Source organism: Canis lupus, chromosome 12, assembly GCF_048164855.1.
Source record: "Canis lupus baileyi chromosome 12, mCanLup2.hap1, whole genome shotgun sequence".
Classification (NCBI taxonomy): Eukaryota; Metazoa; Chordata; class Mammalia; order Carnivora; family Canidae; genus Canis; species Canis lupus.
The window spans coordinates 33265934-33410112 of NC_132849.1; the positions used below are offsets into that span (position 1 = coordinate 33265934).

Here is a 144179-nt window from a genome sequence, read left to right on the forward strand (position 1 = left end):
GATCCCACCCTGAGTCAAAGGCAGACGCTCAACCACTGAGCCACCCAGGCATCCCAGTTTGCTCTTTTTATAAAGCATTAATAAATTATCACCTCTCTCTTATTTAAATTAAATGCATTCCTTGTGTTTACTACTGAGAAGAAAATAGGAAGTTGATGGAAATATGATTTTCATTTTTTCAATACTCTAAAGTAGTGACTTGGCTTCTTGGTTGTTTTAGTACTATTTGAACAATGTTTCCATGTTTGGGAAATTTCTCACCTTGTGAATCCCACCTCTCCAGAGTAGAAGCTGAAAACTTCTTTTCCAGCTAGGGCCTGGCATGTAACCTTGGCCCAGTATCAGGATCCACTAATCAGTGTGGGGCTAGTGGGGCACAGATGATAAGTGGGATTTTTATCTGAGACTACTTCACAGTAATCCCAGTGGGAACTGAGCTCGTCATGTATCCATACAACAAATATTTATTGCATACCTATTATCTGCCAAAGCATTGTCCTGGGTCCTTGGACCACATCAATGAACCAAAGATCCTTGCCCTCGTAGGACTTAAAACACTCTCATAGGAGAGACAGATAAGAAACAGGAGACAGGAGACATAAGAATAATTTATTTGACAGGTTAGAAGGTGGTAAGTGTGGAGTAGAGGGAAGGAAAGCAGAGTATAGTGATCAGGAAACACAGGAGGATGGGTATACTGTTTTGCATTTTTCAATTAGGTCAAGCCTCGTTAAGAATGTGAGATTAGAGCAAATATTTAAAGGACACAGAAGAGTGTATATGGAATATAGGCATATGGGAAAGCAGTTGCAAATGTCGTAAGGCAAGAGCATACCTTATGTATTTGAGGAAGAGCAGAAAGGAAATCTGGCTGGAACAGAGTGAGGGGGAGAAGGAGAGGTTGAAAAGGAAATGAGTGGCAGGTGGCAGTGGCAGGTTAGACCAAACAGGACCTTAAAGATCAGTAGAAGGACTGACTGACTTAAAACTACTATACATGTTTAAACAAGTAGAAATCCTTTTTTTAAAGATTTTATTTATTCATGAGAAACACAAAGAGAGAAGCAGAGACATAGGCAGAGGGAGAAGTGGGCTCCTTGTTGGGGAGCCCGATACAGGACTCGATCGCCGGACTCTAGGATCACGACCTGAGCCAAAATCAGACAATCACTGAGCTTCTCAGGTGCCTGAACAAGTAGAAATCTAACATACGTTTTATAGAGTCACTGTGACAACTATAGTTTGAGGAGGCAAAGGTAGAAATACCAGTTGGGAGTTTTTTGCAATAATCCAGGCAAGAGAAAATGGTAGCTTGCCCCCAGGGCAGTAGCAGTAGATGTAGTAAGAGGCAACTGGATTCTGAATATACTTCAGTTCTCAAATATAGCATCTGCAGATGTGTTTGATGCATGGTGTGATACATGGAGAGGAGGGAAGAGTGAGATACTTAGTCAAGCCCCCTGAACAGGGTGCTCCCATCAGCTGATGGGGGAAAGGCTTCGGAGGGGGCAGGTTGGGTGTGAGATGGCAAAAGCTCATTTTTAGACTTGCTGACTTTGAGATGTGCATTAAATGTTCCCTGTGGGGGAGTTGAGTAGGCAATTGAATACATGAGTCTGAAGTTTAAGACAAAGTTCTGCCCTGGAGATAAAGTTTGGGGATTTTCAGGATATTGATGCCATGAAACTGAATGGGATCTCCAAAGGACTAAATGGAGGAGGAAAAGGAAGAGGATACAGAGCTGAACCCCGGGTTCCTCCAACACTAAGAGGTCAGGAAAAGGGAAGGAACCTGCAAGGGAACAGGAGGAAAATGAGTGGTTGCCTGGAAGGCAAATGAGCAAAAGATATGGAGGAGGGAGTGATCTATTAAATGCTGCTAGATACAATAAAGACTAGAAATTAGGGGGATCCCTGGGTGGCTCAGGGGTTTAGTGCCTGCCTTTGGCCCAGGGCGCGATCCTGGAGACCCGGGATCGAGTCCCGCATTGGGCTCCCGGAATGGAGCCTGTTTCTCCGTCTGCCTGTGTCTCTGCCTCTCTCTCTCTCCCTCTATGTCTATCATGAATAAATAAAATCCTAAAAAAAAAAAAAAAAAAAAAAAAGACTAGAAATTGACCCTTGGAGGGGCACCTGGGTGTCTCAATGGTTGAGTGTCTGCCTTTGGCTCAGGGAGTGGTCCCTGAGTCCTCGAGTCTCGCTTCGGGCTTCCTGCAAGGAGCCTGTGTCTCCCTCTACCTATGTCTCTGCCTTTCTCTTTGTGTCTCTCATGAGTAAACAAATAAAATCTAAAAAAGAAAGAAAAGAAAAGAGAAAAGAAAAGAAAGAAAAAAAGAAAGGGAGGGAGGAAGGAAAGAAGGAAGGAAGGAAATTGACCCTTGGATTTAGCAATGAGGTCATTAATGACCTTGACCATCTGAATTTAGCTGGAGTGGGGAAGGAGCAAAAACCACACTGGATTGGAATTAAGAGAAAATAGGGGGAAGAGCTGGAGGTAATGAGAACAAAAAACTCTTGCAACTAGTTTTGCCAAAAAGGGAGCATAGACTGGAATTATCAGGTTGGTAAGGGATGTGGAATCAAGAGAATGACTTTTTTTTTTAAGATGGAAGAAGTAGCAGGATGTTTTTCATATTGAAGAGAATGTTCCAGGAAAGGCAAAAAACTCATGAAGTAGGAAAAGGATAAGTGCTGGAGCAGTGTCCTTGAAAAGGGGGTTGGAATACATTCCACACGTGGGGGAATTAGCAGTCGATAAGAGCGTGAATAATTTCTCCATGGTTATGAGTGGGAAGGTGGCAACAGGCATTTCTGCAATAACATGATAAATGTGCCCCTGAAAATTTTTCATTCTCAAATTCATGCACTAAAAATAACAGAATTTACGGAAGAAATACCAGACAGACCATTCCAAACCTATCCAACTTTGGAAATTGCATACTAACAAAAACACCAATTAACATAGTTTAAAAGAACATGCTAACATTCCTAATAAATAAATACAGTTGATCCTTGAACAACACGAGGGTTAAGGGGCCCTGACCCCCACACAGTCAAAAACCCACACATAATTTCTGAGTCCCCAGCAATTTAACTACTAACAGCCTATTGTTGACCAGAAGACCTACCAATAACATAGTCGATTAGCATATATTTTGTTATATGTATTATACTCTGAATTCTTACAATAAAGTAAGCTAGGGAGAAAAAATGTTACTCAGAAAATCACAAGGAAGAGAAAATACATTTGTTGCACCGTAGGTCTATCACTGAGAGGGCAGGGCAAGGGCAGCGGCAGCAGTGCCCCCCTGCACTGGGATGGCACAGTCGCAGAGCCTTGTGAGCAATGCATCAGCCTAGCACAGTACAGCTGCGTGTCTGCCTGAAGGTGCACCTCCAGCCCTTGGCCACAGGGAGGGGTCTGCGCCTGGCCTGGCTGAGGCTCAAGGCCCATGGCCACTCAGAGCACCAGGAGGACCGAGAGGTGGGGCGCTCAGAGCTACCTGGCTGCAGCACTGCCCCTGCGTTCTGGGCATGGTCCTTCAACTTGAGCCCAGCCTCCTGCCTGCCCACACAAGCTCTCCACCCAACCACCCTGTCAGCACACAGGTTGACCTGTGGCCTTGCCTGGTCCTGGGCCCCTGTGGTTTGCTCATGGCTCCGAATGGCCTCACCAGGTACTGAGAGGGCAGCAGACATGACCTCTGCACCCTTCACCCTTGATTTGGTCCTGTGGAGACTGAGGTAGGCAGCTATAAATAAATGCCTTGTGGCTTTTGTTGCCAACTGTTAAAGGGGCGGGGGGCGGGGGGGTTTGCGCAGGGCACCTGGGTGGCTCAGTCATTTAAGCATCTGACTCTTGATTCCTGCTCAGGTCATGATCTCAGGGTCATGGGATGGAGACCCACATTGGGCTCCACCCAAGTTTGGAGTCAGCTTGGGATTCTCTCTCTCTCCCTCTACCCCTGTCCCCTCCTCCCCACCCCCGTGTGCACAGTAAATAAATAAATCTTTTAAAAAAATGTGTAAAAGTGGACTTCCACAGCTCAGACCCGTGTTGTTCAAGGCTCCACTGTATTTCAGTAAATAAAGGATTTCACCTTTCGAAGAAAAGGGCAAAGGCAGCTTGATAGAATTTGGTAGAAGGAAGGGTAGAAGCTGCTACATACACACTAAACACTTCCAGGACATACCTGTGGCCCAATGGAATAGATAAGAAGATGCAGTGAAAAGGCATCATGCAAACTACCCTACTCTTCGCAGTCTGCTCATTCAGCTCATTCCATTAGTGTCTTCACATTCAGCTGCTCTTATCTCGTGGCACATAATATTAATGTGCTGGGGGGCGGAATTGTGAACCGACCCAATTTCCACCTTATAGTGACATCATCCCCCCCCCCCACCTAGCAATAATATTTGAGTTAATGCCTATTACAGAAACACGCATTGTAGAACAGACTGTAAGTGGGAGCAGATGCTGGAAGGTGGGCGGATGTGGTGGTGGTAGACTGTGCAAGTTCTCTTCTGACTGCTTCAGTGTTCTCAGTGAAAAATTATGTGGTAATTCCCCCCAGACTTTATGCCTGGAATGGTGCCCTCAGCAAACGCAGAATCCCCACAATGGCTTCTAAACCATGGAGTAAGGGTGTCTGTTAGAGGAGGACCAAGATCCCATCTTCCCCAGGCTCCCCCAATCCTACCAAAATAGCCAAACAAAACAATAATTCCTCTGTAGGAACTGCAACTATTAGTGCCATTAAGAAGAAAGAAGCACAGATGCTTGATGGAATTCCTTGGCATCAGAAAGCATCTATGTCACCTGTGGGTTTGTTGCTCTGACTCATTTACTTTTAATGGAGGCTTACGCAAGAGAGGATTCTCCAGCTGATCCAGGCCCACAGCAAGTCCTAATAGGGGAAGTATAGCTGTAAGCGCTTAGCTTTTGGAGCAAAGCCAAGCTCCCTTGTGCAAGTAATTATTCTCCTTTTAGAAAGAACTCTTGGCTGGCAAATGAAGGCTTGACCACAGGCTTGACTATGTAACCTAAACTGCCCATCTCGAACTGAGAGTGATTCGATCCACCAAGCCCAAGTACAGTGAGCCCAGCCCACCAGCACATTCTCATCAGGTGGACGCGGTTTTTATCAGCACAGAGCTCCATGGCTGGAGGTCCTTGTGAGCTACAGGAGCAGCCAGCACCTTATCCTGCAATGTGCCTGCTGCCTGCTGCGCTGCAACCCTCCCTCGTGACCATGGTCTACGTTGTACACTTTGCCTGGAAGGAGAGAGAGAGCCTGAGAGGTAGATTTTACCACGGCATGGCAGGGGCTACCAGTTTGAAAGGGCGGTCAATGACATGATATTTGTGTCCTACCGAAATGGTCAAGAGTTACCACCATGGGGGAGGTTCGAAGTACGCAGGTGGAAGAGTGTCTGCCCTGTGTCTTCCCTTGGCCCTAGCCACTCTTGCTCGATGGCCTCATGGACAAGGTGGCTGTGGTTTCAGGAATAGAGATAATGTACTGGGCCAATGAAGGACTTGTCACCAACTGCCTGCTGCCACTGCTGATTAACTTTCAGCAGCATGACCAACCCTGAGACCTATTATAATACCACATTCAGGAGGAAAATTACTTCCTTCCCTTCCCTTCCCTTGTGGAGAGGGCAATAATTTGTCCTCAGTGGAATAACCAGTCATTCTAGGTTTGGATTCTCCAGGCCAGGAGCACCTTTCATGGACTTACCAAACTACCTTACTTGTGGTCGTTTACTTCGTGCAACAATGCTCACCAGAGTTCAGTTACAGTGATAGAAGTGAGACCATAGGCCTACGCTCATAGGATTTCTTACCATGTACCCCATCACCTGAACAGAAGGCCTTGTGACATGAGTTATGGGGCCAGCAGAGAGAATTCCCTGAGAGGGTGAGATGCCTCCCTACAGGATGCTGTGTGTGCTATGATCCAGTGACCAATAGATGGTGCTCTTTCTCCCAAAATCAGAATAAAGAGACCAATGGGTGAAAGTGGGAGGGGTACTTATTACCCTACCACCTCTCATTAAGCAGGCACCAAAATGGAACCCACTTTCTGGAAGGGCAGCAGAATAAGCATCAGGGTCCAACGTCAATGGTGTAAGCTGCACTGTGGGTGTTCAGCAGAGGCTGCAATGGGTCATCGTGGCAACAATCCCATCATAGGGTTTGAATGGTGTTCCCAGCTTTATAGCCAACCAGACAAATTTTCTGGCCCTTTTGAGCACCTCAAAATATTTTAAAATAAACTCCCTTTCTTCTACACTACCTAAAGTGGACTATTGATCGCACCTGGGAACCCTGTCCCACATACCTAGGTTTCTAAGCACATTCCTGTGGTGCTTAGACACGGGCACTGCCTGTGTCAATGTCACTGGAATGTTTCCATATGGTTCGCATTTTCCCTTTTGCCATGTTTTCCAGGTCTCAATTTTCTATTTTTTGCTGCCCCTCCCCAAATTACTTTTAATGTTTTTGGCCTCAAAGATTTCGAACAATAAGGTCTTTTTTATTCTATGCTGAAGCCTTACTTTCATCTTTCGAAGAAAAAAATGCATGTGGGGGTGGACATCTTTGTGTGTGTAACCAAGATGCAGCAAATGACAGAGAGAAAAATGTGTTTCTTCATGGACTTGAATGACAGCGGTAGAGATCATAAGAGGCAGTGGTTCTAATTATCTTAGTGTATTTCACAGAATTAAATCAGGGTTTTGAGTTCTGCTAGAAACATCTTTAATATCAAATGCATAAGGCAATAAAGCTTTTTGAGGATTTTCTAAAATTTAAGGTTATATTCTACTTGGAGTATTTTATAGTATCTCCCTCCCTTTGGCACAGGGTGTGGCCCATAAGAACGATTAATATTTCTTGAGCTAAATTGCACTGGCTCCTGTTGGAGGGTGACAAATAAATGCCTGTGAAACTGAGGACAGTGAATCAAAGGGACACTCAGAAAACCATGCAAGAGACAGATAGCTGCCCAGGGACACCTACTTCCTCTATAACCTAGAAAGCTAAGTCTCATTGGGGATTCAAAATATATTAACTTTCAAGAGGACCACTCACTCGGAAATGAGGTAAATACAACTGTTCGTAGAGCTATGCAGGAAAGCCTTTGGGCTAAAGTTAGGTGAGATGCAAGGTCTTCACAGAGCAATCCTAGTGGTTGAGAAATCTCAAGCGAGTGTTTTTATGCCTGTTATACCAACACTATTTCCTATAGTGTATGTAGCTTTTTCTGTTTTCCTGTTCTTTCACTCATCTACTGAGCTATCAAGCATTTAGTGAATACCTGCTATGTGTCAGGCTCAGGGGATGCTCCTTGGTAGACTGGCCTTGCCTGAAAGGCAGGTGGGCACTGGGATAGGGGGTTTTGGCAGGGGTGAGGAGGGGGGTCACCACCCAGAAGTCTGAGTGTGGGAGAGAGGATTATCTCTGACCTCTGGAAATGGAGGGATGAAACCACTCTCTGAAAAAGCTTGACTGAGAGGGATGAAGGAAGTCCAGGAAAATGCTTGAGTGACAAGCAATGGATTTGTTAGGAGTTTAAAGAAGAGCTCAGTTTTCTTGGTCTTTCAGTTAAATTCCATGAATTTATTATGTTCAAGAGAATCAGATTTGAAGTATAATTTTGCCACCTGAATGCCATAATCATTTAATATTGTCAGTTTTCATCAAGTTCCTTCAGCAAGTAACTGCCTTCACAGGGGTGTAACAAAGGGGAGCGATTACTCCCAGCCCCCTCCCTGCCATCCCCCTCTCTCTTACTCATTATTTCTACGACTTCGTGGTCATGCTTCTGGCACCCTTTTGTGACTCTGCTCTAGAAACCTCCACACTATGAGATTGAGTTCACCTTATTAGAGTGGGTAGAGTAACCACGTGTTCTGCTGTGTGCCTCCAGTGCCCTGTACTGGCCTCTTGATATTGACGTGGAAACCAAGGAAAAATAATTCACTGAGTCAGAAGTTTTTTGTTTTTATTCTTGTGTAAATCAGTTTATACCACTCTCCTGCTCAAAACCCACCAATGAAGTTTCATTTTACTCCGTGTCCCGATCTGCCCTCCAACTTCATTCTCTCTTTCATTCTCCCCCCCTTTCTGACCCTGGAATATGCAAAGCTTCGTCCCATTTCAGGCCATTGCACTTCCTGGGACATTTCCTCCCACACCTGCCTCGCCCAGGCTCTCTGCTCAAATGTTCCCTTATCAGGGAGGTCATCCCTGGTCTCCCTATCTACATGAGCCACCACCTCATGCTTCACACTATTCTCCTCACCGACCCTATTCCTCTTCACAGCATCTACCTCCAGCATGAGTGCATGTTTGCTTATTGTCTATCTCTGCAGCTCCTGAGGGGAGTGGCTTTGTTGATTTGCTCACTGATGATCGCCTGCAACAAAGTTAGTCTCTGGCACATACTAGTCACTCAGTATAGATCTCATAAACAAATGACCACATGCAAGTTGCCTTTCATGGTCCTCTGCAAACCAAGTGGACAAAACCAGAAAGTTCCAGGAGGCTAGACTGAGTTCTCCTTTGCTTCAACCAAATCCATGCATTCCAATGTCACAAAGGGAAAAGAATTTTGACTGTTATTCCCTGAAGGAAGACTTTTTTTTTCTTTGTGTCACTGGGCTGTATGGAATCATGCAACACAAAACCAGCTGCTCAAACATTCCTAGGTAAAAGCCTGACATTTTCTGTGACACCCTTCTTGATTATGTAGGCGTATCACAAACCGGCAGGCTGATTGCTTTAAAAATAATGAAATTACACTAAATTCCATCTTAACCCATTGCATTCTTCACTCATCTGGCTCCCTGCAGCAACGGGTGTTTTGGACAAGGCTGAGAGAAGATGGTGTCCACCTGTGCTGCTTGGCTTGGCTCCATGTGTCTCTCTTGGCTCTGCCCTTCAACCCACCTCACTCCGCCTCCCACATTCTTCCCTCACTTCGCTCCAATTCTCTTGAAAACCATTCCCCACTCCTGTGAACACTCTTTAAACTGTTGCTTTATTTGGAAAACCCTTTGTTTAAGAACTGGCTCATCCTTTGAATCAATACTGCATTAATCACTCATGTTATCTCCCCCAGATTACCTTTCACAGTTGGTTTAGTTTCAATTCCCAGGTCCATTTTATTTGAGAAACATGTTGGCATGATAGCAATTTACTGTAGCCACCACAGAGGCATATAAAGCAGAGGCTAGGGCTTCATCAATGTGTTTGCAGGAATACAGATACTTAGATATGTGGACCTCAAAACCGAGGCAGCTCACTTGCTGGGAACTGAGACCCCTTGGAGAGACTGGCCAAGAGACTTTACGTTACTGCTCAGAGTCTGTTTCCTCCACTGTCAACAGGGATGACAGCCAGAGCCTCCACATATGTCCTAAGACTGTCTTGCCATTTTTTTTTTGAAGCCACTGCACAGGGACAAATCTCTCAACAAGAAACAGAAAATGAAGTACCCTCCTTGATGCGTAATGAGAAGCTTGGAAGATATCCTTGTATTGACTCAGCATCAGATAGCTTCGTGTCATTGTGTAATTTACACTCTATGTTTTTAAATTCAGTTCACATTACAAAAGATCAGTTCACATTCAACTTGGAATAGAATATACAAGTTTGTAGAGCTGTTCAAAGTATTTCTTGGGCTTGTTGGATGTGTCGTATGGCCCGTATCCCTGGAAAGCCCATCAGCTCCTGAATGTCTCCAGAGGTCCAGGAGAGATGATTGGCTTTCAGGAATGCACTTCTACATAGTCACAAAGACTGAAAGTCATGAGTCTCTGAGTTCCTAGCCTGTCTATAACCACAAGACTATATAGCCTTCTTTTTTGAGTAATTGCTTTCACTGAATAATTTTTAAAAAGCCACCAGGGATGCTTTCACAGGACAAAGTAAGGAGGATCTACCCACTTAAATATTAATCTTTGAGCAGCCCTGGTAACATGGGAATGTCTCAAAATGTTCTGTGGGGGCAGTGCCAAGAAGGTAATTAAAATTGCTGTCATACCTTTAGGCTACTGCAGAGGACAGGGCTCCTGGAGGTCAATCAGTAAGGAGAGGTTCTGTGCTTATAAAAATAGGCCTGGTATTCTTTACAGAATTACAAAGGGCACTATGTGCTCTGGTTTAGAAATGCAGCTGCTTGATTAAAAACTGCAGAGCAGGGGCGCCTGGCTGGCTCAGTCGGAAAAGCATGTGACTCTTGATCTCATGGTCGTGAGTTCAAGCCCCATGGTGGGTGTAGAGATTTCAAAAAAATAAATAAATAAACTTAAAAAACTGCAGAGCAGTAACTTCCAAGGGAAACCATGAAAAACAAGGGGAATGTTAATCTATCTAGATGGATGTCATCTGGGAAATAAGCTCAGATATGGTTAGAGAAGCATTATTGGTGTTTGTGCTGGGTCTCAGGTAGGATGTGGATGCTGTGTGGGGAAAGTGGAAAGAACATGACTTACTTTGGAGTGAGGAGGCCTGAATCCAAACCTTGGCTCTGCCACTTAGTATCTTAGGGAAGGTTATTTAACCTCTATGAGCCTTAGTTTCTCCGGCTCTAAAGTAGAGGCAATGACAACAAGATCAAGTTCGTAAAGAACATGGCTTGGCACTGAGGAAGTGCCGAGTCCGTCCCACATGTGGCATCTCATCATTGCCAAGAGACAGGAGAGAGGATTCTGGGAGTTGGAGCTTTCTTTTCCACTTCTTATTTATATCTAACATTTACAAGAATGTAGGAGACCTCCGAACCGACAGGAATGGGACTCCAGCACCATCCTCTTAGAATAAAGTGCTTCAAAGAGAGAGGTGGTTTTGTGAGCACCCACCCGCGTCCAGAGGTAATAAAAGGAAACTCAGAGCTTCAGGAGAAATGAGAAAACCTCCATGATCTCTAAGTTTTCTGGGTTCCTTTTGTGCTCTTATGCTTAACAGTGTCATCAAGTGTGATGAGGCAGAGTGTGTTTTATACGTGGGGAATGAGTTTGAAGCCCCCCGAAGCTACCACTGAGTGAAGTTCAGTGCAGGTGAGCTTCTAAAGCAAGGATTTATGTGCTCATCACAGTCAACTTGTCTGGCAGGCAAAGCCATGAGGACAAAAATAAAAAGGTGTTATTTGATTCAAGAACTAAACACCCTGATCTTGACATCTGGTGTGATTGTGAAGTGCCTGTTGTGTCCTGGGGAGGTAGTCAAAGGAGTCCCAGGCCCTTCTTGTCCAGATCTAGTGGATCCTCCATGAGCCTGTTCTAGTAAGCCTTCCATGTACTCTCCAGAATTCCCAGAGGGTATCACTCCACCTCTATGTAGATATTGGGGGAATTTACCTCTAGGATCCTGAGTAGATTAAAGACATTTCCTAAGAGGCTGAGGCTGCAGTTCATCCATCCTCACAACCCACACTGAAGGCAGTGGTGTCACCAAAGTCTTGGTCATCCAAAATGAGCAGATCATGGGGCAGTGGTCTGTGCATCTTATGAATGTTGGCAATGCCAGCTTTAAGACATGATAGGAACTTAGCAAAAGCAGGCCAATAGTCTATCAGGTATGACGTAAGCTGAGGAGGCCAGTGGGTGACATCTATCTTTTCCATTAACTCACAATCACGACATGCTTTCCTTTGGGGCTGGACTGAAATATTTGCAGTCCTCACTAATTGACAAATTCACACTCAAACTGAATAGTGCAGCTGGCATAGGCAGCTTCTGGAGAACAACTAGAAATAAAGAGGATGAAGCTGGCAGTTGGATCAGTTAGGGAGAAGGTGCACTGGGGTCATTGGATCATATTCTCACCCACAGTTTTTCAGCCCTGGGTTCTACTCAGTTAACGATTAAGGCCATCCTATATGACACAGGGCTTACCAAGACACTTAGTATCTTTCCCCTTTTGATACAAATCCTTATTCTCTGATAGAGAATCATAATTTCCTAAGTAAATAACCTAACTCTAAAAACTGCTTCAGTTGTCATCCTTGATAATGTCCCTTTATTCCTGTCTCCATCCACTGTACCAGCAAGTCTTGTCAGCTCCACCCTCCTTCTCCATCTTCACAGACACCTTCTTGGTCCAGGCCACATTTTGTCTCCTGGATTCCTGCAACACTCCACCTCCACTGGCTTCTTCCAATCCATCTTCCATCCAGCGGCAATACTGACATTTTAAAACTACAATCAGCTCACATCACTGTGTTTCCTTAAACACTCTCATTGCTTTCCATGGCCAGAGTAGAACCCAGCATCCTTAGGGTGGCCAACATAGCCCTGTCCTATCCCTACAATCTCATCGGCTCTACTACCCCCTTGTTCTCGCCTTTCCAGCCTCGTGGTCTTCTCTCACTTTCTGTCTGCAGAGAGGCCCAAGCACAGCCCGAGAAAGCAGAGAGCCGGCAGTATTTTACAGTACATGCTGATGAGAAGAAAAAAATAGAAAATAAGAACAGAAAAGTAGCTTATAGCCAACCAATTTCTTTTCCTTTTATGGAAGCTACAAGAAGACATATGCTAATAAGTTTTAGAATAAGTAGAAATCTTGCTTTGAAGGCTGGCAAAATATAGGTTGTATATGGGAGAGGGGGGATATTGATAGCTACGTTCCCAGTATGCAATGAATGGGGTGCCCTGAGCATCCTCAAGCATTTGTGGTTGTCCTGAAGCAAAGAGAACTTCCTCTCCTTCCAATCTAAGGACAAGGTCCTGGAGAAACTCAAATTATACAATTTAAAAAGGGCTCTCGGTCAGTATAGCTATTTGCATTCAAACGAAGTCATTTCTGAAGCATTCCTTTCAGAATTCCAATTAGAGATTTAAAACATACCCGCATATAAATGGGAAAGATTTAAATTGAGGTGTAGAACCATATTGAGGTTACTAACTTAATATTGTTTCAGCCATCAAATAAATGTTCCATAGTACTTAGTTCATAACACATTTCAAGTTATGTCTGGGCTGGCTTGGGTTAATAGTCCCTTTAATTATTCTAATGAGGCTTACTTGCTTGCCAAGCTATATTCTCATTCCATTTAGCCTATTATACTACCGTATATTTTTTGATGGGCTCCCTACAATTGGTGCTAAGGGAGTCACTTCTGTCCAGGGAAGATGAAAAGTTTATCTTTGTGAATTCTCATGCATTTATTCCGCAAAGATTTATGAGCACCTACTGTGTTCCTAGGCTGAGCACTGGAGACCAAATACAAGCAAGACACAGGTTTGTACCCAGTTAAGGGGTAAACAAATGATTAGCACGCAGAGTATAACTGGCAACAGGCAGGCTTCAGGAGCATTGTAATGAAGCCGAGGCACAAGGAAAAGTCAGCTTGCACCAGGCAGAGTGGGAGTCCCAGCAGGGAAAACAGCCTGAGCCAAGACTATTGGCCAGGTGGCATTAGCATTCCAGGTGCACGGGCCTTCATGGAGTAGTTCATTTTGACCTTGTGGCCTTCTGAGTCTTTAGGAGCCTAGATTCCTCTTCATCTTTAGCTCAGGTAACCCTAAAGGCCCTAGAACGTGGTTTCCTTAGCTCAGGTAATTGAGGTCTACCCGTGCAGTACACCTTCCTTGTTCTCAGGTTTCAATTTCAAATTGGAAATCTTTGAGAGGCCACGACACACCCCCCAAAGTTAATGGTGTACTTTTTATGTAACTGAAGATAGATTCAAATAAGAATGATATGAAGTGAAATGCACAGCCATTGAAAGTATAGTTTAAAAGAAACTTATTTTAATAACTGTATCTAATTACATAACCCTGGATTTATGAAATCATTTGGGGCTCGAAAGGGTGACTTTAATTTTTGCTTGTATTTTACTGCATTTTCCTTGAGTAAGGTTCACAAAGGCAAGAAGCTTTGCTCTCCTTCATTGATGTTTCCTAAGTATCTAAAATAGTGCTTAGCACCTAGTAGGCACTCAATAAATATTTGTTGAAAGATATAGTGGCTTTTAGTGGAGAAATTACATTCTGTGTAAGTTTCCTACATCTTGGAGTCTTGATTATCAAAAGTCTATAGTACTCTAATGATAGAGGATTTAGGGTTCCCTCAGAATGGGCTGCAATAGTTCTAATGTTGCAAATAAACTAAGGATGACACTGTTAAAAGGAAGGGCTTGAGGGACTTATAATCGTCTCCACAAGGTTTTGGATAAAGCTCGCTTTTTTAGTAGTTATATATATATGTATATATATAACATATATATGTGGTAAATAGACATGACGCAGTCTACAATCCCAAATTTTCTGTAAATCCACTTACTTCCTATTCAAAGCCCTATCTTGCAGGAATGGGTGGAAATTAGCCCTCATTCATTATTGGGGACATTCACACCCAGTTGTGCCAATATCCTTGGGGCTTCCCAGGGTCAGACTAGCTACCAGTGAGAAGCCCATGGTTCCAAGGGCCTCAGTTTCCCAGGATGCTGCACACAGCTGTCCTCTCTGGTGTCCTGATACCTGTAGGGAGTGTATGGCCCAGGTGATTGCCATCATTTTCTCCTTCAGTTTCTGGGATGCCCTGGAGCACTTTGAGCCCACAAAGTCAGTCCTCTAGCCTATCCTTCCTTCTGGATCCACTGCATTCCTCACTTCAATGAGCTCAAACACCTCTGCTTTCTGCCCTGAAGAAAAATCCCCAAGGCAAGGAAATAGAGTCTGGGTCTGGCATGCAGGTACAAGGTGGACAGAGAGAACATAGGAACAAACAGATTGTCTCAATCAGTTATTCTGTTCCAGGAAGTATTGAATGGCCATTTCAATCATCCTTCATTTATAAGCCAATTAAGAAAACAGCCCTCACAGAAGCCCAAGGACTACGGACCCAAAACTGGACTTTGGCTACATTTGCTCACACTTCCATAGCAGTAAATAAAAAGCAAGGAACGTTGGGCACATTGCTCCTTGCTCTGAGCTCGCTTTGGCTGGAAGGCAAGGAGGCTCTGTTTTTGCCAGCAAGTGTTTGAATGTAACTGAACTCCCCTGGCTTCCGGGCATCTTTCTGGTGTGTGAACTCTTCAACCTTCTGTCACTCCAACGCTTTCTTCCATTCTCACCTCAAATCCCTGGGAAGCTTCTCAGAAACTTCAAAAGTCACTCACTCAGACACTGCTTTGGTGGTTGGAATATAAATGTTGAAGAGTCTTGACATCTTCTATGGGGATCTTTAAAGAAGACTTCAAAGAAACAGCTCTCCTGCTTTGAGAATTTCCCACATAAGTAATAAATGAAAATAATTCCCCTTTCTGTATGTCTCTGATCTCATCCCGAGGAATGGGTTTATTAAACAGGCCTGAGAGATTGCTGGGGAATCTGTCCAGGGCTCTTAGGAGCTCATGTGGTCACCGGAGTCATTTAACCTCTTCCAAAAGCCTGTGATAATATGTGGACACTGTCGTTTGGAAGTCAGGCTTTATTTGTGGGGGAGGGGAGTAGATTATCATTATTATTATCCTTTCACAAGTACTAAATCATTTTTTATAATAAAAAATAAAAAGTCTATTTTTCATGAGATTAAAATCTGAAACAATGTCTTGCTTCTGAATGTGGCATCTTCCCTTATTTAACAGAGCATCTTTATCATACCGTGTGTGTAGGGAACAGGATAGTGTTGGAGTTAAAAGGAAAAGCTTCGAAGTTAGCTAGTGCCAACCCTTCTATTTAAAGATAAGGAAACATAATGGAAGGATTTTAACTTTTGTCCTATACCCTGAAATAGGAAAAGGATTGAGAAAAAAATGAAGAAAACATTCTGTAACTGATCCTTGGCTTCTGTATAAAAATGGAATCATTGTACCTGTCTCATAGAGCTTTTGAGAAGGTTAAATGAAATCATACCTGGAAAAAACATAGCCCAGTTACTGGCACACATTAAGTGCTAAGTAAATGTTAACTGCTAAGGAGATTACTGCAGCTCTGGCCCAGAACAGGGCTCTCAATCCCAGCTGCACATCAGAACTTTCTGAGATGTTGTCTCAAAAACGCTCAGGCCTGTGCCCAGCTGCAGATACTCTGATTCAGTTGGTCTCAGGAGGGGCCCTGTTTCGGGGTGGTTGAGGAATTCACTGGGTGATTCTCAATGTGCAGCCAAGGTTGAAACCCATTGGCCCAGGAGATCCAGGAACAAAAGACAGAACGTGTAGCCTTAGCACCAGGTAACTATACCAAGCAGATGGTAAAGGAAGAGAGAGAAGGAAACTTAAAATACTCCGGTAAGGTTTTCAAAGGCGTTTGAAAATGACATCTTTTGTCAACAGCAAGTTGATAACCAACCTAATTGAAATGAAACCATTAGTAAGGCTCAGCAAGAGTCTTACTAAAAAAAAAACCAATAGCTTTCCTCTGTCAATATGGCTAAGGAGACCACTCCTGGCCACCACTGAAAAAAAAAACCACAGCCAAATTAACAAGAGGGCAGTCATTTAATGCAGAAATCCAGTTAACATAAAGAGACAAAGGTTAAACAACAAGTAAGACATCAAACAATGCTGCATAGTGTCACTGATTAGCTCTTACACAGTTGGTCTGTTCTCCTTGGGATTTGGATTCCAGTACGAAGACAGAGAAGAGACGTCAATTAAAAATAAATAAATAAAATAAATAAATAAGGCAACAGAAGAGGAATCTTCCTGTGACAAGGAACATCCACAAAAAAAATGCACAAATATTTGGTGCCGACAACAACAAGACACCATTAGGACAAGTTCCGAAGATACTGCATTAAAATTTAACAAGCATGGTACAATGACAAGAAAATTATACTCGCTTTGTTATGAATCCTTTTGCAAATAGAAATGACTCTCAGGTAATTGTTATATACAAACTTTCTGAAATAAATGGCAATCATACAAATTTTCCCATTGCAATTTCCTCTTTTTCTAAACCTAGAAATGTCCCATGGCACTGCTCCCTATTTCTCACAGTCAAAGCATAAGTAGTCATTAAAGCACTTGAATCCACAGTAGTCTTGTCCGTAGAAAGGTATGGAGGTTTTGCATGATTTTCTATCAGTCGTCCAGAAAGGGCTGGCAGGCAACAGGTTGGAATGTAAAAGACCGTTTTGTGCTTGGGATCTCAACTCGAATTCCACTACGTTCCTCTCAGGAGCTGTCCACACTGTGGATGGGCCACCGAGTAGTGAACTTGAGCGTGGACAGTCATACCGTGGAGTCCCTGCCAGACTTTAGATGTGCAATCTTGGTCCGGCTAATAAACGGATAAGCGATGCAGAGACCTCCAGCTGCCACAATAAAGCCTAAACTGCACCAGGCGCAAAAGATAGACCAGCTGTAGCCATGTTCCACATCATCAGGCAGGCTATAAATTAGCTTCGGGAGCCGGTTCAAATCATAGGAGATGCTGGCAGCATACGTGCAGAGGGAAATGGTGCAAAATATCCCTAAAAATAATGCAAAGAGAAGAGAATGGCTGGTTACAGTGTTGCCTGCTACAAGGCAAATGCTGGACAGGCCTTTGTGAAAATCAGGTCACCTGATGAGGCGGTCACTCCCAAGTTAGTAAAGGATCTCTAATTCTTGCACTTTAACTTGAATGCATTCAACAAACATTGGCAAAACCCTTATGTGCCAGACTGTACACTACGTATTGAAGGTATAAGAGTAAAGAACACAGGAGAAAATTCTGATAACTTGAATTATTCAGGATTATCCTGCTGGAATGGTATGCATATTTGAATTTATTTTTGGTTTTTGTTCTTAAAACAATGAAATAAAAATTCTATTTTTAAGGAAAAGATCTTCTATAATCACTCAAGCCTAATATAAAACAGTCTTTGTGTTCCCTTATTCTATACCTGATTTGACACATTTTTATGTAGTTCCACATCATACAGAGCCTATTGTCCTTTTCAATTGCCGTCATCATTAGTATTTATCATGTTCCCTGTAAATATTTTAAATGAATTTTTCATGTGCTAAATTATGTTTTAAGGTACAAAGCGTGGCACATACTAGGGCCTCAACAAATCATTGTGGGTTTTTACAATGAATGAAAAAAAGCTTTTATTTTTTAAAAAAGATTTATTTATTTATTTGAGAGAGAGGAGGGGGAGGAGCAAAGGGAGAGAGAGAATCTCAAGCAGACTCCACGGTGAGCACAGACCCTGATGCAGGGCATGAAGCAGGGCTGGATCTCATGACCCTGAGATCATGACCTGAGCTGAAACTAAAAGTCAGTCAATTAACCAACTGAACCACCTAGGTGCCCCTAAATAAAAGCTTTTAAATGATACAAATTAAATCCAGGATGTTGGAATTGACTAAAGTAGCTAAGTAAGGAGATCATGTACTTCAACCATTCAGAATATAGGAGACAATCTGGGTGACATAAAACGGACAGATCAATTTTATTTTTTTGTACCAACACATGTATGTATAATTAATTAATTGTCCTTCCAGAACACGAAAATCAGAACTCTGATAAAAATTCCCCCCAAACAGTATTTTTAGTACTTAAGTGATGCTCCAAGGATATAGATGCTTCTTTTCCATCGCCATGGATAGGCAGGGATCAGAGTGAGGCAGTTGCAGGAGATGGGTAATAAAAACAGAAAGGCACACTCAGTGAAGTCTCAGAACGTCCAGTTTGTTCCAAGTCCTGTGGATCTCTTCTTCATACTTTGGTTTATCCCAGCATACAACGGAGGTCGCACCAGTTTGCTAGACTATTGCTTTGGGGATGCATTGAGCATCTCCATAGGTAAGAGGGACACAGATTTGGGGACTATCAGAAGTAACAGATTCCCCTTGATCCTTTTAATAGAGCTCTGGGGATCAGAAACACTAACAGAAAACCAAACTCCAAGCAGGCAGCAATTGGGAGGAAATAAAGATGACCTTCACGCCATTTTAAGTGCCAGAACTCGGCCTACACCCAAATGGCATCAGGGCACATTGCCTGAATCCCTTCCCAAATGTGCATTTAGAAAAAGAAATGTTTCCAATTAAAAGGACATTTGATCTGCGATAATTTGATATTTCCTTCTCTTGGTCTAATTCTGTTTTTAATATCCAAAGTAATTCTCTTTTTCCAAAAAGGATAAAATCTTATCTTCTGACTTCCTGCCCCAGATTATTACAGCAAACATATCACTTTGAGCTGTCCAAAGATCATGACAGAAATCATTCTTTTATAAAGGACCAGACTGTTCAAAAAAATAATACTCCTTTGCTTCTTTCAAAACTCATGGAGAGCGAATGTTCTTACATTTACATGGATGTTTTCACTGGCATCACAACAAAGACAAGTCCTTCTACGGAATGTTCATAAAAGAACAACAAGGCAGTTAGAAAAAATTGATCTCTGGAGTATCAACAGGTAAAATATAATAATAGAACAATGACCCGATCACAGGAAAAACAACCCTATTCTGCATTCCACGGTCTGCACAGAGCTGAAGGCCTAAAAGCAAGGCTCTTTACAAGTAATGTTGTTTTAATGACCTCTAAAAACTCGAGTTCAAACTAGGACTTTAATTATCCTTTGATGCCCAAATGCATTGGGCTGAGCTCCTGGTCCCCAGATCTACGAATCACTGTGCGACCTTGAAATTACCTAACCTCTCTGAGTCTTAGTTTCTTCATCTAAGGGGAGGGGGGGGGGGGAATGGGAGACTTGGTTACTGAAAACGCTGAAGGTGTCAAATTTCTGTGATTCTGTTATTCCAAAATGAGGCATGGAGCAAGAACATTCCCCCGCCCCCACCCCCCAAAAAGAAGAATAATGCCATGTATATACTATATCTGCTCCCTTTGATTTTATATATACTAAACGTTGATTTTATTAGCACCTCTCCCTTGCCAATTCCATAAAGTTGCTTTCAGTGAAATGAATTTGAGCATAACTCCACCAGTTCACACGGAATGGAAAAGGATTATAAGAAATAAGCTAACCTGAGGACTTAAACAGAGGATGATTTTCTCTGCTCTCAATGTCAGGAACGATTGCGCCTTCCATCTGTAGACCTCATGGACACCATGAATGATGTCACTGCTAGGAATTTCTGTCTCTTCCTGAGTTGCTGAAACTCCCTAAAGCTAATCAGTGGCTCACCATGAGCAAAAGTTGGGCACTTCATGTCGTGCTTTTGGCTCCTGACCTCACCCTTGGATCTAGCTTGCCTTGTAAACCTAATTGCTCCTTTGCTTCTCTGTATCGCTTATTCATATTTGTTTTATGGTGATAAATATGTATCTCTGTGCGGCTTAAGTTCTTTTTGGAAGAGAGCACTTGTCAAACTCTCATGAAAACCTTCTTTATTTTCTGCTGCCTTTACTCACTCTGCTTAGTTGGCAGGGAGGGTTATTAGGAGCCCACAAACATGCCCGCCCGTCTGCCCTTCCCCTTTCCCACAGATGCTCTCACAGGAATGCCCTTTCCGTGACATGTTTAATTCTTCCAAGATGCTTTTGCAGTTGCTCTCAGAAAGAAGAAAGCAAAGATTAACAAAAAAGCACATGCAAGACTTCCTCTTGTTAGATCCTCACATCTCTCAGAGTTTGCACACAGAGCTGCCACAGCTAGTATTGTGGGATGGATGGGCCTGTTTCTGATTATTACCAGGAGACATACTGAGGGGAGAGAAAGCATCCTTTCCAATGTGCCCAACAAGATTTTGTGAAAGAGGCCTACCCCACTCAAGATATTTTAAAAAGGAAAAAAAAATCCTCACTTCAAAGACACCAAGTATGGTTTAAATGAAGAAACCATCTTTGTTGTAGCTGGATAATTAGTCTTAGGTTGATACTGTGAAATTGTATTTTAGTTCCGTATGCACATATCACAGTACTCACGTGTTTTCTCGGGCTGCCATCTGAAAGTACCAGAACCTTGGGTTGCTGAAACAACAAAAATGTCCTCATGGTTCTGGAGGCTAGAAGCCTGAGATCAAGCTACTGGTAGGGCTGGTTTCTTCCAAGGCCTCTCTCCTTGGCTTGTAGATGTGGTGGAAATCTAGCACCACATTTTACTTGTATCTTCACAATATCTCCCCTCTGTAATTGTGTCCAAATGTTCTCTTCTTATAAGGACACCGGCCATATTATCAGATCAGGGCCCATCCTAATTGTAACTTAATCGCCCCTTTAAAGACCCTATCTCCAAATATAGTCACATTGTGAGTTGCTAGAGGTTAGAACTTCAAGCAGAGGAATTTTGGGAGGGATGCAACTCAGCCCAAAGCATCGTATGTGTGTGTAGTCAATGTATAAAGTATATTTCTATTTCTTTTATAGGTCTTAGCAAGGTTTTACTATTTTAAATGTTATTTAATCAGTTACTCGGCAATTAGTTATCAAGCATCTACTATGTCCCACCCCTGTTCTTGATCATCTTGGAGATGATTTCATGAGTCCTAGTTGGTCTGATATGGTTTGGTTGGTTGGTTTGATATCGCTGTGATCAGGAACCCCATGTGTGTCTTTCCATTCCACTTTCCAGCACACATCTCAGGGCAAGGTAGTAGACACCTCCTAGACTAAAGTTCCACCCAGAGCGTAATAGTGCTGAGCGCAAGGAGTCAACAAAACCTACCGAACAAAACTGAGTTCTACAACACATTGAGTTCTACCAACCTAAGGACCAGGTTATCCCAAGTTATGCCATGCAGAACTTACCCAGAGAACAAGTTCTTGCAGATCATGCTACACATTTGTCAGTAGCAATCTAGTTATTGCAAGGCATGGGGCAGGGGGTTGAAAAGATTAATAAGGTACCACACCTGCCCTCAAAAAGTTCCAAGTCTAGTGGTCCTTCCTGAAGATTCAGGAAAAGAGAAGTCACCTCTCCCTCATTCTTCTCCTAGGTTTTCCTTCCTTTCGGCTCACTCCCTGACTAGTCAGGAGTCCCCTGTGACTACCACTGATATTCGTCAGCCCAGCTTGGTGGTGCCTGGGGATAGAGGCTCTTGGGTCTCAGGCTAGGTCATGGTTATTGTTGGCAGCATCTTCAAAAGAGTGAAGAATTACTGGTTCTGAAAAGCCCTGTATGCAACTCCTTTTCTTATATTAAAAAGCTTTCGACCAATATTCTTAATTAGCAGATACAGGGATATTGCAGAATTATAGCGTTGGAAGGGATCTTTTTGGGGCAGGATGGAAGTAAATTTATGCAGCCATCCCAGATCATCAACCCAATTTCCTTCCCTGAACTCCTTGAGATGCCTGTGGCCAGCTGGCGAGCTGTAATTAGGGGAACTGGGCCCACCCTTCTGACCATCCTCCTTTGATGTGCTTTCACAGTGTGAAAGGAGAGAGAGCGGCTTCACCACGGTTAGCCCGCTTGATAAATAACACAACTGCAACACCCAAAGGCATAAACATTGATTTTTTTTTTTTTCTTCACTCCTTCAAAAGATGGCCTGCCCATCATTCTGGTCTCTGCTCTTCCAGCAAAAATGCCTCATGCTACTTTCACACAGATTGCTCAAAGAGCCATTCCTAAATGAACGGACAAGACTAATAGAAATAGAAAAAACTTTAAAAACATAAAATAGAAGAGGCACAATCTGCAATTATTAAATCTGAAAAAACATCCAATCTTCTTCTAAAAGATGGCAGCAATCTTATTTCATGCAAACCCTGACCTGATGTGACATGGGCTATTTATAGTCCTTATTGATCCCACTTCGTGTGAATATTCATATGTTTTCCAGCAGAAATGTTAATGGACTTGATTTCAGATCCTGCTGAGGGTGTTAAATAACCTAAAATCTATGCACCATATTTGCCCTTCTAAAAGAAAACTTGAAAACCCTGAATTCCAAAACACAGCTGGCTGCCAGTGTTTCAACTAAGGCACTAAGGACCTGTGGTTTTAGGTCATAATCAGTGGGTAACCTAGACAATTCCATATATCTACTACAATGGTTTTTTGGTTCTGTTTTTTCACTTTCTAATGCATTGAAGTAAAGGAAGAGATAACCAAACATGGGCATTGACGGTCCTTGTGCTTTGCTGGGCAGCCTGGACCTTTCTGTCTGTTGTCACAACTCTCTGAGCCCTGCCAGTGAGGGTTATGCATCCAGTGGACAGTGAGGCCCCATGAAGGGAGGCCCAAGCTTTAACCAATTTTTGAGATTCCTAGTATTTTAAAAGATAATAAAACAATAGCAATAGCAACCTGTTATGTTTTAAAATGCTTGTTTTAAATAAATGAACCCTCTCAAATATTTCTACACATACTGAAATTATTTTTTTAAAGATTTTATTTATTCATGGGAGACACAGAGAGAGAGAGAGAAAGAGAGAGAGAGAGGCAGAGACACAGGCAGAGGGAGAAGCAGGCTCCATGCAGGGAGCCCGACATGGGACTTGATCCTGGGTCTCCAAGATCACGCCCTGGGCCGAAGGCAGGTGCTAAACCACTGAGCCACCCGGGCTGCCCACATACTGAAATTATAATCGTTATGATGATACCACCATGGCAGTCTAATACAATCCATCTTTGACTATTGATGGCAATAGACTTTCACAGCAGCCCAGGAGCAGAAGGGGAGCTAGAAGATGTCTTACTCCCTCAGTCCTCCACCTGTGCCTCTTGGGTCATTTGTCTGTCACCTCGGAGGCCACAAAGTCAAAGGGCCACACGTGGGGCCCCGAGGGGAGGTGAGGTCCACCCCAAGTCCTGCTGGAAGGCCCTTTGAAAGGCCACAGGGGAGAGGAAGGGGAGAGCCCCAGCACCGCGGGGCCCACATGTGGGTGATCAAGAGCTGTCTGTAAGCAATAAGGCAGAAGGAGGAACACTGTTTCAAAGTTTCCATTTTAACATCTCAAACTGTCACATCACTGATGCTCTTCATTGAAGGTTTGGCTAATAAGTTCAGGCGGAGAATGAAGATGCCAGCGCATTAGAAGCGGCTAAGTTTAGCATCAGAAATCTGTGGGAGAGATGCTGACAAGGGCTGCTGAAGACACTTCTGCTTCATTAAAGTCAATTCTTTTAACCCTTAGTTGCTCTCCTCTGCTGCTACCACATGCGAACATCCTCCAGCTAATTCATCTCAGGCAATGGATTCACGCAGTGACCCGGTATTTACAAAGGAGAGGTAAAGGCAGTATTTGAAACAGCAAAAAAAGAAAACAAACCTCTCCAAACGCTACGGTCAGGGAACGATGAACACTCACAGCATTTCCATCCCCTGCAAGAGCGTGCAGCCGTGCGGTGCTGCCCAAAGCAACTGAGTAGAAGAACAGCGTAACAACACAGGAAAGCTTATGGCCGGTATTAGATAGAAACCGGGAAGACTAATGGTTGCAAGCATCTTTTTTTTTTTTTTTTTTCAAATGAGGCAAACTCATCAGTGAGATTTGGTCCAGAATAAGAAAAATATTTAAACAACCTAAATTGGGATCCCTGGGTGGCGCAGCGGTTTGGCGCCTGCCTTTGGCCCAGGGCGCGATCCTGGAGACCCGGGATCGAATCCCACATCAGGCTCCCGGTGCATGGAGCCTGCTTCTCCCTCTGCCTGTGTCTCTGCCTCTCTCTCTCTCTCTCTCTCTCTCTCTCTGTGACTATCATAAATAAAAAAAAAATAAAATAAAATAAACAACCTAAATTGTCAGGTGGTGGGATGTACAAGAGGATTTTTCCTTCATTCCAAAAATGTGGCTTAGCTAACCAAAAAGCAAAGAAAGCAAAACAATGTTAGGTTGTGTCTGTTAGTCCTTCAGGACTGGTCATCAAACTTCAAGTTTATACGTCTGGGGTTTGTTTTTGTGTGTTTTTGGGGTTTTTTTTTTTTTTGGTAGTTGTAGGGTTTTTGTTACAATGGCTATTGTTTTGGTCGTTTTGTTTTTGTTTAACAATTGCACAGGGGCTTTTTTTTTTAATTTTTTAAAATTTATTTATGATAGTCACAGAGAGAGAGAGAGAGAGAGAGAGAGAGAGAGAGGCAGAGGGAGAAGCAGGCTCCATGCACCAGGAGCCCGACGTGGGATTCGATCCCGGGTCTCCAGGATCGCGCCCTGGGCCAAAGGCAGGCGCTAAACCACTGCGCCACCCAGGGATCCCTGCATAGGGGCTTTTGATGATAAATCCTTAGGATGCCTGAGCCAGTCTGGCTCAGAGTTACAGTCCATGTGTGGCTCAGAAACAAGGGCTCAGCAGGGAAAGGTGGGGTACTTGGCTGCGAGCTCTCCTCTGTGCCCCCCTAGTGCTCAACAACCACTCTCCTCTCATTTAAAAACAGACCAGCTTACAGCCTTCTCAGGAACTCTCACTGGCCCTGGCTTTTATGGTCCAGTGATTTATTTTACAGCTGATAATTGTTTTATATCTAAGAGCATCCTAAATTATTTATATGTTACCCATATTAAAGTATGTTTTAAAACCATCACTGAGGCTAGCCTGTCTATAGTTCCCCTCATTTCCCTGACAAGGGGATGTGATGTGGGCCTTTGCAGGGTTTGGGTGGAGTGACTCTGCGGTTCTTTGATGGATACAGGAGCAAGAGTCAGAAAAATGGGGCCTCAACTAACAAAAGGAGGGAAGAAAATGAGTAAGATTTTTCATGACCGTTATGCCCCAGCAGAGACTCAAAGGAATCCTCTCAGCAGACAGGCCTCTCAGCTTCTTTGCTCTCTTGACCCACTGGTTCTGTAAATTTCTTTTTACATGAGGGACCCAATGTCTTGTCTTGAGGGTTCAAATCCTCCTCCCAAACCTCAGGAACTAGAATTTTAGCCTCCCTGTGCCACAGTCCTGGTGCAGTCACCAAAGTCTGGAAAGCTTACATTGGTTTTCTGTTCAGTCTCTTCAGGGGCCCTCCAATTTTTGAATACTCTGTCAGGGTGCTCACAACAATGACCCACGTTACTCAGAGGGAGGGAAAGGCACCCATGGTGGTTAGCAGAAAGGGCCCCTTCTAGGTCTCGGGTTACTTAGGCCTCAGATCCGGCTGACCAGAGAGCAAGGCGCCACCTACCTGTCAACTCCTAAAGACAGACAGACAGAAAATGATGTCAGCCAATGTTGGCAAGTACAGTTAACACAGGAGGGCATAAGCAAGTGAGCGGCCAGTAAGTGAGAAGTGCTAGCAAAACCCGTCATGGCCACTTGGGAAACTGAACTCCAGAGAAGAGGAAACAGGCTTGTTCAAAATGGCTGCATATCCAAAGTCGTATTAGCTCAGATACTGAGTATGCTTGTGAAACCGCTCACTTGGCATTCACTAATCACTAACATGTTAATTATTTTGTGAAGGAGCCGAAGGAAAAAAGATTTCTTCCCTGTAGTCACTGTCAGTGTTAGCTGTCAACTCAGCTCCTGACTCCGTTTTTAGACTAAAGCAACTTCCACTGGCTGATCAAAAAGACCACAGTCATGTTTCCACACACCAACCTTCTTCCTATCCCCTGCTTTAAGATCAAGTCTCTCTTCTGCTCAAAACCTTCTGGTGGCTTCCATTACCCTTAGATTGAAATCCAAACCACTGGCTGCATCTCCTACCTCAAGAGGTACTATCCTTCTTCTCCCTGCACTCCAACCACACTGGTTTTCTTTCTGTGGCTCAAAATATCAACCCATCCTTGCCTATAGGGTTTGGCTTACCCTGTAGCACAGTCCCAACTGCTGGCTGCTTTTCACAATTTAGCTGGGAAATCGCCACCTCAGCAAGGTGTTCCCCGAGGCCCCTATTCCACCTCATTTGTTTTCCTCACAGCTTTAATTACTATCACAAGTTATTGTCTCTGTCTCCCCACGTCAGAAAATGAAGGATTCCATCTGCCTTATTCATTGTGTCTCTAGTACCTAAGTAGTGCCTGGTAACATAGTAAGTCCTCATAAAATACCTGTGGAGTAAAATGAATGAAACGTTTTGTGTGTAAAAATGACCTCAAAGGCGCCATCACTAAGTGAAGTACTTTGAGTTGACTTTCAACCCAGGAGGTGGTTGTGCTGATCACTCTCTCTCTGTGGGCTCCTGATAAGCAGTGGCCAGTGCTAGCCAAGAGTCCAGGCCAGGGCCAGGGACAGGGCATGAAACAGAGCCAGGAAAAACAGAGCTGGCTCATACGGAGACTAAACCCAAGACATTACCATCCAGCCTTCCAACGGGCCACGGTGGAGAAACCAGGCCTGTATTATTAACCCTGATGTTTTCTTTAAATTCGGTATTACCCACCAAAGCCAAATGACCTCTGGTTGCTTTTTTCACAAGTGAAAGCAAAATTAACAGAGCGAAGCTACCCCATGCAGAGGCACCTTCACTTTCACCCGGAGAGATGTCTGAGGTGCTCAGCATACCTGTCATGAGGAAAAGGAGTCCAGCCACGTGTTGGGTCAAGCTTTCCTCCCAGAAGAAACTGACTGTGGCCACAATGCAGCCGCAGAGCAGGACGGCTACAGCCATGCCGAGGAAGCCAGCAGTGATTCTTCTCAAATCTACTCTCGAAACACAAACATTCAAAATGAAAAGCAGAAACAGCAAAGTTAATGAAAACTAGAGAATGAAGAGCTTTGTATACACTATAAAAACTAGTAAGTGGCACAGGCAGTCTTGGGGTCTGTGGGGCTGGGGTGGTTTGAGAAGTCTCTCCCCAGGCATTCCACAAGAGGACAGATGGGATCCAACAAATTCAGGGCCCAGAGTCTACCTTCTCTGAATCTACAGAGAAGTCTGTACCATGAAGAGAATAGACCAGAGGACAATGCCAGGGCCAACTTAGGTAATAGAGAGCAAGTTACTTAGTAAATGGAGAAGGAGGTAGGGATGAGAAATACCTTTACTTTCCTTAGAAGAGCAATGAGAATACCTCTTACCACCACTGCAGTGGCTACACTTAATCTGGCTTTGGAGAAAGAGCCTACATAAAGTATGCTGCAGTGAAATATGGTTTTACCTGAGCACCACGGGTACCAATTATTTTATTTGTCTTTGTCTGTCACAAAGGCACAATCATGATCCCTGGGTCAGAAGCCCATTCCCTCCCCACATCTGAGGCAAACAAGAGATGGACCAACTACATGTACCTGGACGTAGTTTCACTCTGACTGCTATCCTAAAGCAGCACTCTGATTGCCCACCCTCTGCTATTTTACTTCTATTTTCTTGTTCCTTTTTTTTTTTTTTTAATGAATTAAATTTTAAAAACTGTTAGGTAAATATGTATGATTCTTCCTAAACAATAGAGCCCAAGCATAGATCTGCTGCCCCAGAAGCCAGTCAACAGCTCTGGGAACACATGGACCATTCCTTTCTTTTAAAGGGGTTTCTCATTCCAGCTCAGAACATTTATATGAAAACAGAGTATTACTACCTAGAAGAGGAAGTGTAGACACCTCAGACTACAGGTCAGGAGCAGAGATCATTTAAAGGGGCTGAGTTTAATGTTTAGGGGATAAGTCATTTTGTGACATCCACATCAAAGCAGGGGAAACGTCATAATATGTTATCTCAACTTCCTAAATTCCCTGTGGTTTAAGTAGTAATTCTATTGTCTACAACCATTAAAAGGCACAAGGTTCAGATAAAATTCACATAGGATTTATAGTAGTACCAGACATGTTAAGCTTATCTGGTAAACATGGTACAGTTCCCCAAATGTGACTTTCTTAGAAAGAGCTATGCATGCAAATGCTGGAACTATCTTTCTATAAGAACCTCAAAAAAGATAAAGAGAGCTCAAATACTGTCTTACTCGGCAACAGCAAGCCACAAACTCCTCAAGTAAAGAAGTGATGTTCTTTCCCAGGTTTCTATGTTGACCTTTTTTTTATTTTTTTTTTATTTTTTATTTTTTATTTTTTCTATGTTGACCTTTTCTCACCACACTTAAATCCAGTGACTACGTGGCTTTCTGGACTGTTGATTAAGGCAAAGAATTCCAAACATGCTCATAAAGAATTCAGACATAAAAACACTTAGATAAAACTCTAACTCAGATCTGCTCAGAATGCTTGTTAAGATCATCCAACAAGAAAGAATTTTCAGGAAGTCATACTATTAAGAAATAAACCACATTTTAGCCAATGACTTTCCAAGTGCTAAATTTGCCAATCATAATATGTTTGACGTAAGACCTCTACTATAGCAGTATTACAAGAGCTTCCATGTTCATGTTTGTAATTCAAAACAGAGGCTTTTGATCTGCAGAGATTTCCTCACCAAATGAGATTCTGCTTGGTTTTCTGCAGTGTCCTTGGTCACCAAACACAATCGCCAATGTCCTTCCTACTTATTTCATTAGAAAAATGACAATGTCTACCTCTGATTAGGGTCTAGTATTTTGCTTTCCTGAGTCATCCATCAGCAGGCAGCATGAATCAACAATTTTCGGGTAAATATCATCTCTCCTTAGTGTCACTGCATGATCCTTTCTAGATTTTCACATTTTTCCTGACAGTGAAAAAGAGTAGTTCCCATCGTCAAGATATCCTCTGATGACAGACATCCTCTGGGAAAATTACAACATACACTTATAAAGATATTTTAGTGGAAAGACCAAGATCTGAGATAGACATGGTAGCTAAAATGAATATCGGATAAACAAAACAAAACTGAGAGTACCTAAAGTATAATCTCCTTGGTTTACTAAGACCAGTGGCAGAGCAGGTCCTTGTACCGATGACTTGGTAGAGGAAAGATGCAGGAGGCCATTTGTGTACAGATGCCACCAGGGCAGAAACACACACTGTCCTATCTCACACAGCCTCAGGCCTGATTTTCACACATTTGATCTGTAAACAAGTTGTGACTGCAGTTGTGACCACAGCACAGTGAAATGCCTCTCTGAGTCTCCGACCAAGTCAGATTGGGCCCATAGGCCCATAAGTGATCAGCATAACATCTTTCGGTTCAAACCTGAGAGGGCTGGTGGGAATACTTTTTGTTCAGAAAGACACCATTTCCTCTCTGACCCTTTCCCAGAAATACTCACGAAGCAGGTGCCATTCATCTTGCTGAATTGTCTTGGTTAAATTGAAAGGAATGTTTCGTAAGCGGATTGGCTGAGAAAAGTGGTACTTGATAGCCGTGCATCTCTGCGCAATACCTTGAAGGAAATAAGAAATGCTATTTACTAGTCTGTGTGGTTTTTTTTTAAGATTTTATTTATTTATGAGTGACAGAGAGAGAGAGGCAGAGACACAGGCAGAGAGAGAGCAGGCTCCATGCAGGGGGCCCGACGTGGGACTTGATCCTGGGTCTCCAGGATCACACCCTGGGCCAAAGGCAGGCACCAAACCACTGAGCCACCCAGGCGTCCCTAGTTTGTGCATGTGTAATAGAATTTCGGAGACCTATGGCAGAGTAATGTGTCCTAAACTGTGTTGAATGGGGGGAAGGGATAGGAATCTCTCAATGACTCAATAATACAGGCAAGTCAGAGCAGTAAAAACCTAAAACATGATATAAAATATTTTTTTAAATAAAAAAGTATTTATTTATTTGAGAGAGAGAGCAGAGCAGGAGGGAGAAGCAGAGGGAAAGGGAGAAGTAGGTTCCCTAGTGAGCAGGGAGCCCGACATGGGACTTGATCCCAGAACCCTGGGATCATGACCTAAGCTGAAGACAGATGCTTAATCACCTGAGCCACCCAGGCACCCCTGAAATAGTTTTTAAAATCAGGTTTCACTTTTGAATATATTAAAATTGATAAGGATCTAAATTCTTCTAATTGTTTTTCAACATTGAATTTATAGTAACTAAACACAAAACACAGGCAAGGAGAAATGGCCTAAAAGTATACAGATGGCTGGGGGAAATGAACTTAAAATTTTAAGTTAACCCGGATAAATTACATGTGCCTGAACTTGACCCAATCTCAAACTCTCAAACAAGTTGCATCAAAAAGTTCATTCAGAAGTGTGTTATTTGGAAACCAGAAGACACCATTCCATAAAGACAACCTTCAAAGTTGGTGGTTTAGGTGTGATTCAGTCACCAGACAAGCTTCAAGAACCTATTTAACTCCAAGGCAGCTGATGTATTTCCTTTTTATTTATTTATTTATTTATTTATTTATTTATTTATTTATTTATTTAATTTTATTGGAGTTCAATATGCCAACATATAGCATAACACCTAGTGCTCATCCCATCAAGTGCCCCCTTCGGTCCCCATCACCCAGTCACCCCCATCCCCCCACCCACATCCCTTTCCACCACCCCTTGTTCATTTGATGTATTTCCTTAATACAAATTTTACTGACCTAAATTCTGGGTGCCAAGAGAAAGAGTAATATTAAAGGTAGAGAAGAGGGGGGGGGGAAAGTAGAGATGAGAAAGAAAAAAACTTTCCCTACCTTTTATGGTTGCATGGCCAGCTCTAGGTACAGTATTTTGAAATGGCAAATATACCTGTTGCTTTATCTGGTGCCTTCTCCTACCCTCCCTCCCAACCTATCCTTTTATTGCATAAATAAATATGGGCTGATTTTTCCCCTGGAATCTTCTGAGTCCCATAATTCAGCCTCAACCCTATGATAATGCTAGCAGCAACTAAAAAAAGAAGAAAGAAATCCTCATAGATACAAATAATTGATGGGAGTTGATGAACTATAGAAATAAAGTGAATTTTTTAGAAATCAGACATTAAAAGGTGGAAATTCACATTTGAGCATAGTCTGTATCATGAGCCCATCTCTGATGTGAAACCACCTTTAGGATTATCTTCTTTAAAGGGTTTCTCACACAGCAGTATTCATTAAGAATTAATGGGTAGCTAGTTAAAAACGTAGATTCCTGGATGGACCCACCCAAAAATGCTCTAAATCAAAAGATTTGGAATGGAGCCAAGAAGCTGAACTTTAACAAACATCCTAAGTAATTCTGAGGCAGGCTGTCCTTGAATCTCACTTCTAGAAACCCTGCCCAAGACACTCTCCGCTTTGAGGAAGATTTTAATTTTTTACTTCATGAAACCACAGATTCTCCCAAAGTTCAGAGCTCTTATTCTGTACTCTGTGTTTTTTTTCAACATGAGTCCATGGAATCGGTTATGTGGTCTAAGGCATATGAGTTAGGTGTTTACATATAAGTTAGATGTTTATAAGCCATAAAATGCCTGTGCTTGCGAAGAACAAACCATCTGCTATAAGAATACTAGCAGATAATACACTGCAAATGTATTATTATCTTGCATCTGTATTTTTCAAAACTGTCATTCCACTTGATAGTCATCCTCAAGCTGACCTTGAGACTCCACGCAATCAGGGAGTGAAGGCTAAGGCAGAGTTTAAGACTAACCCAACATACACACAGAGCCCACCAGCAAAGACTGGGACTTCTTAGTTCCAGGCAAGTAAGGACATCTCTGTCCAGCAGCTTCACATGAAACTAGTCAAGCAGAGGCTTCAGGGGTCACAGATGACAAAGAATACAGACTTTACAGAATTAAAGAAAGATACTTCTTTCTTTAACAACACAAGCTGACAGCAATAATGTAAAACAATAACAAACCCTGAGGAAGAAGAATCTAATTTCTAGAGTTGCTACCTCATATTATTTTAAATACTGTTTTCTTTTTTTAAGATTTTATTTATTCATTTGAGAGATAGCAACAGAGATAGTGACAAAGATAGCAAGAGAGAGCATGAGCAGGGAAGAGAGGAAGAAGCAGACTCCCTGATGAGCAGGGAACCTGACACGGAGCTCGATCTCAGGACCCCAGGGTCATGACCAAGGTCGAAGGCAGATGCTTAACTGACTGAGCCACCCAGGTGCCCAAATACTAGGCTTTCAACAGAAAAGTACAAAACATACAAAGAAACAAGGACATATGGCCCAAGGGTAAGGAAAAAGTCCATCAGTAGAAACTATCATCGAGGAAACCCAGATGTTGGACCTATCTGATAAAGACTTTAAATCAGCAGCTTAAAATATGTACAAAGAACTAAAGGAAATCATATCCAAAGAACTACAGGCAAGTATGAGAATGATGTCTCACCAAAGAGAGAATATCAGTAAAGTGACAGAAAGTATAAAAAGAAAAAAAAAATAACTGAAAAGTCCACTAGAGGAATGGAAGAAATAATCAGCAAACTTGAAGATAGGTCAATTGAGATTGTCCAGTCTAAAGAAAATGAGGAAAAAAGAGTAAAGAAAATAAACAGAGCCACCAAGAACTGTGAGACACCACCAGTCATACCAACGTGAGTATAATGGGAATCCCAGAAAGAAGAAAAGAGAAAAGGGGGCAAAAAGAATATTTGATGAAATAATTGTCAAAAATTCTCCAAATATGATGAAAAACATGCATCCTTATATCTGATGAACTACAAATAAGATAAACTCTATAGTGAGCCACACCCAAACTGAAAGCCAAAGAGAGAATTTTGAAAGAAGCAAGAAAAAAGCAACTTATCACATAGAGGGGTTCCTCAAAAGAGTAGAAGAGATTTCTCATCAGAAACTATGGAAGGCAGAAGGGAGATGATGAATTCAAAGCACTGAAAGAAAGATAATCAGGAATTCTGTATGCAGCAAAGTCATCCTTCAGAAATGAAGGAAAAATAAGGCATTTCCAGCTCAACAAAAACTGGGAGAATAAGTCACTAGTCACTAGATCTGTCCAATAATGAAGACTAAAGGGAATGTGAATGAAATGAAAAGACAGTAACTGAGTCCACTTGAAAAAAAAAAAAAAAGACTATTTGTCAAGGTCATGACATGAGTAAACATAAAAGACAGTATAAATGTATTGTGTGTTTTGTAACTTTTTGCCTCCTATCTGATTTAAAAGATATAAAGCATTAACCAATAATTATAAATCTGTGTTGAGGAACATACAACGTAATTTGTATGATAATAACTGTGCAAAGGACAGGAGAGGGAATGGAGCTGTAAAGCAGCAAAGCTTTTATATATAAATTAAATTCAGCTGGTATTAACCCAAACCAGATTGTTATAAATTAAAATGTTAATCGTAATTCACAAATAACCACTAAGAAAATAACAAAAAATATACATAGAAAATAAAACGAAAGGGAATTTAAAAGGTTACTAGAAAACATTTACTTAACAGAAGAAGATAGTACTGGAAAAGTAGAAGAACATACAAAAAAGAGCAAAATGGCAGACCTAAGTCCTCCCTTATGAGGAATTACATTAAATTTAAATAGATTAAACATTCCAATCAAAAGACAGAGATTAGCATTATAAATAAAACAACATGATCCAACTATATAATGTCCACAAAAGACACACTTTAGATTCAAAGACACAAATAAGCTGAAAGTAAAAGTATGGAAAAATATATACTATGCAATCACCAAAAGAGAGATAGGAATGGCTGTCCTAATATCAGACAAAATGAACTTCAAGAAAAAAATATGTTACTAGAGACAAAGACATTTTAGAATGATAAAATGGTCGATCCACTGGGAATTTACAAAATTATAAACAGATATGCACCTACCCATGAACAGAGCCCCCAAAATATGGGAAGCAAAAGCTGAAGGGAGAAATAGACAATTCAACAATAATAGTTGGAAACTTCAATATCTCACCTTCACTTTTTTAAAAGATTTTATTTATTCATGAAAGACTCAGAGAGGGGCAGAGACACAGACAGAGGGAGAAGCAGGCTCCCCACAAGGACTCGATCCCCAACCCCGGAATCACGCTGGAACCAAAGGCAGACGCTCAACCGCTGAGCCACCCAGGCGTCCCGTTATCCCACCTTCAAACATGACAAAACAACTAGATAGAAGACCAACATGGAAACAGAAGACCTGATCAACACTTTAAAACAATTAGAGAAATAGCCATCTATAAAACACTCTACCCAACAACAGCAAAATACACATTCTTTTTGAGTGCACATACAGGACAGACCACAAATCTCCAGGAGAGACCACAAATCTCAATAAATTTAAAATTATTAAAGTCATATAGAGTATGTCCTCTAACCATCCTTCAATGAAATTAGAAATCAATAACAGAAGAAAATTTGAGAAACTCACAAATTTATGAAAATTAAGTAACACACTCCTAAACAACCAGTGAGTCAAAAAATAAAATCACAAGAGAAATTTAAAAGCACCTTAGTGAAAACAAACACCAAAATCACAACACACCAAAATTTATGGGATGCCGCTAACATGCTTAGAGGAAAATTTATAGCTGCAAATGCCTACATTAAAAAACAAAGTGTCAAATCAATAACCTGTCAACCTTAAGAAACTAAGGAAAGAAAAGCAAACTAAATCCTAAGCAGAAGAAAAAAGATTATATAATTACAGTATAAATAAATGAAATAGAGAATAGACAAATAGCAAAATCAGCAAAACCAAAAATTAGTACTAAGATTAATAAAATTGACAAGTCTTGGGTGCCTGGGTGGCTCAGATGGTTAATGTCTGCCTTCAACTCAGGTCATGCTCTCCAGGTCCTGGGATCAAGCCCTACGCTGGTCTCCCAGCTCAGGGGGGAGTCTGCTTCTCCCTCTCCCTTTGCCTCCTTCTACCTCCCCCCACCAGCTCGTGCTCTCTCTCTCTCTCAAATGAATAAATAATATCTTTAAAAAACAATAAAAAATAAAATTGAGGGCAGCCCGGGTGGCTCAGCAGTTTAGCGCTGCCTTCAGCCCAGGGCCTGATCCTGGGGACCCGGGATCGAGTCCCATGTTGGGCTCCCTGTGTGGAGCCTGCTTCTCCCTCTGCCTGTGTCTCTGCCTCTCCCCCGCCCCCTCTCTGTGTGTCTCTCACGAATAAATAAATAAAATCTTTTAAAAAATAAAAAAATAAAATTGACAAATCTTTAATTATACTAACCATAATAAAAGGAAGGCTCAAGTAACTAAAATCAGGCATAAAACAGAGGATATTACCAATAATCTTATGGAAAGAAAAAGAAGTTTAAGAGAATACTATGAAAAAATTTTATGCCAACAAATTATATTACATAGATGAAGTGGAAAATTTGTAGAATGCCACAAACCACCATAAGTGGCTCAGGAAGAAAAAGAAAATCTGAATAGATCTATAATAGGTAGAAATTGAGTTAGTAAATAATTTATTAAAAATCTTCCAGTGATGGGGCATCTGGCTGGCTTAGTCAGTAGAGCATGCAACTCTTGACCTAGGGGTTGTGAGTTTGAGCCTCACCTTGGGTATAAATTACTTAAAAATAAAATCTTTAAAAAAGAAATATTCCAATGAAGAAAAGTCCAGGACCATATGTCTTCACAGGTAAATTTTACCAAATATTTTAAAAATTAATAATCATTCATAAAACATTAAAAAAAAGAATTCCCAAATCAATGTAGAAGGCCAGTATTATTCCCGAAACAAAACCCAAAAACATCACAAGTAAAGAAGAATTGAAAATATTCCTTATGAAGAGGTATGCAAAAATCCTCAACAAACACTGGCAAACTGAATTCAGCAATATATAAAAAGGATTGTACATCATGACCAAGTGGGATTGATGTCATGAATGTAAAATTGTTTCAACATATGAAAATCAATTCATATAATTGACCTTGCCAATGGAATAAAGCACAGAAACCACAAATTCATCTCATAGATGCAAAAAAAGCCTTTGACAAAATCTATTTGATACTCATCCACAACCACATGAACCACATTAAGAAAAAAAAAAAGTATGATTCCTTCCATTAAGTAGGTAGAAAAATCCGAAGTTCAGAGATGTTAAGTAACTAGCCTGAGGCCATAATATTGCAAAGTAGTAACACATGTACTGTTCCCCAAACTTTGCATACTACTCGCTCAGGAAAATTCAAAATCCTTAATCTTTTGAAGTGCATCTTAATTGTCAGTGGTTAGAACTGTCGTTAGTAAGCAAACTATCGATTTGAAGTGAAAAAACGCATTTTATCAATTTAGTAACAACATACGCTCTTGTGGAAACAAAGCTGATTAAGAATTGAGACAATTACGAATTGTCTATATATTATCCATGCTTCCCAATAACGTTATCTGGCGCCTGCTTGGGCTCCGGGGGTGACTGGGTGACTGCATCCTACCTGCATCGCACAGAGGCTGCCCAGTGCTGGGAACGGGGTGTGGACTGGGGCTGCCCCTAGGACACCCCCGCTAGGGACGTGCATGGCTCCTTTCACATCGCTGCGGGGCTCCCGGGGCTCACGGCCTCAGCCCCTTGCTGGGAACAGGTAGGATCCCAGGAGGAAGAGCCGCAGAAAGGAGGTAGGCAGGGGGCCAGGGCTCCCTTGCTTCCCCGGGGGCATCCGGGCTGCCAGGAGTGAGGTAAGCTGTGCTCGGAGCCAAATTACCTTTCCTTCCCACTAGGCTCCCAGGCTAAATTTAAACTGCCAAGCGCTCTGAAATGAGCCGAGAAAGGAGGTGTGGAGGGTGGCTAGGTCTGGACTGTGCGGTTACAGGGTAACAGGCTGCATTCAACAAGCCGCGGCCTGCGGCCCGGGGTGAGCCCAGGGCATCTCAGCGGAGTTGGCAAGCGCTCCTGCGCTCCATTCCCTGGACAGACGATTAGAGACTCGAGGCAGAATCAGAGACGGCGGGAGCCGGACAGACCAGCAGCAGACTGAGGCCGGCCTTAGCTCTTTGATGCTCTTGTTCTCGAGCACTTGTTCTGCTGCCATAGCAGAAAGTCCAATAGACCCGAAGGGGTGAGTATATTACGAAGGTCTGGCTTCCTACAGCATACACTTCAAACTGGCAAAATGAAACTTGACAAAAATCACACAGGAAAAGACCTGGAGTTGCTTGACAGCTTGCCAAAGGCGAATTAGGTCCTTTATGATGAAAAGACCAGTGTGCGCATCTAACGTGGATGGCGGTAAAGACGGACGTTCCATGCAATGTTGTGTTAAAGAGTGATACTGTGAAAATCCACAAGGAGGCATTAGATTCAAATTTTTTTCAAAGCCATGCATGCAAACTTTGAAATTAACTGGCTTTCTGGGCATAGAGAGCAATGAATCTGGCTCCCTGCAAAGGAACACAAAAAGCATGAGCTCATAGCACCAGATGGCATCACACAATGGGGCGAAGAAACACGCAGAGGGTTGAAAAGAACAAGTTGTGATCTATATTTAGTGATTAATTAGCTTCTTAAAGGGCCAAGTAGAGCCACTTTAATGATGATATAAACCACAGAAGAAGATACATAAATATGCCGCATGGAGGTTAGGCATGGGTCTGGTGAATTTCTATTGTTTCTGGTGCTTAGACAGATGAATCAAATTCTAAGCTGGGTTACAGAAACCCATACCCTAGGTGAAATGAGGGAGAAACGTGAGAAACAGCAGAAGATGCTGTAAAAAGTCACAGTACCAGTCAATGATGAGGCAATGTGTGTGGTGGCTAAAGGCCTTGCTCTCGGACAGACTTGGATTTGAATCCTGGCTGTGTGACTTCTGGCAGATCACTTAACCTCTCTGAGCCTGTGTTCCCTCATCTGTAAAAGAGGGGAAAGAGCAGCAGATAGTGTGTGCTGTTATTGTGAGGAATGAAAGAGTTCACTCAAGGACTTAGCATGGGATACAGCCAGCCGAAGAACTCGATGACTGTCAGCATTTGGTTATGAAATATTTCTTGGCACCTACTCACATTTACCACACAGAACTATTGCCACACGCTAGGAGTCCGCACCCTCAATGTGCTTCACAGATTAAGCCAGGTGTACAGAGAGATAAACAGACGTGTGCAACAGCTGCCTAAACAGTGGTCTAACCAAGGGCTCTGGCGTGTTCTCTCCACTCATGCTCAGTGCAAAACTCCCATCACTTCACTCCCGGATTGTTGGCCAACTGGCCTCCTTGCCACTCTTCCCTCCACCCTCCAACCCACCCTCATGCCACTGTTGGATAAATCTGCTGTGTGAAGATCTAGAGCCTCTGGAGCCTCGGTGGCCCATCTGTAATGCAGAATATGAAAGCCTTTAAGATTTTTGCTATATCCACCTACCATTTACAGTATCACATACTTAATGTGTTTCTTTAAATTGATTACTATAAGTGGGACCCAGTTTTACTGCCCATAAGGTAATTATGTCTTTATTGTAGAATTATGTATTTATTTTAAAATAAAGTACCCAGCACACAGTAAATGCCACATAACTGTCTCTTAAATAGCTTTAATGCTGGGCTAATGTACCAACCTCCACACTTGGGCAAACAGAAGATGAGAAAAAGCAGGGGAGCAGAGGGTAGTCCCCAAGAGCAGTAAAGCCTGAGGTTTCCATCATCTGGCTCTAGCTTGCCTCTATCCAAGAACATACCATTGGCTTCCCTGTAATCAAACCCAGGCTCTCAACCCGTCATTTATCCCTGTTCCCTCCCACTCCCAGCTCACTGATGCTCACTGTATCTGGTGCCCAGGGCTAGCTCCACCCCTCCCAGGTATGTGCCTTGGCAGAGTCAGCCCATTTCTTTGTAGAGCCATACGGCCATCACCTTGGCATAACCTCAAACCTCCTAAGCCCCTCCAGGTTCAATGCCTTCATACAAAATGCCTTCTCGAAGGAACACAGCAGTGCATGCCCCTCACTCCGTTCTCTGGCTTTGTTGTGATGTCAGAGGCTGAGCCTCCCAATCTGGCTCCCGATTCCTCAGTCTTTTCCTAATAGATCAGAAAGTCTGCCTCCCTTGGCGTGTCCCAAGTTCCTGAAGAACTGAGGCTGTGACTTCTTTCTGGATCCCTGATGTTTAAGAGCTATGGCAGCAACAGTTGCTGACAACGGCAGTGTAATTGTTGCTTCGGGTTCTCCGCCAGATGAAAGGGTCAGTGAACAGTCTGCACTGTTTCCTAAAACATTTCAAAGGCAACTTGGAATTCCATAACTGGCCCACAGGCAGAAAAATGAAGAGCTCTTTCCCACCAGCTCTACCTGCACACATCCCGGTCTGAAAGGAAAGATCCATCCTGGGGTCACGGGGCAGGGTAGCTGTCATGTCCTCATCAAAGGGATTTAATTTCAGAGGGAATCAGGTGCTAAGCAGACAAAAAGATTTTTTTCGTCACCTCCTTTAAAGGATGTGAACAGCCCTCCCTTAGGTAAATAAACCAAATACAGTGAGTTTAGCAGCCTAACACTGACTTTTAAGCCTCAAATGGCCAAAACCAATCCTGAAGTCAAGCCTCAAGGGCAAACCCATCACCATGTCTCCAGAATTGAGAGGAGAAAGGGACAAAATTAGTGACCGTAGAGTGGCATTGTCCAGTAGAAATATAGAGAATTTGCAAGGCATAGAGAGAATTTTAAATTTTCTAATAGCCACGCTATAAAAGTAAATAGGTAAGATTAAGTGTATTATATTTTAATTTAACATACAGTCAGTGTCTTGAAAATTATTAGTGAGATTTTTTTACATTTTACTTTTTTAGTAATCTCTACACTCAGTGTGGGGCTTGAACCCACTACCTTGAGATCACAAGTCCCATACTCTTCCGACTGAGCCAAAGAGGCGCCCCTATTAGCTGAGATATTTTACATACATTTTTCACACTAAATCTCTGAAACCTGGTGTTTTCCACTTATAGCACAGATCCTTCCCTGTAAGTCTCATCCCAAATGCTCAAGGGTCTCATGTAGCTAGTGGCCACTGTATAGGAGAAAGTTCCAGATGAAGGTGAATAAGACTCCAAATACAGTAAAAGCAACTGAGAGCAAGTGTTTAACCTAGGAAGCGCCTGAGAGGTGTGAAAGTTGTTCCATGTTTCGACTCTCTCTCCACAACATACTACCTTGTTCTGCTATCCTTGTTTCTTATTAGTAATGGAGAATCAGCTTCTCACTTGTGTGAAATTGTATCTGTGTTCACTCTATATTCTCTGGGAAGCAAAACAGCTTGGATTTGCACGCTGGCTTCCCCACTCCCTAGCTGGGTGTCCCTAGCAAGCTTCTTAACCTCTCTGGGCATCAGTTTCCTCAGCTGTAATATATGGACAGGGGTAGTCCCTTTATCTCAGAGGAGGATTAAAAGAGACAGATCATACTATTACTGTTAGCTTCCATCCTCATTGTCATTATTATTATTACTACTACTGCTACTGCTACTTTATTTATCTGCACAAACCCAGACAACTGGACTATTCCTAAAAGGCAAGACTCTGGTGAGTTCTTTGTACTGTAAACACATGATCTCTAGGGGCCAAAGAGGGGAGGGTTCAATGACAGCCTGACAGATACTGCAGGGGGAGCAAACATCATCACAGGAAGTTGAAAAGGCAGGGGGTAGGGATGGTCAGTGGAGCAAACCAGAAAGAACAGTGCTCAGACAAGCATGATCCCGGGCACGAGTGGAAACTGTCATGGGGTTAAGGCGGTGATGACCACCAGTTGGCTGAATTCATTTTTAAATTTCCCTCAATGTAGTTATTATGTCATAGCTATAATAAAAAGTAATACAATTTTGAAAAATCAAAACCAGGGATTCTCCACTTCTCAGAACCATCATGGTACACAGTTGGCGATTCACTGGTAGGACAGGGATTCATGATTGGAGATTAAAGAGGATGGGATCTTACGTGGCTTACGGGGGGAGTGTGCTCTGCTTCTCTCTCCCTGCCTTTACCTTCTCTCTCAGCAGGAGATAGGTTCTATTCCTTCTCCGCTCATAGTTGCCAATGTGGGCAGGGCGAAGATGATTATGCCATTGGCAAGAAGGCAGCCACGGGCAAGAACCGACACCCTATCCCATATCTTCTTCCCAGGCCCTGACTCATGTGAAACCAAATCCAGCTATTGGCTCTGTGGATGCTCCAACTAGTACCCTGTGGTATTTTCCTCCCCTCGGGGGATACCGTGTAACAGGGACAGACCAACAGTTGTTGCTGGTTACTCTTGGCTCTGGTCATGACAGGCTGACCTCAGAGAGATCAATACAGTTCGAACAAAGCCTGTTTTAATACAGTAACATGAATCTAAAGCTGTTGTTAATATACACCTGAAATTCAAATCCTCTGGATTCTGGATGATGTCCAGTCAGTGTAGGAAGCAAATCTAAGCTTTATTCACTCTTCAGTATGACTTCTTCAGTTAGTATAGACATCAATGAATAGGACTTTTTCTAATTGGAAGATTAAACCTGTATACTCCTAAATATTGGGAGAAACTTGGGAATATGAGTTTTTTCTACATTGAATATGTGCTTATGAGAAGCAGCATGCAAGAGTATAAAGGAGAGGGTGCCTGGGTAGTGGCTCAGTCAATTAAGCATCTGTCTTCGACTCAGGTCATGATCTCAGAGGGAGGGGGTGTCCCTGCTCAGTGGGGAGCCTGCTTCTCCCTCTCCACTTGCCTCTTCCCCCACTCATGCTCTCTCTCTCTCTCAAATGAATAAATAATTTTTATTAAAGTGTAAAGGAGAATATTGGCTTTGGAACCAGCTGACTTAGAGCAATACACTCAACCACTCTGAGTCTCCATTTCCTCATTTGTAAAGTCTTACAGCATTGTTATGAGGACCGAATGAGATAACATATGTCAAGTGTCCTAACAGTGCCTGGTCCATGGAGACAGTGTCCATTCACACACTCTTCCTGCTCTCTTTATAAGTAGGACCAGTGAAGTGTGAGTCCTGACCCAAGGGACTGTGGTATGTGTAATTACATCCTCACTTCCAGCATTTGGGAAAAAATTAAGGGCCAAGTATCAGTGTAAAATCAGGGACCACCAAAGTCAATCATCTCATCATTTATTCTTTCTTTCACTCATTCATTAATTCATTCATTCAACCAACATTTATTGAGGGAGTGTCTTTTAGACAGAGGACCTACTTTCTGAATCTAGAATATGGTTCCACAAAAATGAAAAACTAACAACTTGAAACCCATGACTGTGAAACAGGGAGGGTGGAAGGAGGGATAGAGGGATAGAGAAAGAGAGAGAGAGATCTCCCACCTGCCACATGGGGACCCATAAACTCTGATGGCTTTAGCAGTTTCCCAAAAACTCAGAAAAGAGCAGCTTACTGGAGAAAGACTGCCCATTTTGGAGAGGGCTGGCTGTGTTTCAGGGCAAATTATCCTTAAAAACAATGCACTCTTGGCCCATTCCAGGTGGCTTGATAGAATCTTTCTAATTGAGCTACACTTTCAGAAGTTTGTTTCCTCTATGAAAATGAACCCTGGATCAAGCTGAATTGACTAATTACTAGTGTATATGGAGATTAGGAAAGCAATGTTTGGTAGAGCTAATTTATGATGGTATAGACAAGGGTAATAGCTCTGCTCAAACTGTGAAAAAATTTAAACATATTTGCTACCATGAACAATGTTCTTGTGTCCCCTTCACCAGATGGGCTGCTGGATTTATGATGAGACGTGTCACAGATACATATCAAGATAAATGGAAACTAGGAGCCCTTTAGAGCCAGCCTTCAGGAACTATAGAGAGCGCCTGTTCTATTGCTGGCTCAATAATTGATAGAGTTGTACTCCTGGGCTTTGGTAGGCTATTGAAATCAATTTCAAAAAACAATATAAATTGATTTGAAACAATATTTTCAACTTTTTCTAAGTAATGATCAAGCCTAAGCCATGATCAAGCACAACTGACAAGTCTGATTTCATTTCCTTTCCCTTCTCCCGCCTGGTCATAGTTAGGTGGCCTGGCGGACACCAGAGACAAGAAGTGAAAGGGGATGAAATCTCCAAATTGAATGAATTATCAAGGATTCACTGCAATAAGAAGAGAGGATGGCACTCGCCACCTTCCAGAGGCAAGAAACTTATGTTAGGAAGAAGACAAATCCCAAAGCCATTTGCAGCAGCGGTAGGAAGATGGCAGTTTGGGCGAGACCCCCTGCCTTTGGCAGCCTTTCCCACTATTTCCCGTGAGTGCTGGTTCCTCTAGCAGCTCCACAGGCATCCCTAAGTCATGACAGAAATCTGTAGCCAGACAAGCACACTTGTGAGACCACTAGAGTTGCTTTAGTGTGGTTATAGGAAAATGATAAGCATGCTTTTATTTATCATGTAGTATGTCATGCTATGTACAGAATGCCTCACCACACATCCTTGTAAGTCACATAAGGAAGACATTCTGTTCCTTTTACAAAAAAGAACAAGGTACAGGGATGCCTGGGTGGCTCAGCAGTTGAACGCCTGCCTTTGGCCCAGGGTATGATCCTGGAGTCCTGGGATCAAGTCCCACATGGGGCTCCCTGCATGGAGCCTGCCTCTCTCTCTGTGTCTCTCATGAATAAATAAATAAAAATTAAAAAAAAAAAAAGAACAAGGTACAGATCACTGAAGCGGCTTGCCCACGCCACATAACTAAATAGCTGTGATAATAATTTACTGAAGCCTTGCTATATACCACGCTCTATGCTCAAAGTTTTACTCACATTTCCCTCATGGGATAGGTTCTATCATTACCTCTGTTTTAAAGAGGAGGAAACTAAAGCTCAGTGAGTTTAAATAAACTGTCTGAAGGCCTACGGCTAACAAGTGACAGAGCTGGTATTGAATTTGCATCTCCCTCCAATGCCAATCTCAGATATCTTAACAGACTTTGTCAGATGAGAATCACTATGACTACACCTGATGATGCCTAATTAATCCTCTTAAAGGGACAAGCATAAAGCAGGCTGGCATATGGCATTGCGATTATCACAATACTCTTTCTCTATTTCCATCCCCTTTGCTCTCACACTGCCCTCTCCCCACAAGGAAACAGAAAGACTCAAAGAAACCACTGTCGAAAGCTCTGCAGGCAAAGATTTCTTCCCCTGCTTGCTGAGGAGGTGGTCAGGTGCCTAAAACCCCTGACTAAGGCTGAGGAAAAACAGGAGGAGGGGCACAGGAGTAGCAGAGGAGAAAGAACAAGTGGGTGGGGATGGGGGGAGGACCACGGGGGCTAGAGATTGCATGTCTCTGTAACCCCAGAGCCCAGGACACACCTGAGCCCCAGACTGGCGGGTTGGCATTCAATACCTAATGTGAAGATAGGAAGGGAAAACCTCCCCCTCCCCCTTGACCAAGTTGGAACTGCCATCCATTTGGGAATCTCTGCGTAGGGAGAGAGGGCCCGCCCTCACAGATGCACACTCCAAAGTGGAGTCCCCATTCCTCCTCCTCCCAGGACTCACCCACCTACCCACACAGTTCCAACCACCAAAATAACCATCAGGTGCCTGAGCCAAAAATACAAACATACTTCTAGTCCAGTTCCAATGACATCGTGAAGCAGAGCTGTACCTCTCTTTCTGACCTCCTGTGCTGATCCCCTGCAGTCATAAGAAGCCTCTTCAGAGGACACGGAGAGGAGAGGACAAGATAACTCACAAATGGTCCAGAGCTGCACCTCACCCCTGATCCTGTTGAATCTCATCACACACGCGCCCCACCACATTCCAGCCCACACCTCATCAGAACATGCCCACACAATGTTTCCAGCCCTAATTTTACATCAGGCAGCATGAATGACACAGACAGCCAGACAGGGGAAAAAAAAAGTGCCAATAAGCGGTTTTGCTAAGCATCACTTCAATCCTCTGTTTGAGAATATAATATTTAGAACCGGGGAGAAGGCAGGGTCCATGAGAATCACAAAAATTAAAGACTAATGCCCAGCTCCCCCACTTCACCCTGTGGGGCCAGCCACCCTGCCCCCTCTCCCCCACAGCTGGGGGCAGGAGGTGGGGTGGCTGTGCAGACCCGGAGCCTCTTATCTGCTCCTCGCCCTGCCCCCAAGCCCAGTGCTCAGTGAGGCCTCCCCTTCAGCTACCAGCTCAGCCCAGAGCCGTAGCACATTAGCATTCCTGACACTCCCCACAACCCAAGGGGAAAACTTCCAGCTGCCTTGTACTTAAGCATCACCCTCGGCACCAGAAGCCTGAGCCTGTGCATAATTGACAAGGAATATGTTGATAAGGAATGGGACTGTTCCAAGTTTCTGAAGGATAACTAGGTAATTAAAAGGAAAACCTAATTTAAGAAAATCCTGGAGAAAATTTTTTTTCTTTTAACTCTGGCAACATCCTTTCTGGATTATTCTCCTTTGCCAGAAGACTTCTGTTTTGCCTTTGTTGGGTTTTCAAAGCCTAGGGCAAGATATCCAAGGTTCCAGGGACCCCAATGTTTTCGGCCTCTTCAGGGGGGATGACTTTAAAAAGCCTTAGACTAGAAGTGGAAGGACCACCTGTTAGCTTGAAAGGCTCCTGAGTACCTGTGTTTCCCAGTCTTGGCACCTAAAGGTGACTTCCTACCCACGGCTTGGCACGGTGCCCTCTGAGGGCCCTGGCACCTTGGCCAACAGCCGTGCCCACTTGCGTAGGGCAAGCAAATAGACCGGAAGGACACAATTAATTGCCAGGGGCACAAATGTGCGGAGATGAATTCAGCCTCTGAAGCGTTCCCTGCCTCTGGCTGCACGTCTTTGCTGCCTGACTGGTTTAAGACCACACGATAAGCCAGTGAGCTGCCCAAACGCAACCTCAGACACACAAAGAAACACGTGGGGCTTCACAACAGTGCACCAGGAGGTCCATCACTTCTTAGTAGACAGCCTGGACCCTGCCCTGCCCTTCATTCCACATCGCCTCCTGCTCCGGGAGGCCGGCTGAGCATTCAGTGATGGCCCTGCCACCTGCTACCTTTATAAAAATATTCTCTGAGTCTTACTTTATATGTAAAGTGGGGCTGTTACTATTGATTCCATAGAGGATTCCAAGGACTATAACAGAGCAGACACTGTCATACGTGACCGACTACCTTTTGTCCGCAGGTCCTGTACAGCCCACTAGGTCACATCTAACCGAACTGGTCTTAGTCAGCCTGAATCGTTGAAGTTTGTTTAACCTCAGATGTCGGACATTGTGATTTTTCCCCCCAGTTTTGGATTCAATCCCACCTGTAACGTGAATGAAAACAAAGAGAGGCTCTACCCTCAGAGAGCTTAGCGTCTACTGAGCAACACTGGCATTACTGAAATAATAGCACAAGTCAATGTCAGATGACAACTCTGACATAGAGGAGAACACAGGGCTCTGAAACCATAGAACAGGATGCCTGAGCCATGAGGGGAAGGTGGAGGCAGTCCATCAAGGCTGGGTTCTCAAGAATAGGCAGGAATATCCTTGTGGAGCAGAAGCAAGGGCATAGACAGGGCTGGGAAGAGGAAGATGTGTGGTGCTGGGGTACAGAGTGGGGGCAGGTGTCAAAAAAGACACTGCTGGAAAGGAAAGTGGGGCTAGACCATGGGAAGCCTGAAGCTCATTATTATAAGCCTCATTGGAAGTCACCACAGATTATAAATGATCAGAATTGATGATGTGATCGGAATTGATTGTTTTGGTTTGTTTTTGACACAAACAAGCAAAAAACACTTCCCTATTGCCTTAGCGTGGAGAACGGATTGGAGGGGGCCAGGAGTCACATACGTGATGGAAATACAAACAGGCTGCCTCAGGACTGCCCAGAGAAGCACACTCCCCGTGAGGGGGAGTCAGAGAAGTCATCCTAGAGTGAATTTTAAAACTGAGTCTGAGTCAGCCAGGTCATGGGTGGTGACACTAGGGGAAGGAACAGACATTCCAGACCCAAGAAGAGTAAAAGCAAAAGTGCAGAGATAAGGAGCGTTTCCAGGGACTGCCAGGATGGAGGTTCAGGGTTGCAGAGCATGAAGTGGAGAGAAAGGAGGATAAAGAGCCCAGAGGGGAGGCTGGCAGAGAACAGGCAGCCCAGTGCCGTTCCCCCCACGGCCAGGCCTCCTCCGGGAAGTTATCAGGAGCCACAGAAGGGTTTAAGCAGGCCAGCGATATGATCAAGTTTTATTTCAGATACATGATCCTATCAGCAGGGAAAAAAAGGGATATGAGGACAGATGAGAGTCGGAAAGAGGAGTTAACTACAAGCTTGGGCATCCACACGTTAAAATACTATGCATATATTAAAAATGATGAAAATTGCAAAATTCTTGTGGCTTAACACTGGATACAAAGCAGTATACACTGTGTTGTTTCAAATATGTCTTTGTGTATATATTTGACTGGACGAAAAGAAATCAAACTTTCACAGGCCTATTTAACTAAGTTGCAGGGTTATAAGTGATTTTTGTTTTCCTCTGCAGTTTTCTGCATTTTTCACAATGAGCACACGTTTGTGAAAGTTCATAAGAAGACAAATGTAAAGATTTAAACAACATAATTATGTCAGCATGAATGGTCCAATCAAACTGGTAGTGAAGATTTACATTTGGCTAGTGCCTGATATCCAGTGACCCTAAATCTCAAGCCACACGATAATATCATTCTCTCTGTATTCACAGAGAGGAAAATTAAAAAGGGGGAGGCAAAACTGATTCATTTAACATGATACAAAGGGCTAGAGGCAGAGCAGATAGGAACTAGGTAGATGTGTATACACTCTTGAATTGGTTCAATTCTTTTTGCTGAGAAATTATTTGAATAGAGCAGATCATGCACAATCCAATAATTAAGATAGCCAAAATAATTAGAAACAGTCCAACAGACTGCATGATTAGCAGCCCAAATCAATAAAGAAGAAGTCAATCTGAAGCCTTGGATAAATAAGGCTGTAGGCTATACTGTTACAGAGACCATAATTCCAGAATCCCAAGATCAAGAATGACAGTCTTTTTCTCGAAGTGAAGAGGGGTCAGCATGAGTAGCAGAAGGTGCCTCCAGACTGTTCCCATAGTCACCCACGCTGATTGTTAAAAAGGAGGAAAAAAATAACATAGGTGGCACACAATCGTGGCACACTTAACTACCGTGCCGAAAAGGATGACACAGACAGTCCCATTGGTCTAATCACTGCTGGTCTCCTGGCTTTTTCCCCCACACCTCCCTATCACCCTCGGGAGTTACCTAAACATAAAATTAATTAATTAATTAGTTTACATCAGAAAAGCTTGAAGAAACCCAGCAGTATTTTTTAATATGGCTCCTATAGCCTAAAGCAACATTCTTGGCTTTGTTGCATGGGTGAGGTGAGATTATGAGGAGGGAGGATGGGAGATGTAGGAGGTTTCCCAAAATTGCCAAGCTTGCAAGATCAAACAAGTGCAAATTAGTCAGTGTCCAAATATATGCTGAAATGGAAGCTACTGTACTTTGCAAACTAATAAAGTGGCATTTCCATGTAAATACACAGCAAATGAATCGCCAATTTACATTTTCTTAATCTGCGACAAGTGGTCTGGAGGATCAATAGGATGACAATTAACTAGGAGTTCAGCATCCATGGGTCCTAATTCAGCCTTGCCACTGCCAATCCCCTGTATCTGCTTTATCTAAAGGAGGCAGAAATGGGCTGTCATGGTACAGAATGGCCGGCAAGCCAAGGCTGTGAACCGGAATGACTGTGTGGGATGCCCTACAAAGGAGATCTGGCCGTGTCTGTCGATCATCCGGACACTCTCACAGGTCTGTCCATCTGTCCTCTCAGTGACCTCTTTCTATTTCTGAGCCCTCTTGGCCTTCTTGCCCTGTCACCATTCTTGATTTCTCTGGAGGAAGAATGGTCACAAACTTTACAGCGTTCAGTAAGTAGTACTTCAGACTATAGTTCTGCAAAATTTGCTCCTTGCAACACAGAAGAACCCCCAAAAGCCTACAGCAATGACAACCAAGTCCCGCAGTCTTCACTCACAGGAGTCCCTCCTGAAACCTCACCTACAGGTTCTTGCGCTAACTTCAGGCCTAATTCCTACGTGCTTCATCTACAGCCCTGTGTTCTAGCCCATTAGAAACAGCAAAGTGGGATATATAAAAGGGAAGCTAGAGGCAGGCAACAGAAGAAAAAGGAAGAGATATTTAGAAAAACAGCAAGCATTAAAACAAAAAATCAGAGAAAGCACAATTTCTTTGAAGAATAGTAGACTATGTTATTTAGTTTTGAGGCACATAGTTCTACACACCTCTGCATTCTCTAAGGGTACCTAAGTATTATGTCATCGTTCATAATGATAACCTGAATGATAACCTGAATCATTATGCAAAAGCTAAATTTAGAGCTCTCTGTTTCAGAGGGCAGGGGTGTGCATAATGCATTGAATAAATACATCCACCCATTAAGATGCACAGAAAGGTAGGTTTTAGCTATCTGGAAAACTCACTCTGACTTCCTGACACTCTAAATAAATCATAAAATGTAGTAATTTGGAAAACTCTTAGAAATCCCACCCTTCACTTTAAAAATGACCAACAGATGGGGTGCTTGGGTGGATCAGTCCGTTAAACTCAGGTCATGATCCCAGATTCTGGGATGGAGCCCTGAGGATTTAGAGTAGGAGGGTGGGAGGATGGGGGAGGGGGAGGTGGGGGTGCTGTCCCTGCTCAGTGGAAAGCCTGCTTCTCCCTTTGCCCCTCCCCCTCCCCCTCCCTGCTGGTGCTCTCAAATAAAATCTTAAAATAAAACAAAATAAAATAAAAATGACCAACAGAGATCTAGAGAGGTTTATGCGACTTGCCAAGGTCCTATGTGCAGCAGGAAGGGCCAGGGGTAGGCCAGGAATTCCTGGTGCCCAGGTCTCTGCGTCTTCCCCCTCCCAGGCCCCAGCGCCCATCCCTCACCTCACACACCAACCCCCAACCACATGGACACATCCCCCTCTGTACACAAATGGTAATTGCCAGCAGTTTCAATGTCATTCTCCTGGACCACACACGCTTACTCAGGGAACATGTGTCCTTTTTCTCCTTGTGAATAGCTGCTTTAAGTGATGCGGAAGGAATCTGCTGTGTCCATTTAAGGTGCTTTCTTTAATACTCCATGAGTCTCTCATGCCTCATCATATGGCTACTACAGAGAAATTTCACTTACCTAGTTCATAGTCTCCCACGGATTGTGTAAGCCTCTTCCCTAGTATTACCGTTTGTAAAAGGAAATGAAGAAACAAAATCCCCAAAGAATGAAGAAACTTTTTAAGCAATATATTCCCAAACCAAGAGACCAAAGTTAAGACCGTTATGGGATGGCTCTCCTCTCCCTCTCTATGAACTTGCTTCTCACCCATCTTCCCCACCACCATTCAGGGTAGGTTAGTAGTTAACTTTCTCTACACAGGTTTATTTTCCTGCTCTTAGATAATCTTCTAAGTACATCTTCCATATAACCAAATGCTTATGACAGGGACAAGGGGAGATGTACTACCTCAATACCCTAAACAACATACAGTCTGTCTTCCGGAAGTCACACTCTGGCTCTCTTGATAAGCACCAGCCTGACCCTGATGGAGACAAGGTTGATGATTGGCCTGCCTACCCAGTCTCTGGTTTGTGTGGAAGGATTTAAGTAAAAACAACTGGTCCTATCAAGGATTGGAAGTTGAGAGGCTAATTACAATTAGCCATTGTAATCAGTGCCATGGATGACGAAAGAGGTTATGTAGATATATCTTTTCCTTGGTAAAGGAGGAAACTTGGAGTCAACAGAAGTCATATCACATTCAAATTTTTTGAATAAGGCTTTCAGTAAAATTAATTATTACTCCAGTTACAGTATGTGGCAAGCCACCTAAAATATTATGTGAGGGGGGAAAAGAAACTAAAATGAATAATCAGGATTCATAATATGAATTAAATTAAACCGATCAAATATAACTTCCAGGTGTTTAATGCAATGGATAACTAAATTCAGAAAGCATACCTTTAAAACTTTTGAACAAAATGAAGCATAACACATAATTGTAGACTCCTCATTGACTTCACATGAATTATGAGTATTAAATACTCTTTGAAGCAAAGAAGGAATAAAGCTAGAATTTTTCCTGTAGTAACAAAAAAGGTGTATGATTTTTTCTTTCATCAAAATCTTTTCAAAACTTCTTCAAAGACATTTAAAAATGAGCGAGTAAGGCAAAATTTAAATTATACTATGCAATTTTCTAAAGGGTACTCCTTTTTGTTCTCTACTATAAACTCTGACTCCAGTCCCTAAAACCAGATATACCTTATTATTACCAATTCCCTATGAAATAATCTAAGAAGCAAAAAAAATTATACAGTTGAATTCTTCCAACCAAATGGCAAACATTGCTCCCACAGAAGAGAATCCCTGGAACAATATAGAAAGTCCCGCTTTCTCCTTTGAAATCCTCAGGAAACATAAAAGAAAATTAAGCAATAAGAAAGCCTGTCACATACAAAAGAGCAAAGAAAAGACATACGGGTGAACAGTTTGAAAACAGGAAAAGGCTCTCAAATTTGGATTGTCCTACTGCTTACCTGCTTCTAGAAAGAACTGACCTTTTCCTATCCTTATACTTTGCAGAGTTAATTAAGCCACTGTTTTCTGGGCATCCTATAATTACAGCCAGTTAATGCTGAAAGAGACCCAACAGGTTATAGTGATCCAATCTCTATTTACGAACGGGAAAATGAGGCTCTGAAGAGGTGAGGTGACTTGGCCAAGGTCACATAGTGAGTTAATAACAGGGTGGAGAAGATACCCCACATCTCTTGACTCCTCTGTCTCCTCAGAAAACTGCAAAATAAACTTGCTGGGAGGGAAATCACTTCAGAGGGCGAGCAAAGCCACTGGTCTCTAGGAGAGCCACCTCCGCTAGAGGAGAGCACTCTTGGACCCCATGCAATTCACCCGCAGCTGGAGAGCCTCCCTAGCAATGAGCCCCACACAGCAGAACAGCTCAGTGAAGAGACAGATGAAGGGCAGCAACCAAGAGTCTTTCTGTAGCTTATTCCAGCCATTCTGCTTTCTGGCCAAAGGAAGTATATAACTGGACTTGCAACAATTTTATTTTTTTTTTAAAGTGTATTTAATATACCAAACTGTAAAAAGAAATATTTTGCAAAACACTGTGTCAGTACCGAGTTCCTAATATTTCTAAAGCCCCCTACTAGGTCCTGTGAGAGAACAGAGATAACAGAACAGTTCCCTGGAAGCAGAGACTTCCCATGGAGATAAGCAGAAAGACAAGAAAACTTCAATAATAATACAATCCTTTAGTTCAGGATTAAGAACATTTATAAAGAAAATCCCCCATAAAGAAGCACTCTGTTAATTTTACACTGATTTTTTTAACACTTCAAAAATAAAAGCATAGCATAAATAAATGGTTTTTTTTTTTACCTCCACTACTATCACTACTTTTTAAAAATGCCAAGGACTTTGTCTTTTTTGAATTAATTATTAGAGTCCTAGGCTTTGAAAACTGAGAATAATTCTCCCTTCTCCTTATCCTTGAACTGAACAAAAAATGATGGAGTGGGCGAGAAGAAAATGAACCAGATAGGATGACCATAATATGAGTCAAGCCAATGTAATCTTTTTCAACAGCCATTCTATGGAAAGATTGCCATGTGCCAGATATTACGCTGGGTACTATCTGTCCCTGGCCTTAAGGTAGGGGAAAAAAAAAAAAAAAAAACAAGGAAACAAATCACAGTACAATGTAGGGAGTACCATCATAGAGGTATGTATAAAGCACACTGGGGTCTCAGCTAATAAAGCAGTTAACCTTGCAAAGGGGCTGAGGCTAGAGTCAAGGAATTAAGTATGACACTAAGCCTACAAGAAAGAGAGCCCAGATGGACAAGAAGGCATGGTATTTGCAGCGGAGGAAACAGGATATGCAATGATACAGACAGTGAAGGGCGTATGTATTGAGGGAACAGCAAATGGGCTGGTATAGCCTGACCCTTGATTTCTCAGAGGAGTGGCCGGGTATATAACCGGAAAGGTAGTTGGAGCTAACAGTGAAGATTATTTTATGACCTTTTATGAACTGCTGAGAAGTTTAGACTTATAGCCGTGAACAGTGGGAAACCATCAGAGATTTGTGTGTGTGTGTGTGTGTGTGTGGTTTTTTTTTTTTTACCATTTTAACCATTTTAAAGTGAACAATTCAATTTCATTTAGTACACTGTGCAGCCATTCCCTCTTTTTCCAGAACATTTTTATCAACCCAAAAGAAAACCCATTAAGCAGTCACTACCCATTCCTCCATCCTTGTTTTCTCTACGGATTGGCCTACTCTGGATATTTCTATAACTGCAATCATACAATACATTGCTTTCTGTGTCTGGCTTCTTCCACTTATCACAATGGTTTCAAGATTAGCAGCAAATCATTCCTTTTTATGGCAGAATAATGTTCCATTATATAATATACCATATTTTGTTTATCTATTCATCAATGGATGGGCATTTGGGTTGTGTTCACATTTTGGCTCATGTGAATAGCGCTGCTATTAACATTCGTGTAGAAGATTTTGTTTGAGTCCCTGTTTTCAATTCTTCTGGGTATATTCCTAGGAGTGGAATTGCTGGATCATTTGGTAATTCTGTGTTTAATTTACTGAGGAACCCCTCAGACAGAGATTTTTATTAAAAGCTAAGACATGATAAGATTGGATTTTAGAAAGATAAATAAATGTACTAATTTTTTATATTTAAAGAAACAAGATGCCCATAGAGATGGTCCTCCAAAGATTCACCAAATAGCTGCTCATTTGTCCCTTCCTGCTTTCTTTTCTTTCCTGCCTGCTCTCTTGTTTTTTTTTTTTTTTTTTGAACCTACAAATTGGCATGCAATCTGGTGGTCCAAATATATGTCCACCCACATACCTTGTGGCTCTACACCATCTTCTGAGGCTTCTGTGCTAAAATCCTGCTAGCTCAGCCCATCTGTAATGGTTCAGATTGTTTTCTTGCTTTGAAATTCCTGCTCTAAAGAGGTATCAAGCTTTAATAAATAGGTCTCTCAGTTTCAAATGAGACATCCAAGAGGAGCATAGTAATTCCATCAGAAAATGTGAGGTGCACTGAGGTGGGTCAGCTTGAACATGCCTGCTGAGATGACTGGGGCTCATCCTAACACAGTCTCCCTCTACTCCCTCCTCCAAACCCAAGATCATACATGGTCAAACAATTGCTTCCTCACGTGGCCTTCCAGCTTTGCAATTTTGAAAGCAAACACTTCTTCACAGAAATCTCAAGGATTATTCAAGCCCTATAAAGACACTAGTAAAGCGGCATCTCTTCAAATTAGAATTGGTTAGTTTCTCAGGTTTTGAGCATGTGCTTCTACCAACACATCAAGACACAGAAAACAGCAAGAGGATTTGCTAATTTTCTTTCTCAAGTTGTTAATAGTGATAGATGCACTTAGTAGTTTGTAATAATGGTCAGTGGGTTACCGGTCAAGGGATGATAATGAAACATATTATCGTCACTGTTATTTTCCTACGGGAAATTAAAACAAGTCATATTGTAGGGCGAACAGACTTTTATAAACCAGGCTGGCTTGGGGGTGGGGGTCAGGCATATTCGGAATAATGATTTCCACAGAACTCTTCTCTGGTGCGCACTGACCTTCTCTGTGTGTTGGTGGGGTAGGGGAATAAGGTTGTACATCCAGGAAGCACTGAAATCCTGATCTCACCAAGCCCAGTGCATATGAAATTTATAGCAACTGCACTATCGGACCTTAGAATACGTCTATATCCCCTAAAATGCACTATTTTGAACATTTTACATTCCATTTTTTTAAGTGCAATTATAAATAAGCCTCCTTAGAAACAATCATGAAGTTCCTGGGTCACTCGAGATTAAAGAACCACAACCAGCTCTTCACAAAAGCACCAGGCTTTCAAGGCACTTCCAAGTGCCCAAGAAAGGTAGCAGAGTATGCTGCCCCAAAATATGCCATTTTTTCATGAGGATTATTGTGAGCTGAAGGCAATTGAGAAGAAGTAGATATAAGAAAATTTCTCTGCTCTCCTCCTTCCCGTCTCTACCAGAGAGGATAGAAGCTAATCACCAGAGGCATCTCTAGACTCATATCATCCCAGAGACAGTACCAAAGGAAACTACATTTTAAAAATTGCTAAAACTGGTCATTATCTGTCATTGGTTTCCCTCATATATTTGCCTTCCCACAATTTGTCAGTCCTAGAAGCTCAAAGTCCTTTTCCTTTGTATGGTCTCTTCTTAAAAATATATTGTTCTTTTGTTATGATGCCATATCAGCCCAAGTTCTAACCACCACTTTGAGTTACTTATCTGAGTGCTCCCAAATATATGCACCATGTACATTTCAAACTTCTATTTGTTTTCTTTTGTTAATCTGTCTTCTGTTTTATAAGGTCCCAACCAGAGAAGCTGGAGTGTAAAAGGAAAAAGATGTTTTTCTTCCCCTATGCCCATCAGGGCAGGATAGAGAGAACATAGTAAATCTGGAAAAGCTAGTAGAAAATCTGGGTTCTCTTCTCAGTCCTGATCTACCTACAGAATGACCACAGGTAGGACTGGACTGCCATTTGGAGTTTGGATATTGTACACATGAATGATTTGGTCCTCCAGTCATCCCCAGACACCACCACTGTGCACTGTGGTTGTATATACAACGTCCACACTTCCTTAGCTGACAGAGACCAAATTTTGTTCATCTGTCAGGCAGCTAAATGCTTCCCTGGGGAGACTGGGCTCTTCACCAGGACCAGGGAAAAAATTAATTGGTCTAAGGGAATTATGATAATTCCATTCCATTCACCAAGGATTGGTTTAGGAATGGTCATGTGACAATAATCTCACCAATGAGACCAGTGGGAAGTCTGTTCAGAGACTTCTGGGAAATTACATTTATTATAAAATAGATTCACAAAAAATGGGGCATGGCCTCTCTTCCTTCCTAGCCTTTGAACTGTCAGCTGTGTGAGGAAGTGACTCATGGCACTGCTGTGACCAGGAAGAAACAAGCCTGAAGGCAAAAAACACCCATGTTGGGACTACTAAAGCCCAACAGCACTGAATCTTTAATCAGCCCAGGGAACAGGTTTCCTCCAGACATCTTGTTATGGGAGATAATACATTTTCCTTGTAGGTTAAGCCATTTTTATTTGGGTTTTCTGTTATTTGGCACCAAGAGATCCTTAACTGATAAATCCAGCTATGTAAGTAGATGTTTGTCAAGTGCTTTATTAACTGCATTTTAAAAAATTAGACCCACAGCTCAAATTATAATGTTTCATACCTAATCAGAAATGCTGCTCTACCTGGCCTTTTCAAAAATAAAAACAACTCTAGAAAAACTACATATATAGAACACTTGGCGACAGGGAAAAAAGAAGTCTGTCATTTTAACCTGTAAATAGAATTAGAAGCATGCTAAAACAAAAACTCTGTTATCATTTAGAAATAAAAATATGCTCTAAAAAGTACCCATGCCACAAATTTCCAAAATGAAAATCTGGGGCCTGTTAGTAAGAAGCACTCAATTTCCCCCATGGCATATCAAAATATTACTGCAGAGTCGTCTGTATATGTGGATTAGAGACAAGGGAACGACTCTGTTTAATGCCTCTCAGGGGCTCTCAGATATATTTATTTCAATAACTATGTCGCACTTGGAGGGCATACAAAACTGCGACCTTCTATACTCTTTTTCCTATCACTGTAAAAAATTTTTCCCAATTCAGGTATGTTGGGATCAGTTCTGAAGATGAACAGGAAATGAGTTATTTATATGGCTCCCAATTTTCCAAATCAGTGGTGATGCCTGGGGATGACTTTGGGGGACCAAACCATCAATGTGTACAATATCCATCAGCTCCCATTACAAGCATCCAAGCCTGAAAACTATGCAATGTAGATAAAGCCCCCATCCCCACTGCCCATCAGACTGCTGTCTGTTTAGCTTCTTCTATATAAGACTGAAGGCCTCCCTTAGCCAAATGGTAGACTCTGTTTTATAAATTAAAACAAATTTGAAATGATGCTGATTACAACACCCCCTCCTTCACAGGTGTTCTGAAAATAAGCTTTCAGAAAGAAAAGGAGGGAATTTGAACTGGTATGCCGAGAACTGATAGGTGCTAGTAGCAGATGTGAAAATCTTCTGTTATGGGCTTCGTAGCAAAAAAAAAAAAAAAAAAAATAGGGTGAGAATCACTGCTCAAAGTTCCCTTCAACTCTATGGATCTTTGATTCTACATGAGCTCACCCATTTTCCTCCTACCAAGCTGAGTCTCCTCCAGAAAGAAAAGGTAACTCTTGAGAAAAAAAAAAAAGGAAAGGAAAGAACTACAATGTGACTTTGATGTTTCTTCGGTGGACATCTTCTGGCTGGGTTTTATCTTTTACTACTGAATAGCAAATGCTTTCCTTGTGTCTTTTGTTTTGTTTCCACAGTTGAACAAAAGACAGTATTTTTCAGAAATATTCATGTTAGCCATCACTGTCACTTTTCCTGCCACTCCTTACTTCAGCTTATCTCATTATTTTTCTAGTACTTATGAGTTTCAGCTTTCTTCAACCAATACTTCCATTGTCTGAACACCCAGTCTCCTACAATATGTGCAAAGAATGAAGTGACCCAGCACAAGGGATTCTGAAGCATCACTGGCATAAAACAAACACTGAGCTTCAGTTGGCCTAGGCTCAATTATATGTTTGGTTTCTTCTCCCCTTCAGTTGTCTCTTGTGACATCAAACGGTCACTGCGATGATCAGTTTCATAATTTCTCAATCACGTGACAGGCGATCAGTTCTGTTGTTTTTCAGGATAACTTCACTGAGTACCATTTAACAGGATGTATGGGTTTAAAATTCCATGACAACTGTAAACATCACTGTAAGCAGTTTTCAAAATTGTGAGAATTTAAGAAATGGCATCTAAAGTCAAATTGACCACTTACCCAGACCTCCTTCCTCACTACTCTGGGTATGGTTAAGGGAAAGCACAATCCTACAAGAAAGGAGGACATGGCACCCATATTTTTCACTAAGCAGCCTCTTATCTTCAAAAGTGTTTCCTTTCCAACACTCAGTAACATTTGTTGACTGATCGTTGAGTGAAGCAAATGCTCACATCCCCTACACCAAATAAAAATCCTGAACATGTAAACAAAAGAGATCCAAGCCAAACAGAGCCCTCCCCACTCCCCCACTCTCCCAATCCTGCCTGTTCTACTGTGACAGACCCAAAGTCTGCACGTCAGTGCTTATTGGCAGATGGAAGCATCAGTGTTGATTTGCAGTTGAGTGACCTGTTGCAAAGAGACAATTACGCCTTCTGGAATTATCAATACATTCAGAATTTCCCATTTATATTTCTGGAACCTTTTCTCTGCGTGCCTATCTAGTATCAAATTACTTGAGAAAACCAAAAGGGAACACAGCACATCCTTTAGGTCCTTAGAGGAGAAATTAGTTGATTGATTTTTACCTGTAAACAAAATATCAAAAAGTCTGAACCCTGGGGGACACCTAGCAAGTTATAGGAAATAATTCCATGTGTCCTCAGCAATTTAAGATAACAGAAACTAAAATGCGGTTCGTATTGCTCCCCTTTTCTCACTTGCTGGTGCATTCTCTGATGGGTGCCCCATGACATTATTATTAGGTCTGCAATCAGTTTATCTGGCTGAATTTCAAGAGAGATGGAGCACAGCATATAGTCTCCAGTTACCCTGCAGCAAACAAAGGCTGTCAGCTTCAGACACGGATGCTGAGTCTCTCATGCTCCAAGTTCAGTTACATCCTTTTAGTTAAAACTTGCAGTAAAATAGATTAATCATTGCAATCACTTTTAACCACAGGGAAACACTAGAAGAAAGTGAAAAAAATAAACTGTCATAAATTTTATCAGCTTTGGAAGATAAAGCCCACTTTCTATTTACAGATGCCTTTATTTTGATAAAGATCTTTACAACCAGTTGTGCAACGCTTTAGACAATATCAATGTTGTGGTGGTTTGTGGGTTTGGTTTGGTTTTTTTTTTTTTTAGATAGTAAGTGTAGGAAAACTAATTTTTTAAACCTAAAGCAAGTCTACATTGTTCAAATGATCTTAGCTGAACTGCCCCCCGAATGTTGAGCTAATGTTTTATTCCAAAGGAGACATATTTCCTATTTGAAGTAGCTGTTGATCCTCCAGTTTGGCTGTTTTCAACTTTTCCTTTCTATTTCACCAGTTGCTTCTGCAAGAGGGTGGCAAGTGAAGAGAATGACCAAATCTGATGCTTTTAGCCACAGATAGTACCACAAAATGGAACAGATGTTCACACCACTGAGTATGAAAGGACACTGGAAGCTCCCTGAAAGATAAGGTGGACTGGGAAAAAGGTGGGCCGAGTGAAACAGGAGAAAGCCACACCGAGGTCACAGCTTGCTTGGTCACAGAGGTCACAGATCAAAAATCTGCCCTTCAGGCATAACAGAGATGGAAGGAAAGTCCATTCTTGGTTAACTGTTGGGAAACCCCATCCGCTGCCTAAATTCCTTCAATGTTCCCACTCCTGATGGTCTCTAGCTTAGCATCTACACTGGGGAGTCTCCTTTTCTCCCTCAATGGATCTTAACGTCCAGATGCTCCCCTAACAAAAGCTTATCTTCTAAGGCAATCAAGAACACTTGCAATTACCAGTAGTTGGCCTGAGGTTTGAGAGTTTGAAGGCTCTTTTTGAGCTTTGGAGAAGAAAAATCAGTAGCTAAGGGGAAAAAATCACAGCAACTTGGATATAATTGGATATGAACTTTCCATGACATAGCAAAAACTCTTCCTTTTTTCCTCTCAAGGCCATTGCTGAATGTTATCCATGAGACATGGTGAATAAAAAGGTCATTGATTTTGCCAATTCTGATCCCAAACCGCTTAAAACCTCATCCACTTTTGTGTTTATAAATCACTTTTAAAAAACAATTCCTGTATATAGATGAAAAGAATTTAAGCAAGTATCTTTTTTCGATAGTAGAATGGTAAGTAAGAATTTCATTTCTATTCAAGATAACCTTCAGGAGCATTAGCAATAGAACGTGTTGAACCATAGAGTGCTACTCTTGGCTATGTTCAGCCTCAAAACACTTTGCAACAAAACCACAAATCTAGTCATTAAGAGTTGTGTAGTATGAGCTGGCAGTTGTTTAATTAAAAAGGGCTCGTTTAATCCTGTGCCTGGTATCAGAGATGATACAAAAATAAAATGTGTCTTCTCTCCCCTGTGCAAGATGAATGTGTGTGACATAACAGTGTACTGGGAGACACACATCCCCCAATAAAGTAATAAAGTTCAGCCAGGATAGGAAAAATCACTCGTTTCTTGGCTCAGATGAGAAACTTGGCTCTGCTAATGAGCAGTGAGAGAAGCACTCTTCAAAGTGGAGTATGCACATGCCAGGGGGTATACAAGCAATCTTTAGGAATGTAGGGTGAAAATAGTTGAACTTCTGTTGATATCTATTACCACATTCCTTCAAAATTTGCTTTTGTCTGTGTTTTATGACGCATATGTTGGTATGGTCCAAGCACATAACTTAAAAATGAATGAATATAAATTATATACAGTGATGCTCAAAACAATTTCGGAGACCACTGGCTTTCAGAGTAAAGAAAGAAAAAGACAGTCTTGATGATATCCCCAGCACCCCCAAAACTAAGGAATCCTTTTGCTGGCAGCATCTTCTAGTTCAAGACAAGATCTGAGAACCATATGTGACCTAATGGGTCGGGGAGGAGAAACAGTGCTAGCCTCTCAACTTTCCTAGATAATCTGCTCTTGGGAGATAATTATTCTAACACAAATGATACTTTGGTCTACAAATGAGCTGAAGAAAAGCATCAATCTATTTCCGTGTCAGGTAGAACTTGGTGGGTCCTGTACAGACTATTAATTTCATGGAAAATAAGCAACAGGGGAAACAGATAAATCATTAGCAGAATGAAGAACAGATTCAATGAATTCCTACCAATTTTCCTACTTTCTTTTTCTTACACAGAACAAAATGACAAAGTATATGTGTCCTACTGTCTTTGATATCTCTGTTTACCTCATTAGATGAAAAATGCTTCTGAAACCACAAGGACATGTTTTATTTCAAGTTTCAAGAATTCAATCCCAAATGATTTATACAAGTTAACAATATGCATACAGAATTATCATCTTCACATTTCTGAAATCCTACCCCTTTCAATTTCATAAAAACAAAACACTGCAACATGAATCTTCCTTTTGTTTATTGCAGGCAATATATAATACTAAAATTTGATTTACATCAACAAGGTACATATACTTGAAATGTAACGTTAATGGTTTTTAATGAAAAACTTTAATTAAAAAATTTAGAAAATTAAAGGGAGGGCTAGTAAGAACAGTTGGAACTTTCGATATAATTTCAATGACTAATTCCCATTCAAAATTAGTTTCTCCAAAGTTCTACATAATGTATTCACAAGCCTCATCAATGTTTATTTATTAAAATCAGTGTTTTCAGTAACTGAGAGAAGCATTATATAATGTTTCCAACTGAGTCTCCTTCCATCTGTCCTCCTATTTGAATGTTCATCCAGTAGTTTAAACAGAAGAGCTGTACTTGGAACAGAAGGGCCGGCGTCCCCCAAAGGGCAGAGCAGTCCATCACTTTGCACCGTATTCTCTGTCATTTGCCTACCAGTGCTAGCAGCCCTCTCCAAGCGCTCTTCCCACAACCTACTACGGGTGGTTCCTACGTAACCCACTAGAAAATAACTCCTCCACCACTTGATAGGAATCCTAGGAGGATAGACACTTATGTCCATGTATGCACTCCTGTAACCTCTACACCTAGAGCAATACCTGACACCCAATATGTATTCGTTGAGTGAATAAATCAGATGAATGAATGGAGAACCTATCCTTAGGTCACCTTTTTCTCATTCCCTGGGCTTCCTATGTGATCCACGCCACGTCCACCCGCTTTACTGACTTTCTGTGACTTTTATATGTACAGTTTCTTCCAAACCTCTAACAGTCCCAGTGGCACAGGGAGGCCTGAAGCTCTACATTTTAAGTCCATTCTTTCAAGTTCCTGTAACTAGGCTCTCTCAACTTTTCTATCCTTCTAATTGCTAAGTGGAGGATGACTTCATTTGCATACACTACTTTGACCAGTACAGCTTCTTTAGCAGCAAAAGTCAGCTGCAAGAAGGAATTGTATGGAAGAATAATTTAGCGTCAACTGACCAACTCAAACCCAAAAGAACCCCACATGCCACGTCTTCCTCATTACCTTGCACATAATTGCAATTGGCATTTACCGCACTGGATAGGAAACGATGGAAATAGTGAATGAACCTAAAATCTCTAAAGCCTTTGCAAGTTATCCCAGTGGGCAAGAGACAGATATGTGGACTGGCCAATGCAATGCTAGTTAAGAGGCCTGGCAGCTGGAAAAACAACTGTACTCAAACTGGGCTGGCAAAAAGTCCTTTGTCAGCCTGGCAGAGGAGCACAGGGTTCTAGTCTTGGTTTTCAAGGCATTTATCAAGAAATTTACCACTGCTCTTACTGAAGGTCCTGCTTGGAGGTCCAGTCTAGACCTAGGGTCACTCTGGGCTAGCAGTGAACTAGAGTCATAATGAAGAGTGACACTTAGAATTTGGTAATTTTTTCCCAAATAGTTGTCCCATCGAAATCAATGTTTTTCTGTGATTTTCCTTAAGTAGATCAAGATGAGATAGTCTATACATTCCATTTCAAAACTAATTTCTCATCGTTTAGACTGACTGTTTCTGTCTCCTCTACAACTTTCAGAAATACTTGCCTGGCCTCCAGTAACAGGAAATGCAAACAATTCCAACAGTGAGAATGTTTTCCATATTATCAACTCACACTTTCTTCTCTGCAACTTTTACTCACCTCCGGGTTTTGCCTTCTAAGTCCTATGAGGAACAGCTCGTCTCTTTTTCTCTCCAAAGCTCACTAAATATCCCAGGTGGTTCTGCGGCCCGTACCCACCCCACCCCACTCCCCACCTACCTCCCCCATCTAAGTCTATTTTTCTTCATTTCTCATGACTACAATTTCTAAATGTTAAAACTCATCAACAAAATAATTAAGAGAAGGAAGTAAAAGTAGACCATAAGACCCTAGTTCTTTAAATTTTTAAATTGGATGTGATGTCAACTGCTAGATACATATGACTCATTTGTCATATGTATGACATATGATTTGCCACGAACATCAGATGCCAAAACAAAAGTAATAATGCTTACCTAATACGGGTGCCAAAATCAAACTATTTGTAGAATTATAGAATTTTAAGCTGTTCATTTTGCCCCTTCATTTCATAGGTGATGAAATGGAGAGCCAGAAGAGTTATGTAACTAGCCCAAGGTAGGTTAGTTGCAACGTTGAAAGTACTTGAAGCATTTTTGGCCGTCTCCCAAACAACAAATTATGATCCTATCATCTACTGATAGCTGTCATTTTCTCCCAACTCCTCATGTCGTAATAATGTCAGCTCATTAACTTCCCAGAAAGCTAAAATTACACTGTTATTATTATAACAATGTTAAATTTTAGAACTAGAAAATTCCCTAAAGAATAGTCAGCTTTCCTAATACCATAGATAAGAAAACCGAAGGCCAATGAGGTCTGGACACTTCTTGGAGGATACACTGCAACTGAGCAGTAGAGCCAGCAATGGAGTCCATGTCTTCTGGTTATAGCCTAGAACCCTTTACTGTTCTGCACAAAGGATTAGCTAAACACCACCAATGTTATAAAGGTGATTTTGTTTTAATCTAAAACACTGTGTTCATGACAAGAAATATATGATCATTTTAGTTAGTATAGAAATCTTATAGAAGTGCTAGGCTGGACAGACATTTGCCAGAAAGAATGTAGAAGGGATTTTGAACAATAGGTGGGAGACGGGATTCAATGACCTCTAAAGTCCCTTTACTTTTAGGATATTTGGCTCTGGATTACCCCAGAGCTGGGCACCTCAGCTAGCCAGGGCACTTCCAGAGGTGGGGAATGTGCAGTATCCTGTGGGGGCCCCTCTCCTGTTGTTGGGTTAGGCTCTGCCCTGCTGTTTCAGGCATTCCACTATATGCAATTTACGTGCAATCAACTACTGTAGGCATAGAAAGAGTCTAAGGCAATGCAGCTCTGTCGCTTCCAAAGACAGACTATGCTGCTTAGCTTTCAAAATTGCCTTGCCTAAATGAGCATTCCATAACTGAGCCTCCAAATCCAGCTTTTACAGTTTGTTCATGTACTATGCTACTATCAGAATTAATTATGCAGCATCTTCATGAGGTGAAATCAGATTTGGATGTGAGTTAGGAGAAGAAAGAAAAAGATGTACTTCCCAAAGGAAGGTTACTGTATCTTATTCCTCCCCAAAAGTGCTGGAGTCCTTCCATGCACAGACAGATTTCAGATGGCAGTCCCCAGCTGAGCTAGCCATGGGAAGGAGGAAGTTGACATGTATGAGAAATGAAGAATATGCCAACTAACAAGACTCCGAAGGCCAAAATGTTATTAACCCCCTCCTTTCTATGTAATTCCATTCCACGCTGTAATTCCACACAAGTCTGTTTGTTGGCTTTTCTAAATGGCTACTAAATACTAAAATGTAGTGATTTTTCTTTTTTTGCAATAATGAGTCCAAGGGAAAGAGGGTGGGTTTTTTTTTTCCTTTCAGAGAAAAATAATTTAAAATAAGAGTGGAGCTCTGAAAGTTAGAAGGAAACTTCACCAATAGGATTGTCACTTGAATATTTTTACATGAATGAGATTACAACAACAACAACAAAAAATCAAACTTCTGCTTACATGCATGGAAGCCAGGTGTTGCATAGATTTCGGAAAAGCAAACTAATGCTCTACAACTCAGTACCCAAAACCACAACTACAACAAAAAGCAACCTTACAAGGTATCACAGACATGAGAGACTCTATGCCAAATCCAGAAAGCTGTGCTTTAAAGGGCCTGGGCAGGTCCGCTCCTGCCCTCACCCCGGTGTGCCTCGAAACGGAGGATGGTGGGTGGAGTGATCAGGAAGGTGAGAAGCAAGTCCTACCTGTGCTCGAGTGCCTCACCAATGAAATAATGCTATCTGACGTCTAATCAACAGGAAACCCTGCACTTTGGGGTCGGCAAGAAGGTCTGGGGCCTCCTTAGCTTCCCATTAGCCGGCCAGGCTGGGATGGCCAGGCCGGTTCCATCTAACCCCAACATCTGCACAATACAAGAAAAAGCCTCTTTCCGCCTCTTCGGAGGCTTGCACTGCTTTTCTTCCAAAGGTATGTCTAAAAGGAAAGCACAACTTGAGAGGTGCCCGGCTGGGGAAAGGTTTTGGGCTTTTTTTTTTTTTTTTTTTTATTGTCACCCTCCGTAGGGGAGCAGCGTCAAGAAAATCTACACATGCATTGCAAGTCAGGCAGGTGTACAAAGACAGAGGAGGACGAGGGGAGAGAGAGAGGGAAGAGGGGGAAGAGGGGGAGAGGAGTCAAAGGAAGGAAAGGAGCAGATAAAAGCTGGGGGCCGGGGCGGGGGGTCGGCTAAAGCCCAGCCTCGAGAGGAGGAGGAGAGGGAGAGCAGGATAAGGAGGAAAGAAGAGAGTCGTGGAAAGAAGAAGGGCAAGAGAGGCAAGAAGGGGAGGGAAAGGAAGAAAGGATGAAAGAGGGAGCCGGAGCGGGGCGCGGGGCGCGGGGCGCGGCGGGGAGGTGGCCGCGCGGGCACCCGGGGCGCGGGGCGCGGGGCGCGGGGCGCAGCGGCCGCTCACCTTTCAGGATGAGGGTGTCGATGTCCCGGTCGATGCCCAGGAAGTAGCACTTCCTCCAGAGGCCCGAGTAGGTGGCGAAGAGCGGCCGGCCGCACTCGGCGTCCAGCCCGCCGAGCCCCAGCAGCGAGCGCCAGGACTCGGGGTCGGCGCGCCCCGGGCCCCCCGGGAGCAGCCGGCGCCCCAGCGGGGGCGAGTCCCGCAGCGGCAGGTGCGACAGCGGCATCAGGCGGTTCTTCTGGTCCGGGGGGTCGGCGCCCGCGCGGCTGCGCTCGCAGCTCTCCTTGTGGCGCCGGGGGTCGGTCTCGTACCAGTGGTCGGTGAAGATGGCCGTGACGAGCAGCCCCAGGGAGCAGAGGCTCAGGCCGAGGCTGAGCGCCGTGACGAGCGCCCGCGGCTCCATGGCTTCCCGCCCCGCCGCGGCCGCCGCCGGGCTCCCGCGCCGCCGCCAGACACAATGCGCTTGGCCTCGGCTCCGCGCCGCGCGCCCCCCCCCGCCCCGCGCGCCCCACCTGCCCCCGCCGCCCTCCCGCGCCTGCAGCCCCGGCCCGCCGCGCCGCTCGCTCCGCGGCCCCCCGCCCCGCCGCCCCCTCGCCCCCGCCCGGCCCCTCGCCCGCCTCCCGCCGCCCCCCGCCGCTCGGCCCGAGCCTCCCCTCCACCTCCCGAGCCTGCCGCCCGCCCTTCTCCCCGGCGAGCCCCCTTTCCTTTAATCCCTCCCCGCCGCCCTCACTTTCCCTCCTCTCCTCCTCTCTCCCCTGACCCCGTCCCCACTTCCCCCTACTTTTCGCCAACTCTTCCTTCCTCTTTGCCCCCACTCGGGGCTCGTCTCGCTGTTCGCCGACTCCGCGTCCCTTTATAGCCCGGCCCCGGCCTCGAGGCTGCTTCTCCACCTACCCCCGAGCACGCTGCCTCCTGTCCTCTCCCCTCCAACGACCTCAGAAGACATCCATCGACATCAGACTCGGTCTTGTCACTTGTCCAAGTTGATTGTGATCAGTGTCCCGTGCTGCACCCAGAAGCAATCCCATCCAGACCGGGCTGCGCGGCGAGATTTAGCTCTTTGGCATCGTGAGGTGGAGCCGAAGACCCTTTCTCTGGACGCCCGAAGGATGCAGCCTCCCAGACCCCTTGGCCAGCTCTCTGTCGGTGTTCTCTCCCTCTCCCTCTCCCTCCTGCCCACTGCAGCCTCTAAGCGCTGTCTCTCCTCCAGCCCCTCTTCTGCAAGAAAAGAAAAGAAATAAAGAAAAAAAAAAAAAAAAAAGGCACCGAATGTCACCGGATCGGATCGTTACGACGATGGACAGGGATTTTTCTCCCACTTCCCTTCAGCCTTCTCTGAGACTGAGTTCTTTTTTTGTGGACCACCTCTATCTCCCGGCGGAGTGAGTGACGGCCTCCTGGAATTTCTAGAAGAGCAGAGGATCAATAAGCCCTTGCAATGGCACCTGCTCTGTGAGGTGATTATTGCATTTGAATAAAGAAAGCCCCCGGTAATAAATCAAAGTAATGATTTTCTCCCGTGCAAGTTTCTTGCATGCAATGGGAGGGTCAACAAGAAAGCAATGCTACACAGCAAAGTCTGCATCTTAGCTCCCTTCTGTTCTTCCAGGGCACTAGCAGTCCACAGATGTTAATTGGGAGAATGACAGATTCACATTTACTAAAATGAGGAAATGCTAGAACTCGGGGTCACTGAAAGATTCAACCGTTTATGTTGTGTAGTCTTACAACACAGGGGCAATACCCTTGTGCCACTTAATGCCCTTGGGGCCCTGTCAGACACAGAAAACCATGCTGCATGAGCCCACAATGCCAATTCTTGTGTTCTTATGCTATAAAATATTAATGATCAAGAGATTACGAGGCATTCATTAGATGCTAAATGTCATTACTCCATGATTTAATGGAACTTATTAATTAGTGCCCCACATCAATTGGTATTAATGGGATTTATATACTTCCTCTGGAATGACATCTGTAAAGGTGGAATAAGAACCTTGCTGGGATTTATTTTCATTGCTGTTTGGCCTCGGCATCTTCAGAGCATATATTTCCAGTGAAGGTTGTGTACCTCTTCTGAGCCATTCATGGATAGGTCACCTAAGCAAATCCTTCCATCATGTTGGACCCCTGTGCCCATATCTGCTGACCTGACAATGTGAATTATTGCTTGGATTTTCTCACAGCTTCAGCAAGATCTATGGGGAGCTCTAGTCTAATTAAGGAAGACAAAGAATTATAATTTTAGTGTTTCTCTCACCTATAAGCTTTTCCTTAACAGGAAACGCTAAGCTCATCAAAGGAGTCTTATCTGGATTTACACAAAAATGATGAGACTTAGAAGCCTTCTTTTATTTATACCCTATAAAATGTGTGTAAAATCCTAGATCTTTATGGATATGCAGAGAGAAATGCCTTTAACTGTAAGCCAGCAATTGACATCTGAAATTCACTCAAGGTGTCATGTGTCCTTTTATTTAAAACAAAAAAAAAAAAACAAAACAAAAAAACAAACAAACAAAAAACACTTCTTGAGACAAAGTGATTACAAACCTTGCAAGCCCCAAGGGTGATCAAACCTTTGGTGAGAACTCATCTACATTTTCATACACTTGTCCTACAAGAAATAGTCCGCCACATTTCAGTCACCTGCTTATCCTCACACAATAACCCCGTCCCCCACTGGAGTAGACAGAAGGAAACCTCTTTTTCAGGCACTTTTGTTTGACTTTAAAGAGCATAATGTTCTGCTTTATTTTCCTAGCCACAACTCTTTGATCATACCCTTCTTAGAAAATAGCATTATTTTTGAAGTTCATTTATGTCTATGTTTAAGATCAGTCTCAGCATATAATCCAAAGGTTACTCTATGATGGATTACCCTTGATAGTATTTCATAAAAAATGTCACACATTACAAATATGGGCCAGCAGCATGTAATGAGAGCACTGCCTCTGCTGGTGCAGCCTTAACAGCATCGGCAGGGATGTGACATATGATGTGTACACAGGCTTTGCTACGGCAACTGCACGTTGCACCATCCATGTTCTTAAAATTTCTCTTTTGGATATTTCCGACAGTGAAGGATCACCCAATGACCCCCACTCTGTTAGGGGAGTGGGGATCCGAGGATGAGTGAATAGTTTCCATCTTCAAGATGCTCGCAGTCTAGTGGCCAGAGACAGTCACATCAACTGTTCCATGTGCTCTAGCAGAAATAAGAACAGTGTTGTGGGAACGTGGACAATGAAAAAACCAACAGCCTGGGGAGGCAGGCAGGCTACATAGAGACTCCTGAGTTAGTTCCAAAGGATGAGTTAAACTTTACCAAGAGGATTAGATCAGAGATACTGGCATTACAGTCAGAATATACTTCTTTGATGTATATATCTACTTCACAAGCTTGGAGGCTTTAATATTTTGGGTCACTGTAAAATAAGAACTTTTTTCTACATTTTTAAATCATAAAGCTGACATGTTCTAATGCCTGATGACAAGCTAAACGCTTGCAGATGACTAGAAGCAGAAGCGTAAGCCCGAATCCAGTCAGTGTATGAGGGCATTTAGGCTGGCAGAGAGTCAGGATGATAGGAGGTGAGGTATCCAACCGGCACAGAGTGGCCTGTCTCAGCCATGGCTGTGCTGTGACCTCAACGTTTTCAAACTTAGCTGACTCTTCTCCTGTCTTAAATTTTCTCTTTGCCGTCTCCAGATCTGATAGCCCCAGCGCATCTGTCAGGAAACCACAATGTCCAAAAAGGACAGGGACGGAGACAGGGAATTGCCATCCAGATGTCTCACCCCGTTACTGAATTCCGCATGTCCAAAAGCAAATTCTTGTAGTTCCCTACATCCAGCTGCCCCTCCCCACTTCTCCTTTCTGGGTGTTGACAGGTCATTCAAGTCACCCAGACTCAAGATTTTAGACTTATCTATCACATTCACCAAAATAATGGGGGGGGGGGGTTTCCTTTGAACTGTCTTTCAGACCCAATCCTTCCTCCACATTTCTATCACTTGCCATGGCTCTGCTTCCACCGCCTTGCATGTGATTATTCTTACAGCTTCCCCTTGCCCCTGTGGTTCCAGGAGCAGCCCTGCCTGCAGTTATCCTGGATACTGTTGCCAAATGCCTCTTTCTCAAATATTACTTTGATTATGTCATCCTTCAGCTTCCAACTCTCCTTTCTAGGTTGGAGAGAATTATCCGTTACATCACTCTAGAGTCCTTCTTAATTCCCATAACATTTAAACATCCCAACTGACATGCTGGCCATGTTTAAATATTTAGAAAACAAAATACTTTTGTCTTCTGCAAACACACTTATCATAATATCTAGGTGCTTTGTGACATTCATTGTATTTCTCTTGACAGGAAGTTCTTAAATAAATATTTCCTTATAAAATGTCTGTGCATGCACACGCACACACACATACACACACACACAGAGATCTCCAATTATCACAGAGCTGTGGCAATGATTTATTGACATACCTATGCTAAGCGACCCATGCTAACCATGAATATTCTAAAAAGCTTTCAACCCTTTTTTTGCCCCAGTGCTGAGACCAAAAGCAATATCCTCCCTTATTTCAAACATTTAGATTCCAGAGAATTTAGACCATGTGGTTTTTTTTTAATAATAAACTTATTTTTTATTGGTGCTCAATTTGCCAACATACAGAATAACACCCAGTGCTCATCCCATCAGGTGCCCCCCTCAGTGCCCGCCACCCAGTCACCCCCACCCCCCGCCCTCCTCCCTTTCCACCACCCCTAGTTCGTTTCCCAGAGTTAGGAGTCTTCCATGTTCTGTCTCCCTTTCTGATATTTCCCACACATTTCTTCTCCCTTCCCCTCTATTCCCTTTCACTATTATTTATATTCCCCAAATGAATGAGACCATATAATGTTTGTCCTTCTCCGATTGACTTATTTCACTCAGCATAATACCCTCCAGTTCCATCCACATTGAAGCAAATGGTGGGTATTTGTCATTTCTAATGGCTGAGTAATATTCCATTGTATACATAAACCACATCTTCTTTATCCATTCATCTTTCGATGGACACCGAGGCTCCTTCCACAGTTTGGCTATTGTGGACATTGCTGCTAGAAACATTGGGGTGCAGGTGTCCCGGCGTTTCATTGCATCTGTATCTTTGGGGTAAATCCCCAACAGTGCAATTGCTGGGTCGTAGGGCAGGTCTATTTTTAACTCTTTGAGGAACCTCCACACAGTTCTTCCAGAGTGGCTGCACCATTTCACATTCCCACCATGTGTGGTCTAAGCAAAACCATGCCCTAGCTCTCATAACAAATGGGGCTATTTTTTTTTAATAATATCACACATTTTTAGCATTTAATGGAAGGACATAGTCGATTATGTTGTTAATCTACAACATGTCATTTCTGCAGATGACTGAGGTATCTTGTGTTAAAGTCACCATCCTAAATTGTTCCCCTGAAACAATTTTCATTCAACAACGTATATGGAGTACCTCCAAAGTAAGTTATTGTGCTAGGTCCCACTGGCTTATGCAGAAACAAAAAAAGCATAGCCTGTAACCCTCAGGGAACTTGAGGTCAGCAGAAGAGGAAGATAGAAACGCAAGAGGCTACCAGGAAGGATTGCCTGGGATGAGTGCGATCACAGAGACTCCCACAGGAAATGTAGTACAGAGGGATTAATTTCCATTGGGAAGAATATAGGTAAGCCAAGTAGAATAGATGCTTTCTCAGTTAGGCCTTGGAGGAAAAAGGATATTTTCTATATGTGTGTCAACTCAGTCCAGGGCAAAGCCAAAAGGAAATTTTAGAAGGAGCGCCTACCACAGTGCTCTTCTCTCCCCCACGCATGTGGTAAGTCATCTTGGCAGTGCCATTTTGTCACTAACTCGAAGCCTGAAACCACAAAATACCACAAAACCCCCAAAATAGATGGTGCCTGATAAGTTTTTCATTTCAGTGACACACCACAGAATGTCACCGTTCTTTTTCACATTCCTGGATTAAGCTGTTTCCTTTTTGGAGCCTTTAAACACATATGGTGGGAAAAACGCACACACACACACATTCAGAGAAACCCATAACCATGTTAAATCCCACTCGGAGTGGGATGCTTTAGCAGATGGTGGCTTATTAATTGCCATACGTAACTGCATTCCCCGCCTTATCTGTGTGTGTGGATACCAGGTTCTGAAGTCGAGGTCTAATGCAGCTCGTTCAGGCCATGTTTGACAACCAGCATAGACTTGGCTATAGCTGAGATATTCAGTCTCCTCATGGGGTTCACTGCAGCCTGTAATGCTGCCCATGTGAACAAAAAAACTAGTGTTTCCATGGGTCTCCCCTTTTTCTTACCCTTGAATCTCCTCTCTCAGCTGTGTCTACTCGAAGGCCCCAGGATCTGGGAACCACACAGAGGTGCTGGAATCAGACCACCTATAATTTCCAGACTACTGCTTCCTACCTGCTAACTTTAGCCAGTTTCCTAACCTCCCCAAATCACCTAAGTTTGGAAAAACATGGATATGAACATCTACTCCACAGGATTCATGACTACTACATGTTAGATATGCTTTCTTCCACCCCTGTGCCCACTCCCTTCTCCCTACTCCATTCGTATAAATATATAAACGTGCTTCAGAAAACCCATAACCGAATTATATGAAGCTCATATAATTTATATGTCATAAATACAAATGGCTAAATAAGTTATTAATGACATGACTTTTTTTCATATTGTATATATTATTCTTGTAGGAGAGGCAATCTGCTGTTCTCATTTGTTCAGTTAACATTTATTGAGCACCTGTGGGCCAGGAGGAGAACATTCCAGGTGAAGGGAATAGCAAATGCAAAGGTCCAGAGGCATGAAAGAGCTTTGTACCACGGAGGAACTGAAGAGAGACCACTGTAGCTAAGAGCAGGAAATAAGGCAGTGAGTGGTAGAAGATTCAGCACAGGTTAGTCAAGGGCCAGATTGTATGTAGTCCTAAAGGCCATGCTATAGAGTTTGGACTTTAGTCGAAAAAAAGCCCTTGAAGAGTTCTAAGCAGGGAAGAGCATGAGGTGATTCATGCTTTAAATGTCACTCAGAAGGCTATGAGTGACAATGAATTGGGGCTGGGGGGTGGCAGGTATGAAAATAAGGAAACCAATTGGGAGTTTGTTACAATAGTCCAGACAAGGGGTATTATTCACTTAGACTAAAAAGTCAGCAGTAGAACAGAGAAGTGGGTAGAGATTGAGGTCACAAAATTATTGTGAGTCCAGAGGAGGGAAAGGAGAAATCAAGGACCATGCCTCCATTTCTGGTCTGCTTGAACCGTGATATCATGTACGAGATGTCAGGCAAAATTCTGTTTTCGACTTGTTAGGTTTGAGATGCCATTTAGAAATCTCAGTCGGATATATGAGCCAGAGAGGAAGGAAAGGATTTTGGAAGGAAGATTTAGATTTTAGAGATGTCAGCATGTAGGTGTTATATGTATGTTGATATTTAAATTCTCAGGACTGGATGAAATTGCTTCAGGGAAAGTGTAGCTAGAAGAACTGAGAGATTTGGGTCAAAGCCTCCTTTTAGGCGCTCAAGCACCAAGACAAAGCATGTTTCCCTACCAAAGCAGGGGAGTCCAGTGACATGCTATGCTGACACAAAGAGAGATAATACAGATTCTGAGATGTGGAGTCAGAAAAACTTGGGTTCAAATTCTAGCATGTTTTTTTGTGTGTGAGGAAGAGAGATTTACTTAGCCTCCCAAACCTCTGTTTCCTCATCTGTACAATGGGGAACCAAGTAGTAATATTCTTAGGGTTGCTCTAGGAATGAATTCCACAGGGAATATGAAACACTTAGCGACCTAGTGATTGTAAAGTCTGACTTCTAATAATGCTCGAGATATGAATGGTGGCTGTTGTCATTTATCATCTCCAACAATAACATTTGGTGGCTGCTCACATTTGCAAGCCATAATCCTAGGTATAGTACAGGCCATCACTCTCCCAAGGATTGTGCCCTAATGAAAAGAATGGAGGCCTACTATAAGACCCCTAAAAACATAAATCGTCTGTAGTATTGGTGGAATAATGGGCACTCAACAGTATGAGAAACCATTATGCTCTTTCAATAGACTCTTTTGTTATGAGCCCATAAAAGAGGTTTAATGCTATTTTGTGAATAGCCAAAATAAGCTGCCAGAGTACGATAAGGTATCTCCATTTCTCAAGGTCTTTAAATGGACTAGATAGAAATGCCTCTGTAGAAATGACAGCCCATGGCTACTGCATTCTATGTGTACCAATCATGTTAGGAGAATACAGGGAGTGTCTGGACTTTCCCCTCCCTATGCAAGGGGCTGAGGAAACACAGAGAGGGCAAGGGGACACTAAGCCAGGGGTGGATAGCATCTGGAGGAGAGAAATAAAAGAGACAGACTCCTTATAAGGACAGGGAGAAAAAAAAGCAGACTCCAGGACTCAAGGCTCAGCCACATGCAGCTGCTAGAAGTCAGAAGGAAGTTCTCCACAAACAATGAGGAATCCAAACTTGGACACATGAGCTAGGTCAATGTTCCAAATTCACACTCTCAAGACCAGGAGACAAAGATTGAGTTGAATGTCCCTGAAAATGGTGAATTTAGCACAAGTCTGCAGGCACATGCCCCTACCTCAGAGAGGTCATCATCCTGGACAACTCTGTTTTTACCTTCAATTCTTGCTTTGGATAAACCTCTTGAGAAAGTTATTTGGGTCCAGGTAATCATTAGCCAGTCCATAAATAGCTATCAGGAATGAGATACTCTGAAGAATACATAACACTGTGTTGTATTCTTTATGGCTGTCAGTATGCCAAGGATTTCATCCTACACTGTGGAGTGTAATCATCTGATGTGCATGGTGCTTGGAGAACCATCCTGTGCTTTTGGAAGGAGTCACCAGTTTGGTAGGACTTGGCACATACCTCCCCATAGCTGCACCTGAGCCCCTGTAATGAATGGATGCCACGTGGCATTGAGGGTCACTCAAGTGGAGAAGCAAATGAAAGCTTGAGGACAAATTACCATCTCACCTCCAACTATTGGTATGGAGAGGTAGGACCTTGTCAGGGTCAGATTTATGAGGCTGATTAAAAAAGAGAGAGAGGAAATGCACCAATGGCCAAAAAGGAATCCAAGTAGGTGGCTTTGATGTATGAGTTCCATCTGCCTAATTTATTTGGTGTCTGCAATCTGTATGTGATCAAGAGCCTTGGATTATGTGAGTGGCAAGTCAGGGAGGGGGTTGGCAGTAGGGGGGATGTTTCTTAGTGTTTTCCAGCCAGCTTACCATGTGCCCTTGTGAATCCCACTGAAACAAAAACACAACAGAAAGGGACTGTCTCCTAAGAATTCTAGTATTTAGCTAAAAGAAACTCCTGAAGTTTTTTAAACATTGAATCTTAGTCCAATTTCAAGGAGTTGCTTTCTGGATATTTAGGGAAATTCTTTAATTTCTCAATTTCCTTTACAGTCTATTTTCTTGGTCCCGAATTTTGTGGGGATAGTTTTAATTACTTACTTTTCCCACTCCCTCTCAGCACCTTACCCTTTTCCATTTCATATCAGTCACTTTCGCCAAGCTCAGCTTCTTTGTGTCAATAAAATGAGAACTTAAAATGGCTCTTATGACAGAATTGTTAACTGGGTTTGTAGAACACCCTTTAAAATGTTATATTTGGTGGCAATGACAGCAAACGAGACATGGAATCCCGAAAGGGGGAGATCAACCCAGAACATAGCCAGCATCAGAACTAAGGCTATCTAAGGTGCCCAGCAATTATTTTTTTAAAGATTTTATTTATTTATTCATGAGAGACACACACACACACAGAGATAGAGAGAGAGAGAGAGAGAGAGAGAGAGAGAGAGGCAGAGACACAGGCAGAGGGAGAAGCAGGCTCCAGGCAGGGAGCCTGACATGGGACTCAATCCCCAGTCTCCAGGATCACGCCCTGGGCTGAAGGTGGTGCTAAACCCTGAGCCACCTGGGCTGTCCAGTTCCTGGCAATTAAAATGAAGTTTGGAAGAAGAGGAACTATAGAAATTGCTCTCAAGACAAAGGAAAAAGAGACGGCAATAACAAATAGTAAACAATCAAGAAATATTATCTATGTACTATTATACTATAAATTTGTAGGTAGAAGCTGCACAAAATAAGCAACATACCAAGCAGTAGGCACAGGTCAGAGTTGATTGGAACAATAACTCCCAAGCCTTGGTGGGTTCAGGTATTTAAGGATTTGGAAGGCTCATGCTTAGGAGAATGGCCATTTCCACAATTCCCTGATCTTCTTGCCTACTTCTTTCTTTCTTTCTTTCTTTCTTTCTTTCTTTCTTTCTTTCTTTCTTTCTTTCTTTCCTTTCTTTCTTTCCTTTCTTTCTTTCGATTTTACTTATTTATTTATTTTAGAGGTCAGGGAGGGGCAGAGGAAGGGAGACAATCTCAAGCAGATTCCACTCTGAACATGGAGCTGACCTATGACTCAATCTCAGGACAATGAGATCATGACTTGAGCCAAAATCAAGAGTTGAGGTTCAGCTGATGGAGTCACCCAGGTGCCCCTTGCTTACTACTTTCTATGTATTATCATGGAGTTCCATAAAGATCTATAGAATAATAGTATGCATCTGACATTTGTTGATAACATATTATTGGCTAGATACTTTCTAAGCACTTTATATTTTTTCTTATTTAGTCATTATAATAATAATAATAATAATAAGTAGTAGTAGTAGTAGTAGTACTATCATTATCCCTATTTTACAAATGAGGAGATTGAAACACAGAGCAGGGACAAAAATTGTCCAAGGTCGTACCTTTAGTAAGTGGCAGAGCCAGGGCTGAAGCCTGCATGGTGTGACTCCAGGGCCTGCACTCTTAACTATTATTTGTATCATTAATAGAGACATGACAGTGTTTTGGAATAGATGATAATGGTAGAGGAACAAGAAGTGGTGGAATGATTCTGGATAGATATTGAAAGTAGAGCTAAAAGGATTTTCAGATGTGTGGTGTGTGGTGTGAGAAAGGGACCAGGTGGAGCTGTCATCAACAGACATGGGAAAGGCTATGGAAAGTATAGGTTGGAACAGGGACAACTTCGGGAGCCTAGTTTGGGGTGCACTAAGTTTGAGATGCCTATTAGATATCTAAGTGGAGATGTCTACTGAGCAACTAAAGATACACCTCTAAGGCTCAGGGGAAGAGTTCAGGCAAAAGATATAAATTTTTTAATATGTATTTATTTATTTATTTGAGAGAGACAGTATGCATGAACGGGGGGAAGGGCAGAAGGAGAGGGAGAGAATCTCAAGCAGATTCCATGCTGAGTGCCGAGCTAATGCCCCCTTGATCTCACAACCCTGAGATCATGACCTGAGCTGAAATCAAGAAAGAGTTGGATATTTAATCAACTATGCTACCCAGGCACCCCTAAAGATACCAATTTGATACCCAACAGGATCCACATATTGATGGCACTTTTAAACCATGAGGCTGGATGATATCGCCCAGGTAGGGAGTGTTGAGAGAAAAGAGAAGAGGGTCAAGGATTGAGAAGGGAAAACCGCTACAAGTTGAGGTCAAGGAGATGGGTAGGAGCCAGCAAAGGAGACTGAAACGAGTAGCTAGAGAGATAAGAGAGTGTGGAGTCCTGGAAGCTAAGTGAAGAAAGTTTCAAATAGGAGACAGTCATCAAGATCTCAGCTTGTGATTGGTCAAGCAAGATAAAAAAAGAGAACTGAGCATTGGATTTAGCAAAATGGACGCTTTTGGTGACCTTAATAAAGCTTAATAAAGTGGACCTTAAATTTCAGCCGAGTGATGGAGATATAAACTTGAGTGGTATGCATTTGAGAGAGACTAGGAGGAGAGAAGTTGGGGCCGGGAATAGATCACTTTTCCAAAGAATTTTGCCATGAAGTGAAGGGGGAAAAAATGGATACTAAGAGAGGTGGAAGAGGGATTAAGAGAAAATTTGTTTGTTTTACTAAAGATGGGAAGATAACAGCATGTTTGTATGCTGATGGAAATGATCCAGGAGGGATGGAGAAATTGATACAGAAAAGAGAAGCAGAGTTGCTGGTGTAAAGTCAGTGAATGGCCTATAGTAGATAATGGAGAGGTTGTCTTAGGTAGGTGAATGCAGAGTTCATCCCTAGTAACAGTGGAAGGAATTGAGGACAAGATGACAGTTGCAGGAAGATGGGTGGGTGGATGATTGGACCTTATGGAAGTTCTCTGCTGATCTATATTATGCTCAGAAAATGTTAATGTGTTCAGAGGAAGGAGAAATCTTATAAATAGAGATGGCCAAAGAAGTACTGATGAGGAAATTGGGACTTGAGCTTTGAAAGATCTATGGGAGTAAATTGGTAGAGAGGAAGAGAATATTTCAGGGATGGAAAACCACGTGCACCCAGATATAGTAACGAACAAGGTTATGTTTCTGGGACAGTAAGCATCCTGGTCCTGCTAAAATGGAAAGTTTGTGATGAAAAGTTTAGGATAAATTTGGAAATATTGATTAGATTCAGACTGTAGAGGCTTTAAACAACACCAAGATCTTAGGCAATGAAGACAAGTAGAATGATTGATGAAAAAGGGAGATTAGGAATTACTCTAGCACTAGCAGTGAAGTAAATAGTGAAGACTTTAGATCCCACAGGCCTGCATGACGAGAGTCATGATGGTAGCAATGGACACAAAGGAAAAGATGCCAGAAACATTATGAATGAAAATGGTGAATAGGTCAATCAAAGGGGAAAGAAAGAGACACAAATGCTAGAGATTCAAGCCAAGATGACAAGGACAATGATGGATCTGTTGACTAAAATAAATAAACAACATTTAACTAAGCAAGTAGGTAAATAAATCAGAAGGGAGAATAGATTTGGAGGCCTAAGCTCTGGCCTTTTGAGTTTGAGAGGACAGAAGAATATCTGTATGGAAATGTCCGCCAGCTAGCTAGACAAGTAGATTTAGCAGGTATCCAGTTAGAGGTGACTAAGCTGAGAAATCTGTGGGAGGTGGTGTAGACAAGGAGAGCAGGGGCTGTGTCTGGAGGCCAGGAAGAGGTAAAGGACAAGGAACCAGGGTCTGGCAGCATGCTGTGAGTGAATCAGGAGAGTCACACAAGCCAAGGACAGGGAGTTTCAAGAAGGGCCTGCTCAGTGGTATCAAGAATTGCAGAAACACCCAGCAGTCGGTAGAAGGGACCGACTAGAATGGGCCTCAGTGACAGGATCCCTGGGGCCTTCAGCAGGTTAGTGTCAATAGAGAGGTTAAGGCAGAAATAAAACTTCTGGGGTCTGAAGGATGAATAGAAGTTGAAGAGGTTGAGGGTGGGGGGGTGGGGAGGTAACATATGTTGATTAATTTTTGTAGAACTCTGGCAGTCAAAGGAGGGAGAGGAATCATTCTATAACTAGAGGTCAGAAAGGTTAAAGTTTTTGAAGGTAAACAAAGCTCATCTATGTTTGAAGGAAAGACATGGATAAGGAGAGACCAGAGTTACCCCTAAGATGGAAATTAAATTGATAATTTGAATAAAGAAAAAAGTGGTATAATTAATATTGTTATTTCTTGCCTATAATAAAATTTAATTTGTCACAGACTGATTTGAGATCAAATGAGGGATTTTTTTTAGATCTATGTATACCCCAGTAGGCCTGAGGGAGACAAAAAAGAAGTCTAAAGGTAGAAGCTTCCTTTTTCTATCTCAGTGAAGACATAAACTTTGAGATTTGATAGAACAGAGTAATTCTTCTCCCTGCTCTTGAACCTATGAATATGTTACCTTACGTGGAAAATGGGACTTGGCAGACATGATTAAAAATCATGAAATAGGGAGAGATCCTAGATTATCCAACGGAGTCCCATCTAATCACATGCATCCTTAAAACCAGAGAACCTTTCGCAGCTTTAATCAGAGAGATGTGTACAATGAGAGTCGGGTTAGAGAAATGTGTTGTTGCTGGCTTTGAACACGGAGGAAGTAGGCCACAAGCCAAAGAATGCAGGAAGCTTCTGGAAGCTGAAAAAGGCACAACAGATTCTCCCCCAGAGCTTTTTGAAAGGAACACAGCCATGCCAATGCCTTGGCTTTTTAGCCTGGCAAGACTAATTCTGGATGTCTGACCTACAGAACTGTAAGATAACAAATTGTCTTGTCTTACATCCTTCAGGTGGTGATAATTTGTTATAGCAGCAACTGGAAACTAATACAGTTTTCAGACAGGTAGCCTACAACTCACCACCACTTCCCCTCCTCCTTTACCCAGATTCCTCTTTGACCATGCTCCAAGAGTCTACTGAAGTCCAAGAGATGACAATTAAAATTCCTAACAGCTGGAGCCTGAATGTCTGAGTCAATCCCCCTGAGCTCCAGGCAGCCCTTTTTCTCAGGCATTTATTTTGGCTAAGTACTCCTTCCCTCCCCCAAAGTGGTGCTCTCACTGCTATCCAGGAAGAGGAGAGAGGTTTGACAGTAAAAATAGCGGATGCTCCAGAAAGCAACAGAGAAATCTGAGGGCAAACAATTGTCTGTTACCATCACAGGAAAGATGCATCCAGTGAGTTCTTGAGATGTGTACAGAACCATGAGCTGTTTCCCGTCTCAAACAGCTGGGAAGATTTTTTTTTCCTTTCAGCTTCACATTGAACTCAATCATCATGGATTTCTACCTGGTGTTTAACAGAATGAAGCCTATGTAACTATTGCTCCAATTACCTAAACCCAAGTTATCAAGGCCCTAGCAGTTGCATTTGGACTCTACACATTGACTCAAAAAAAGAACTCAAGTTTTTTGAGAATTACTTACAAGGCAGGTATATCCTGGGTGAGCAGTATTGATCCAGAGGAGGAATTTATTGTACAGTAGGAAAGAAAGACATCAAGGGTAACCAGTAGAAATAAAAAGAGCTAAGTTAATAAACCCAGGGGAATGTGGACAGATCATGAATTTTTTACGGAGAAACAGCCAAAAACAAAAAACAAAATAGGAAAGAGTTTTGTATGGTGACAGATATTAACTACACTGACTGTGGTGAGCATCTCCTAATGTTTGTAACTGTCAAATAGCCATGTTGTACACCTAAAATAAAATTTTGTATGTCAACTATACTTCAATAAAAAAAGAATTAAAACTTTAAAAAAGCTATCATAAAAAAAAAAGAAAATAGGAAGGAGAAACCAAAGAATGTTTATATTCTTAACACTAAAAAAGTTGAAAAGTGTCAAGAACACAATTGGGGTTTAGTCATAGAGTACAGGAGAATTCAACTGAAATTAAATTATACCTGCCTGGTCTCTGTTGCTCCGGCATTAGGACTTATTTCCCTTGTTAATGATGTTGTGATAAGAAAAAAGTATATTGGGCAGCCCAGGTGGCTCGGCGGTTTAACGCTGCCTTCAGTCCAGGGCGTGATCCCAGAGACTCAGGAAACAGTCCCACGTTAGGCTCCCTGCATGGAGCCTGCTTCTCCCTCTGCCTGTGTCTCTGCCTCTCTCTCTCTCTCTCTCTCTCTCTCTCTCTCTGTCTCTATGAATAAATGAATAAAATCTTAAAAAAAAGTTTTAAAGTATATTAGTTATTAAAAGTTGGGCTACATGTGCCTAATTAGCACCATTTTGAGAGGAGATCTGAGTAGGGGGTTGGAAGACGGGTATTTGTGTAGCCATAAATGGGGTCATGAAAGAAAGAAATTAGGATTAACTTGAACTCTTCCAGCAGAGAGAGCCCAGAAACCTGATGCTTCTCTGGCTGAACCAGAAAATGGGCATAGGTGTTGTTAAAAAGGGTGTTTATATATAAACATTGTTTTGCCAGTCTATGTGGAAGTAAATCCTCAATACATAGGCCAATGTATTGGCCTCTCATTCATTTGGGGAATATAAATAATAGTGAAAGGGAATATAAGGGAAGGGAGAAGAAATGTGTGGGAAATATCAGAACATAAAGACTCCTAACTCTGGGAAATGAACTAGGGGTGGTGGAAGGGGAGGAGGGTGGGGGGTGGGGGTGAATGGGTGACCCCTCATGCTCTGTGACTTACCCTGACTCACTATTGTTCAAGAGAATGTGCCACCTAGGTGGGTAAGTGTCAAAGAGAATAGAGTCAGTGGCATTAATCATTCATTGTAAAAATGAAACCAATGTTCAACAATAAATGTGGGTACTTTTTGATGCTTAAGGGTACCACAAGTTACAGCAAACAAATTCATTGATCCTGATCATATCATTACATAAGTCATTCCTAAAAAAATAAAGATGTGTGTTTATTTGTGCATTTTTCAGGGATCTTTTCTCTCTAATGAGATAAGGGGAGGGGCAAGGGTTCAAGGGCAAAGGGGCAATAATGTGATAGATCTTTTGCAACTTTAAGATGCATTTTTTGTTGAAATTCCATGGTACTTATATTAAGGTTTATATTTTATCTTTTGGTACCTGGATAAAAGGTAGATAGTGAGAGGTGTGTATATATATCAACTTGCACACACTCTCATACATTTATAAATATATGCTATCTCTCATCTAGACAGGTGAGTTAATGTATGTGTGTATGTATAAGGGGGTGGAGTGGAGAGGCCAGAAAAATCCCACCACTAAGAAACCACCGCCACCTGGAAATTGTATTGATTGCAGGAAAACTGAAAAAAAAACAAAACAAAACAAGCTATCTCACATGACAAAGTAATCTAGTGGTCTTGGAAGAAAAAAAACATATAAACAAGGCTTTCCAAGTAAATTAATAAGTAAATAAATAAGCTTTTCCCATATTTACTAATGCCAAATCAGTGATCTGCAATGAAAGAGGAATATGTTAACACACATTATACAGAGTGATATGTTATAGATCTAATATTATCAGCACTCCTGTTTGCCAACTCTTTGCTTGTTTTAGAGGTTAACCTAATTTATATCAGTCTATATTAAGCACATATTTATTCTGATGCTTTGACCTCTGGGGCTTTGTTGACCTTGAAGAGACTGCCCCTCCCGGGGCTAACCAGTTCCTAGAGAGTAAAAACCTCACCAGCCTTTCATAGGCAGACCAACCAATGCCAAGCCATACCTAAACCATCTTCTTTACTGGGCTTTCACATGGTGAGCCATGATTCCCCTGCCCTCATCAGGTACCAGACAACTAGGGACAGCCCCTCTACCCCAGACTCACTGGAATTATTCCAAATAGCCAATCCTAAACTCCTTTATCCAGCCTCACCTGTTTCTTCCAGGGGAAACCATAATAAAAGCTGTGTTTTCCCCTCATTCCCTCTACCTCCTGACTGGCCCTGGTGCTACCCTGTGCCCCCACCCCCATGGAATGGCATAGCCCCTCCTCTTGGGAACTGCCAATAACAATCTTTTCAATGGCAGTCATCTCATGATCTATTGGCCTCACCATACCAGTCTTTTTTCACAGGGCTGTGGTCTTGGAAGAAAAAACATATAAACAAGTCTTTCCAAATTAATTAATTAATTAATTAATAAGACAGCCCTGGGATCCGGCCCACCTTGGGCTCCCTGCTCAGCGGGGAGCCTGCTTCTCCTTCTTCCTGCCCCCTACTCATGTTCTCTCACTATCTCTCTCTTTCTCTCTCTCTCTCTCTCTCTCTCTCTCTCTCTCTCTCTATAAATAAATAAATAAATAAATAAATAAATAAATAAATAAATAATAAATAAAATCTTTTAAAAAAATCTCTTCACAAATATATAGATCTTTACTTATACCTCAGTATGCTAAGAGAAAGGATGTCTGCCATTTTTTATAACAGAAGTATCCTTGAACATATCCATGGAGTTGTTCCAGAGTTAATTTGGGGTGGGGGATAGAAGTATTTACTTGGTTTCATTTAAGTCATGGTACACTTTTTTTTTTTTAAGATTTTATTTATTTATTCACAAGAAACATAGAAAGAGAGAGGCAGAGACACAGGCAGAGGGAGAAGCAGGCTCCATGCAGGGAACCCGACGTGGGACTGGATTCTGGGACTCCAGGATCACGCCCTGGGCCAAAGGCAGGCGCTAAACCGCTGAGCCACCCAGGGATCCCCATGGTATACTTTTATACATTGAACACTTCCCCAACCTGGTTTTCTGGTTGAGGAATGTGAGACCTAGAAAAATAGGGATTTATCTAGAATTAATGGCTGACTGGGGATAGAATCCCTATCTGACTCCTACTGCAATTCTGCTCAAACTAGTTGTGTGACTTAGAGCACGTCAACTAACTTTCCTAAACCTCAACTACTTTTTCTGAAAATATGGATCATAGTATCCCTTCCCAGCTTCGTTGAATTATTCAAGAGTGGAAAGTGCTGTGTAAACTAGGAAATGAATAATGTATATTATTAATAGTATCATTAAGCTGATAGAATAAAGGGGGCAGATCAATAAAGAGCTTAGACTTATAGTTCTATCTTCTCTCAGAAAACAGAACTCTCATTCTAGAAACATACTGGGATGAAATGCTTCGACCAGTAGCCTGGAGCGACTGTAGAACCTCTGTTTGTAATTATGGATTTATTCTTTTTGGCTACTATGTAATCCCAGGATTACTTTGGGGATCTTGACTGAAAACCTTTTAAATTATTTAATCTCTTTTTACAAATATGTATTTAGGTACAGAAGTAATACATATTAATTGCAAACTTTCCAGCAATACAGAAATGCAGAAAGCTAAGGTGATCATCACTACCTCACCTTCCCCAGTTCCAAACCCCAAAGGCAGCACTGTTATAAGCATATAGTTTTTAAAACACAGAAATAGGGTCAAATCATACATATGATATATATGTATATATGCCCTTCGGTATGTTTCCTTCAACAATCTATGGTGGACATGCAGAAGGGCTAAAATAAAAAGTATAAGAAACAGCAGGTGTGAGTGAGGATGCATACTGTTGGTGGGAATGCAAACTGGTAAACCACTGTGGAAAATAGTATGGAGGTTCCTCAAAAAATTAAAAATAGAACTACCATATGATCCACTAATCGCACTACTGGGTATTTACCTGAGGGATATAAGAACACTAAGCAAAAGGATATATACACCCCTGTTTATTGTAGCTTTATTTACAATAGCAAATTATGGAAACAATCCAAGTGTCCATTGACAGACAAATGGATAAAGAAGAGGAGGTACATAATGGAATATTATTCGGGCCATAAAAAAGAAGGAAATCTTGCCATCTGCAAGTACCTATCTTGCTGAGCACTGAGTAATATACGAAAATGTTGAATCACTATATTGTACACTCAAAACAAATATGACATTGTATGTTAACTACGCTGGAATTAAAATAAAACACATTTTTAAAAAATATACATGGACATCTGTCTCCGTGTATATTTGCTTTTCACAGCTGCATAGTACTCCACTGCATGGCTACAGCATCATTTGCAGCCTCCTCTCATTTAGGTTGTTTCCAATTTGTCCTTCTTACACATGATTCCATAATTAGCTTCACGGTATATCTATTTGTGGACATTTGTTTGAGTATCTCTGTAAAATTGACCCTGTAAGTCAAAGGATAAACCCTTTGGGAGGAATCAGAGAACCCAGACTTTTGTGTTTTCGCTTTAAGTAACCGTCTTGACTTTCATCTTTCCTTCTTCACCAGCTACACCTCCAGGCAGACAATTGTGCACAAGCCCAAGGCTGATGCAGTCTAGATGGTAGAGTTGGTAGCAGCACTAGAATAGCGCCCGTTGCATAAGAGGGGTTATCTGGCGTGCTCTGCAGAGTGACTCAGCCCTCATATCATGTGCCTGTCCCTGTCAAACTCCACGTTCCTGCCGACTCGAGGCATCTGTGTGTATAATAAAGCTTTTGACAACAGCAGCCTAGGGTTGCTTTAAATACACCAGGGAGGTCACATCACAATTAGTGAACATTCATAAATAACTTCCTAATGAATAAAATCAAGAGGACACCACAACTCCCATTCCGCAATAAGGTCAGAATCATTCACCATTTGGAGGTGGACTATCGATCCCCCCATCAGCCAGGTGAGGCTCTGGCACACCCAGGGCGCAGTTCTACTCAGGGGACTGTTCACCACACAGCTTCTCTCAGCTCCCACAGTCCCAGCCTATGCATCTGAACTTCAACTTCTGAGAAAATGCTGGAACAAATCCCAATTTTTGGAGTTATCTTCGGTCTCAAGGCAATATTTTCAGGAGTCCAGTTGTATTTATTGAACATTCATGGACAAATTCCTAATGCATCCAATTTTCTAGATCAACTATAATTCACCTGTTACATTTGGACTTTGGGCTATGCTACAGTTTTGCTAAATTGAAACGCTTCTTATGCTCAAAGGTTTCCCCGGTGTTCAAAAGCAAAATTGGTTTCCCATAAAAACTTGGCATCACTATCATTAATTAACAGAAAGCAGAATGCCTCCGTGTGTTTACCTTCACAAAGTGTATCCATGCAATGCATTTCTTTCCCAGAGGCATAGTTTATTCCTATAGACCCAAAATTAAGAGTGTATTAAAAAATAAATGCATGTCTTTCACCAGCAGGGAAGTTTTGAGAAGTAGACTAATATATTTCATGAACAGACATCAGACACCGGGGTGTGAAAATTCAACAGAGCCTCTCACTATGAGAAAGTAAATTATGTTAAATCATGCACTTTATCTGAGACTACTTTTCTGTGGCTTGATCCAGTTTGCCCAACAATGTATGGGCTGGTCAGCCAGCTTCATTGGCTAGCTTTTTGTCTGACCCAACTTGTTAGTAACATGAGGTAGAGGCGTGCGTGTGTGTGCATATGCACCCATGTGCATGTGATTTCATTACTAGGTATAACAATAAGTACTCCCAGAACTTTGAAACCTTAAAGTTAGAATTCTTTGAAAGACTGGTGCTGGAAAGTAAGAGTACAATAAAGGTTCTCTGTGTGGTTTCTTTTCAGTTGGCATAATTTGAGTCATTATACATCTAAATCCATGAACCATACTGGAGTATTAGGTTTCTAGATGCAAGAGATGATTTAATGGCATAATCTGGAGCCTTCATGACTTTTATAACTAGGTTAGGATGTGTAAGTGATAATGATAAACACTAGATGTTTGACAAACACTTACTGACTTTAATTAGAGATGATCGCTTCCCTTTACTATTGATATGTTGTGATCGATTGAGAACATAAAATATTTGAATTCAAAAATCCTACTCAGTATCCTTCAGACTTGTCACTCAGAAGAAGCAAGAAGTACGGTGGGACTTGCAGTTGAAGGAAATGGCCTTGTTGGCAGTTCTCTTTTCTTTTCCCCTTCTGTTGAAATCAGGGCCTGAGCCAAACAGAGCAATGCCATGTGTCTTGGGAGCGCTGAGTAACATCAATTCTATTAAACTGAAAATGGGACAGAGCCCAGACTTAGGCAGGCAGTGAGGCTTGCTGGGGCCTTGGCAGCAAAGGACAGGCAGGAATGGGCATCGTGAAGCAGAGTCAAAGCCAGACCAGCTGCAAACTCGAGGTTTCTGAGTCCAGTGTGACAGTGCTCCCTCCACGGCAGGTACAGGGGCCCCAGGGCCTGCAAGATCCCCTCTTCCCATCACACACCCTGCTAGAGCCCTGCCTGCCCTGGGTGCTTCCCAGCCATGCATTTCAGCTCTAGTTCCTACCTGGGCACCCTGTACATCTGTATTTTTGTACAGTAACCCACCCCTCACCTCTAGGCTGACGGCATTTCTTCTTCCTCCTCCTTTAAAGATGCTTAAACTGCTTTTCTGGAATCATGAGCATCATGCACCCTTAAGCTTGTCTTCAGGACTTACTCCCATAACTTCCCCCACAGGCAACAGTATTCAGTCCATCATCCCAAGCTTATACTTTGCCTTTGGCTCTGGGCTTAGAAAGGATCAGACTCAGGCTTGAGGCACAGTTGTCAAAAGGGATTGTGAAGTCAGCCCTGGTTCAGAGTTTGTGGATACACAGAGCTTCAGCCCAAAGGGAAGAACCTGTAGCAAGAGATTCTTAGGGTAACCCCAGTTTTGATGGGAGGTGGGAGGAGGCTGGTGGGTTTGGGATGATAAGCAAGAGCTTGGGGCTTGGCGTTTGTGGCCATGTCACTGGACACCAAGGCTGGGAATGGGAACTAGTTCCAGGACACTTCCTGCCAGAATTGGCTGTGGAACTGAGGTAGACATGAGGGTAGAATGGAGACCCTAGTGAAGCCAGCTTTCAGGAGTTAAGGAGGAAGAAGCTAGAAAAGAAAAAAAAGATGGTCACAGGAAGAAAATGATATAGATACTTCTTGGAGGAGACACAGACTTGAAAAATGACTATGTAGTATAGGAAGACAGGCAGAGAAAGATCTTTTTCCACTAAAATGAATTGTTTGAGAGAACTTTTAAGAAGAAAAAAAGGTGGTGTAGTTATAAATTTTAGCTTTTCCAAACTAAACAGAAAATGGTTATGAGAGTAGCTCTAGATTTACTCACAAACCAGATGCATCTACTTTCTTTCAGCGTGCCTGCACCTTGCCAAAGGAAAAAGAATCCATTTCCATTTCAGAACTCACAAGCCCCAAGTCAGATGACAACTTTCTCAATAGTGGAAGGTCAATCAAAGGCAACATCCAGGCTTGAAGAGGTCCCCTGGTTAGAAGGTAACATCTGAAGCCACACATCCACATCTCAAGGCATCCTCCCAGGAGTGTGTGTCAGTGAGTTAATTCTCGTTGCTGTGGAATCCGACATGCCACTCGACATCAATGCAAGAACCGGGGCAGCAAATACTTAGATATATGCTTTCAACCTGGATAATTGCCCTGAAGTAAAATGTACCCAAGGATCAGATATTCTGACATTTAATAAAAGTTTGAATTATATTTGCAGTCTGCTGTGATTTAATTTTCTTGAGTTCAATATTTAATAAAACAATAGAAAATTATTACAAGTATCTTGTGCTATTCAAAAACTACTGGATATGAACCAGGTTCTGGGGTCAGGCTGACAGAGATTAAGTCCCAATTTAGCCACGTACTAGTGGTCTGACTAGCAAATTACTCAACCTATCTGTCCCTTGGTTTTTCTCACCAGCAGAGCAGGAATCAGCATCAAATCCACTTCGCCTGGCTGTTGTGAGGATTAATGAATTATTACACACACAGAGCTTAGAGCGCTGCCAGGCACATAGTGAGCATTCAGCGTAAGTTAACCGAGTTTATTATTTTTTAAAGTGAAACCAGACTACTTACTCTTCTTATTTGTTTGCTTGCTCATTTGTTTCAAATAACTATCCAAACATCTGCACATTTTCCCAGTTTCAAATATTCTTCCAAATAAATTTTTTTTTTTTAGAAAAAGGAGAATTGTACTGATTACAGACTTCATCACAGGGAATCTGAGGTTGTGTGGACACATCGGAACCAAACAAGATCACAGACAAACCTGACTTTAGGGCAACCTTAAAAACTGGCACCAGCCTCTGAATTCCAAATCTGAGAGGATTTTTGCAAAGCACAAGGAAAGAAGGACATGATTAACAGGTAACACAGCTTGAATTTCTGGCAGGTTGTTGCAATGAATGAGATTTAAAACAAACCATATACTTGACACTGAGCTAATAATGTATCCTTTCTTCATGTAGGCTGGCACTGTATCAGGGCAAAATACTTGTGAAAATGATGCTAGTTAGTGACAAGTATTTTGCTTCATTTTTCTGTAATATCTTGTTGAGGGCTTTTGTTTTTCTTTCTGGAGCTCCGATTATTTAGGTAGAATAGGATACAAAGGGTAACAAAGACACATAATAGTAATAACTTCCAGTTTGTGGAGAGTCTAAATGTGCCAGGCTCTAAGCTAAGCACAATACACTTAATCTTACAAAAAGTCTGAGCTGTAGCTATTACTATTGTACCAGTTTTACAGATGGTGAAATGAAGAACAGAAAAGTTAAGTACGTTTTTCAAGATCACACAGCTAACAAGCAGCTGACATAGCCCTGAAACCCATCTTTATCTGATTCCAAAAGACTCTGCTTTTAAGCACTGCACTGCATTAAACTCTTTTAAAACCACAAATATCAGAGACTAAAAGGATCTTGCATATTTTACAGGTAAGGAAACTGAGACCAGAGGTGTGAAGTGCCTGGCCAAATAACACCTTGTTCCTCAAAGGCAGAGCCTGGGACATAAACTTAAGATTCTTATCTGACAATTTAAAATGCTTTCTCCCGTACCTAATCACTACCTTTTTTACAAAAGCAGTCCTACTCTAACTGAAGTAAACCTCTGTCGATCCCTTTACTGAATGCTAAAAAGAATTTCCCTTCCAGAATGACTTTCTCTTATTTCATAAGCTCAATCAATTCTTTTATAATCCAAAAAATGCACCACGAAATAAATCCCCCAGGTTAGTAGTCGAAGCACTCACATTTTTTTGTTGTTGTTTCTCTTGCCTTCAAAATCGCCACTCAGGGCATGCAGCCTGTCACAGACTCCATTCCAGGGACCAAGACTGACAAATGAAAAAAAAGAGAAGAAAAGACAAAGTCCAAATCTATTTTCTCAATCAGATCTAGCATTCACCAGAAGATTGCAAAGTAATAGATGTGGGTGACAACAGTTACCTGATGAGGTCTAGCATCTTAACTAAGATGCCCATTGTGTCCAATCTTGGTGTTAAAGATGCCGTACTACACCGACCATGTGATGATTAGGCATTGTTCACCAAACCAGGCATTAGGACTGATGTTAAAAAAAAAAAAAAAAAAAAAAAAAAGAGGCACCATATATGTAGAAGGCAAATCTGATCACAGCAATAATAATGCTCTTTTTCGTTTACAAGGAGATGCTGCTACTCCAGCATATGTACAAGCTGTTTTTATTCTCCAAGTACCATCGCCATGACCGGTCCCAATCTCACATCCCTACTAGAATCAAGGGCTGTCTTCCCCAGAGAGGAAGGAGAGGATCCAGTTTAGGGATATAGGACAAGAGGCAATGTACATGGGATCTATTCAGTCTCTTTGGAATCATCAGCTGAGCCTGTGACAGAAGCACCCCCATTAAAATTGACCTTTTCACATAGTTAAGGTGGCAAAATGTTGATAACTGTTGAATCTAGGGGATAGGCAAAGGGGTCTATTGTTCTACTCTGTGTGAATTTGAAAACTTCTCAACATCTTCTTTTCTTCTTAAAGCAGTCTTTTCCTTGGGAAGGTTTCCAGAGCCTTGTCTCAATGAAGATGCCCGTCTAGGAAAGGGATTAACAGAGGGTGCTGGACTTGAACTTAAAAGCCCATATGACCTCTCGTGATCCAGCCACCTCTCTGACCACATACCCTTGAGGGTCCAGCCTTCCCTGACTCCCAGTCTATTTTATATTCTCCTCTCCATCTGCTCCCCTGATAGTCCTTGTCACATTGTATTTCCTTTGTTTTCTTCTCCATTCCCCTAGGAATATGAGAGCGCCTTGAGAGAAGCAGTCACAGGCTGTCTGACATTGAATCACTAACACCTCTACAATGTCTGCCTGTAACCAGCACTCAGTAAATACTTGCTCAGTGAAGGAAGAAAGCAACTGACATTGGTAAAGTATCTATTTATTAGCACTACCCATCTCCTGTTGAGAGGATAAAGTGAGCTCACTTAGTGCAGTGGTTGGTATGTAGTAAGCACTCATTTAATGGTAGCTGCTCTAATAATTATCCTCATTACTACTATCATTTTTATTACCCACCTATTATACACTGTCCAGTCATCACCTAAAAGGTAATGCTCAGTGAGTTCCCAATCACATCATCACTAAATAACAGAATCCAAACCTAAGACCATTTGTCTCCAAAACTCATGCTCTTAGCTCTGCATTATTCTGATTTATTTCTCATGTCACTGACAACTCTAACATAAATCAGTCTGTAGATGGGCCTAAAAAGAGCCAAAGGATCTCAGTTGTGGGTTGTTATCCTCACCGATGGGAATGTCAGATTCTAGAGGCAGGACACCTGGCACCTTCCATGGCTGAAAGGAAGAGTCATCAAACTGTTCCAGGCTGCTTAAACTCAATTTAATCCCTCAGTGAACAGAAAGAAACAAACAGCAGTCCCTCTAAGTTCATGTGGTTGAAATAAATGTATATTTCACTGAAGTCAGCAGTTTTCTCCCCAAATATGCATTAGTGTTAGTTTACTGTGCATACACTCTTTTCTTTAGACTTAGTTTAATCATGGCTATATTAAATCACGTGGGTGCTGCTAGTCCAACAGCCCAGGTTTGGATGAAATGTAAAGAGAATGCTGGACTGAAACAATTTCCTTTTCCTTCATCTGCATTTGAATTTCCCTTTTTCTAAGGAGCTGTGAACGGCAGCTGTCATGTTGAGACTGAGTGAGGGTAGACCGGCAGGGCAAGGCATGCACTAAAAGATGACCAGTCTATTAGCCCTACCTATTTCCCTAACTTGGTGATCTCAGACAAGCCATTGTATGTCTTTATGCTTCTGTTTGTCCAACCATAAATAGGAGAAACACCATTCAGATGCAGTGAGATTGGGAGTTCATATTTGCAAAGAACCCTGAAAACCTACATAAGAATTAAGAAAAAGGAATTTATTAAACATGCAAATCACACATTACGTTATACCCCACATTAAGAGGGTAATGAGAAAACACAGATTATCTGAGCTTCACTCTTGTGTGCCTTCCCAGCCCTCAGCTGAAGAGTTAGTGCCAGGGAGCCAGAGCCAGCCATTCTCGGTCAGAATGCAGCCTCAGGATCCTTTTGGCTCTGAGAAATCCACTATGTCCTCCTTGCCATGTGTTTTCCCTGTGAACTCAGCCAGGGATCTAGGCGTGGACTTCCAGGACCAGCCTTCAGACACTCCTTTTCTAAATCTTTTTCCCAGATCATCAGATAAAAATGTAAATGTATTGGAGTGCCTGGGTGGCTCAGTCAGTTGAGTGTCTGCCTTCAGCTTGGGTCATGATCCCAGGGTGCTGGGATAGAGTCCCTCATCAGGCTCCCTGCTCAGTGGGGAGCCTGCTTCTCCCTCTCCCTCTGCCACTCCACACCCCCCCCCCAGCTCATGCTCTCTCTCTCTTGCTCTGCTGTCTCTATCTCTGTCTCTGTCTCTCTCAAATAAATAAGTAAAATCTTTTTTAAAATGTAAATATCAAATAACCTAGGCTAAGCTCACACTTGTAGCTCCTCAGGACCCTCTAGTAAAATTCAAAATGACCTCCCTGGCAAAGGAAGGGAAACCTTTAAAACAACAAAATTAATCACTGCAGTGGCAATTCAAAGTTAAAGGCAGAAGTGCATCAGATCCTAAGAAGTTTGCAGATATCTCAACTTTCAGTGGTTTCACCTCCTTCTGAGCATTTGGGACTTCCCTTAAAGAGGAGCAGCATGAGGAATCTCAAAGAAATCCTGAGAAATCAGGTATTTCCTTTTACAACAGCAAGCCTTCCTGGAAGATAATAAAGAGCTCCCTTCCTACAAGCTCCATACACAAAATAATAAATAGGAAAATAGTAGGGGAAACAGGAAATAGTCGAATCAAAGAAGACTAAATGTTCAGAAAGCAAAAGAGAACTTTCACTTGGTTTAATAACTCATTGACTCCATAGGTAAGTCTAGAAATTGTAATTGTAACGAACACTGAGACAACTTCCCAAAGGAATCCATGAGTCCTTCCATGATGAACAAAGGGGAGCAATAGATCATGATGCCCAGGAGAGATATGCACCCAGCTTTAAGAGTCAGGGAACCATTGCTAAATCCCTGTTGAGGAAAAATTTGTCTTACACTTGTATTCTGGGCGAGAACTAAACATGACTAGTTGTGCAATGAGTTGACTAGGGGAATGAACACTGAATTAATTCTATCGAACATGTTGAGTTCTCCTCAAATAACCCATTCATGTTTTTAAGCTTCAATTCAAAAATCCTAACCAGATATTGTTTATAGCCACAGAAATCTAAATCTGACAGATCCTAAATACCACCTGACATCCATGCTGGTGGACAGATCAGCTGAATTGGAAATACCTGCACACTCACCAGCCTGAGGAGAAAAGGTGTAAATGGCACATAGAAATGACCAGAGCCAATCTTCATATTCCCTTGTTGGTCTCTAAAACTGGTACTGGGGCTCCTCATCTAGTCTGCCCCTCCCCACTTCACTTGCATTCTCTATGCACAAAAAATACTCCTAATCCCTCAGTTTGCAGTAATCTAGTTAAAGTAATTTATATTAAATTATGAGCCTTAATCTTTGCAGGAACATGTGCATTTTTAAAATACAAGAGCCATTAACTAACTCCAATTGATTCTCAATGTTAAAATTTTAGTTAAGTGTAGGTGATTTTAAAGTATATATATTAGAACATCTTGGTCTTGGGATGCAAGTGTTGAAAGCAAATCAAGCTACTTCAAGACAAAAGGGACTCTGTGTTTCATCTTCTCTCCCCTATAGACCATTTTAACTGCTTTTTTATTCACACAGAAGAATAAAGTCATCTGATGTTCTTAAGACTCCATGTTACAGTTCTAGAGACATACCACATGTCCCTAAAAACCACTTCTAGTTTGTGGAGAGAAAATCTGACTGGCACAGCCTGGCTCCCTTCATAGCCAGGGATGTGGGGGTGACATAGCTCAAACATGAACTCTAGGGTCCCACTTATGGTCGGGAGTTGTATTAGTTGGTATCTTATAATCTGGATGGGCATCCTAAAAACTATCTCCTACAAGAGATTTTCCTTCAGACCCTTTAAATCAGTGTTTTCCAAACATCCCTGTTGGTGGAATCATCCAAATCTTCACCTGAAAAGTCTGAATCAATGGGTCTCAGATAGAACCTGCAATTGTCTATTTGTAGTAAATGCATCAGGTCTTTATCATAAGAGATGCTTGGGAACCCTTGCTGACTCAAACCACAGAGGATCCTTCCTATATAGAAGGACATCTCTGATCTGTGCATCCAGCTCTACCATCCCACAAGTCATTCTCAAAATGTCTTGGCCTATGATTCTCAATAAGCCTACTCTCTCCACAGTCAGATATCTTGGGAATCCTCTATCCCAAGTCATCTCAAAGTCTTTGGAGGTAATTGTTAAGAAGACTCAAAATTAGGGGCACCTGAGTGGCTCAATTAGTTGAACCCAACTCTTGATCTCAGCTCAGGTCTTGATCTATTGATTTCCGGATTTCCTGTGTTGGGCTCCATGATGGGCATGCAGCCTACTTAAAAGAAGATGAAGGAGAAGAAGGAGATAGAGAAGGAGGAGGAGGAAGAGGAGGAGGAAAAGGAGGAGGAGAAGAAGAAGAAGAATGAAGAACAGGCGGAGGAGGAGGAAGAGGAAGAGGCATTCTTTCAATGCCAGATGTAAAGCAAGGATTTAGGAAAAAAGACATAGGTTTCCATACAGATTTCTTTCTCCATCCTTAGAGATTAGAGTGATAAGAAAAACTTTCTTCCTTTAATAACTTTAACTGCCTTGGGAGTAGATGAACTTGGCATCTCTCACTTCTCCCTTCACTCCAATGCCACCATTACAAACCACCTGGAGATTCTGGTCTCAGTCATTTTATCACAGAGACTGGAAGATCAATTCACCTCTCCTAGAACATCCCCATAAAGGATTGATAGGACATGGCAGCCCGAGTGACTCAGAGGTTTAGTGCTGCCTTCAGCCCAGGGCCTGATCCTGGAGTCCCGGGATCGAGTCACACGTCAGGCTCCCTGCATGGAGCCTGCTTCTCCCTCTGCCTGTGTCTCTGCCTCCCTCTCTATATATCTATCTTCCATTAATAAATAAATTTTTTTTAAAAAGGATTGATGGGACAGTGATGCATAGCAAACTACAGGCTTAGCTTTATGTATTATTTTAAGACTCAAATAATATTATCCTAAGCGAGAAAATGTGATGCTGGGTTATCTTCAAGTGGGGGTAATCAAATAAAGAAGACCACTAATTACAGCTAGAGTAAGATCAAGCAACAATTAATGACAAGTGCTAAAATCTTTTTCATAAAGTACAGCTGAATTTTGTATAAGGGTGTTGCAAAATAAGAACTACAAAAGGCCAATGAATATATGAAAAATTGTTACACCTCAGTAAGTACACAAATTAAAAGAACAATGGGCTTAGTTTTTGCCTATCAAATTGGCAAAGATAAAAAAGAATAATTCTCAGTTCTGGTGAGGGTGTGAGAAGGTATACTGCGTTGCTGGTAGGAGTATGAACTAGTGCAATTTCCCCAGAAAGTAATTTGAGCATGTGTTTTTAAGCCTTTAAAAAATGTATGCTTGTTAACCTAGCCATTGTGCTTTTCTAAGAATTTATCATAAAAAAATAATTAAGAATGGGCACAAAGATTCTTGACAGGGAAGCCCAGGTGGCTCAGCGGTTTAGTGCTGCCTTCAGCCCAGGGTGTGATCCTGGACACCTGAGGATCGAGTCCCCACCTCGGGCTCCCTGCATGAAGCCTGCTTCTCCCTCTGCCTGTGTCTCTGCCTCTCTCTCTCTCTCTGTGTGTGTGTGTGTGTGTGTCTTAAATAAATAAATAAATAAAATCTTAAAAAAAAGATTCTTGACAGGAGTGTTCATAACAACATTCATGTTCATGGCAAATACATGGAGGAAAGAATACCCAGCAACAGCAAGTAGTTGAGCAAACTAAGGCAGATGCATACACTGGATGCTATACTATCAGTAAAGCTGATGAGGTACAACAATATTTATAGACAGGGAAATATGTTGGCAAAATATTAATAGTTACAGGAGGCATGGTCTCATTTCAGATCAAACAATTATCAGACATATTTGGGCACAGTTGCTTAGTCCATGATCCATGATTTGGAATTAACCCCCCACTGACACTCCCTATCAATCCCTTTTAAATGGTGGCCCTGGTTTTTTTTTTTTTTTTTTTCATTTTGTTTTGGGGTTTTTTTTAAATAAGTAATTATTATGGGAATAATAGCATGTTTATGTTGGTGGTGTTTTAAAATTCAGTATAATCTTTTTTTTTTCTTAAAGATTTATTTATTTATGAGAGACACAGAGAGAGGCAGAGATATAGGCAGAGGGAGAAGCAGTTTCCTTGTGGGGAACCTAATGTGGGACTCGATCCCAGGACCCCAGGATCATGACCTGAGCCAAAGGCAGATGTTCAACCACTGAGCCATCCAGGTGCCCCAAATGGTGGCCCTGTTTTAATAACAACTTGACTTTGGCTGATTTATGTGAAAACCCAATTAATAGCCTAGAATCTCTAACTAGTAATTTAGAAGAGACACAAAGACCACGTTCACAAATGATTGCTGACATATGAACTGAAGGGCTGGTTGTCAAATCAGGGCTTATTGGCCATCTTCATTCGCCTGCCAATGGAGTAGGAAGCAGAGAGCCTTGTCTGCAGAAAGAAGAGGAATAGAACAGGGAAACGGAATGTGTGCTTCATGACTTTGATGGGTAGAAGGAGGGGTTTCATTGTCTCCCTCCTCTCCCTACTTCCAAGTAAGTCCCCTTTAGTTAAGCTATCTTGAGTCATGTAAGAATAAACCTCCAAATTTAACATACTATTTCTGAAAGATGGGATTTCAGATCAATTTTTTTATCTCACTTTTGCTTTTCGATATATATTTTTTTTTTTAATTTTTATTTATTTATGATAGTCACACACACAGAGAGAGAGAGATTGGCAGAGACATAGGCAGAGGGAGAAGCAGGCTCCATGCACCAGGAGCCCGACGTGGGATTCGATCCCGGGTCTCCAGGATCGCGCCCTGGGCCAAAGGCAGGCGCCAAACCGCTGCGCCACCCAGGGATCCCTATATTTTTTATTGTAATATGAAAGCCTGCACTCCAGCCAGGATTATGCCATTAATTGAGTACTGAATGTCATTCCACTGTCTAGATTCTATGGGGATATCAAGCAGAAAAATTCCAGGCTTTTTAGAAAGGATAAAGAAAACTTACGGGGGTCAGACCAACAGAATTCCATATATGCCCACCTTGTAGATAGATGGCTCAAAACCTAAGAAAGACAAAATAATGACCTATACTTATAAAGCCAACAAGCAGTAGCCTAGATGTGAATCCTGGTTCTAAGACATAGTATGTGCAAGTTGGGCAAATTGCTCAATAGTTTTGTATCTCAGTTCCCTATCTGTAAAATGGGATTAATTTCTATACTACCATCCATCCAGCTGTTGAAGTAGGTTAAAACTAGAAGAGTCATGTAAAGTTCTTAGCATAGCCCCTAGAACCTAAAAATAGCATTTATTGTAGCTCCTTTTAAGGAAAGATTTCTCCCCTTCTAAGAGTTAGCATCACCCCCTACACCAGTGCTTTCCAAACTTCATTCAGTATGCCTGTGAATCCCCTGGAAATGTTGCTAACATGCTAATTCCATTCAGTAGGTCTAGGATGGGACCTGAGAATTTGCATTTCTAACTAGTCCCACTAAACCAAAGCAGCTGGTCCAGCCAGGCTGGTGGTGTTAACAATTCTGCCTCAAAGAAAACTTAACGCATGAAAGCGTTTCATACCTGTTATCAATATGCAAAAGAATCATCAATTAACTGGGAAGCTTTAAGAGTGGAGCCTTTTGGTTACGTAGCTGTTCTAGTTAAATTGAGGTTAATCACTACCACACTTTCAGTTTCAGCTCTCAGAGCGACTGTTTCTGAAATATATTATTAGTTCACTTTTTGGCTTTGGTAAGTACAGGACATAATTTAATCTTCCTTTGATGATTTGTGAGGCACTTCAGGCTTTCGCAGCGCCTTGGGTCATTATTTAGAACATTCATTTTCATTGCCCAGTTCCATAGACACAGGAGTTATAGGATAAGAAATTGGACTGAATTTGTTCAGACTCAGAGCATAGGCTGAACTCCATTGAAGGGTTTTACGTGTTTCTACTAAGTCTTTGGAATGAGTGCCTTTCTTGCGGTAAACTGAAATGAAGGACGCTTTTCTGGTTATGTGAAAGGCCTAGTTGTGCTCTGCACGGCTGAGTTACACACAATACTACATAACAATACCTGCCCAGGGATGTAGCCAGGGCCCCCCTGACATAGGCCCCCCTGGCTGACCTTCTTTGGAGAGCGCTAAAGGAAACTTCCATCATAGACCTTGAGGACTCTAAGAAGTCATTTTTCCTCACCCCTTACTCAAGCGCTCCTTCCTCCTCAGTCTTGTCTTAAGAATTAGGGCAGCTTCCAAGCCATTCCCCAAACACATAAACTCAAGGCTGTGACTACGGAGCACTTAGGAAACCTCTGTTTTTCTTTAGATTGTGGTGGTTTTAGATTTCTGCTCCATGGGGCGGTCATTTCTCAAGCTGTTTCAAACACAACATCGATTAGAAACCACACAAGCCATGTCTAGTCCTGTCCGGCTATTTTTCTCAATTCAGTTCTATTTCTTCCTTTTGCTCTCTTTCCCTCTTCCTCCTCCCTCTCAGCTGTCCTCACTGAGGCATGACACATGTGGTCACACTCACCCAGAAGGCCATGTCTTCTCTCCAGTGCTCATTCTGACATCCCCTCTGTTTCTGACCCCCTGACCTCTGAGCTTTCTCTGTTAACCCTGGTTCCATTCTTGCAGGAAAACTCAGACTCCTTCTGACATATTTAAGTCGGGCACCATTTCTCCTGGATGTTTCTGATTCTGAATCTTTCTCAGTGCCTGCTAGTCTCAGCACACATGCGTGCCTACCAAAGACTGCCAACAAACACTCCTTCTGGAGTCTGAGAAGTATAGAGTCCGACCCTACCTTCCACCTTGGTCATCCGTAGACACCGATGTGAGGGATTGCTTGAACAGCCCTGCAGCACCGCCCATACCAATCCAAAATACATGCAAATCTAACCCCAGAAGCTTTGAAGGATGATGTAGATCAGTTGAATCCAGTAGAAATATAATGTGAACCCCAGAAGCAACATTAAATTTTCTAGTAGCTACATGTTTAAAAAAAATAGAGAGAGAAACAGGTAAAATTAATTTCAAGAATGTTCTTCAATCCGATATATGAAAAATAGTATCACTTCAACAAGTATTTGATGTAAAAAGTTATCCATGACACAGGTATTTTATAGTCTTTTTTTCATACAAAATTTTCAAAATCCCAGGCATCATTTCAATTTGGACCAGCCACGCTTCAGTGGCTCAGTATCTGCCCGTGGCTCCTGGCTCCTACTCTGGAAAGAACAGAATATAGATATTTAGTGATTTTCATAAAGGAGCGGGGTGAGAGGTTTTGGCACAGCATAAAGGCTACATCCTTAAAATCTTTTTTAGACAATTCTCTCCACCCAAGGCAACTGCTAAGGATCTGTCTCCCCACTTGCCCCCCATCCCCTGGCTTTGTTCCACTCTCTCTCTGCCCTTCTGCTTCCTAACTTGCCATTCCTGCCCAGGGCCCTGACGCTGAAAACTCTCCTGTGACTGCTTTTTCTTTCTTTCTTTTTTTTTTTTTTTTTTTGCAAAAATGAGTCCTCCCGGAGATGGGAATACAACCATCTATTTTGTTTGCTGCTTCTTCAGGGTCCGCAGTTAAGCCGGCACCGGCTTGCTTAGTGCTCCCGGTTTCTCGTGAGGGGCCACGCCTGGGTGAGCACCGGGGCTCCCCAGCCAGGAGCAGATGAACCAGTCTTCAGCTGCGTGGGGACTTCACCACGGCAACCGAAGCTGCCTGCGGTGAGAATGCTCCAGCTCCCCAGCCCACTTTGCAGAGCCCTTCCCAGGACGGCTGCCAGCACTGCAGCTCTGACGGAGGGTGAACGGCAAGAGAGAAAGGATTCTGCAAACAGGCAAACACCGGCCCCTCCTCCCTACAACCCCAGAGAGTCTCGGGAATGACAGGGTAGGGGAACGTGGCTGCAAAGCGGCCTTTCCCGGACCCCAGTTTCATTATAATCAGCTGCAGAGGCTACGGAATTAATTGTGATCTGTTTGTACCGCTTTTCTGTCGACACCAATTATATCTACTCTCTGCTTCTCTAGGACTCAGATGTGCCATCGCCCCAAAGACATGCAGGTTGAGTTACAGCTTCCAGTGATGGGAATGGATTTGTTCGTGTTCAGATCTATTCCCCCTAAGAATCTTTATGAAACTCACAGTGTTAAATCATTAACTTGGGATGAGGAGGACAACCTCTTCTCATAAGATTAGATGCTCTGTCTATGGAAAATAGACACATGTAATAACATCTAGGTAAGCAGTCTTGACCTTCCCTAAGACACTGTTGAATCCAACTGAATGAACTCTCTCAGCATTACTGTATCCACACAAAGGATATGGTTGGACCATGCAAGATCTACCCCCAAGATGACCCAAGTGATCATGGAAATCAGAATTTACTCAGACTCCTCAAGGCCTTTCAGATCAGGAAAGGCCCAAAGCTAATCTATTGAACCCAACAGTTTTCTAAACCATGCAGTACTGGCAGTAAGAGGTCATCCAGGGAGAGAATGGATTTAAACTGTGTGCAGTTCAGCATCTTTCACCTCCTCCTATCAATCTCTCAGAGAAAACTTGGGCTTCAGAGAAACCAGACTACTCTTGATACACCCTTTGTATCTAAATATTAAAAATATCTAAGAAATATTGACTGTACTTTTCATTTTTCCCCAGCTGAATCAAGTCATTCTAACATTGAATGGCTTTTTAATATCTTTGACACAGTCCTCCTCCTCAGTCTGCCAATTATGTAGTGCATTATTTGGCTGGTGAATTTTCTCATTTCTTTTCTCAACTCAGCATCCAAAACTGCTTCTCCATAGTTGGCAGAAGTTGAGGATGTCCACTTTTGCTGATTTTTGGGCCTGTTCCTTGCCAAAAGTCCACAATATTTAAGATTTTTTAAATTTTCTCAGCTTTTGGGGGAGGATATTATCTGTGGCCAGAAATTCAATATTTCCTAAATTTACTCTATCATTAAAAAGTACCTAACACAGGTCTCGACTTCCTTGCAACCCTCAAGAAATATTTGTGAGGCGAGACAAGTTATGCAAGAATTCTATACATAATCCAATAAACCGAAAGGTGTTTTGTTGCTGTTCTTAAGTTATAGGAGCATGTCCTTCTGTGCATGGTACTGAACTAGTTCATTTATGACATTTCTCTCTGCTGATCTGGATGAATGATAATTCCAGAAAAGTTTAAGGTAGTCACAGTAGAGTGGAAAAGATGTCAATGAACTGGATTCTGCTACCAGCTAATTGTGTTCTTGGAAAGTCACTTAATATCCACGAACCACATTTATCTTTGTCTGTTAAAAGGTGATTAGATTAGATCAGTGGTGGAACACCTGGGTGGCTCAGCGGTTGAGTGTCTGCCTTCAGTTCAGGGCGTGATCCCAGAATCTGGGGTCGAGTCCCACATCAGGCTCCCTGCGAGGGGCCCACTTCTCTCTCTGCCTCTCTCTCTGTGTCTCTGATGAATAAATAAATAAAATCTTAAAAAAAAAAAAAAAGATCAGTGGTTGCCAACACTCAGGTCTCACTTTGGGGGCCTCTAAATCCCTGGGCTCTCCTCCATGTGTCCACCTAGTACACTCTAGATGAAATAAACTGCATGCTTCACTCATGTAGGGATAGTTATTTGCTTCAAATATTTGTAATTGCTGTTCTGATTAATAAAGTTTAAATTCATGTAAATGATTATTGACTTCATAGGAGAATATTGTCATTATGCACCTTCTGATCCATGGGTGCTATAATGTAAGACCTACTGAATGAGAATCCAAGATATGTTGAGGTCGAAAAGGGGTTCTAGCACTTGAAAAGGCTGAAGAACCTCTGTGGTATAATGGTGTCTAAGATAGATCTCTTGCAGCCATGCAATTCTTTTTTTTTTAATAAATTAATTTTTTATTGGTGTTCAATTTACCAACATACAGAATAACACCCAGTGCTCATCCCGTCAAGTGCCCCCCTCAGTGCCCGTCACCCATTAATCCCCACCCCCTGCCCTCCTCCCCTTCCACCACCCCTAGTTCGTTTCCCAGAGTTAGGAGTCTTTATGTTCTGTCTCCCTTTCTGATATTTCCCACACATTTCTTCTCCCTTCCCTTATATTCCCTTTCACTATTACTTATATTCTCCAAATGAATGAGAACATACACTGTTTGTCCTTCTCCGATTGACTTACTTCACTCAGCATAATACCCTCCAGTTCCATCCACGTTGAAGCAAATGGTGGGTATTTGTCGTTTCTAATGGCTGAGTAATATTCCATTGTATACATAAACCACATCTTCTTTATCCATTCATCTTTCGATGGACACCGAAGCTCCTTCCACAGTGTGGCTATTGTGGACATTGCTGCTAGAAACATCGGGGTGCAGGTGTCCCGGCGTCTCATTGCATCTGAATCTTTGGGGTAAATCCCCAACAGTGCAATTGCTGGGTCGTAGGGCAGGTCTATTTTTAACTCTTTGAGGAACCTCCACACAGTTTTCCAGAGTGGCTGCACCAGTTCACATTCCCACCAACAGTGTAAGAGGGTTCCCTTTTCTCCGCATCCTCTCCAACATTTGTTGCTTCCTGCCTTGTTAATTTTCCCCATTCTCACTGGTGTGAGGTGGTATCTCATTGTGGTTTTGATTTGTATTTCCCTGACAGCCATGCAATTCTGTGGCTAAACTTTTCTATTTTGACAAGGGGTTCTTCCATGTTCTAGATCAAAAACCAGTAAAGGAAATAACTGAGCAAGGAGCAGACTTGGAGTAACCGTCAGTTCACAGTCTAGACCTCCCCTGGTCACACTGTACTCCAACTAACTGCAAAAGTTCTTGCAGAGGAGAGGACTATTCTAGATGGGGGCCACTACTATTTTAAAAGATTTCTTGAGACTTTTTTTTTTTTCTTTTCTGTTCCATTTAACTGTCAACTCACTTCTGGCTCTATTTTTTTCTGGAGGAGTCAATCTATATAAATTATGGCAGCCAGACATAAAGCAAGTAATCTACTCTCAATTATAGTCAAAGTGTTTTAACTTGAAACCAAGAAGTCTTTTCAAAATAGGCTCATGTAAATTGTAAGCAAATTATACCCAAACCACAAGCCACTTCTTTTGGGAACCCACTAATCATTTTTTTTCACTTTAATATATAAGCCTTAGGATAATCCTGATGGGGAAAATTATTCCAAGGATGTAGGATTATATAATCATTTATGTAAGAAGCCAAGTTTAACGATTAAAAAAATAAAAGAGGGATCCCTGGGTGGCGCAGCGGTTTAACGCCTGCCTTTGGCCCAGGGCGCGATCCTGGAGACCCGGGATCGAATCCCATATCGGGCTCCTGGTGCATGGAGCCTGCTTCTCTCTCTGCCTATGTCTCCACCTCTCTCTCTCTCTGTGTGTGACTATCATAAATAAATAAAAATTAAAAAATAAGAAAATAAAAGAATATACTACCCTTTAAAATTTTAGTTTCCAATATAGTTAACATACAGCGCTACATTAGTTTCAGGTGTACAATGTAGTGATTCAACAATTCTATACATTACTCAGTGCTCATCATGATAAGTGTACTCTTAATTCCCTTCACTCATTTCACCCATCCACCCACTGACCTCCCCTTTGATAACCATCAGTTTATCCTCTACAGTTAAGAGTCTATTTTTGGGGGACACCTGGGTGGCTCAGTGGTTGAGTGTCTGCCTTTGGCTCAGGGTGTGATCCTGGATTCCCAGGATCGAATCCCATGTTGGGCTCCTTGCATGGAGCCTGCTTCTCCCTCTGCCTGTGTCTCTGCCTCTCTCTCTCTCTCTCTCTCTCTGTGTGTGTGTGTGTGTCTCATGCATAAATAAATAAAATCTTTTAAAAAAAAAAGGTCTGTTTTTTGGTTTGTCTCTTTTTCTTTGTTTTGTTTTTTAAATTCCACATTTGAGTGAAATCATATGAGGTTTGTCTTCCTCTGACTGACTTACTTGACTAAGCATTATACTTTCTAGATCCCTCCATGTCATTGCAAATGGAAAGATCACATTCTTTTATGGCTGAGTAATATTCCATTATATAATGGAATATCACATATATATCACAGTCTATATATATATTATATATATATATATATAGAGAGAGAGAGAGATACGAAGATATATGAAGTCCATATATATATGACTATCAATGGACACTTGGGCTGCTTCCATAATATGACTATTGTAAATAAGGCTGCAATAAACGTAGGGGTGCATATATATTTTTGAATGAGTGTTTTCATATTCATTAGGTAAATACTGAAATTACTGGATCATACTGGAACCTCCATACTGTTTTCCACAGTGGTTGCACCAGTTTGCATTCCCACCAACAGTGCATGAAGGTTCTTTTTCTTCACATCCTCACTCATACTTGTTTCTTGTGGTTTTGATTTTAGCCATTCTGACAGGTGTGAGATGATATCTTATTGTAGTTTTGATTTGCTTTTACCTGATGATGAGTGATGTTGAGCATCTGTTCATGTCTCTGTTCACCATCTGTATGTCTCATGTAGAGCAATATCTGTTCATGTCTTATGCCCATTTTTTAGTTAGGTTATTTGGGGGTTTTTTGTGTCAAGTTGTGCCAAGATGCTAACCCTTTATCAGATATGTCATCTGCATATATCTTCTCCCTTTCAGTAGGTTGTCTTTTGGTTTTGTTGAATGTTTCCTTCATGGTGCAGAAGCTTTTTATTTCAAGGTAGTTTCAGTAGTTTATTTTTGCTTTTGTTTCCCCTGCCTCAGGAGAGGCATCTAAAAAATGTTGCTACAGCTGATGTCAGAGAAATTACTTCCTGTGCTCTCTTCTAGGATTTTTATGGTTGCAGGTCTCACATTCAAGACCTTAATCCATTTTGAGTTTATTTTTGCATATGGTGTAAGAAAGTGGTCTAGTTTCAGTCTTGTGCATGCAGCTGTACAGTTTTCCCAACACCATCTGTTGAAAAGACTGTCTTTTCCCCATTGCATATTCTTGCTTCCTTTGTTAAAGATTAATTGACCATATAATCGTGAGTTTATTTTTGGGCTCTCCATTTGGTACTATTGATTGATGTGTCTATTTTTGTGGCAGTACCATACTGTTTTGATTACTAAGACTTTGTAGTATATCTTGAAGTCTGGAATTGTGATAGCCAAAACAATCTTGAAAAAGAAGAACAAAACTGGAGGTTATTTGGAGTCTTTTGTGGTTCCATATAGATTTTAGGATTGTTCTCATTCTGTGAAAAATACTGTTGGTATTTTGATACAGACTGCATTAAATCTGTAGATTGCTTTGAGTAGTATGGATATTGTAACAACAGTGGTTCTTCCAATCCATAAACGTGACTATCTTTCCATTTGTTTGTGTCATCTTCAATTTCTTTCATCAGAGTTTTATAGTTTTCAGAGTATAGGTCTTTCACCTCCTTGGGTTAAGTTTATGTCTAGGAATTTATTCTTTTTGGTGTAATTATAAATGGGATCATTTTAATTTCTCTCTCTGCTACTTCATTATTAGTATATAAAAATGCAATGTATTTCTGCATATTGATTTTGTGTTTTGTGATCTTACTGAATTCATTTAACAGTTCTGGTAGTTTTTTGGTAGAGTCTTTAGGGTTTTCTACATATGGTATCATGTCATCTGCAAATAATGAAAGTTTTACTGCTTCCTTACCAGTTAGGATGTCTTGGGGTGGGGCAAAATGGCAGAAGAGTAGGGTCCCCAAGTCACCTGTCCCCACCAACTTACCTAGATAACTTTCAAATCATCCTGAAAACCTACGAATTCGGTCTGAGATTTAAAGAGAGAACAGCTGGAATGCTACAGTCAGGATGTCTTTTATTCTTTTCCTTGTCTGATTGCTGTGGCTAGGATTTCCAGTATTATGTTGAATAAAAGCTGTAAGAGTGGCTACCCTTGCCTTGTTCCTGATCTTAGGGGGAAAGCTCTCAGTTTTTCCCCATTGAGTATGATGTTAGTTATGGATTTTTCATTTATGGCTTTTATTATGTTGAGACATCTTCCCTCTAAACCTACTTCACTGAGGGTTTTTATTGTGGATGGATGTTGTACTTCGTCAAATGCTTTTTTTGCATCTATTGAAGTGATCATATGGTTTTAATCCTTTCTCTTGATATAATGTATCACATTGATTGATTTGTAAATATTGAACCACCCTTGTATCCCAGGAATAAATCCCATTTGATCATAATGAATGATTCTTTTTAATGTATTGTTGGATTCAGTTTGCTAATATTTTGTTGAGAATTTTTGCATCTAAGTTCATCAGATGTGTTGGTCTGTAGTTCTCTTTTTTTGTCATGTCTTTATCTGGTTTTGGTATCAGGGTAATGCTGGCCCTATAAAATTAACTTGGAAGCTTTCCTTCCTCTTCTATTTTTTAAGAATAGTTTGAAAAGAATAAACATTAACTCTTCTTTAAGTGTTTCATAGAATTTACCTGTGAAGTCATCTGGTCCTGGGCTTTTGTTTTTTGGGGAGTTTTTTAAATTACTGATTCAGTTTCATTGTTGGTGATTGGTCTGTTCAAATTTTCTACTTCTTACTGTTTCAGTTTTGGGAGAATATAAATATCTTTTAAAGAGCTAAGGACGGGACAACTTACTTGTTATGCATTCCTTAAAGGATGGACAATCTTATTTATCTTTGCATCACTGAATACCACCATTTGTTAATGGTTGTTATTATACATAAATATTTGTTAAATGGCGAATTTCCTGAATATAAAAAAAAAGCATTAGAATTGGAAGAGGATCTTGATCGCCCCACAACTAAAAAGAATGGAATTAGAAATCATCAGTCATAGTCTATGAAGTTAGTATAAATTATACATAATTTAATAATATTTATGTGAATGCATTTTTCTAAGAGCTTGGTGAAAAACAGGCAATAAGCCAATAGAACATATCACTATAAAGTGATGGGTATCAATTTTTCCACTATCTTAACAAAATGACTTTTTGGGGACTGATGTATCAGATGATATGTGGAGTTAGCCAAGTACTATTATAATATGAAATGCAACAAATGGTAGAGGAGTGGCCTGCAGGGACCATTTCTCCAATCTAAAGATGCCAGAGACTAAAACTCTCAGAAAAAAAAAATGAAAAAAAATGATTAAAAAGACAAATGGATCAAGATGCTCAAGAAATACAGAGCTTAGGCAAAAACAAAATGGTGACTTAAAATGCTTCAAAAGAGAGAAGACATTGGTGAGTTTGTGACATGTGACTAAGTAGTTAACATGACAACAAAGAGAAACTGCAACCTAAGAAAGAATTATTTACAGAAATAATAAAAATGGAAACCAACATTTTGTTTTAACAAACACAATTCTAGGCACTTTGCTTTCTCATCTAATTCCATCTTCTCAATCCTGCTAGGTAGGTATATGCAATATGATACTGTTTTAGAGGTTGGAGAACTTTGCCCCAGGTGACCCAACTGGAAAATGGCAGGGCCCAAACTCTTTGACATGATCGATGTTCAACATTACACAGCTCCCATTAGGAATCCTAATGGAAACCAAAGGAACAAGGGATTTAAACAGCACCTTTGACTGTGAAAATTTCAGTGCTGACTCCTAGTAAATTCATGAAAAAAGGCTAGTTGCACATAGAAGAAAGGTAAAATGGTCCACTCCATAAAATAAAGGGTCTGAACATCATTTTAAAAGGAAGAGAAGGAAGGCATTAATAGCAGAGGCCATGATATTGTAAGACACTGTTTACAAGATTTTTGCACAAATTATGCTGCAATGGCTGACAAGAACAGCCAAAGCATGATATAGACAATCTGTCAGGGAGAGGCTGGAAAGAACTAACAGTTTGGGTGAACTTAAGTCACAAAGAGGGGGCACAAAAGAAATTTATTAGAATTTGGGCAGGGAAAAAGGTTTTGCTCAGACTACACACAAACTAGACAACAATAACATGTGGCAGTGTAATATCAAGGAGCATGGGAAATATTACTTGTGATATAGACTATAAGAAATATAGGAAATCAGATCTTGGTGCTAGATACCATCTGCGCATTTCACCATAATCTTTAAAAAGATAATCCTAGATACAAATTTGGAAAGTATTTTTAATTAGAACTCAATTGAGTGGACAAAAACCAGTGAGTTTTCTTTGAGTAATAGAGGAAATACTGGATTGGAAGTTTAGAGATTTAATATAATATTTTTAATCAAATACCTTGACATTTCAAAAATGTAATTTCCTCACTGGTAAACAGGCTATAATAATAACAGGAGGCTCAGAGGATCTTTGTGAACACTAAATGCAATGGTGTTTGTGAAAATTGCCAGTACTATTTGGTCTTCATCATTATGATTATTATTATTCCTGCCCCAGTCCTACTTAGCACTGTGACCTTAACAGTAGAATGGAAGTGGAGATGGTGGGTTAAACTAGATCATCCCTTTAAACTCTCACATTCTCTTCTTATATGAATCATCACTTTCTCTTCAAAATCCCATAAATGTATTTTGTAATAGATAGGCAATTAAAATGTGTAGGAACACAGCATCCCCATACCCAGTCGGTAGAAAGAGAAATTAAACTGACAAGAGGAGATACAAAACTGCCCATCTAATCTCATATATTTGTTTTAATAATATACTTTATTTAACCAATATATCCAAAATATTCTCATTCCACAATGTAAAAATATGTATAAAATGATTAAGGATAGTGACTCAAAAACCTCTATACTATACTTTATGCTATGCTCACCACAAGTGTAGCTACCATCTGTCACCATATAAAGCTATTGCAATACCACTGACTGTATTCCCTATGCCTTTTATCGTCATGACTTATGCATTCCATAATTGGAAGCCTGTACCCTCCAATCCCCTTCACCCATTTTGCCCATTCCTCTACCTCCCTCCCCTCTAGCAACCATCAGTTTGTTCTCTGTATTTATTGGTCTATTTCTGCATTTTATTTATTTATTCATTTGCTTTCTGCACTTACAATTTCAAAAGTGCCTCCACCTAATGTTTGTCCAACTAATGTATAACTGACATTACATTTACTCCCAAGAGAGACAAGCCAGCATCACATCTTCATGTCCTGGAACTCTGGGTGATGCACACATCTCTGACATCCAGATATGGCTCCTCTTGATCCAACAACCTGCAGTTTAAATGATCCACGTAATGATCCCCTACACCTCCTTTACAGAGTAAAGGGAATATCATATCTTCAATTAAAGGTCTATTCAGAAAGACTGACATGACATGTGCCACAGCATGTACCATATGCTGTAAAATAACTTACATTTTGACAGTGAAACTAATCTGACTGCTCAGGCTTTGCCCTGTAGACAGATCACCCAAATTCATCATTCTCCAAGGCATGCCTGAAATGAACACAAGACAAAAATTCTTCTGGAGTTCCTGCCCCTTAGTGTCCCTTTTATGTTTGATGTTATTACAAGGACCTGGGGATTGCCTTAAAACCTAGCAATCCCAAGCTCTTTGAGGTTATCATTTCTCTGGCAATTGAATACTTTTTAAACCCTAGTCATCTACTTATTGGAGCCTACTTCTGTAAGTGAAAACCAGAAATCTTGTCTTATTGTGTCCTTGATTACAGAATAGACTCTTTTGCATATCTGTCCCTTAGCAGCAGGTCTTAGCTCTCAGCTAAATGACTCCTCAGCTAAGTGATAGCTAATCAGTGCTGTGCCCAAGTTGAAGCCATTGGTTTGCTGTTTACTAGGGAATGAATTATTACTTCACCACCAGCAAATGCTCAGCAGGAGAGTTTGGGAGAAGGGCTTGAAGGATCACGCTTCCGGATTTCTCAAATTCCTCCAGAGTCCCATCATATCCCCTACTGTTTCCCATCTCCCCACTTCTGCCAACACTAACTTCAGCTTGGGGCAGGGTTATTGGCTTTTGTAGTTCCATGTGGTGCCGGATTATCTGACCCACAGCAGTCTTAGATTACCACTCACATCCAAATAGGGGAAAGGCATCTCTTAACAAAGTTATGTACTATTTCCTTCCTTCTTTCAGAGGGACCAATTTATGCTTAAGCTTTTTCTTTTCTTGAAAGATATGCAAGAAGCAGGCAACATCCTAAAATTTTGATGACTTCTAAAGCTTCAGTCTCAGCAGACATGTGGTCTGAGTCGAAAGAAATAACAAGTGACCCTTTAACCATATGTTTCAGAAGAGCACAGCAAAGATTGTCAACTTTCCAGCCCTAGGTATGGAGGGTGTTCTCCATCCAATGCCACTTATGGTAGACCTGTACCTAGCAATAGCTTATTCTAGTACCAATTCTATGTCTTTTTATAGTTGTAAAAGACAAAAAACCAACTCAAACTATCTTAAGACAAACAAAGGAAATTTATGTTTTGTGTGACTGGAAAACCCAAGAATAAGTCTTCAAACATAACTAGATCAAAGATTTCTAACAATTCACTTGGACCCTTCTTGGGTTCTCATTCTTTTCCCTCCAGCTTGTTCTCTTTCTCTTTCTCTCTATCTCTCAGACCTGCTTGTTTCATTTTATTTATGGTGATTTCATTCTGTCTTGCTATAGATGGACTATTCACATGACAGGAAATATGGCCACAAGCATCCCAACCCTACATCCATATGGCTCAAATCCATACATGTAACTTAATTCAAGGGCTTTGATTGGCCCTATTTGGGGCCCACCATTTGCATCAATCATTGTGGACAAGTTTTCACAACTAACCAGGTCTAGGTGTGTACTCCCTCTAAAGTGATAATTGCACCAAAAATACATGGGTTAGGGTAGTAAATGTTCCTCAATCAAAAAAAAAAAAAAATCATGACACTGAGCATTAAAGCACAACAGATTTTCCATCATTATGAAATACTTGTCTTTGATGCTTGAGGGCATTCCCAATGTTCATAGGATCATAAAATACACTATCCATTTATTTTTGAAAAATGTACTTGAAGAATTCCAAATAACCAAATTTAAGATATAATAAAGGAGATGTCCAGATACTAAAAAAATACTGGTGTAGCCCCTTTCCTCACTTTTGACCTTAGGATTGGGAATTAAGTTTTATTTGTGTTTTCACACTGATCTTGTCATCCTAAAGTGAACCTTCTTCCTCCTTTTGTTTTTGGCAACCTTGCTTTTGCTTGGCTTCTTTCCCAATTTCTAGAAATCTAATTCTCAAGTCACATATTTCATCATACATTTCAGATGGCCTGCGTTATTGGATTTGACCAGTTAAATATTACAGTTGGTATATCCTATTGGGATGGCTAAAACCCCAAAATACCAACACTACCAAATGTTAACAAGTATGTGAAGCAATAGGAATTCACCTACATTGCTGATGGGGATGCAAAATTATACAGCCACTTTAGGAGATAGCTTGGCAGTTACAAAGTTAAACAGCTGTACCCTACAATCCAGCATTCATACTTCTAGGTATTCACCCAAATGAGCTGAATACTTATGTTTATGGCAGCTTTATTCAAAACTGCCAAAATTTGGAAGCATTCAAGATGTCCTTTGGTAAGTGAACAGATAAATTGTGGTGCATCCATACAATGGAATATTACACAGCAATAAAAAAATGAGTTACATTTCTGTTTCTGTAATACAACCTCTGAACCAGCCACACAGCAGAGTAGTACAAGTCATTGACACCTTGACCAGTATAACCCAGTGAGCTGTTTTCTGCTATTACATTAAATTCAGGACACCACTAACAGCCCAAGGACTACCCAGATTCAGTCTGACCAGAACAAGCTTGGAGGACCCAATAGTTATAGCTACTTTCGGGAAGGTAAAATGATGTGGATTTTAGGATAATTTGAAAAAAAGAAAATCCTTAAATTTAGAGATTTTGAGGGGTCACCTTTAGGTAGTTTGCCTAAGTTATGGGAAATCCTGGGAGAGGGCCAAAATTAGCCTAGTTCAAAGGAACTCCTGATCAAGAATCAGGCAAGTTATACAGATGAGCCCACAAGCACAACCAAAGATATTGAGCTTGTCTCAATATAGCTACAGCTTCTCAGAAATACAGTTAGTTAATATTTCATTTTCCTCCAGCCTGGTATCTTTCCTTTAGCTATCCTTTGTTATTGATTTATTCCTCGATTGTGCTGTACTTAAAGTATGTGGTCTGTAGATTACCAATTCTTGAAATTTATTGAGACTTGTTTTATAGTCCAGTACATGGGCAGTTTTTGTAAATGTTGCATGACATGCAAGAATCTATATATTTCATGAAATAAAACTTTTTAATGATCTATGAAGTCATGAAAAAATATAGAAGAACCATAAATGCCTATTCCTCAGTGAAAGAAGCCTGTCTAAAAAGGCTGCGTATTGTATGGTTCCAACAATATGACATTCTGGAAAAGACAAATCTATAGAGACAGTAAAAAGATCAATGGTAATCAGTAGTTTGGAGTAGGGAGAGGGAGGACCGAACAGATTGAGCACAGGGACTTTGGGGGCAGTGAAACTTCTTTGTGTGTTATTGTAATTGTTAATACCATTATGCACTTGTCAAAATTCATAGAATGTACAACACGGAGTGAATCCTAATTGGGACTATGGACTTCAGGAACAACATTGGTTCATCAGTTATAACAAATACACCATATCAATTAAGATGTTAATAATAGGGGAAACTGAGGCAGGCATATGGGACTTTTTATTCACTTTTTTTTATAAACCTAAAACTACTCTAAAAAATAAAGTTTAATAATTAAAAAAAAAATAGTTGGCTGAAGTATCTTTTGGTGCCAGAAATACGGAAGTGCTCAAAAACAAAATGTAGGTATATCAAAAGGACACAGAAGCCAATCTAAAAGAGCTCCCGGTAGCCAAAGCTAGATCAACTTACATAACAAAATAAACGATTATAGTATAGGGTTATAACCCAAAGAATAAAGTAAATATTCAAAAGTCCATATTGATGTATATAAATTAAATAAGTAAGTAAAAAGAGAAGGGACAATTCTTCCTTATAGAAGAATTCTGATTAGGGGCACCTGAGTGATTCAGTGATTGAGCATCTGCCTTTGGCTTACATCATGATCCTGGGATTCTGGGATGGAGTCCTGCATCAGGCTCCCTGTAGGGAGCCTGCTTCTCCCTCTACCTATGTCTCTGCCTCTTACTCTGTGTCTCTCATGAATAAATAAATAAAATCTTTAACAAAAAATAAAAGAAGAATTCCAAATAAAAAATATTTAAGGAATCAGGGGCATAGGAAATCACCATTAGAACACTACAATAGTAATAGCTACAGACCAGATCTTCTGATGAATGCCCAAATTAGTGGGTAAAACTGAAGAGAAACAGGATATTCATATAGTCTCAAAATATTGTCCACAGATTATTAATTACAATGGGGAAAATAGTCACTCTACAGTAGAGAAAACTGGCAGACACCACCTTCACCCAGTGATCAAAGTTAATATCACTAGTAATCAAATATATTGACTCATGTACCCACCAATATGGTGCGCTGAGAAAGGTATATAATCCCTGCAGGCCCCTTCCCAAAATGCATGATCACAATCTAATCATGAGAAAACATGAAGAAATCCCCAACTGAGGGACAGGCTGTAAAATATCTGATCAGATTCTTTGAAACTATTAGAGTCATAGGAGACAAGGAAAGGCCGGGAAACTCTCACATTAAAGATTAAATGCAATGAGCTCGTGGCTGGCTCCTGGTCCAGGAAGAAGACACAGTGGGAAAATTATGAAATCTGCAATTCAGTTAATGATATACCAATGTCAGTTTCTTAGTTTTAATCATTGTATCACGGTTATGTAAGATGTAAGCATCAGCAGAAGTGGGTGAAAAGTATATGAAAAGTCTCTGCACTATTTTCATAATTCTTCTGTAAGTCTAAGCTGCTAACAATGAGTTAGGGGCACCAGGCTGGCTCTGTCAGTGGAGCCTGTGCTTCTTGACCATGGGGTTGTGAGTTTGAGCCCCACATTGAATGCAGAGATTACTCAAACATAAAATCTTTGTAAAAGAATAATATAAAATTTTATAAAACAAAAAGTTGAAAACAATAGTTGGTGTCATTCAGTGATGACATTTGTTACCAATGTTTAAACTGTTCGCTGTGCTGGGAAGACTAAAAGTTTTGCGTTTCTTCAAAGACCAAGTCATATAAAACATCACTATCAGGTTCACAGATGAAAAATCTGAATAATTCCTACATCTTATTACTTTTAGGGATGTATTTATTTGTTTTAAAGAGAGAGCATGCAGGGGATAGAGGGGATGGAGGAGGGAGAGAGAGTCTTAAGCAGACTCCCTGCTGAGCATGGAGAGGGATGGGGCCCAATCTCACAACCTGGAATTGATGACAGGACTAGAACCAAGATGCAGGTGCTTAACTGACTGCACCATCCAGGTGCCTCTGAAGAATTCCTCTATTATTTTATTTTTTTTTTTAGAATTTATTTATTTGAGAGAGACAGAGATAGTGACAGAAATAGCACAAGTGGGGAGGAGAGGGAGAAGCAGGCTCCCTGCTGACCAGGGAGTCCAATGTGGGGCTCAGTCCCAGGACCCTGAGATCATGACCTGAGCTGAAGCCAGATGCTTAACCGATTGAGCCACCCAGGTGCTCCGAATTTCTGTATTTTAAATGTTGATACCTAATGGCCCTAATACTTTGCATGCCCCGGGTTTGCCATGAGGACTAAATGGGTCATTACGCAGAAATCACTCACCAAGTGCCTGGCCCTTAGTAGGCACTACATCAAAGATAGCTGTTGTGATGGTCATTATTCTACAAACCACACAGAGACTATCATTTGGTTTTAGAACCTCAGGTGACATATCTCTCTTTATATTTTCAGATTTGCATTAATTCTTTTATTATAAAAACAATGGGCTTCTAGAAAAGATTCATACCATCTGTTTGTAATTTTTGTAAAAAAAAAAAAAAATTATACCTCCCGTCATATAACCTTCCTCTCTTCCTCCCTCTTGATTGCCCTCAGGAAGAGGTTGTGAGTCCTTAACACAAAGAAGGGCTGCCAGAACCTGCTCTTTCTTTCCTCTTCAGCCTCAGCTCTCACTCCCAGCCTCCCAATTCGGCCATAATTCATGTCTTTTACTTACTGAAAACGCTCCCTCCTGTCTCTGCCCAACCTTTCAATTCTGTCTCTTTCTTGGACTCTTTCCTCCACCTTACTGCACAGGCTACCACCTTCTCAACCTTCAGATGTCACTTGTTTGTGTGCTCATTCATTGACTCCGTTCACACCACAGAACTTTATTGAGCTTCTACTGTCTGCCAGGACTCTGGGGAAGGACAGGAAACAAACCAGGGCCCTCTATCCTCAAGGTCCTGGTGGAAATCAGATGACACGTTCACATTGGACAATTTGAGGGGACTTTAACACAAGGATGATTTAAGAAGGTGGAGGCAGGGTGTAGAGGAACCACAGGGGATGGTCACAGTGGACACCACTGGACCTGAAGAGGCAAAGGGAAGAAGTGGTTAGTGGAGCCTGGAGAGAGAGCTTGTGGAGAGGCCACCTAACAGGCTTGTGATTCTCAATCAAAGTCAACAGTCATCCTGGTGTGACTGCCCACCCCACGGAAGAAGTCAGAGGAATAAATTCCCCAACTCACTCCCCCTCACTCTGACCTCATGCTGGTGCTCCACATTAGCAAGACCCAGCCTGCAGCCAGAAGCAAGCACTATTGATGGAGTCCTTATAGGCCACTCTGCTGGGTCAGTGTGTAGGCTGGAGAAGGCAGAGTGTGGGTCTGAAGGAGCTAATGGAAGGCACAAACCTTGCTCTCATACCGCCTATGTTCTGGTGGAGGAAGACAACAGGGTGCCTGGGTGGCTCAGTTGGTTAAGCCTCTACCTTCGGCTCAGGTCATGATCCCAGGGTCCTGGGGTCAAGTCTCACATCAGGCTCCCTGTTCAGCAAGCAGTCTGCTTTTCCCTCTCCCTCTGCTCCTGTCCCCTGCTTATGCCTTCACTCTCTCTTGTAAATAAATAGTATCTTAAAAAAAAAAAAAAAAAAGATAAACAGGACAATAATAGCTAATATTCAGTGAAACCCTGACCAAGTGCCAGGCACATTCTAAGCTCTTCAGCAGTTATAACTGACTTTATCCTCACAATAACTAATGAACTCAAATTGACAGATGAGGAAATTGAGGCACAAAGAGGCACTAGAGGCATCAAATCTGTCTTCTTGATCAGTTGTATTTTCTCCTTTTCTGATGGAGGTCACCCTAGGAGCTAGGGCAATCAATCATCACAGTTTCCCTGGACTGTCAGTTTTCCCAGGATTTGGCATGCTCAGTGCTAAAACCAGGACAGTCCCAGGCAACTGAGATAGGAAGTAACCCTACCTGTGGCTTTTTTTAAAGGTTTTATTTATTTACTCATGAAAGACACACAGAGAGAAAGGCAGAGACACAGGCAGAGGGAGAAGCAGGCTCCATGCAGGAGCCCAACGCAGGACTCGATCCCAGGTCTCCAGGATCATGCCCTGGACTAAAGGCACTGCTAAACCGCTGAGCCACCTGGGCCACCCTATGGCTTTTTAAAAGTATATATGAAATCCAGTTTCACCTCCAGGATCCTACCCACTTCCTTTGGGTACATGACAATCAAACATTGACAGATGGACAGATCAATCCTTATAAAATTCAAGAATAGAAAAGAGGGGTGCCTGGATGGGCCAGTCAGTTAAGTCTTGATTTCGGCTCAGGTTGTGATCTTGGGGCTGTGAGATTGAGCCTGGCATCAGGTTCAGCGCTCAGCGGGGAGTCTGCTTAACACTCTCTCTCCCTGCCCTTCCCACCTGCCTTCTCTCTCATGCTCTCCCTCTATCCCAAATAAATAAATAAATCTTGAAAAAAAAAAAAGAGAAAAGAAATACAACTAATAGAACTTATTTGAAAAGAGATGAAGTCACATATAAACTCTAAATAAGCCATGGCAATATTTTGGGAAACTACAAATTAATATTTGGGGAAGATGGAAAATGAGGGGGAAAATGAATATTATGGGTAAAAGACAGAGGTTGGTTTTTTATTTAAATAGTAAGATAAAGCACCAAGACTAACAGTCCTAGGGATAAACTGAAATACAGTTGCCAACACAGGTGTAAAAAAAAATGTCAGAAGAGCTGGATCAGAAAGGACACGTTATAGAAAAAGAACAGAAAGAAATAGGGGAGGGGAAAATAATATCAGCATATTCTGTTAAACAAAATTAATACCCAATTATAAGTATTTAAGTATTCATACTATGTAAATGCCTTTTGCAAATGAGATTATAGATTTGCTTGCAAACAGTAAGCATGCTGAATAAATGTTAAGGTGCTATTATTTAAACAACAACAACAGCTCGTGGATGATATTGGCAGCCATCCCTGCAGAAGCCTCGAGCTTCCAGTATCTATAAAGAACTTTACGCTGCTCTCAGCATCCCCCCCAGCTAGACAGGGGTTAGCAACGAGAAATAAACATTCTGAGTTCTCCCATGAACTGAAGTTGACTGGCTGGTTGGACAATAACATGAGGAGTGTCAGGATGGATGTTAAGGGGAAAGAATCCTTGGGCTTATGATTGCTGGACAAAATTTCTCGTGGGACCAGGGCAAACTTATACAGGGCCTTAGCCCAAGTAAATGGCCCTCCAGCGGTGGCACTTGTAACTGTGAACACATCTGTGCGACTGCCCTCCACGCCAGTGCCCTCCTCCTGCCCCATCCCCAGAGCTGATGGAGCACAGGGACCGCAGGGGAAACTGAAGTCACTGTGTGTTTAGATCAGTTCTGCAGGACACAGCAAAATCCGAAATGGATTGTGACCTGCTGATAATCTTTCACAGCGAACTAAGTGATCATTGATTAAAAATAGCTTTGAACATGTATCGCACATCTATTTCCGGCCTCGTTTTATTTGGAATGCAGATAGTGCTGGAAGCCAGAGCTACATGAGCAGCAGCTGGAAATCTACTCAGACATTCTAGCCAATTCACGTCAAGCCCAGTTGGCAAAATTAATGCCATTCTGCAGTCTCAGTGAAGGAGAGGTTGTTAATTATGCCCCACTGCCCAGTGGTTTCTATTATGGACACATCTGGACTGCAAGGCTCATTTGAAATCCCCAATTTCACTGCTTCCCAGAGTCTAAACCGAGTTTAAAAATTGATTCGTGAGGATGAGAGTGTAGTGCATACAAACTGCCTTACCCACAGACTCCAGGTAGGCTCTTAGGGAAGTCTGTCCTGCTTTCAAAGGCTCTGTTATGCCTTTGGTGCTCTTATTTTCATTGGTGTTTCCTACCAGTTCCTAAAATGCGGTATTTGGACAGGTTTCTCGGTAAATAATAAATAAAACACACACTCCCATCTCTGTACCTCGGGGCTAAGGAGTCTAGCATCCATGTACCTCAACCACTGCAGGCTGAGATTTTCATCTGATAGGAAGGCAGGCTGGGGCCTTGTCTGGAACGGAAAGCCCTCTAAGGAATGTCTCTGCCTGCATCAGCCGTGTGTTCTGAAGAAGATGACCTCCAAATAATCGCTGGCTCCTGTTTTTGCAGCAGGAATGGGAGAGTGCAACCGGCACTTTTGGAGGGACCATCTTTGAGAAGAGAATTAAAACACATCATCGGTCAAACCCAGGGTGCTATTCAAATCCCACCAGGCTTTAAGTTTAGCAAACTGGCCACTTTCTAGTGCACTTTGATCTCAGATAACACAGGTCCCTATGCTCCGTTCTAACTTCCCACAAGACCAACCAGTGTTCACAGAGCAGAGAGCAGCTTGGGGCGAGGCAGCAGCCCCCAGGTGGAGACTCACCTACAGGATATATGGGCAGCCCCAGTGGCTCAGCGGTTTAGCGCCGCCTTCAGCCCAGGGACGGATCCTGGAGATGGGGGATCAAGTCCCAGTCGGGCTCCCTGCATGGGGTCTGCTTCTCCCTCTGCCTGTGTGTGTCTCTGCCTCTGTCTCTGTGTGTGTCTCTCATGAATAAATAAATAAAATCTTAAAAAAAAAAAAAAAAAAGAGGAGAGGGTATCAGAAGCTCTGGGAAGCTATGTTCCCTCAAACTGTCTAATGACTACAGTTCATCTTGAATTTGTTTCTTTACATCAAACCTTGTAAAGGCTTCATCCTTACTGAATGGTAAATGCTCTGAGGAGGGGGCAGTCATGCTTTCTCCATCACTTACACCTAATGGTGGCTGAGTTTCCAGATTTCTCCTGACAACAGGGATTCTGATGGAGGAAGAAAAGTTTGACTGGAGAGAGTGAGTAGGACAGTCCCCTAAAGGCAAGCATGATTAGGGACATTGAAAATAGGCTTCTCTGGAGACTCTACTCCTATGTTTGCCTGGAACTAACCTTGCTCAGGCTGTCCTAATTCACATAAACAACTTGGTCGATGGATCAGCCTGATAGAAATCAGTCTTTGATAAGATTGAGGAAAATCTGTCAGCAGAGGGACTTGAAAATTATAAACAGCAATATATAAGCTTAATTTTGAAAGAGTTTCTGAGCTGCTGGGCTGCCTAACAACGTGCCAGTGAATACAGGGCACAGAGCTGTTTCATCTCCAGGAAGCATTTTTTTATTAAGATTTTATTTATTTGAGAGAGAGAGAGAGAGAGCATGAGCAGAGGGGAAGGGCAGAGAGACAGAAAGACAGAGGGACAGGAAGACTCCCCACTGAGCAGGGAGCCCAATGTGGGGCTTGATTCCAGGACCCTGGGATCCTGAGTTGAAGGCAGATGCTTAATCTACTGAGGCCCCCAGGTACCCCTCTGGAAAGCATTTAAACAGTATCTGCATTCTTTTCTGAGGATGGAGCCACAGAGGACATGTTTGCCTTAGAAGGTGCTGGAACTAGATCAAGCTGGAGGTTTGTTTCAATCTAAGGTTCTGATGGTTTGCTTAATTATCCCATGGAGAGACATGATTCTGACCAAAGGAGCTAAAGTCGGTGTGACATCACAAGAGCCAAAACAGAAACACAGATGCCCAAGACTCACAGGTTTAGGAGTTCAGGCCACAATGCATCTCTTCCATCTGCCTAGGGATGAAAGAGGGGACTGCAAACTTACCTGACCTAGACACAGAGATCCTTCAGGGAGGCAAGGTCACCACAAAGGACCTCTGGGTCTGGAACCAGCCTCAGCCTGAGCTGCCCAAAGCCTACAGGATAAAAAGTAGTAACTTTAGGGTGGGCCTTTGCATTTTCTACCATGAAAACAATGCTAAGACTATGAATGCTTCCTCAGCATTCATATTCTATGAATGACAGATTGCAGTCAAATTTGAAAGCTACATGGTATCCAGATTTGCTCAACACTAGGTTAAGGGTGGAGCCTGGATTAAGAAACCTAACCAAAGAGCAAATGCTTTGGAAGCAAACAGATTTGCATTCAAATTCCAGTTCTACTACAAGATATCTACTACAAGATAAGTAATTTCCTTATATTTTCTGAACCTCGGTTTTCTTTATAGATAAAATGGGGCTAATGATGCTTCCTGTAAGGAATTATATGAAAGTTAAATTAGAGTCTGGGGAAAAAAAGAAAAAGCTGGGCTCAGAGTGGACATCCTGTAAATGTTAATTATCCTGCTTCCTACACCCTTTGCATAGCAGTTCTCCCCACTGGCTGCAGAATTGAATTACCTGGGGAATTTCTTAAACCATTCCTATGCCTGAGCCTCCCCTACTTCAGAGATTCTGAGGTAACTCATTGGGGATGAGATGTGGTCATCAGTATTTTCAAATATTTAAAAAATCTCCCGGAGACTCTAATAAGTTCCCAATATTGAACCACTGCCCAAGTATATCAGAATAAGTGTCATCCTTGGATTCAAAATTTTCTATTGTGGTTTAGGGTAAATATTTTACTTCCCCGAGGCTTAATTTATTTTTTTAGGAAGGGAGTAATATTCTGACTTTACAGGATTGCTTTAAATAGGACAAAGATGGAATTGAAAGACGTGGTCCCACTGAGAGCTGAAGATGGCAGTGAACGTACACTCAGCATCCGTCACCAGTGACAACAAGTCGACATGGCGTGCTGGCCTGTATCAATGAGTCTCTGCAGCTGAATCTGACAAAGAACAGTTGTGCTCAGGGGTTGCCTATTGTCAGTTTGTGGACCTGCTGATCCCTGGCTCCATTGCCTTGAAGAAAGTGAAATTCCAGGCTAAACTAGAGCATGAATACATCCAGAACTTTAAAATACTACAAGCAGGTTTTAAGAGAATGGGTGTTGACAAAATAATTCCTGTGGACAAATTAGTAAAAGGAAAGTTTCAGGACAATTTTGAATTTGTTCAGTGGTTCAAGTTTTTTGATGCCAACTATGATGGGAAAGACTATGACCCTGTAGCTGCCAGACAAGGTCAAAAAACTGCAGTGGCTCCCTCCCTTGTTGCTCTAGATCTGAACAAACCAAAGAAACCTTTCAGCTCTAGCAGTGCAGCCCCATAGAGGCCCATTGCAACACACAGAATTACTGCAACCCCAAAGGCTGGCCGGGTGTGGTGCCAAAGAATCCTGGTGTGTACAAAGGGGATGACAAAGCAGCTGAATTGATGCAGCAGGTCAATGTATTGAAACCTACTGTCAAAGACTTGGAGGAAGAAATTTCTACTTTGGAAAGCTAAGAAACATTGAATTGATTTGCCAGGAGAACAAAGGGGAAAACAACCCTGTATTGCAGAGGATCGTGGACATTCTCTAATGCCACAAACAAAGGCTTTGTGATACCTGATGAAGGGGGCCCACAGGAGGAATAAGAAGAGTATTAACAGCCTGGTCCAGCAGAGCAACATCCGAATTCTTCACTCCAAATCATGTGCTTAACTGTAAAATGTCTCCTTTTATTATTCTTAGAGGACTCTGGTTTCTTTTCATGAGTAAACAGTACCGCTTTTTAAAGTACACCTTGCAGAAGCTTCACCCCTTTTCCACTTAAACAAATGGAGGCTTCCACTGATATTCACCCCTTTTCCAATGAGTTTGAGTTAGGAGCTTTTACCCTGTAGCAGAGCAGTATTAACATCTAGTTGGGTCACCCAGGGAACAGAGAGGCTGACTGTGGGGCTCACTGTGTGGACACTGGTAACACTCACTGCTGGAGAAGGTGCTTTTATGTCATACACTGAGGTGGAGTCCTCATTAGAGAAATGTAAAGACTAATTTGAATTTTATGCTAATGTGAAATCTTGGCAGAGAACATTTTAATAAATAAATGCCTTAAGAGTAAAAAAAAATTGCTTTAGATATATAGCGAGATATATTTAATAAAGCTCCTAAAAGAAGTAACTGACAATTAGTAGATGCTCAAATATTTATTTTTCTTCCTCTCTTTTCTTGTGATTAATCAGAGAACATATGTGTTAAAATATTAATAAATAAACAGGGTTGATAAACATGACATAATACCAATCAGTTTTAAAATTACTCCTAACTCCCTTGGGCAGGAGCATCTTACCTATCTTCTGCTATACAAGATTAAATCCTAGGAGAGACATGGCAAATATGGTGTCCATTTACCCATTCCTCCCTTCCATGCTCATGGCAGACATCACTAATCAATTATAGCACTCTTTCCTATTGAGCCCCATAAAGGCATCAAAGTTCTTTACCATACAGCCCTCTCAGGCCCATACTAACAATCAGAGCTGGTATTTGTATTGAAACAAATTTGCCCTCCATATCTTAGGTCATGGGCTTCCTCAAGCCAGGAAATGAAGCATACCTCAGAGCTGATTAAGGGGGTTCCCTGGTAATTGGGGAGTGTGTGTGGCAAGAGATGAAGGCAGACCCTGAGAGTGCCCAGCTTCATGCAATCTGATCTATACGAAGCTAAAAATCTATGCTTTCTGGTGAGTGAGTGCAGGGAATGCAGTGGGGGCAATGATTAAACACCGAGCTAGAAATGAAAGAGCCAGTACCTGCATGGTGCTTGGTGCACTCAGGTGTGCTTACCTCCTGCAATTTCCAGAAAGTGCTTTCAGATTGTTTCCCAAAAGCCAGATTATTTCTCTGACTTAAAAATGTGAAACTAACTACTGCAGTGTTTCTCCCCTAAGGTGATAACCAAAGACTGATGAGAAAGCACCCATGAAGCTCCAGTCAGGGGGTGAAAGCCTGACATTGGTGCCCGTGAGCTTGTCACAGCTGAGACCTCGCAGATGCCAAGGACTGGTGGGAATAGCTGGGATCCTCCTCTGCTGTGCTCACCCAAGGACAGCTAACATTTCAACAAACGGAGGCCTCCACTGATATTCCTTATAACTGATTAACCCCTTTGTTGGCCATAAGCACGTTCTCTTGTTACAGAACACCATTAGCCCCCGCTGGGCAATACCATGATGATTCTGAGCTGATTCCACAGCAGGCACAGGTTATAATTCTGATAGCCTGATATAAAGCCTTTTATTTGGGACCTTAAATAAAACTGTAACTTGCTACACTCAATCTTTCCCTTACTGTTTAAAAGACCAAAAATTCAGGACTAGGAGCTAGGAAATAGAGAACTACTGCACATGCAACAAGGATGGGTTTGTTCGTTTTCATTTTTTACCTCCAAAACATGTACCAAGTTCCTTTCACTTCCACTCCCAGCATGGAAAAGTCAGCAGAGTGACTGAAGTCACAGGGGGGTGACAGCATTTAGGAAGCCACACAGAGGCATGGACAGGTAGCCCCAAGACCAAAGATTCAGGGCAGGGAGGGGTGAGGCCCCAGGCAAGAAGGGTGTGGGATGTGGGGTTGCTAAGCAGAAGAGACAGCTGGTGTGGTTGGGAGATTGAGCAAATAGGTAAGTACACTGAGTATCATACAAGCCAATATTCTCATTGCCAGAGAAGATATTTATAAACATTGAAACAGGAAGTTTAGAAAGAACCGTGAGGTGTTGGATTGGAATTGAGGTATCAGTATGAACCTATGTTTTTATTATTGTGCATGTGTGTGTGTAAACATATACAGATACACAGATATAGAAATAGAAACAGATGTATACATATATATTCATATACACACATTTATATATTACAGTATATGTTTACTATCTGTGTCCACTAAATAAGCCTAAAAGCAATGACACCCCAGTACCAATTAACACATTGAGTGCCAAAATCTTGGTATCTAAATGTCCTTTATTAAAAGAAACTAGATATCCTTGATAAAATGGCTGATTCCAGGGCTACAACAGAAAAAATTCAAGTTGAACCTGAAACATCATCTTATGCCAGAAAATAAGGAAATGCTCAACGAACAACGGTGATATGCCAAAAGAACACAGGAGCCAGCATGACAGGGTCAAATTTCGGGCAAGTAAACACTTAAACAAGAATAGTAGTGATGGATTACAACCCACTAATAAAATTGGAATCCATGCATGCATATTCATATATGTGATGAATGAATGGTTGAGGGAAAAGCTTTCTACTAGAATGCCAACTAATAAAAATGGAAGAAATGTTGGAAATAGCCACTCACCATGTAGCAACCTTCATAAAGTTGGTCAACTCAGTCAATGGTGGATGCTAAGGCAGGTAGTTAGAAATTTAATAAAGAATAAAATATTGACTAATGTTGTAATATGTCCCCATAAAACACTAATCAATTACAAAGCCAGAATGTTGGCTTTAAGGTGGAGAGACTCAACAACAACATGATCGAGTCTAGGTTAGTGGTGGGAAGAGGTGACAACATGTCTCCTGGTGAGAGGCTTTGGGAAGAACAAGCATCATTTCTGCAAAATTATTGCTCAGGATGCATAAACTCAGCATATATATCCTATTGACCAAGGAATTGCATTTCTAGGTATTTTCCCAAGAGAAATGAAAGTGTCCACAAAAATACTTGTATAAGAATATTGAGAGCAGCTTTCATCACAAGAGCAAAAAAATCAGAAAGATCCCAGGTATCAATTAGTAGGAAAATGAACTGTGCTACACTTATACAATATAATACTACTGAATAGCATGAAGGAACAAACTATAAACACAAGCAAGAACATAGATGAATCTCAAAAACACTCTGCTGAGAGAAAGAAGTGTTACGTAAAAGACATACTATTTCTTTCCATTCATAGAAGTTTTAGAATAGCGAAGGGTGGTGGGGGAAAAAAAATCAGAGCAATAGTTGCCTGGAAGGAATTAATACAGAGTGGGGAAGTGCCCCCAGGGAAGAGACAAGAGGGAACTCTCAGGTATGGTAAACTTCTCTCTGGATAGAGGTTTGAGTTAAGCAAATGTAGGCATTAGTTACAAATCATCAAACGGTACATGTTAGATTTGTGTATTTTTGTGTGTATCAGTTTTACCTTAAAAGAAAAAGAACTATAAACAAATATTAAACTATATTAAACTATACCTATTGATATGCACACAGAAGTATTTAGGGGCAAGTATACAGACTCAGGTCAGTGACTTACTTTGGAAATGCATCCCCATAGTCAGGTGGATCAGCAGATGCATAGAGAGAAACAGGAACTGTAAAGCAAGAGTTGTACAATGTTAACTATCCAATCTAGGTGGCAGATGTATGAGTGTCCCCTGTAAATTTCTTTTGTCTTTTCTGTTTGTTTGAAAATTCCCACTGTAAAGTGCTGAAAATATTAAAACAAACAAACAAAGAACTTGCTGTGGACTAAAAAAGAAGGAATTGGAGTCACTGGTGAAACAGCATAATGCAAAGAGTTAGGTGAGCTGAAAAGCCAGAGAAAGTCTCCCTGGTACGTGCACTAAAAGAAACAAGATATAGGGACATCTGTGGGTCAGTTCTTCCCGTCATCCCTAATGTTACGATCACCCATGATGCCTACCTGTTTGACAACTGACCAATAGAATACTCTAAAACATCCAATCCACCCAATCGTTTTAATTTTGTCTTCTTCTGAGAGTGTTACCAGTTAACCAAATTGCACGAAAACAGCTTGTTTGATGTAACTGAATATCCTTTTATTTCTGTGCTCGATCAGTAGTTATCTCCCAGGGAGTGTGCAACAGAATGGAATGCATTACTTTTTGTTGTTAGTACATTATGCTGGCAACGCATACTATATTACACTTAATATTCTGCTACATGTTTTGTGCCTATTATATCCCTGGACAGCTTTCTGTGTTCAATACATATAAATCACATCTTCTGTAAAATGGAAACATGATAGTTGTGAAGGCTAATTTAGTGAATACTTATAAATAACCTAGAACAATGTATGGCACATTGTAATTGTTTAGTTAATATTAACTATTGTTATTCCATTGTACAGGTGTTCCATAATTTGTGTGATCTACTGATGCAGGGGTAAGTGGCTGCCTTTTTCCCCTATCATAAATAATATAGAATTGAACAATCTTATGCATGTATCTTGATACATATAAATATTACTAGGATAAATTGCTAGAACTACAAGATCACAGAAAGTGTACCCTGTATTAGTCATATATCTATTGCTCACAGTCCATACTTTGATTTGTGACCCTGGAGTGGGAATCTATAAACTGCCTTTCCCAGACAGCCTTGCCAGCTGACTTCCTTTTGGTTTCTTCCAGGAAGATATTGCCTAATCAACCTCCAAAATGGTTGTATCAATTTGAATTCCCACCAACAGTGTATGAAAGGGCCTCTTTCTCTCCTTGTGGAATGTATCATTGTTTTTTTAAATACAACCATAGGGCCCCAATCCAGACCCTTCTGAGTAAGAATCTAGAGGGGTAGGGGCCTGGGTACCCATGTTTTCGAAGAGCAGCACAAGAGATCTGCACAGCCAGATAAGAACACGTTCTAGATCTTTGATTCCCAGAGTGAGCTCCCTAGATCACACCTGGAAGCTTGTTAGAAATGCAGAATTTCAGAAGCTGCATTTTAACAAGCTCCCCATGGAATTCACATGCACATTAAAGTTTGAGAAGCACTGCTCTCCATAAAGGATGCTGTCAGATGAGGAACAACAGATCCAGGTTTTGTGGTTCCTAAAGCTTGTATCATTTGGGAAAACTTTTTTTTTTTTTTTTTACACCAAAAGAGAATATAAAATCACAAACAAATATTGAGTGCAAATTGAATATTTATTTACAAGGAAGGAATGAATCATAATAAAATACTAATTTCCCAGTGCTGAAAATATCGCAAACATCACAGGATTCAGAGGGGGGAAAATGACAAAACATGTTTACCAGTGAACTGATGACACACATCTATAATATTTTTTTTAATTTTTAGCTGTCTCATTATATGCTAAACAATGTTTCCTAACATCTTTCTGTCTGTAGGGAGACAAAAAAATATTTTAAAAAACATTTCTTGTGGACCAAATTATTGATCGCTTAGAAAAGTTTTTCTCAACTTCCAACTTGTTACAATGTCATGTCAAATTTTTAGAGTTTTGTGAAATCTGGGATAAGCTCTATCCAGTTTTCTTCAATTGTGAGCTAGAAGAGTCATGGCATTTCAGGTTTCTTGTGCAGTCACTAATTTTAAATACCCTTTGTATCAATGACACTTGTTAACCTTTCTGTAGTCCGTGTCCTTGTGCTGACCATTACCTTCATCTTCCTTCTGCTTTTCTATTCCTTGTCTGGAATGTCCTGATTCACATAAATTTCATTCTTCTGTTATCATTTTATCTATATTTTCTTTGCTCTCATGCTCCTATTTGTCTTTATGATTTTTTATTCTTATTTATCTACTTATTGTAGAATCTTGACACCTAATGTGAGACTCAAACTCACAGCCCCAAGATCAAGAGTCGCATGCTCTTTCAACTGAGCCAGCCAGGTGCCCCTTGTCTTTAGGATTTAAACATCAAAATTTTTAGCTTCTGTGGTGATAAAAGAAAAAACATTTTGAAGTTTCTGTTGGTGTTCTCCCTCATGGTTTAGATTTTCAGTTTCCAATAGGATACATTCTTTCCTTCATATTTGAATTTTAGTATAATCAACCATTCTGAAAATTGACACAAAATTAATCTGAAATTAGGGCAAGCCGGGTGGCTTAGTGTCAGCCCAGGGCCTGATCCTGAAGACCCAGGATCGAGTCCCATGTCGGGCTCCCTGCTTGGAGCCTGCTTCTGCCTCTGCCTGTGTCTCTGCCTCTCTCTCTCTCTATGTGTCTCATGAATAAATAAATAAAATCTTTTTAAAAAAATAACAAAATTAATCTGAAATTAAGACATCCACAAGAGTATGTCAAATACATTTTTAAATTGTCTCTATAATATATTGAACTACATAATAGGATAACCAAATTACGTCTCTACAATACATTGAACTATGTAACAAGATAACCAAATTACTCTTCTACTGTATCAATTGCCTTACTGATAAATATAGGAGTTCTGTCACTAGAACCTTTGTCTCTTTGGGGCTTTTTAGTGCATTGTATCAATATTACATGCTATTTCATCTGAAGCCAGCAGACTTCACCTAGACAAGATAAGTCAGATATGCTAAGACTCCTTTTGAGATGAATAAAACCTGCAACATCACAGACTTACTATTTGTAGTACTATTAAAGGTTTTTGCTCCTACATACACAGGCATTCTGGTAAATTCTATTTTGAGCACTTAAAAAAAGAGAGAGAGAAAACAGTGTGTTTGTAATGGTATATGCTGCATTACTAAGTATATTCCTGGTGGAAGAGCATTTCTGGGGCTGGGGCGGGGGGAGCACCAAATCCTCTATTTACCTTAGATATTTGATGATTGGAAGAATTTTCAGCAGACTAGCTTCTAGCCCTGCACATTGTTTCCTTCCCATTCCCCACATGCTTCCAGTGTCAAGTATTGTAGAAACACTTCATTCCATGACACTGTGTGTGGCTTTGCATCTTCATGCCACAGTGGTGACTGAATCAGCACAGTAGGTGGTAGAAATATTTCTGGAAGCTATACCTACATGAGAATGGCAAACAACAGTGTAACTATATCCAGAAGTAACTACAGACTATATAAAGATGTATCATTAAACTCAAAATCAACATATCCCAACTCAGTTTCCCTTTATCTGGATCCCAAAAAATGCCTACTGTCACTTCAAGGCCCCCCAACACTAGGGAATTGTAATGATGGGGTGGGGTGTAGAAAAAGACAGCTGTTGTAACCAATTTCAGTCAAAATATCTTACTTTTGAAACTTTATAAAAATATGTGGCCTTGTAAAAACTTTGACGGGGTCCCTCCTGGGGCTTTTGGAAGGAACTATGCAAGCAAAGATCCCTGAAGCGTAAGTTTCATTAAGTTCATGGTCAACCTGTCCCTGTAGAGGACCACATAGGATCAAAATGACAGAGCAGAGAAATGTCTTCAAAGGTCACTAGTACAGCCCCTGTGTTATAAAGATTGGGAAACTAAGGTCCTCAGAGGCTGTGTCACTTCCCCAGGACCACACTCATTGCCACATTTGCCACACACTGGCAAAGGATGTCAAGAGGTCTTTCTGATAACCATCTCATATAAACATCTATAACTAGAAACGTCAGGGCTGGGTAACCAGCCTAAAGCCCTCCTCATCCTCTTTCATCTGGCTAGTGACAGAGTTGGGACTAGAATCTTGACTCCAAGTCCAGTGCTCTTTACAGTGCTTCCAGCTTTGTGAATTTTCCCCCTGCAGATCTTCAAACTTTAATTCCCCTGAAGATCTTCAGACTTTGAAAGCTAAATTTATGCAGTGTGTATTGAAGAAAATAAAGTGTTAGAAGTGTCACTCCAAATTTCATTTAGGCAAAATACCAAATAAATACCCCCTTACTCTCGGATCAGTCTCACAGCCTCTCACGAGGTACTTGCCAACAGAGATGTTTTGCCGATCCATTGGATCTCACATGACCAAAAAAAAAAAAAAAAAAATCTCTTCTGTAAGTCATACTCACAATGTATATGTTGATGAGATGTGGTTTGATACCAAAATAGGCATTCTCTACCCCAAAGGAAGAAGGATTACTGAATGCTGATACTAATGCTAATGTTAGTCTATTAAAAGTGTATCATGCTGTGGCTCTATTCTGATTTGTGCCTTGAGATAAAGATTTAATATCCCTCATTTAAATTACTGTATCTATTGGATTTTTATGGGCTGCAGTATGTTCCTATACTAACTTTTCAATGCAGTCATTTCCACCCTGAAGATTTATTTGGTCTGACAATTCACACACATCGCACAATTAAAACAACTGAAACATCAGCTCTGTGAGCCATAGTCTATTGTCCTTATGCATGAAATGATTATTTATTGAATGCCCCACCCCTTCTGTGACAGGCACTGTCACATACAGGAAATAGGAGAGGCTTGTGACATTGAAGGGAGATACAAAGATGGATGATACAAGATGTTTGCCCTCTTGGAGCTCCTAGACATGTGGGAGAAATAGACACCCAGCAGCCCAGTGGTTGTAATGCCACGTGGTCGAGTCTGAGACCACAGAGGAAGGGAATGGATAATTGGCTGGGGAGGAGAAACTCGAGACAGCTTTGGAGAGCTGACATTTGAGTTAATTCTCAAAAGACAACATTCACCAGAGAGAAAAGAGGCAGGGCATTAGAAGTAGAAGGTCCAAAAGGTGCAAAGGTTTGGAGATGTAAGGAGAATGTTTAGGAGACAGCTGGTAGTTTATCTGGGCTACAACCCAGAGTGCCTGGGAGCGGGGAGATGGTAGCTAGAGAAAAGTTGGAATTCAAATACTGTTATAGCAGCCTGGGAAGGGTTTGTGTACCATGCTAAGGAGCTTGGACTTGCTTCTGTAGAAAAGAGTAAGATTCGGGCAGCATAGTAACATAATCAGATTTGTGTTTAAGAAAACCAAGTACAGGAGGCATGCAGTTACAATGCTGTGTGGCAAAGGTCCAGGCAAGAAATAAGAGCCCAACCTATGAAAGTCCCAGTGCTATAACACAGCCTCCGCTGGTGAAGGATCTCAAGAGGTACCTTTTGATAACCATCTCAGGTAAACATCTGTAGCTAGAAACATCAGGAGTGGGTAACCAGCCTAAAGCCCTCCCCACCTTCTTTCATGCAGCAAGCTGTCATTTACAATATAGATCTCTCAGATCATTTCTATAAGTAAATAAGACATGCCAGGATGACCTATATCTGATCCTTTCCTTCTACCCCAGCCTAATGATGTCACATGTCATCCACTTCACTTTTTCTTTTTCACCATCAATGAGGCTGGATCTCAATAGGCCAATAAGTCTGATTCATAGATACAACAATGATGTAAGGGGCTTGGGACCTAAGTCCCAGAGTTCCCCCCTCTTAGGTCAAATAGGAGAACATAGAAATGCACTGACCCAGTTGGAAGGGAAACATCAGCTTATTATTAAGCCACCAAGCACCCAATAATACCCCAAATGCAGAGTTCACTGGTAAAAGCTAGATTGGAGAAAAAAGGGGGGAAAGGTTAAACTTTAGGACAAAGGGTGCCTCTGCTCCCATCCCAAATCCAAACCTTGGGGCCCGAGCCCTCAGAACTGACAGCAAGTCCACTCTCTCAGCCATCAGAAGGACGGAGGTCTGCAGCAGGCAGCAGGAAAAGGGAGAGTTTCCTGCTGCTTCCCCTGCTCAAGAGAGAGGGAGGGGAAGAGAGCCCTTAGCTCATATCCAGGCAGCGAAAGCCTAAGTGGAAGCCAAAGGTCTTGCTATCACAAGTCATGGCTATCATCACTCAGTGGCCAAGGAGCTCCCCGTAAGAGGATGGAGAAAGGCAGAAACAACCCCTTACACAGTGAGAGGGACAGACATATTTGGTGAAAGGCAGTTTGCCAAATAAAATACAGAGTGTCCAGTCAAACTTGGGTTTCAAATAACCAACAAATAACCTTGCAGTACAAGAATGTCCCAAATATTGCGTGAAATGTATTGTTTATGTGAAATTGGACATTCTACACTTTTACCTGGTCAATCCCAACCCTAGTGGAAGGCCTCTCCCTTCATGGCAGAGACACCCCCACGCCCCCAGCTGAATTGGAAGCCCAGAGGTGTAGACACGGAGGACTTTACAATCACGCAGTCCGGCCGCTTACTCTGGTTCACGATGAGAGCGAGGAGGCCCGGGGAACTGCAGTAACTGGCACAAAGTCATGCTGCTAATTAATGGCAGGCCAGGGAATAAAATACATCTGCTGATCCTACTGCCGTGCTTTCTCTTCGGCCACCTGAAGTCCCCTTTGTCCCTTGGCTCACCAGCTCCTGAATTAGATGAAAATTCCCTCGGGCAGAGAGAATTAGTTTTTAATGCCTTCTCCCCAGGCCTCACACAATGCTTTCTGAGCCCTGGCAGCGCCATCGATACTGCGGAGTGGCAGGCCATGTGGCGAAGGTCCCTGGATGACTGCCACCTCTCACGCGTCCTGCGTCCTGCCCCGGGAAGCCGTGTCCAGGGGTGCTGGGAAGTTGGCACGGCCTCCCGCCATGTGTGAAAATGGTCCCAGCCCTCCACAGAGGCCATGAAGTAGGACTTTCTGAGTAACCGACCACCTTTGGGGAAAAAGCGTCTCTCCTGAGGTAAGGGGTTCCAGGAAAACACAGCTGAGGCCTGCTAGCTTTCGCGAGAGGCAGTCTTCTTTTAATCAGGAACTTCATTTTCCTCCACAGCCAACCTTTGACCAGAGCTGCTGGCAAAGAACCAGCTGGACTTGTAGGATTTCTTTCTCTCCTCTCCCTTGCCTCCCTCTTGTGGACAAGCAGGCACGCAGTTAGTACAATGCCTCGGAGGAGGCCACGAGTCTGGAAACAGCTGCATCACCTGATTGATGCCTCTGCCACACGTGGCACTTGCGGGGCCAGACATTGACAACTCTACCAAGCGAGTGATCTTCCCTGCCTGCCACTCCTCACAAATCACACCACATCGTCTTCTCCTTGTTCCCAGAACCCTGATCACCTTCCCCTACCCCACCCACCCCACCCTCTCCCAGCCTCCACCTCCATGCTCCTGACCTCCTTCCACTATGACCCCAACCATGACTTACTTAGGCTTCTTGGAGTCCCAGTGCCCTGGGCAAGCAAGTCTTTTCTCATCCAGGAGACAAGTTGCCTCTTCTTGCATTTTTTTTTTTTAAGATTTTATTTTTAAGTAATATCTACACCCAGCATGAGGCTTGAACTCACAACTCCAAGATCAAGAGTCACATGTTCTACTGACCGACCAGCCAGGTGCCCCAAACACAGGCTCATGTAGGATCCAGAGATGCTTCATGAGGATAATAATGGCATTTATTCAGTGCTTAATAAGTAGAAGCTGCTTTTTGCTAAGCACTTGGCACACATTGTCTCTTCTACATTCATGATCTTCACAGCAAACCACTGAGGCACATATTATGCTTGTGCCCACTTTACAGATGAGGACACTGAGGTTTGGAAATATTAAATAACACACAGAAACTTTTACTCTAAGTGGTAGAACTGGGATTCAGACTCAGAAAACCTGACACTAGGCTCTTGAAAGCCCTACCCAATAGGACTCTCTGCAGTAATGGAAATGTTCTGCATTGTCCAGTATGGGAAGCACTAGTTACAAGTAGCTACCGAGTATCTGAAATGGGACTACTGCAACTAAATTTTAAATGTTACTGAATTTTATTTAATTTTAACTTTAAGAGTCGCAGAATACTAGTGGCTCCTCTCCCGAACAGTGCACCTTAAAATATAAATCCCTCCATTATTCTAATTACTCACTTTCCCCTTCCCTCCGCAATTGCTTAAATGCCTACCCTGAGTGGGTTAGGGAGATATTTTGTTCATCTCATTCCCTTGGCCCTCACTTCACAGAGTAGACTCTGACTAGAAAATTGGTAATTGATTTATGTCCCCATTGACACAACAAGGCAAGGAAAAGCAAATGAAAGATGTAAAAGACAGGGGCTCTGATCCTCCCTCTACTAGTGACAAGTCACAACATTTTTCTGGGCCTCAGTTTCTGTTTCTTCACAAGGACAGAGCTGTACTCCATGATCGCAGAGATCACCTCCAGCTTTAACATTCTGCAGGTGGAAAGTGCTTCACAGAACCCCTCTCCGACTCTCAGGGTGCCACATTTAAAACAAGGGCCCCAGGTGAGGAGTCTGGCACCAACAGTGATTACCTGGAGGAACAGTCAGCAAGCATGCTTGATTGTGCACATCTAACACCCCATAATATATGGGGTTCTTTTTTTAGAACCCTAATCAGAGATTTCATTTGCATAATTAACATCTTTAGGAATAATTGCAAATGACACATCTGTTCACTATCACCTCCTTGGCAAACTATGTGTTATAAACACAGTTTCTTTAGCTCTGTAAACAGTTGGTGCCTGTCCTTTGCTTTTCATGTTAGTCACTTTCCACCTTGGTGAGAACCCTGCATGACCCATCCCTCCATGGTTCCACCCCTTCTGCCAGTAGGTACTCAAACCAGATCAGGACCTGCTTGCAATAATTACCCTTTCTCACTGGCTGCAGAGCATAAGTTCTTGATCCTGGCTCCTAAGACCAAAGCTTCAGAGAAGTCACAAATTTGATGAAATTCTGGGTGTATATGGTTGTGCGTGTACATTCTGGGGAGAGGGTCCATGGCTTCCAGTAGAGTTTCAATGGATTACAGAAAAGAGTCATATGTTGTGAATGCCCATAGTAAGACTGGACCCTCTCTATTCCCAGAAAGCCTTGCTTAGTACCAAACATGGTTCTTTTTTGGAAGAAAGGCCAGCTTTATGTGGGGCCTCACATGGGATAGGACTTAATGGTATCAGGAAGACTCTAGGCCAACTCTTCTTGAAGTTTAATGAGCATATGAGTTAGTTGATGATTTTGTTAAAATGCAGATTCTGATTCAGTGATTTTTAGGGTGGGCTCAAGATTCTCCTGGTGGCCCAGTAAGCACACTAGGAGTAACAAGGCACTAGACCAAAACCATGTCGGCATCCTCTCACCTCTCCTGTGTCTTCATGCCATGTAACTACTTATGACAATACTTAATTTCCTGAGATATATATATAGCCCTGGGTACACTTTATTCCTGACTCGGACTTTCTCCTCAACTAATTTATCTGTTCAGTCTTGCTCTAGTGAACTAAGCTGAACAACTTAGAATCCTCGAGGGCCCTCTTTATCCTTCTCCTTTCAAGACTAAGCCAGGTACAGCCCCAGTCAGCTCATTAATTTTATTTCCCCTCAGCCCCACAATGGCCCAATTTAGCCCTTCAGAATGAGGTTGTTTCTCACAAAAGGCATGCCTTGCTCAATTAGAACTTAGATTTTAAAAAAGTCATTCCATCTATATATCCTAAATGTGAATTTCCTTTTACTCATCCCAATACTTTGTTTCCCCAGTACTTGCTAAAGAAGCATGGGACCCTGATGCTTAGTTTGAACCAAGAGGGTATTCATCTAAAGGGAGAAGACTGTGGCTCATCTATATGAAGCAGGTTGCCTCAGGAAAAAATAAGGACCTCTTCACTAATCTTACTCAAGTAGAACAATAACAGAGATGCCATAGCAAGGATTGAGTGATGTAGTAAATTGAAGAATATGGCCACAATACTGTGTAACAACTCTCTTCAAGGGTGGAGGCTGCTTCTCTGCCTTGACTCTGGGTTGGCCCTGTGTCTTGTTTTCACCAATCAAATGTGGCAGAGGAATTCCAAAGCCTAGCCCTCAAGAAGCCTTTGCAGCTTCCTCCCTTTTGAAACGCTGCCTTAAGAACACTATGTAAAGAACCCAGTCTAGCCAACAAGGAGGGGAGGCTGGATGGAGAAAAATAAGCCACTGTAGCCCACAGCCAGGACCATCTGCCAGAACATGAATGAAGCCACCTTGGTCCCCCAGTCCAATACAACCACATAAGTGAGTCCGGGTGAAAACAGCAGAGGAGCCACATAGCCAACCCAGAATTGTGGGAAATAATAAGTCACTACATTTCAAGATGGTTTGTTCTACAATATGAGATAATTAAAATAGGTGGGGTGCCTGAATAAAGACTCTTGAAATGTGATTACATATTTTAAGTAATGCTGGGGGGGGGGGTGAGTAGGGAGTTGATTTAATTTCAATTAAGCTTTTTCTTCTGTGTATTTACAGCTCTGTTCTCCATTCAAAAGTCTGGTTTCTGCACATGCTTCTGTTGCTGACCTGCCATGTGAGAAAAACAATGAATGCCCCCACCCAAGGCCTCTTCAGATCTTTAGTGACACTAATATAACAGGGCATCTTGCTTGAACTAGAACAAAGATTTTGATATGCTCAAAGGTACTGAAGCTAGGTCCCATCTCCCCACTGTCATGAAGCACTATGCCTGCGGGCTTTGGGATTTAGAATGCTGCCATGGGATGCCTCAGAGAAGAGAAAGGAAAGCAAGGTGACAATGGCAAGGATGAGGCAGTGTTCTCTGTACTCTAACTTCAAACCCATTGCAAAGGACTTATTTTGATTCTAAAAAAAAAAAAAAAAAAAAAAAAACAGTGCCAAAAGCTGAGGGAGGAACTTGAAGAAATCTAGGCACACACATGCTGCTTCAGAGCCCAGCACACAGAGCTGGGGACAGTGCTCTCCTCTCTTCCTCACCCTGCCCCAACTCTGGCATGCAGACAGAGCAGCTTTGTCTTCCTCAGAAGGGAAACCTATGGCTGTGCTTACTAGGGTCCCATTCTCACTGGAGCCCAACCATTCAACACAAGGGTAAGGGCCCCTGACAAAGGAGTCAATGCACAGAACGAGTGGCCAAGATACGCCATCTCTTTGAGGCCTCCTCAGGATAACTAGGGAAGCCTCTGGGGAGGAGATGAGGTCCAGTGTGAGCAGATGAGGCTCCATCTGTACCATCAATGGGAATATGTCTGAACATGGATTCACAGTCTGGTTACACAATGAAATTAAGACCTTTTTCAGGTTTTTTTTTCCTGATTGTTAGAGTCCCATGACCTGCACCAGATGTTCTGATCTCATCCAGGTGCTTCGTACATCCTTCCTTTTTGAAGAGCTGGTTTTCTACAGGTGTTTTAGGTTATGTGCAAAATGAAGCTTATTTCCCAAGCTGAGTAGATGTTTCAACTACGTTTGAAGATCAAGATATGGAGTGAAAGTTTGGAGCTCAGAGTGGTAACTTAGGACTTCTTATCTAGCTACTTGCCTACTCTCTATGCATGATAGAATATATAGAAATATCATATATATGGGATCCCTGGGTGGTGCAGCGGTTTAGTGCCTGCCTTTGGCCCAGGGCGCGATCCTGGGGACCCGGGATCGAATCCCACGTCGGGCTCCCGGTGCATGGAGCCTGCTTCTCCCTCTGCCTGTGTCTCTGCCTCTCTCTCTGTGTGTGACTATCATAAATAAATAAAAATTTAAAAAAAAAAAAGAAAGAAATATCATATATAGATCTAGAGAGAATATCTATATATGCTAATCCAGACACTATTTTACCTCAAGTAGGATACAGATTGTATTATATTTTTATTTCAAGAAGGGAAATATAACCATATATATCATGGATCACATTACAGAGAACAAACCCAGTTGGCCCAATTCAGCTAGTTTTTTTGTTACATCTTGTTATATTGACTTCCTATGGCTTATTCCTTTTTAGTCTACCATTAGGAGAATGCCATACAAACTGTGCCAGGTCAACAATTTGGCAATAGCTAATGATATTGAAGAAAAGCTTACCTTGTTACCTTGCAATTCCACTCTTAGGTTATGTACACTGAAGAGATATGAAATAAATTTGGGAAGCAATACAATACTGCAGTTAAAATAATTGAACTAGATCTACTGATATCAGCATGGATAAATTACAATATAACATCAAATATAAAAAAGTTTTTAAAAGATGCTTATAGGAAAACCACAAGAGTACTGTTAAAAGCTCATCCCCAAAAAGGACTGTATATTGTTTCTGTATATATTCTACATAGTAAAAGTAATTTTAATAAACAAGAAAGATAAATTCAACAGCTCTCTCTGGAAAGAAAGAGAAAAGAATAACACAGTAGAGTGGAAATATGGAGATTTGGCTACGTTGCTACACTTTATTTCTAAGGAAGGAAGAAGGAAAGGAGAGAGGTAGGGAACCAATACTAATATGGGAAAATGGCAAATCTCAGTAGCTAGCACATGAATATTGGTTATATTATTCACAGTTCCCTTGTGTATTTAAACTTTTTCCTTTTTTTTTTTTTTTTAATTTAAAGATAATGGACAACTTACCAGCAAAGGGACTTCAATCCCCTCTGCTATGGTACCTGTTCTGAAGGAACTTCCTGGGTTTGTTCATGATCAAAGTACAAGAAAACACATCCTCGGATTAAACGCCACTACTCATGTCTTCTCATCCTCATACAAAATAATTTTCCTTGCTATTATATACATGCATTGCCTCTGATTTCTGCCCAATGACACTAGCCCCAGGAGGCAGGATAAGAGGTAAAGAGGGTGGAAACACGAAACCAAACCCTTGTAAGACATGAAGAAACACTTACTCTGTTAGAGCCCACTTTGGAATGCTCTGTGTTTCTGTCACCTCGGGCATTCTGATTCATTCTGAGCATCTCCTCCAGATACAAGTCATTTAGCCAGCCGACAGGAGGAACAATTACTGCTGGCTTAAAAGATTGGTTGATTTCTCTGGCATCTATTTGCCTGCAGTTCTGGCTCCCTGACAAATCAAGTCAGATCAATTTGTACCCTAAAGAGTAAATGGGAGGATGTGATTATTTTCTGGTTCAATAGAAAAGCATTTCATTTCAAAGGGCTGCTGCATAGCATTTCTTTTGAGATTCACTAGGAACAGGTCAAGTCCCTAGAGAGTAAATGATGGATTCTCAGGAGGACAGCTTGGCTTTGCTTCTTACTGAAGCTTTGGGAAAGGAGGCAGGATATGGAGATGAACAGAAAGTGTTCTCCTCTGAGAAAGAAGGTCCTACATATCTGACTGCCTAGACAGTTTGGGCAACTATAGCAAAATACTATACACTAGGTGGCTTAACAACAGAAACTTATTTCTCATAGTTCTCAAGGCTGGAAGTCTGAGATCAGAGTGCCAGGATGGCCAGGTCCTGATAGGGTGTTCTTCTAGGTTTCAGATGTCTAACTTCTTATTGTATGATCACATGGCAGAAAAGAAAGCTAACTAGCTCTCTGGGCTCTTAAAAGGCCACTAATCTGGGATCCCTGGGTGGCTCAGCAGATTAACACCTGCCTTTGGCCCAAAGCATAATCCTGGAGTCCCAGGATTGAGTCCCACATCAGGCTCCCTGCATGGAGCCTGCTTCTCCCTCTGCCTGTGTCTCTGCCTCCCTCTCTCTCTCTCTCTCTCTCTCTCTCTCTCGAATAAACAAATAAAATCTTTAAAAAAAAAAAAAAAAGGCCACTAATCCCATTGCTGAAGGCTCCATCCTCATGACCTAATCACCTCCCAAACACTCTACCTTCAGATACCATCACACTGGGATTAGCGTTTGAACACAAACATTTTGGAAAGACACAAACATTCAGTCCATCACACTCATATTTAAGGAATACATTCTTTGCCTCCTCAAAAGGAGTGATTCTTTAAGAGTTAAAAAACAGGGACGCCTGGGTGGCTCAGCGATTGAGCATATGTCTTCAGCTCAGGACGTGATCCCATGGTCCCAGGATCAAATCCCAAATCAGGTTCCTTGAGAGGAGCCTGCTTCTCCCTCTGCCTGTGTCTCTCTCTGCCTCTCTCTGTCTCTCATGAATGAATAAATAAAATCTTTAAAGAAAAAAAAAGTTTAAAAACATGCTAAAGATTCAAGGTGATAGAAACCTAATTCTCCTGGCAGCCAAATCAAGATCTAGAAAATTACCCCTGAAACAGAACCAAAGAAGTAGAAATAAACTCCTAGAGAACAAAAGGAAACAGAGGTGGGAAAACATTTGAACCAGTTTGGTCCTTGACACTTTGATGCCCTTTACTTGCCTGGTAAGAGATTTGTTCACTGAGACACAGTGTTAGAGTGAGAACCCAAGTGACAGAAGCCTTGGTTGGTTCTGAGATCCTGTGATGGAGGGCTTCCCTTTTCAGATGTTATCTGACACTTGAACTCAATCTTCAGGGTCAGATTCAACCCCCAATCCTGCATATTTTTCATTCCCTCACCCCACAGACATCATAGCTGACATGTAGGAGTTGGAATAATGTCACGGAAACATGTGGGCTTTGGGGGTAGGCTGCTTGGGTTCAGTTCTCAGCTCTGTGGTTTATGAGTCGTGAAACTTTGACAAACGACGTCAGCTTCGATTCCCTCTGTAACACAAGAGCGGTAATAGCACCTTCCTCACAGGCTTGTTATAAAGGACACGGTGGGTATAAAGCTCTTAACACTGTCCCTGCCATAGATCAAGCACTCTACAGCTGTTCATTATGATTATTACTGTTATTATCTACCGCCTTGGGTATGTGATGCTGTTTTGTTTCCTATGAAAGACACGGAGATTTTTAAATCCAAATTTTAGTGAGAATATGTCTATTGCATGAGCAACAGGTAGGTTGATTGTAGGGAGCCTCTGTCCTTATGGATGAACTATAGGCTTCCTCTGACTCATTGCTGTCCGCCATGGAATTGTCATCTTTTTTACCTTGGTCTCCATGGCAATTAGATATTTACTCTTGCTCCTCATCTCTACAACACTCTACACGGGGTCAGTTTATTCATGAGCACCATAGTGTAGCAATGTACAAGAAGTCAGAAGGCAAGAGTTCTGGCTCTTTCCATGGCAATAACCAGTTGTGTGTGGGTTGAGATTTATCTATCATTTCTGCCTTTAGGTCTCCACATCTATAAAGTGAGGATTATTTTTCATATTCTCTTCACTTCACCAGGTTATGGAAACTGAAAACATGAATATGAAAGTATGTTGACTTCTAAAGGGTGCAGAGAAAATGGAAGAGATCATTATTGTCTCTTCATCTTTATTTTTCCACCTGCGAATCCTTGAATGCATGAACCCAACAGAGTCTAACAGTAATATCTAGAATGCAGGAAGTATATCTACCAAATACTGCTTAAACAGGCTGCATATTATAAGCAGCATATTTTAACAGCCAGGGACTTCATACATATTGTTGAAAATAATGGGTCCCAAATAAAATTTAAAACTTTTTGGGATCCCTCGGTAGCTCAGCAGTTTAGTGCCTGCCTTTGGCCCAGGGTGTGATCCTGGAGTCCTGGGATCAAGTCCCACGTTGGGCTCCCTTTGTGGAACTTGCTTCTCCCTCTGCCTATGTCTCTGCACCCACCCCCCACCCCCCACCGTGTGTCTCATGAATGAATAAATAAAATATTTTTAAAAAAAAACTTTTTAATATAAACTCTAACATCTATCTGTAAACTGGTCATTGCTGCCACATACTACATACACTTAGCAAATGTAAAGCCTTCCATCCTGGGGCACCTGGGTGACTTAGTGGTTGAGCATCTGCCTTTGGCTCAGGTCATGATCCCAGGGTCCTGGGATTGAGTCCTGCATCAGGCTCCCTGCTGGGGGCCTGCTTCTCCTATGTCTGTGTCTCTCCCTGTGTGTCTCTCATGAGTAAATAAAATCTGAAAGAAAAGAAAAGAAAAGAAGAAAAGAGAAAAGAAGAAAAGAGAAAAGAAAAGAGAAGAGAAAAGAGAAAAGAGAGAAAAAAGAGAAAAGAGAAAAGAGAAAAGAAAAAAAAGCCTTCCATCCTAAAACTAGAAACTGACCAAGCATAGTTTCTGGTAAGTTTTAGTATTGTATCTGATTTTAAAATGTTTCTTTTCATAAAGGAATGCTAAGGGACAAATTTTCAGTTTGTTTCTTTTTTGTTTGTTTGTTTCTTCTTATTTTAAAAATGCAACTGTATTATCCAACTTTGTTTCCTGACTCTATATTGAAAGTCTCTAGAACTGCAGCCAAGCTTATTAAAACTTTGCAACAGGAAATGGCTATGAACATTTACTTTGGGCTTCCGTTAGAACTGGGTTTACACCTCCTGCTACTGTTATCTGCTGCGTGGTCCCAACAGAAATGATGCTCAGAAAGTAAATTGTAAACAGTTTATTTGCAACAAGCATTTCCTGCTGCTAAAGACTTTCGAGCACCCTGCTTCATATCCTTGAGCAATTTAGAAATGATTAATCACCACTCCTGCTTAAAGAATGCAAATCTGGGCAACTAGGGAAAATGCATTTATTGATATTAATGGGATTTATTTCAGATTTTTTAAAAGTGTGCAGTCCCTATATAATGAGAACAAAACTTTCAGAACCTTTGTTCCCAGGAAATCACTATGCCCTTATTCCTTTGCTCATACTGTTCCCTCAGCCTGGATGCCCCCGTTCTTCTACTATTTCCATGTCTGTCAATGTCCTTTCATGCCACTCGGTCTATGGTGCCTCCTTCCCACTCCAGCCCCCGTGCAACTGCCATTCCTCTAAAGAACCATGCACCTGTATCTCTGCAGTGCTTCTTCTGCTTTGCTCTTTAACTCGTTGTCTCACACAGGATATTACGGTTTTTGAAGGACCATGACCCAGATCGTTCAAACTTTTCTTTCTTTTTTTTTTTTTTTTTAAGATTTTATTTATTCATCAGAGACACAGACAGTCAGAGGGAGAAGCAGGCTCCATGCAGGAAGCCCGATGCGGGACTCGATCCCAGGGCCCCCTGGATCACACCCTGAACCAAAGGCAGATACTCAACCTCTGAGCCACCCAGGTGTCCCACTTTCTCTCTTTCAAAACACATGCATATGCAACAGGTACACGATGCTTGGCACATGGTA

General features: G+C 41.8%; 1 protein-coding gene, 1 long non-coding RNA gene and 1 pseudogene across 3 annotated transcripts; 1 reads left to right on the top strand and 2 right to left on the bottom strand.

The window, feature by feature from the left end:
• Nucleotides 1-16434: 16434 nt before the first annotated feature.
• Nucleotides 16435-66885, bottom strand: TMEM178A (transmembrane protein 178A). Of its 2 annotated transcripts, none has more exons than XM_072770429.1 (4): nt 66412-66885; nt 29927-30040; nt 27294-27431; nt 16435-17430 (listed from the first exon to the last, which is right to left on the bottom strand). In XM_072770429.1, the coding sequence occupies exons 1-4, from the start codon at nt 66809-66811 to the stop codon at nt 17189-17191; spliced, it is 894 nt and encodes a 297-aa protein (XP_072626530.1). In that variant the 5' UTR covers nt 66812-66885; the 3' UTR covers nt 16435-17188. The 2 variants fall into 2 exon arrangements, with proteins under 2 accessions (XP_072626530.1, XP_072626531.1); XM_072770430.1 differs by lacking the exon at nt 66412-66885 and adding an exon at nt 36976-37212.
• Nucleotides 66886-67459: 574 nt separating this feature from the next.
• On the bottom strand, nt 67460-68167 carry LOC140600696 (uncharacterized). Its single transcript, XR_012003860.1, has 2 exons — nt 67774-68167; nt 67460-67626 (listed from the first exon to the last, which is right to left on the bottom strand). It is a non-coding gene; the product is annotated as an uncharacterized lncRNA (long non-coding RNA).
• A 54269-nt stretch (nt 68168-122436) lies between these two features.
• On the top strand, nt 122437-123611 carry LOC140600695 (microtubule-associated protein RP/EB family member 1 pseudogene; annotated as a pseudogene).
• Nucleotides 123612-144179: the final 20568 nt, after the last annotated feature.

What these genes read in the sequence shown, in the direction of transcription:
- TMEM178A (XM_072770429.1), bottom strand. Translation starts at nt 66,811, where the DNA reads ATGGAGCCGCGGGCGCTCGTCACGGCGCTCAGCCTCGGCCTGAGCCTC. An exon ending in CGACACCCTCATCCTGAAAG is followed by an intron (nt 30,041 to 66,411) that starts GTGAGCGGCCGC and finishes ATTTCCTTCAAG; the next exon opens with GTATTGCGCAGAGATGCACG. An exon ending in AGATGAATGGCACCTGCTTC is followed by an intron (nt 27,432 to 29,926) that starts GTGAGTATTTCT and finishes TTTCGAGAGTAG; the next exon opens with ATTTGAGAAGAATCACTGCT.